General features: G+C 37.4%; 2 protein-coding genes, 3 long non-coding RNA genes and 1 pseudogene across 8 annotated transcripts; 3 read left to right on the top strand and 3 right to left on the bottom strand.

Moving 5' to 3' along the window:
- Window positions 1-30,778: 30,778 nt before the first annotated feature.
- LOC309510266 lies at window positions 30,779-33,099 on the top strand. Of its 2 annotated transcripts, XR_014210282.1 has the most exons (4): window positions 30,779-30,841; window positions 31,262-31,829; window positions 31,933-32,016; window positions 32,479-33,099. It is a non-coding gene; the product is annotated as an uncharacterized lncRNA (long non-coding RNA). The 2 variants fall into 2 exon arrangements; XR_014210283.1 differs by lacking the exon at window positions 30,779-30,841 and having other exon boundaries at window positions 31,139-31,829.
- Window positions 33,100-34,193: 1,094 nt separating this feature from the next.
- On the top strand, window positions 34,194-34,742 carry LOC309510267. The gene is made up of 2 exons (XR_014210284.1): window positions 34,194-34,360; window positions 34,540-34,742. It is a non-coding gene; the product is annotated as an uncharacterized lncRNA (long non-coding RNA).
- Window positions 34,743-34,925: 183 nt separating this feature from the next.
- Window positions 34,926-36,646, bottom strand: LOC309510277 (amyloid beta A4 precursor protein-binding family B member 1-interacting protein-like; the record flags this gene model as incomplete). The annotated part of the gene is made up of 4 exons (XM_082191281.1): window positions 34,926-35,298; window positions 36,108-36,154; window positions 36,249-36,372; window positions 36,611-36,646. 4 exons carry the CDS (start codon window positions 36,644-36,646, stop codon window positions 35,125-35,127), a joined length of 381 nt encoding a protein of 126 aa, XP_082047407.1. The 3' UTR covers window positions 34,926-35,124.
- A 2,229-nt stretch (window positions 36,647-38,875) lies between these two features.
- Window positions 38,876-63,690, bottom strand: LOC309510276 (NLR family CARD domain-containing protein 3-like; annotated as a pseudogene). Its single transcript, XR_014211813.1, has 5 exons — window positions 63,678-63,690; window positions 60,899-62,687; window positions 54,361-54,531; window positions 42,661-42,831; window positions 38,876-39,737 (listed from the first exon to the last, which is right to left on the bottom strand). The product of XR_014211813.1 is annotated as an NLR family CARD domain-containing protein 3-like (transcript).
- Window positions 63,691-65,136: 1,446 nt separating this feature from the next.
- Window positions 65,137-94,490, bottom strand: LOC309510271. 2 transcript variants are annotated; one of them, XR_014210286.1, is made up of 6 exons: window positions 94,308-94,490; window positions 90,757-90,871; window positions 68,500-68,796; window positions 66,965-67,055; window positions 66,670-66,783; window positions 65,137-65,232 (listed from the first exon to the last, which is right to left on the bottom strand). It is a non-coding gene; the product is annotated as an uncharacterized lncRNA (long non-coding RNA). The 2 variants fall into 2 exon arrangements; XR_014210287.1 differs by lacking the exons at window positions 68,500-68,796; window positions 90,757-90,871; window positions 94,308-94,490 and adding an exon at window positions 67,467-67,537.
- LOC309510274 (uncharacterized protein) lies at window positions 78,273-87,521 on the top strand (the record flags this gene model as incomplete). The annotated part of the gene is made up of 6 exons (XM_082191280.1): window positions 78,273-79,218; window positions 79,421-79,975; window positions 80,130-80,307; window positions 80,402-80,529; window positions 80,945-81,226; window positions 87,399-87,521. Exons 2-6 carry the CDS (start codon window positions 79,835-79,837, stop codon window positions 87,519-87,521), a joined length of 852 nt encoding a protein of 283 aa, XP_082047406.1. The 5' UTR covers window positions 78,273-79,218; window positions 79,421-79,834.
- Window positions 94,491-144,179: the final 49,689 nt, after the last annotated feature.

The raw sequence follows: 144,179 nt of genomic DNA, 5'->3' as shown, positions 1-144,179 counted from the left end.
ATCATCATCATCATCATCATCATCATCATTGACTATTAAATAAAAGCTTTTTACTTGCACATTGTGTCCTCGTTTCTGACGTAACAGTGTTCCCATTTCTTGGAATGTTGTGCAGGTAATTTAACTGCTGTTAAAATAACTTTACATCACTATAGGCTATTTTCCTGAATTGTGTCTGTGCACTTGCAGACTAAACCTGGCTGCATTTTATTACAATGAAAATGCTGGTCGTGCACAAGCAACATCATCAACAGGATATAAATTTATAAATACATTTTGTTTTATTGCACAGAGTACCTAGATGACCTGCAGGACCTAATATTTGAGCATGTTTTTGTGGACCCTGCTCCATACATGGATGAGGTACTTAAGATACCCATACTATCAGACCTTTGTGCGGAGTATGAGCGGCCAGACAAGGAGGAGGTCATTTCCACCATGGTGTCCAGATTCAATCATCAGCTGGTAGGAAACCAACATATCTGCCCTGATCATCTGGAAACTCACGGCGAACCCTCATCACCACACAGCCTGGAAGTCCAGACCTAAATCTAACTCGCTGAGCAAATTCAACTTGTGCTCTCGCGAGAACTCTGGAATACCAGGGTAAGGTTCCATAGTCGGCTCGATAAATGTATGCATTCTGAAGAGAATACACGTTTAAACAAACAGGATCCAATCCAGGATGCTCAGTCATTATATATATAAAGATATTGGGAAGAATGTTGATAAAGCAAACCGGTTTGGTTACCATTGACTTCTACTACATGAAGGGGAAAAAACTGATTAATTATTATAATTATTATTTTATTTTATTTTATTTTTTTTTGTGTTTGACAGAATAAAGTAATTGAGGTCTGGAACAACATGAGTGTTTGAGTGAATGATGATGAACTATCTCTTCAAGAGGGAAAAACTTTTTGTTTGCCTTGTCAGTTTATTTATTTGTATTTCAACCCTTAAAGAAATAAGCTACACATGTCAACAACAGCAATAGGAATAAAAATGATAAATAAATCATTTTTATTAATAATATCCAAAAAGAATAATTCCACCAAGTAATATTTCCTTATGTAACTGTAGACTGTTTGCTGTTGCCAGCAATTAAGCCACTATCAGTATAAACAGGCTTTTTTAATAAAGTTATAAACACTAAATTAATAAAACATCTGAGAGATTATGATAAAGTACAATTAAGACTAGTTTATGGACTTACATGAAAAGCATTTGAACTATATCTCATGACTTTACTGTCACCTTGTGTTCAGATTTGATGGAAGTATAATGTTTGGGGTTTCTTGACAGACTTCGCCATCAAGTGGACATGTGCAGGTACTGCAGGTTTCACTGGACTCTGGGTTGCAACGTTCCATAGCCCTACGTTTAGCGGCTTTAGATGCTCTCTGAAGCGCAGACAGAGGAGCGAAACATAACGATGTCTCTTGTCAAAAAAACTGCTTCTTTCAGCAGGTTATTTTTGCTATGTAATATGTATTGATTGAAAAAATGGAGAATAATAAAATTCGGATTTCAAACGCAACGCCGAGTTTATGAAACTCAAATTAAGATTATATTTACAGTGAATTTAGTTTTAACATTTAATTTTGTCTTTTGATGAGATTTACAAATATATATTCTTAGAGCCAAGGATTTCCATGGGAATAAATCCATATTAGCCTAATGTGCTAATTAATGTGTGTTGTCATTGACAAATAAATAAATATACAGTTTACATATCTATATATAGAAAGAAAAATATTTCCAAAACAGTACGCACACACACACACACACACACACACACACACACTGAAAAAAAGGTTTTCATTCATCCAATTAAAAAAAATGTAGGGTTCACATCTATATTTTATAACTTGAGCCAATGAAAAATAAATAACTTGCCCTAACCAATATTTTCTATGTATTTTCTAAACCTTGGCACAAAGTATATTTTTCTTATTGAAGAAAGTCAATTAATTTAAATTCTGTTTTTGATCTAAACAAAAATATATAGATTTAATATAATAAAAAATCACATTTAAGAAATATGTATTAGACATTATTTGTTTTCTCCAATCAAATAGATATAGATTTAATTATACAATTATTTCTCATTTTTAAAAATACAAATTAATTGAAATGATTTATTTTAAACAAACAAAAAGATATGGATTTAATAAAACATGTTTACCATTAAGGAACATTTCTTAATATTTAATGTTGTCCAAAATAATTTAAAAAAGAAAGAATTTTCATTACATAAATATTTATTAACTTATACATTACTTACACATATCCACAATTTCAGTACTCAAGTGTCAGATTTTCAACTTCTAAGAGCTGGCAAACATTGACCTTAGAAAACAACAGCCTTAACCGAGAACAATGCAGTGAATTAGGGAAATGTGACAATTTCTCAGTTTCATCACTACTAGAAATGCAGCTGTAGTCAGTATCTCACTATACAGTATCTCTTTTTTTTTTTTTTATCTATCTCTTGTTCTTCAAAGTATGTACTGTGACACGTCCACCCAGTTACCTTTACACGCACACATGCACACACGCACACACACAAACGCACGCATCTGTCAGTTCCTGACTGTATTGGTTTTGTTTTGGTTGTTTGTTTGTTTGTTTGTTTATTTGTTTTCCCTGTTTGTGATCCCAATTTATGTACATCTTGCAATAAAAAAAAATTTAAAATAAAAAGATTCTCACTATCTCTGTCCTCGTTGTATTTTATGATGCTACAAATGATATCAAACTGTAAAAAAAAAACATTGTTGAAAAGTCAAAAATTGGAATGGAAGTACAGAGTTGTTGCTATACACCGTCCCATTTCATCTCATTGGTGTAAACTGGCAGCTTTCAGAACGCTGCAGCACGTAGCATTGCGTAGAACGTGCACAAATTTTTGTGCAAAACATTTTTTTCTGTGCTCCAAATATTGTTTACTGCATCACTTTATATATTCATTAAGTATTATTGATTTGAAAAGTTTTAATATCATAATATTTAGAAAATGCATTAACGTTATCCCGTATGACATTTTGACTGGTGTCGTCACATGATTCTCAGTTAAACCGCTTAAAATACATTGTTTAAAATTGAGATTTTAGTAATAAGTAAAAAACACCCCCATAAAGATAATAACTACTTTGATGTGCAGTTTTAACCTTTTTGAATTTTTTATCAGTTGAAAACCTTATTTGTCACTGGCCCAGATATTCACAAGAAATACAGTTAATAACCAGTAATAGTTATATTAAGACTAGTGAGACAAGTGATAATGATATAATTTACGTTAATACTTATCATATGATATTATGAGCCTATAATATAGGCTACAAGACATAGGCCTACTATATATTACATATAATATATAGCCTATTAAAATACGTATGAAGTGTCTAAAAATGTATGTTTACTATAATAAAGTACCTGGAATAAACTTCTGGCATTTTTGGTTGATGTTATAGCGCACACAGTTGTTTCCGCACGGAAATATGATGGTTTGCTCATCAAAATACAACAAATTATTCCTCACTCCTGTCCGCAATCCGAATATATAATGAGACTGTGCCACTACAGTAGCCATCTTGACAAAATTATTAGCTAACAGTTTGTAGAAAAATACTATTTAAACGAGTTGTCTGGTTTGTTTGACGTTGAAATCTTGTTGAAATCTGTTTAACGCTGCAGTAGTGACTGGTCGAGATATGTGTTTAATGCCCGTGCGCTGGCTTCGCCGAGTAACCTTGAAATTGTACATTCGTCGAAAAACAAATATTTCTTTGAGCTCTTAATGAAAAATATTTATATTTAACAATGTTTTGAACGAAAAAAATATTACCTGCAAAATAAAACAAATAATGGTAAAATGAATTGAAACTAAGACAAATGTTTTATTGGATGAGGTTGAAAACCTTTTATTAATGTGTACATGCATTCATATAAATCATGTACAATTTCAATTAAATATTTGAAATGACACAACATTTAGCAAATATGCTACATAAATAGTCAATTTGGTAGCAACTGGGTGGTTGCTGTGGGGAACACGGTGGAGCAAGTGTTCTCTGTGGGATCTTGGCAGGCACAGACACTCCCTTTTGGATATTCTTCTGCCTCTGCTGCTTAGGGATCCTGAGGTTTGCGGAAGACACAAGCACTGGTGCATTTTGCAAATGCTGCCTCAGCAGCTCAGGGTTTTTAGGATTTCTCCTCTTGGAGATCTTGTCTGGCATTGGTGCTCCATGTGAGGAGCATGTGAGCACCTTTGAGGAAGCCACTGGTGCCCTCTGTAGTGACTGGATGGGTGTGGGTGTTTCTAAAGCGGCCTTTTTCAGATGTTTAGTCAAATATTCGGGGATCCTGAGTTTTCCTCTTTTTTGGGACCCTATGGGCACAGGTGCTCCCTTTGGGCACGCAGCAGGCACAGGTGCTCCCTTTGGAGATGCAGCAGGCACAGGTGCTCCCTTTGGAGATGCAGCAGGCACAGGTGCTCGCTTTGGGCACGCAGCAGGCACAGGTGCTCCCTTTGGGCACGCAGCAGGCACAGGTGCTCCCTTTGGAGATGCAGCAGGCACAGGTGCTCGCTTTGGGGACACAACAGGCACAGGTGCTCGCTTTGGAGATGCAGCAGGCACAGGTGCTCGCTTTGGGGACACAACAGGCACAGGTGCTGAGTGCTGAGCTTTCTCCAATGTATCACCGAAGACCAGGGATGAGGTGAGATCCTCTTTTTTAGCACTGGGAGAGTTCTGCTGCCTCCACTGCTTCGTTGTCTTCAGTTCTCCCCGCTTATATTTCCCATCTGAGAAGCCCGAGTGCTGGGAATGAGCCTTCTCAGATGCTTCACTGAAGACCGGGGATGTGGGGCATGATGTTTCTCCTTCCTCCACTATTTCCCACCACTGGTCTGAGATGAGGTCCTCATAGTCAGGATACTTAGATATGGGGTCTGAAACTTCCATTATCGCCCACCACCGCCCCGCAGCAAGGGCTGTAGTGAGCTCATCTGACAATTCAGTTGATGAGGACTGCTCTGCACTCTCAAAAATGGTGGGCATGGTTGACATACTCGAAAATGAACTAGAAGTGAACAATACTTCTTGCAATTTATATCTGTGAAACACTAAAGAAAGAGAAACAGAAGAGATTATTTGAATAATCAATTTTGTATCAATTTCCCTACTAATATGCACAACTCAGATGCACATAATGTAAATGTATATAGTAATTTCACAATCGCCGACTCGCTACAAGAAGAATAAATCCGCGGCACTGTTTATACTCACGATCATTATGACGTAACAGTCGACAGTTGACGTCACAGTCGGCCACACGAATTGACGTCACAGTCAGCCACCCGAGTTGACGTCACAGTCAGCCACCCGAGTTGACGTAACAGTCGGTCACACGAGTGACGTCACAGTCGACCACAAGAGTTTGAGAGGAATGGAAGACCTAGGCTGTTTCGCTGTATTAAAAGTGAACATGCAATACAAACAAAGACTGACTTAGCTTTTTTAATTCATGATTGTTCATAGAAAAACTAGCGCTGTTTATTATTTATTTTTAGCATTTGCAGCTGGTGCATAAACGGGAGCAAGTGAAGCTGGCATACATTTTGTTATTAAGAATAACAGACCACTGTTTTTTTTGTTTTTTTGTTTTGTTTTGTTTTTTACAGATATTAGCCTACAATAAAAGCATCTGCCATCTGAAACATTTCTGAAACAGAATATAATTCACAAAAAAAGTTCCTGTAGGCTTTTTTAAGGCTTTCTATTTATGACAATTATTTAAAAAAGCAACAGATAGGACGAGAAAGAGTGCTGTCCCGAACATCAGCAGGACGTTTTTTTTTATATTAAGTCGTAAATATGACATGACTTACATTTTGCTCTATATATCGGCAACGAAAATAGTTCCAAATAAATCTATAAATCGTTGCTCATCTTTGAGAAACAGTTTCCCTGACTGAAAACTTTCCATAGGCCTACGTTTAGCGGCTTTAGATGCTCTCTGAAGCGCAGACAGAGGAGCGAAACATAACGATGTCTCTTGTCAAAAAAACTGCTTCTTTCAGCAGGTTATTTTCGCTATGTAATATGTATTGATTGAAAAAATGGAGAATAATAAAATTCGGATTTCAAACGCAACGCCGAGTTTATGAAACTCAAATTAAGATTATATTTACAGTGAATTTAGTTTTAACATTTAATTTTGTCTTTTGATGAGATTTACAAATATATATTCTTAGAGCCAAGAATTTCCATGGGAATAAATCCATATTAGCCTAATGTGCTAATTAATGTGTGTTGTCATTGACAAATAAATAAATATACAGTTTACATATCTATATATAGAAAGAAAAATATTTCCAAAACAGTACGCACACACACACACACACACACACACACACACACTGAAAAAAAGGTTTTCATTCATCCAATTAAAAAAAATGTAGGGTTCACATCTATATTTTATAACTTGAGCCAATGAAAAATAAATAACTTGCCCTAACCAATATTTTCTATGTATTTTCTAAACCTTGGCACAAAGTATATTTTTCTTATTGAAGAAAGTCAATTAATTTAAATTCTGTTTTTGATCTAAACAAAAATATATAGATTTAATATAATAAAAAATCACATTTAAGAAATATGTATTAGACATTATTTGTTTTCTCCAATCAAATAGATATAGATTTAATTATACAATTATTTCTCATTTTTAAAAATACAAATTAATTGAAATGATTTATTTTAAACAAACAAAAAGATATGGATTTAATAAAACATGTTTACCATTAAGGAACATTTCTTAATATTTAATGTTGTCCAAAATAATTTAAAAAAGAAAGAATTTTCATTACATAAATATTTATTAACTTATACATTACTTACACATATCCACAATTTCAGTACTCAAGTGTCAGATTTTCAACTTCTAAGAGCTGGCAAACATTGACCTTAGAAAACAACAGCCTTAACCGAGAACAATGCAGTGAATTAGGGAAATGTGACAATTTCTCAGTTTCATCACTACTAGAAATGCAGCTGTAGTCAGTATCTCACTATCTTCCTTTTTTTTTTTTTTTTTTTTTTATCTATCTCTTGTTCTTCAAAGTATGTACTGTGACACGTCCACCCAGTTACCTTTACACGCACACATGCACACACGCACACACACAAACGCACGCATCTGTCAGTTCCTGACTGTATTGGTTTTGTTTTGGTTGTTTGTTTGTTTGTTTGTTTATTTGTTTTCCCTGTTTGTGATCCCAATTTATGTACATCTTGCAATAAAAAAAAATTTAAAATAAAAAGATTCTCACTATCTCTGTCCTCGTTGTATTTTATGATGCTACAAATGATATCAAACTGTAAAAAAAAAACATTGTTGAAAAGTCAAAAATTGGAATGGAAGTACAGAGTTGTTGCTATACACCGTCCCATTTCATCTCATTGGTGTAAACTGGCAGCTTTCAGAACGCTGCAGCACGTAGCATTGCGTAGAACGTGCACAAATTTTTGTGCAAAACATTTTTTTCTGTGCTCCAAATATTGTTTACTGCATCACTTTATATATTCATTAAGTATTATTGATTTGAAAAGTTTTAATATCATAATATTTAGAAAATGCATTAACGTTATCCCGTATGACATTTTGACTGGTGTCGTCACATGATTCTCAGTTAAACCGCTTAAAATACATTGTTTAAAATTGAGATTTTAGTAATAAGTAAAAAACACCCCCATAAAGATAATAACTACTTTGATGTGCAGTTTTAACCTTTTTGAATTTTTTATCAGTTGAAAACCTTATTTGTCACTGGCCCAGATATTCACAAGAAATACAGTTAATAACCAGTAATAGTTATATTAAGACTAGTGAGACAAGTGATAATGATATAATTTACGTTAATACTTATCATATGATATTATGAGCCTATAATATAGGCTACAAGACATAGGCCTACTATATATTACATATAATATATAGCCTATTAAAATACGTATGAAGTGTCTAAAAATGTATGTTTACTATAATAAAGTACCTGGAATAAACTTCTGGCATTTTTGGTTGATGTTATAGCGCACACAGTTGTTTCCGCACGGAAATATGATGGTTTGCTCATCAAAATACAACAAATTATTCCTCACTCCTGTCCGCAATCCGAATATATAATGAGACTGTGCCACTACAGTAGCCATCTTGACAAAATTATTAGCTAACAGTTTGTAGAAAAATACTATTTAAACGAGTTGTCTGGTTTGTTTGACGTTGAAATCTTGTTGAAATCTGTTTAACGCTGCAGTAGTGACTGGTCGAGATATGTGTTTAATGCCCGTGCGCTGGCTTCGCCGAGTAACCTTGAAATTGTACATTCGTCGAAAAACAAATATTTCTTTGAGCTCTTAATGAAAAATATTTATATTTAACAATGTTTTGAACGAAAAAAATATTACCTGCAAAATAAAACAAATAATGGTAAAATGAATTGAAACTAAGACAAATGTTTTATTGGATGAGGTTGAAAACCTTTTATTAATGTGTACATGCATTCATATAAATCATGTACAATTTCAATTAAATATTTGAAATGACACAACATTTAGCAAATATGCTACATAAATAGTCAATTTGGTAGCAACTGGGTGGTTGCTGTGGGGAACACGGTGGAGCAAGTGTTCTCTGTGGGATCTTGGCAGGCACAGACACTCCCTTTTGGATATTCTTCTGCCTCTGCTGCTTAGGGATCCTGAGGTTTGCGGAAGACACAAGCACTGGTGCATTTTGCAAATGCTGCCTCAGCAGCTCAGGGTTTTTAGGATTTCTCCTCTTGGAGATCTTGTCTGGCATTGGTGCTCCATGTGAGGAGCATGTGAGCACCTTTGAGGAAGCCACTGGTGCCCTCTGTAGTGACTGGATGGGTGTGGGTGTTTCTAAAGCGGCCTTTTTCAGATGTTTAGTCAAATATTCGGGGATCCTGAGTTTTCCTCTTTTTTGGGACCCTATGGGCACAGGTGCTCCCTTTGGGCACGCAGCAGGCACAGGTGCTCCCTTTGGAGATGCAGCAGGCACAGGTGCTCCCTTTGGAGATGCAGCAGGCACAGGTGCTCGCTTTGGGCACGCAGCAGGCACAGGTGCTCCCTTTGGGCACGCAGCAGGCACAGGTGCTCCCTTTGGAGATGCAGCAGGCACAGGTGCTCGCTTTGGGGACACAACAGGCACAGGTGCTCGCTTTGGAGATGCAGCAGGCACAGGTGCTCGCTTTGGGGACACAACAGGCACAGGTGCTGAGTGCTGAGCTTTCTCCAATGTATCACCGAAGACCAGGGATGAGGTGAGATCCTCTTTTTTAGCACTGGGAGAGTTCTGCTGCCTCCACTGCTTCGTTGTCTTCAGTTCTCCCCCCTTATATTTCCCATCTGAGAAGCCCGAGTGCTGGGAATGAGCCTTCTCAGATGCTTCACTGAAGACCGGGGATGTGGGGCATGATGTTTCTCCTTCCTCCACTGTTTCCCACCACTGGTCTGAGATGAGGTCCTCATAGTCAGGATACTTAGATATGGGGTCTGAAACTTCCATTATCGCCCACCACCGCCCCGCAGCAAGGGCTGTAGTGAGCTCATCTGACAATTCAGTTGATGAGGACTGCTCTGCACTCTCAAAAATGGTGGGCATGGTTGACATACTCGAAAATGAACTAGAAGTGAACAATACTTCTTGCAATTTATATCTGTGAAACACTATGAAAGAAAGAGAAACAGAAGAGATTATTTGAATAATCAATTTTGTATCAATTTCCCTACTAATATGCACAACTCAGATGCACATAATGTAAATGTATATAGTAATTTCACAATCGCCTACTCGCTACAAGAAGAATAAATCCGCGGCACTGTTTATACTCACGATCATTATGACGTAACAGTCGACAGTTGACGTCACAGTCGGCCACACGAATTGACGTCACAGTCAGCCACCCGAGTTGACGTCACAGTCAGCCACCCGAGTTGACGTAACAGTCGGTCACACGAGTGACGTCACAGTCGACCACAAGAGTTTGAGAGGAATGGAAGACCTAGGCTGTTTCGCTGTATTAAAAGTGAACATGCAATACAAACAAAGACTGACTTAGCTTTTTTAATTCATGATTGTTCATAGAAAAACTAGCGCTGTTTATTATTTATTTTTAGCATTTGCAGCTGGTGCATAAACGGGAGCAAGTGAAGCTGGCATACATTTTGTTATTAAGAATAACAGACCACTGTTTTTTTTGTTTTTTTGTTTTGTTTTGTTTTTTACAGATATTAGCCTACAATAAAAGCATCTGCCATCTGAAACATTTCTGAAACAGAATATAATTCACAAAAAAAGTTCCTGTACGCTATCCTTGTTTTTTTCTATTTATGACAATTATTTTAAAAAGCAACAGATAGGACGAGAAAGAGTGCTGTCCCGAACATCAGCAGGACGTTTTTTTTTATATTAAGTCGTAAATATTACATGACTTACATTTTGCTCTATATATCGGCAACGAAAATAGTTCCAAATAAATCTATAAATCGTTGCTCATCTTTGAGAAACAGTTTCCCTGACTGAAAACTTTCCATAGGCCTACGTTTAGCGGCTTTAGATGCTCTCTGAAGCGCAGACAGAGGAGCGAAACATAACGATGTCTCTTGTCAAAAAAACTGCTTCTTTCAGCAGGTTATTTTCGCTATGTAATATGTATTGATTGAAAAAATGGAGAATAATAAAATTCGGATTTCAAACGCAACGCCGAGTTTATGAAACTCAAATTAAGATTATATTTACAGTGAATTTAGTTTTAACATTTAATTTTGTCTTTTGATGAGATTTACAAATATATATTCTTAGAGCCAAGAATTTCCATGGGAATAAATCCATATTAGCCTAATGTGCTAATTAATGTGTGTTGTCATTGACAAATAAATAAATATACAGTTTACATATCTATATATAGAAAGAAAAATATTTCCAAAACAGTACGCACACACACACACACACACACACACACACACACACACACACACACACACACACTGAAAAAAAGGTTTTCATTCATCCAATTAAAAAAAATGTAGGGTTCACATCTATATTTTATAACTTGAGCCAATGAAAAATAAATAACTTGCCCTAACCAATATTTTCTATGTATTTTCTAAACCTTGGCACAAAGTATATTTTTCTTATTGAAGAAAGTCAATTAATTCTGTTTTTGATCTAAACAAAAATATATAGATTTAATATAATAAAAAATCACATTTAAGAAATATGTATTAGACATTATTTGTTTTCTCCAATCAAATAGATATAGATTTAATTATACAATTATTTCTCATTTTTAAAAATACAAATTAATTGAAATGATTTATTTTAAACAAACAAAAAGATATGGATTTAATAAAACATGTTTACCATTAAGGAACATTTCTTAATATTTAATCTTGTCCAAAATAATTTAAAAAAGAAAGAATTTTCATTACATAAATATTTATTAACTTATACATTACTTACACATATCCACAATTTCAGTACTCAAGTGTCAGATTTTCAACTTCTAAGAGCTGGCAAACATTGACCTTAGAAAACAACAGCCTTAACCGAGAACAATGCAGTGAATTAGGGAAATGTGACAATTTCTCAGTTTCATCACTACTAGAAATGCAGCTGTAGTCAGTATCTCACTATCTTCCTTTTTTTTTTTTTTTTTCATCTATCTCTTGTTCTTCAAAGTATGTACTGTGACACGTCCACCCAGTTACCTTTACACGCACACATGCACACACGCACACACACAAACGCACGCATCTGTCAGTTCCTGACTGTATTGGTTTTGTTTTGGTTGTTTGTTTGTTTATTTGTTTTCCCTGTTTGTGATCCCAATTTATGTACATCTTGCAATAAAAAAAATAAAATAAAAAGATTCTCACTATCTCTGTCCTCGTTGTATTTTATGATGCTACAAATGATATCCAACTGTAAAAAAACATTGTTGAAAAGTCAAAAATTGGAATGGAAGTACAGAGTTGTTGCTATACACCGTCCCATTTCATCTCATTGGTGTAAACTGGCAGCTTTCAGAACGCTGCAGCACGTAGCATTGCGTAGAACGCCGAACCATAGCCAGCCACTCAAACATGACATCATTTACGGGAGTAAACTGGGATGTGTGGGAACCCAGAATTAAGCTCTATTGTAGAGCTGGTCACAGAGCCTCTTGACTTTGTTTGTCATGCCTTTTGGGTCCATGATGACTTTCTGGATATATTCAAATGTCTTGGGATATTCCAGACTGAATAAGGCATAAAGAAGGCCCAGGAGAATGGGAACAGCATTTGCGACAGACAGCAAGTCGCTCAGAACCTCTTGTCCCTCAAGTATGATGCCAATGTTTGTGGGTACAGCTTGTGCATCTCTGATGACGAAGATTGCCATGCTTTCTTGCTGAAGATTTTTTTCAGCCTCTTCCTTCTCCGACACCTGGAAAAGAATTTAGGAAAAGAATAAGGAATCGATAAAGCTTGGGTTTCCCCCAGATTAACCTCTTAACATTCAGACGGCCCGCAGGCTAATACCGTATATTCTTATATTCAGGCCACCGTATTGGCCTGAATATAAGACCACCCCCTATTTTTCACTCATTTTTGAAAAACAGCTTTTTGAAGACCAAATCTTGTTTTTATACAGAGTATTATTTCATTTGAAAATTTAACAAAAGAATGTTGGTTCACAGTTTTTAGATTTCCAAAGGCATCTATGACTGTCAGCTTGAAAGGAATGCAGCATGGAATGTGAATAGGGGTTTATGTAATGTGAATTTGTGGTTAAATGGTTTATTGAAAAAATTGTGTCTCTGTCTTTATTTTTTTTGATCAGAAGTTTTAACCCAGGCTCATTGGAAATACGTTACTCTGGGTACTTTTTTGCAAACCCTGAAATACGTACCTGAAAGTACATTTCCCTGCACTTTCTGGGTGAAACGTCCACTAGAGGCACTATGTCCAAGTCACGTGACTTTCAAGATTCCGGTCGCGAGAACAAAATAACATGGCGGACATTTCTATCATTTTTAGTGAAAAAAAAACAATATTTTGAGTTAGATTCTGGATAAAAATAAGTTTTGATTACATTTCTAGCGAGAAATATATATTTTATTTTCATAATATTCATTCAGTGAATGTACATACACTGTAAAAAGTGAGCAGTTGGATCAACTTAAAAAAAATTTACTCAAAAAAGGAATTAAGAATTTAAGAAATGAAGAAAGAAATGAAGTTTTCTCAACTTAAATTATCACGAAAACGTGATAATTTAAGTTGAGAAAACTTAATTTCTTTAGGTGTTACCAATTTAAGTATTTTTTTTTTAAGTTGATCCAACTGTTCACTTTTTACAGTGTAATCACTCGCTTTAACAAGTTTTGCCAGAACCTTACGATCTGTAGCCAAGGCTAAGTTTCAGTCAGGTGATTGTTTTATGTAGACTACTCCGTGAAACGTACTACAGCAAGTTAACGTTAGTGAGCATGAGGACACCCAGCTGAGCTTCAATTAACCCTGGTAAAAAAAAATAGTAGGCCTACGTTGACCCCATAATCATATCTATATTATATACATACATATTCTTTTGAATTTAACATATAGGCTACATATAGAGGGGACTGCTCACATTTAGGCTAATTAATAACGTTTTATTATTTTTGTTATCAGTGAATGTAAGCAAATATAAATAGTCTTACATTGAACATTCACAGACTGATCAGGCTACGATCAGCATCGTAAATGCTTTAGATATTTATGGGGTTATATATTTATTTATTTATTTATAGAGTAGTGAGCAACGGCGAATGTGATCCACACTCCATATCAGAAGGTGGCGGTAATGCACACTTAAAAGTTGTTTGACAACTGCAATTTAAAAAAAGAAGAAGACCCGCTGCCTGGCTGTGAATTTACAGGCCTATACCTGTAAATAACCATCTGTAAACCTGAAAACCATTCTGTAATAATGGCCACCAATAATTTCTCTGATCCATCTGCAGAAGACATGGAAAAGGAATTTGAACTCGACATCGATGAAATAATGTCTGATTTGCAGGAGTTGCAGGAAGTAAATTGTCTCTTGAAATGTCTGTCAGGTGGATTTTTTAAATGTTTTTGAAATAAGTCTCTTGCACTGCTCCCCCAGCCTGCATTTATTTGATTAAAATATAGTAGCCTAGGCTATAAACTACAGTATTGTGATGTATTATTACCATTTTAAATAACAGTTTCTATTTGGACATATATAAAAAAAAAAAAAAAATTTTTTTTTTTTTTTTTTTTTTTTTTCTGATTTCTAATTGTAATAACGATCTCATAGCTTTATTTCTGCAATTGTAAATGCAGTGAAAATATATTATTGGCACTTCTGTGTATGCACTGCAAAGATGTATTTTCCTTGAATGATTTAATTTGACTGGTGTTACCGTCCCAGGACGTATGCATTTGCGTTTTCTAATGGGTAAGTGTCATTCATTGATTTATTGAGTGTGTGTGCGCGCGCAGCCAATGGACCCAACGGCCTGCTGGGAGTTGTAGTTTTGTTGTACGTTGTATTTATACCACAGAAAGGACCTGTCTTTCACTTCGATGGTAACTAAAAAAAAATTCAAGCTGCGATTTTTCACGATGGATATCCTCGCGCGATCGAGTGTAGATTGTGTTAAACACGACAAGAACCAAAAATTCTGCGTTTATTCCTTAAAACAGTCGGTATTTCCCATATTGCTTCTCCTTTGCAGCTGCCATTGGCGCACGTCACGATTATAAGCGCCTGCTATTGGCGTAGGCAATGTTTACAGCACGATTATCAAGTATGTGGTGCGAACGCAACGGAACAGTCAGATTTACCATAAATGAACATGGTGAGTAACATTTTATAAACAATATTGTCAATATTGTTTGTTTTCCCTCTATTTTGCTGACGAGAATTTCAAAATAAAGCCCTACCAGAGTCTCAATGCAACAACAGACAGTGATTGAACCGTGAATTTTGTGAACCATTACATAATCCTATATAGGCTAATTATAAATTCAATTGTTATTATACTTTACAATATTACTGTTTGTTGTTGTATTTTTCAAAACTTGAAACTTGTGTGTGTGTGTCAGGTGGATTTTTTTAATGTTTTTGAAATAAGTCTCTTGCGCTGCTCCCCCAGCCTGCATTTATTTGATTAAAATATAGTAGCCTAGGCCTAAAAACTACAGTATTGTGATATATTATTACCATTTTAAATAACAGTTTCTATTTGGACATATATTAAAAGGTTTTTTTTTTGGGTTTTTTTGTCCAATTTCTTGTGCTCCTCCCTGTCCTAATCTAGGTGATGGGACCTACCAGCTGTTCCTCATCAATGGCAAGAGGATCCAGTATTTAAGCAGAGCCGGGGGGGGGGGGAGAGAGAGACTGGGACTGGGACTGGGACTGGGACTGGGACTGGGACTGGGACTGGGACTGGGACTGGGAGAGGTTTCTTCTCCCAAGAGCCTGAGGCCCCGTTTACACGATGGGAAAACGCAGATATTTCCCTGCGTTTTGGCCTGTCATTTACACGAAAACGCAGTTTTTATCCCAGAGAACGATTATTTCTAAAAACTCCGGCCAAAGTGGAGATTTCTGAAAACGCCGGTTATGTGTTGCCGTGTCAACTGGGAGAAACGGGGTTTTAGGTTCTCAAACGTCACATTATGCGCCAGAAAATGCTTACGTCATGTGAGCGCCCTATGTTCAGAGTTTGTTCCATACTGTCTATGAGTTTGTTTGGCTACTATTTGATCATGGATGCTGTTAAAGTGGTACTCATTTTTACTTTTGTGAAAACGCTTTTGGCCTGTTTGCATTTGCCGCGCTGTCTGTCCACACGAACGAACCTCGCGCCATGTCTATTGTTTTGAAAGGAACAGGAAGTCGCTCGTGCTATTCGTCGTTGTCGATTTTGAGGATTCTGATTGGCTTGCATGGCTTTATCCTTCTCCTTACACTGCCGCCCCTTTGTATTTATGCGGGTTGATGTAAACGACAACTTTTTTTGAAAACGATATTGCGTGCACGATGTTATTTTTGAAAACGGAGGGGGAGAAATATTCGTTTCTCTAAATACCCGGCTATGTGTAAATGTGGCCTGAGACTGTTGTGTTACCAGACTTGGAGTGTTGCTCTTGTTGGTGTATGTTAAGCTTAAGTGTGTTGTTACGCTTAAATGTGTTGTTACGGCTGTAGTGTGCAGCTTTGAATTGCTTGCCCATTGTTGAGTGTTGGAGCAGTAGGGAGTGGGTGCCATTTTTCTTTTCTCATTTTCTCCTGTTTTTTGTTAGTTAGGAAGTAAGGTAAGAGTTCTGTTGTTTATTTGTGTTGATTGTTGTAGGTCAATTAGGTGTTCCTTCTACCGGGTAGTGAGATCTTTTGTTTGTTTTGGCTTTACCTGCTCCTGAAGAACAGGCTTCATTTCTTTTTCTTTTGGAGCTGTTTGTTTAGGATTCTTTTTGCACTGTATTTATCACTTATTGTAAATAAATGTATTGGAAATCTTACTTTGTGTATTGTGTGCTGGGACTCAGATAGGTTAACTTTTCTTTGTCGCTGTTCATTTTAGCTTTAAAGCTACTTTCCCTTTTGCCCCTAGAAAATGAATTGGGAACGTAACAGTGGTATTGTGTAATTATTCGAATAGAATTGAGTCTTTTCTCTCTGTTTTGCATGCGTCGTCATAATCATTATTGTTATTGTTGTTATTATTATTTTAATAAATTGTTTTGCCTCTGTCACAGTGTATTCTTAACCTGAATTAGCACTGTTCATATAGGCAACACCAATAGGTGTCATGTAACACAAAATAAACCTATGTTTTCTTCATGATACAGGGCATAATCTTAGTTTCGTTTTTATTTTGTTACCATTAGACATCACTGGGTTTTAATTTGAGGTATGAAAACCTGACGATGCCACATATTGAAACACAAATTCATATAACATATTAATTAGCCTGTCATTTTCTTCATTTTCTAAGTCAATAAAGGTTATGTTAAATGAATAAATGTAGTGTAAATGTTGTAATGAAACCAACTGTACCGTTCAAAAGTACTGTTTGTTGTTGTATTTTTCAAAACTTGAAACTTGTGTGTGTGTGTGTGTGTGTGTCAGGTGGATTTTTTTAATGTTTTTGAAATAAGTCTCTTGCACTGCTCCCCCAGCCTGCATTTATTTGATTAAAATATAGTAGCCTAGGCTATAAACTACAGTATTGTGATGTATTATTACCATTTTAAATAACAGTTTTCTATTTGGACATATATAAAAAAAATAAAAAAATTTTTTTTTTTTTTTTTTTTTTTTTCTGATTTCTAATTGTAATAACGATCTCATAGCTTTATTTCTGCAATTGTAAATGCAGTGAAAATATATTATTGGCACTTCTGTGTATGCACTGCAAAGATGTATTTTCCTTGAATGATTTAATTTGACTGGTGTTACCGTCCCAGGACGTATGCATTTGCGTTTTCTAATGGGTAAGTGTCATTGATTGATTTATTGAGTGTGTGTGCGCGCGCAGCCAATGGACCCAACGGCCTGCTGGGAGTTGTAGTTTTGTTGTACGTTGTATTTATACCACAGAAAGGACCTGATGGTAACTAAAAAAAAATTCAAGCTGCGATTTTTCACGATGGATATCCTCGCGCGATCGAGTGTAGATTGTGTTAAACACGACAAGAACCAAAAATTCTGCGTTTATTCCTTAAAACAGTCGGTATTTCCCATATTGCTTCTCCTTTGCAGCTGCCATTGGCGCACGTCACAATTATAAGCGCCTGCTATTGGCGTAGGCAATGTTTACAGCACGATTATCAAGTATGTGGTGCGAACGCAACGGAACAGTCAGATTTACCATAAATGAACATGGTGAGTAACATTTTATAAACAATATTGTCAATATTGTTTGTTTTCCCTCTATTTTGCTGACGAGAATTTCAAAATAAAGCCCTACCAGAGTCTCAATGCAACAACAGACAGTGATTGAACCGTGAATTTTGTGAACCATTACATAATCCTATATAGGCTAATTATAAATTCAATTGTTATTATACTTTACAATATTACTGTTTGTTGTTGTATTTTTCAAAACTTGAAACTTGTGTGTGTGTGTCAGGTGGATTTTTTTAATGTTTTTGAAATAAGTCTCTTGCGCTGCTCCCCCAGCCTGCATTTATTTGATTAAAATATAGTAGCCTAGGCTATAAACTACAGTATTGTGATATATTATTACCATTTTAAATAACAGTTTCTATTTGGACATATATTAAAAGGTTTTTTTTTTGTTTTTTTTTGTCCAATTTCTTGTGCTCCTCCCTGTCCTAATCTAGGTGATGGGACCTACCAGCTGTTCCTCATCAATGGCAAGAGGATCCAGTATTTAAGCAGAGCCGGGGGGGAGAGAGAGAGACTGGGACTGGGACTGGGACTGGGACTGGGACTGGGACTGGGACTGGGACTGGGACTGGGAGAGGTTTCTTCTCCCAAGAGCCTGAGGCCCCGTTTACACGATGGGAAAACGCAGATATTTCCCTGCGTTTTGGCCTGTCATTTACACGAAAACGCAGTTTTTATCCCAGAGAACGATTATTTCTAAAAACTCCGGCCAAAGTGGAGATTTCTGAAAACGCCGGTTATGTGTTGCCGTGTCAACTGGGAGAAACGGGGTTTTAGGTTCTCAAACGTCACATTATGCGCCAGAAAATGCTTACGTCATGTGAGCGCCCTATGTTCAGAGTTTGTTCCATACTGTCTATGAGTTTGTTTGGCTACTATTTGATCATGGATGCTGTTAAAGTGGTACTCATTTTTACTTTTGTGAAAACGCTTTTGGCCTGTTTGCATTTGCCGCGCTGTCTGTCCACACGAACGAACCTCGCGCCATGTCTATTGTTTTGAAAGGAACAGGAAGTCGCTCGTGCTATTCGTCGTTGTCGATTTTGAGGATTCTGATTGGCTTGCATGGCTTTATCCTTCTCCTTACACTGCCGCCCCTTTGTATTTATGCGGGTTGATGTAAACGACAACTTTTTTTGAAAACGATATTGCGTGCACGATGTTATTTTTGAAAACGGAGGGGGAGAAATATTCGTTTCTCTAAATACCCGGCTATGTGTAAATGTGGCCTGAGACTGTTGTGTTACCAGACTTGGAGTGTTGCTCTTGTTGGTGTATGTTAAGCTTAAGTGTGTTGTTACGCTTAAATGTGTTGTTACGGCTGTAGTGTGCAGCTTTGAATTGCTTGCCCATTGTTGAGTGTTGGAGCAGTAGGGAGTGGGTGCCATTTTTCTTTTCTCATTTTCTCCTGTTTTTTGTTAGTTAGGAAGTAAGGTAAGAGTTCTGTTGTTTATTTGTGTTGATTGTTGTAGGTCAATTAGGTGTTCCTTCTACCGGGTAGTGAGATCTTTTGTTTGTTTTGGCTTTACCTGCTCCTGAAGAACAGGCTTCATTTCTTTTTCTTTTGGAGCTGTTTGTTTAGGATTCTTTTTGCACTGTATTTATCACTTATTGTAAATAAATGTATTGGAAATCTTACTTTGTGTATTGTGTGCTGGGACTCAGATAGGTTAACTTTTCTTTGTCGCTGTTCATTTTAGCTTTAAAGCTACTTTCCCTTTTGCCCCTAGAAAATGAATTGGGAACGTAACAGTGGTATTGTGTAATTATTCGAATAGAATTGAGTCTTTTCTCTCTGTTTTGCATGCGTCGTCATAATCATTATTGTTATTGTTGTTATTATTATTTTAATAAATTGTTTTGCCTCTGTCACAGTGTATTCTTAACCTGAATTAGCACTGTTCATATAGGCAACACCAATAGGTGTCATGTAACACAAAATAAACCTATGTTTTCTTCATGATACAGGGCATAATCTTAGTTTCGTTTTTATTTTGTTACCATTAGACATCACTGGGTTTTAATTTGAGGTATGAAAACCTGACGATGCCACATATTGAAACACAAATTCATATAACATATTAATTAGCCTGTCATTTTCTTCATTTTCTAAGTCAATAAAGGTTATGTTAAATGAATAAATGTAGTGTAAATGTTGTAATGAAACCAACTGTACCGTTCAAAAGTACTGTTTGTTGTTGTATTTTTCAAAACTTGAAACTTGTGTGTGTGTGTGTCAGGTGGATTTTTTTAATGTTTTTGAAATAAGTCTCTTGCACTGCTCCCCCAGCCTGCATTTATTTGATTAAAATATAGTAGCCTAGGCTATAAACTACAGTATTGTGATGTATTATTACCATTTTAAATAACAGTTTCTATTTGGACATATATAAAAAATAAAAAAAAAAATTTTTTTTTTTTTTTTTTTTTTCTGATTTCTAATTGTAATAACGATCTCATAGCTTTATTTCTGCAATTGTAAATGCAGTGAAAATATATTATTGGCACTTCTGTGTATGCACTGCAAAGATGTATTTTCCTTGAATGATTTAATTTGACTGGTGTTACCCAGAGTCATAGAGAGAGAGAGTTGCGACACTCCCATAGACGTCCGTTGTAAATAATGGCGGCGCTTTTAACCGCCTACTTCCGGGATATGAAGATCGGAATAGTTCCAAACACTGTCATTTGGGCGTTGGACACCATTCACTTACATTGCTGCGCGTCGAGTTGTTCCAGAGTTAAGTTGCCGAAATATCGACCTCTTTTGAATTGTCAACTGTCTATATTGTATCAGAGGCCCTTTGCGATGCTTATACTGGTCTTCATTTGTACATGCACAGCGTAATTATTTATATTTTATGTTGGTTGTTTCAACCAATTTTCAAGCACTGCCTGCTAGCTAACGTTAGTTAGCTAGCGCGACTTCGTCAGCTAAGAGTTCGGTAATGAATCGCTACCACCTTTATAGCAACTTTTATTTAATTTAATTTTTTGGGATATACTAACTTTTCATTATGTTATTATTGTCTTGAGTGAAGCGGCTTGTGAGAACAATGCTGGACCTTTAGGATTGTTATGGCCATCACCAGTCCTGTCTGTTTCATGGATCACCTGCCCCTGGTTTTTGTTTTTCTTGTTCACACACACAAGCACACATTTTTGTTGTCTGTCATTGTTTAATAAAAAATATTTTATTTGAAAACCTTCATTTGTATCAGCCATGCTTAAATTCGTTTTTAATCTGTTATAGTTTTGATAATGTGTATGGCTTAATCTTAAAATAATATTCTTAATCTTAACATGATCATGTTTCACGTTGTGGTCCTGGGGGTGGCCACTTTCATCAGAAGAAGTGAGCTAGCTTCTAAGCGAATTCTGAACGGACCGCCACGGCAGACCTCTTTGCGTGATCACGAAGGTAGGCTAATGGCTGAATCAAAATTTATAAGCAAAATCACGGGAATCAATAGCCTAATAAAGCCCAGTTGTGCTAAAATAAATATCATGAGACGTCCATCATCAGATGAATGATATGGAAAAGTTAAGTTAGAGCCGCTAAAGCCAGTGCTACTACCCATGCGAACATGAACACTAAGCTTTTCCCTCCAAAAATATAGCTTAAAACTTATCTCCAAATGCAAAACTGACATTAACAAAATGCAATAATGCAATAACAGCTGAAAAAGTACTTGGGTGTGTGTTTTATTTTATATTTACCGTTCAATAATGCAATCGCTGCTGTCTGTCCCATAGAAGAACATGACAGCCAGCGTACGTTTTGGAACTATTGGGGCTTACATGAACCACGTGACAGCCATAGCGGCGACATCAAAGAGTGTCGCAACTCTCTCTCTCTATGGCTCTGGTGTTACCGTCCCAGGACGTATGCATTTGCGTTTTCTAATGGGTAAGTGTCATTGATTGATTTATTGAGTGTGTGTGCGCGCGCAGCCAATGGACCCAACGGCCTGCTGGGAGTTGTAGTTTTGTTGTACGTTGTATTTATACCACAGAAAGGACCTGATGGTAACTAAAAAAAAATTCAAGCTGCGATTTTTCACGATGGATATCCTCGCGCGATCGAGTGTAGATTGTGTTAAACACGACAAGAACCAAAAATTCTGCGTTTATTCCTTAAAACAGTCGGTATTTCCCATATTGCTTCTCCTTTGCAGCTGCCATTGGCGCACGTCACAATTATAAGCGCCTGCTATTGGCGTAGGCAATGTTTACAGCACGATTATCAAGTATGTGGTGCGAACGCAACGGAACAGTCAGATTTACCATAAATGAACATGGTGAGTAACATTTTATAAACAATATTGTCAATATTGTTTGTTTTCCCTCTATTTTGCTGACGAGAATTTCAAAATAAAGCCCTACCAGAGTCTCAATGCAACAACAGACAGTGATTGAACCGTGAATTTTGTGAACCATTACATAATCCTATATAGGCTAATTATAAATTCAATTGTTATTATACTTTACAATATTACTGTTTGTTGTTGTATTTTTCAAAACTTGAAACTTGTGTGTGTGTGTCAGGTGGATTTTTTAAATGTTTTTGAAATAAGTCTCTTGCGCTGCTCCCCCAGCCTGCATTTATTTGATTAAAATATAGTAGCCTAGGCTATAAACTACAGTATTGTGATATATTATTACCATTTTAAATAACAGTTTCTATTTGGACATATATTAAAAGGTTTTTTTTTTGTTTTTTTTTGTCCAATTTCTTGTGCTCCTCCCTGTCCTAATCTAGGTGATGGGACCTACCAGCTGTTCCTCATCAATGGCAAGAGGATCCAGTATTTAAGCAGAGCCGGGGGGGAGAGAGAGAGACTGGGACTGGGACTGGGACTGGGACTGGGACTGGGACTGGGACTGGGAGAGGTTTCTTCTCCCAAGAGCCTGAGGCCCCGTTTACACGATGGGAAAACGCAGATATTTCCCTGCGTTTTGGCCTGTCATTTACACGAAAACGCAGTTTTTATCCCAGAGAACGATTATTTCTAAAAACTCCGGCCAAAGTGGAGATTTCTGAAAACGCCGGTTATGTGTTGCCGTGTCAACTGGGAGAAACGGGGTTTTAGGTTCTCAAACGTCACATTATGCGCCAGAAAATGCTTACGTCATGTGAGCGCCCTATGTTCAGAGTTTGTTCCATACTGTCTATGAGTTTGTTTGGCTACTATTTGATCATGGATGCTGTTAAAGTGGTACTCATTTTTACTTTTGTGAAAACGCTTTTGGCCTGTTTGCATTTGCCGCGCTGTCTGTCCACACGAACGAACCTCGCGCCATGTCTATTGTTTTGAAAGGAACAGGAAGTCGCTCGTGCTATTCGTCGTTGTCGATTTTGAGGATTCTGATTGGCTTGCATGGCTTTATCCTTCTCCTTACACTGCCGCCCCTTTGTATTTATGCGGGTTGATGTAAACGACAACTTTTTTTGAAAACGATATTGCGTGCACGATGTTATTTTTTAAAACGGAGGGGGAGAAATATTCGTTTCTCTAAATACCCGGCTATGTGTAAATGTGGCCTGAGACTGTTGTGTTACCAGACTTGGAGTGTTGCTCTTGTTGGTGTATGTTAAGCTTAAGTGTGTTGTTACGCTTAAATGTGTTGTTACGGCTGTAGTGTGCAGCTTTGAATTGCTTGCCCATTGTTGAGTGTTGGAGCAGTAGGGAGTGGGTGCCATTTTTCTTTTCTCATTTTCTCCTGTTTTTTGTTAGTTAGGAAGTAAGGTAAGAGTTCTGTTGTTTATTTGTGTTGATTGTTGTAGGTCAATTAGGTGTTCCTTCTACCGGGTAGTGAGATCTTTTGTTTGTTTTGGCTTTACCTGCTCCTGAAGAACAGGCTTCATTTCTTTTTCTTTTGGAGCTGTTTGTTTAGGATTCTTTTTGCACTGTATTTATCACTTATTGTAAATAAATGTATTGGAAATCTTACTTTGTGTATTGTGTGCTGGGACTCAGATAGGTTAACTTTTCTTTGTCGCTGTTCATTTTTGCTTTAAAGCTACTTTCCCTTTTGCCCCTAGAAAATGAATTGGGAACGTAACAGTGGTATTGTGTAATTATTCGAATAGAATTGAGTCTTTTCTCTCTGTTTTGCATGCGTCGTCATAATCATTATTGTTATTGTTGTTATTATTATTTTAATAAATTGTTTTGCCTCTGTCACAGTGTATTCTTAACCTGAATTAGCACTGTTCATATAGGCAACACCAATAGGTGTCATGTAACACAAAATAAACCTATGTTTTCTTCATGATACAGGGCATAATCTTAGTTTCGTTTTTATTTTGTTACCATTAGACATCACTGGGTTTTAATTTGAGGTATGAAAACCTGACGATGCCACATATTGAAACACAAATTCATATAACATATTAATTAGCCTGTCATTTTCTTCATTTTCTAAGTCAATAAAGGTTATGTTAAATGAATAAATGTAGTGTAAATGTTGTAATGAAACCAACTGTACCGTTCAAAAGTACTGTTTGTTGTTGTATTTTTCAAAACTTGAAACTTGTGTGTGTGTGTGTGTGTGTGTGAGGTGGATTTTTTTAATGTTTTTGAAATAAGTCTCTTGCACTGCTCCCCCAGCCTGCATTTATTTGATTAAAATATAGTAGCCTAGGCTATAAACTACAGTATTGTGATGTATTATTACCATTTTAAATAACAGTTTCTATTTGGAAATATATAAAAATAAAAATAAAAAGTTTTTTTTTTTTTTTTTTTTTTTTTTCTGATTTCTAATTGTAATAACGATCTCATAGCTTTATTTCTGCAATTGTAAATGCAGTGAAAATATATTATTGGCACTTCAAAGATGTATTTTCCTTGAATGATTTAATTTGACTGGTGTTACCGTCCCAGGACGTATGCATTTGCGTTTTCTAATGGGTAAGTGTCATTCATTGATTTATTGAGTGTGTGTGCGCGCGCAGCCAATGGACCCAACGGCCTGCTGGGAGTTGTAGTTTTGTTGTACGTTGTATTTATAGCACAGAAAGGACATGTCTTTCACTTCGATGGTAACTAAAAAAAAATTCAAGCTGCGATTTTTCACGATGGATATCCTCGCGCGATCGAGTGTACATTGTGTTAAACACGACAAGAACCAAAAATTCTGCGTTTATTCCTTAAAACAGTCGGTATTTCCCATATTGCTTCTCCTTTGCAGCTGCCATTGGCGCACGTCACGATTATAAGCGCCTGCTATTGGCGTAGGCAATGTTTACAGCACGATTATCAAGTATGTGGTGCGAACGCAACGGAACAGTCAGATTTACCATAAATGAACATGGTGAGTAACATTTTATAAACAATATTGTCAATATTGTTTGTTTTCCCTCTATTTTGCTGACGAGAATTTCAAAATAAAGCCCTACCAGAGTCTCAATGCAACAACAGACAGTGATTGAACCGTGAATTTTGTGAACCATTACATAATCCTATATAGGCTAATTATAAATTCAATTGTTATTATACTTTACAATATTACTGTTTGTTGTTGTATTTTTCAAAACTTGAAACTTGTGTGTGTGTGTCAGGTGGATTTTTTTAATGTTTTTGAAATAAGTCTCTTGCGCTGCTCCCCCAGCCTGCATTTATTTGATTAAAATATAGTAGCCTAGGCTATAAACTACAGTATTGTGATATATTATTACCATTTTAAATAACAGTTTCTATTTGGACATATATTAAAAGGGTTTTTTTTTGTTTTTTTTTGTCCAATTTCTTGTGCTCCTCCCTGTCCTAATCTAGGTGATGGGACCTACCAGCTGTTCCTCATCAATGGCAAGAGGATCCAGTATTTAAGCAGAGCCGGGGGGGGGGGGGAGGGAGAGAGAGAGAGAGAGAGACTGAGACTGAGACTGGGACTGGGACTGGGACTGGGACTGGGACTGGGAGAGGTTTCTTCTCCCAAGAGCCTGAGGCCCCGTTTACACGATGGGAAAACGCAGATATTTCCCTGCGTTTTGGCCTGTCATTTACACGAAAACGCAGTTTTTATCCCAGAGAACGATTATTTCTAAAAACTCCGGCCAAAGTGGAGATTTCTGAAAACGCCGGTTATGTGTTGCCGTGTCAACTGGGAGAAACGGGGTTTTATGTTCTCAAACGTCACATTATGCGCCAGAAAATGCTTACGTCATGTGAGCGCCCTATGTTCAGAGTTTGTTCCATACTGTCTATGAGTTTGTTTGGCTACTATTTGATCATGGATGCTGTTAAAGTGGTACTCATTTTTACTTTTGTGAAAACGCTTTTGGCCTGTTTGCATTTGCCGCGCTGTCTGTCCACACGAACGAACCTCGCGCCATGTCTATTGTTTTGAAAGGAACAGGAAGTCGCTCGTGCTATTCGTCGTTGTCGATTTTGAGGATTCTGATTGGCTTGCATGGCTTTATCCTTCTCCTTACACTGCCGCCCCTTTGTATTTATGCGGGTTGATGTAAACGACAACTTTTTTTGAAAACGATATTGCGTGCACGATGTTATTTTTGAAAACGGAGGGGGAGAAATATTCGTTTCTCTAAATACCCGGCTATGTGTAAATGTGGCCTGAGACTGTTGTGTTACCAGACTTGGAGTGTTGCTCTTGTTGGTGTATGTTAAGCTTAAGTGTGTTGTTACGCTTAAATGTGTTGTTACGGCTGTAGTGTGCAGCTTTGAATTGCTTGCCCATTGTTGAGTGTTGGAGCAGTAGGGAGTGGGTGCAACATTGGCTGTGAATCTGAATAAAATGTGTCTTTACACAAAACATTATCATAATTCAACCTGTATGTATTAAAAGCCGTAGTCACCTTTCACTTATTCATGCAAAAGCTATAAAAATTATGACTGAGATTATCTTAAATTTATACTATTTTTGAGAGGATAGAATTTACTCACTTTTTCAATTTGTCCTTTCAGGGAGATATATACTGTTTTTGCCATTTCTGCTTTCTACCTCCTCTGGCAACTCAAAGGGAGCAGTTTTGCATTTTTTGGATGCAAGACCAAGAAAAGTACACGCAAATTTCATGGACAATATGTAATTTTTAATAATATGAACCACACCCGTTTCAAACAGTTGGGTGTCACCGTCCACTGGAGCCATAAAGGTTCTCTCAACATTAGTGAGGGCACTGATGGTGGTCGTTTAGAAAGACCCAATCTTAACTTTATCTGTGGACACTTCATGTTTTTGTGCGGCGGTTTGTGCGGTTGTCCACTCAGATGAGCCGGGTGAAAGCAGGTCGGCTGTACGGTTGGCTTGCAACAGACATTCTGGAGGGTGACAGAAAATAAACATTGACTCAATAAGCATTGATAATACCAATTACCTTTTTTAAACCTTAGTGCGCTGACAATAAGCCTACATTAATATTAACCATACAAACTACAAATTAATAAAACTAGAAAAATAAAACTGTGAAAACAGTGAAAAGACTGTTAATAATGTTTTATTTCTTTTTTTTATTATTATTAGGGTGGCCCGATTATGATTTTCTATTGCTGATAACAATTTTTTTCAAGCAAATTGGCCAATTCCGATAGCCGATTTTTCCCTTTAAGCAAATTTATTTGTTGTTTATTTGCTCTATAACATCTGTTGCCAGCCATTTGAAATGTAATCATGATGCAAACAAAGAGGCTACACACATGTAGCATGATAATTTATTTTTTATTTAAATTAGATTGTATAATTTCAAGATTTAAAGCAAAATCAAAATGGTCTGACTTTTGTTTTGTGAAATTATGCTAGAAGACACCTGCACAAAACAAAAACAGCAGACGGACTGAATGAAAACGCAAATTCACTTTCTGTCAGTAGGTGGCGCTTGGAAATCGCAAGTGTCTTAAATGTGAGTGTAAATGCAATGAAGAAAAAATGTATTTAAATTACAATTTTGCCACAGTTTTTGCATGAACATGTTAAACATATCTAATCATTTCTGTAATACATTTTTATTTAAATTTTGCAACTTATAAAGTGTTAAAATATGTATTCAATTTACATATTAAAACTATTGTATGAAATGGCAAATGTAAATTATATAATTGAATTTTCATTTTCATTTTGCACCAAACGTTGCACAAATGTATGGGGAAATTTTAATTTAAATACAGAAATGCATTGCCATTTTACATATTGCATTTCAAATTGAATATTACTACCCATAAGCTTCCATACACATGGTACCTGTTACTTGTTACTTGTTACTTGTTACAGTACAGATTGGAGGTTGACCAATCACAGTTGTCTCTGATCATTGGCTAGAGACGCTTATTTAATCATTATAGTGAGAAAGTACGACAGCTTCTAAACCCATACAATTAATAGATTTAATCGGTTATGGTTTATAACGCGCATACATTTCCAAAAAGACAAAAAAGTCCCGAATATTGCATAAATGGAGCATTCGGGTTTTTGAGCCGATGAGCGCCCTCTGGTGGAACATTGAAGGATTGTTTGTGTGACAGTTCTGATGTTTTCCTCTAGTTACGTGATGTAAGGAAGTACAGGACATATATAGTTAAAAAAATATGCCTGTGAGTTTGATGTAATGACAAAACATGGTTTCACTTTATTTTTATTTTTATCGGCCGTCGCCATCGCTACATTTAGGGACGAACAAGAATTCTGTGAGAATGAAAGTTGTAATGAAAGAGAGTTCGATAAGAGTCACTTTTATAGCAATGTGAAACACTGTGGAGAAATACTACTGGCATTATCACATAAACTACTAGGTAAGATACAGATACGAGTGCCAACATGCTATTGTACACGTTGACTGTGTTTTAATCACTTCTGTGTGTTTTACAGATGCTCTGCCTCTTGATGAGGTTGATGGTAATGTTATTCGTACTGTGAAGAGAAGTGTGTTTTCAGAGTCTCAGCCCTCTCCTCTGAAAGAGCCCCTGACACTGGCTGCTGTGTCACAGGTCAATAAACCCATCCACTCATCATCATTTACAGAGAACTTGTGCTTCACTGCAGTCAAACCTGGGGATATTGTTGCAGTAACTGTGTATAATTTATGAAACAGAAAAATACAATGGAGCTAGTGCCATCTAACCACCAGTCAAAAGTTTGGTCACACCCACCCATTCTTTATCATTTTTCTTGTCCACATTTTAAAATAGTAATAAATTAATCATCATCATCACCACCAATAACATTGTCGTCGTCAGCATAATTTTGAACTTATTCAGGCTGTTGTTACAAAGAAGTACACTTCATCATACTTTTAAAAAGAGAAATTATATGAAAATAATATAGGCTACTTTAAAAGAATATACTTTGGTGCAAACTGAATATAATGTTTCGGACACTTAATTGCATCATGTTAACTGAAATTAAATGAACATTTATTATAGTTTGTTAAGAAACGGTCATGAAAGTATACTCGTTAAGTGGCTTTTTATTTCATTAATTTTGTATTATCTGCAATAACTGTTTTTTAAAAGAAACATAGTTTTCCATTTTTATTTTTAACACTTATTTTTTACAAGGGTGAAGCAGATCACTTAAAAAAATAAATAAATTTGAACCACCCAACTCCTCAAATAAATGTCTACTTTAGGTTGTGGGCAAATTATTTTTTAGCTATTATACTCTATTATATATATAGATATTATATAATGCTAGCTTCAAAATTGGACCAAACACTTACATACCAATAGAAACACTTTATCATACATTTATTTAGTCACAAACAGTTCATTTATTGCATTGAGTTCATTAATTCAGTTCATTTAGTGTTTTTTGTTTGTTTTTGTCAGTTATACTTTTATTAATTGATTCAGTCATAAAGCTTTTAATCAGCTAATGAACTCGTGGGCCACTTGGACTCTTTACAGAACCACCAGTGGTCTGAGGATCACAGTCTGAGAAAACTGCTTTAAAACCAAACTGGACCATGGTACCACCACAGTACTTTTGTGTAAATGTTGTTTCTGCATATATTCAGGCTCTTTTGTGTATTTCAGGATGTGTTGAGGAATATTTTGGATCTGAATGAGTCTGTGATTCAGAATGAAGAGTTTGTCCGTTGTGTCAGTGGTGGGAAACTGTTTCCTGGCTCTGTTCCACTGGCACACAGATACGGGGGCCATCAGGTAAAACTGACCGTCACTTCAAACCCGACAGCGATGGCGTAAGACAACCAGAGCAAACATGTCAACCATGTGTTATTATTATTATAGTTTGGTTATTGGGCCGGACAGCTGGGGGATGGAAGAGCACATATGTTGGGTGAATACACAAACAGGTAAAATCATCCTTTTCCATCAGCGTTCAACACAAATCATCAGTTGTTATTGTCAGATGTGACTTTTCTGTTGTAATGCATGTCAACTTTCCCATAATGTTGTTTAAGATTAAAGAATGGAAAGTGTGATCTATACTTACTGGTTTTTCAGCAAATAGATGATTCTGGCATTTTTAAAATCTAATTCTCACTTAATGCTTAAACATGCGTCTGAACAATGACATCTCTCAGTTTAGAACTGACAAGTGTTAACCGTTAGAGCGGTATACAATCTCTCTTTTATCCAGAAAAGGTGAAAGATGGGAAGTCCAGTTGAAAGGCTCAGGAAAGACACCGTACTCAAGGTGAATATCAGTTTCTGCTATTTAAGTTATTCTGAGATATATTTAGTTGTAAATGATCTTACATTATGACTCATAGTGTGTGATTCTCTGTCTGGCAGGAGTGTAATGGTTATGCTGTTTACTGTACATGATGTTTTGTGTGCAGGTCTGGTGATGGACGGGCTGTGATTCGCTCCTCTGTGAGGGAGTTCCTGTGCAGTGAAGCCCTCAGGTACACACACACACACACACACACACACACACACACACACACACACACACACACACACACACACACACACACACACACACACACACACACACACACACGTACCAGCAGAGCCCTCAGGTACACACACACGCACACACACACACACACACACACACACACACACACACACACACACACATGTACCAGCAGAGCCCTCAGGTACACACACACACACACACACACACACACACACACACACACACACACACACACACACACACACACACACACACACACACACATATATATGCACAATATATATGAATGGACATGCACAAGAAGAGTAATATATGGATTTATCATATTCAAATGTTTGGTGTTGAATATTATTTTTATTTTTATTTATACTTTTTCCATTTTTTTGCCTTTATTGTTTGTCAGTCTGGTTGTGAGTGAGGAACCTGTTTGGAGGGATCCGTTTTATAATGGCAGTGTCATAAAAGAAAGAGGTAAAATACGATCAGATTTGGAAAAATCGAGTAACTAAGTTCTTTATCCTCCTCAGCTTTATGTGATTGTTCTCTGTATCTATCAGGAGCGGTTGTTCTGCGTCTGGCCAAGTCCTGGTTTCGTATCGGTTCACTGGAGATATTAACTAGAACTGGAGAGTTAGATGTCCTACGGTATATTAACTTTAACTTGGGAGATAATATTTTGTTTTCACTCTTATTTGCTTTTTAATTTATTTTTATTTTTTATTTTCAGGACATTGTTGGACTTTGTAATTAAAGAGCATTTTAAATCTATAGCAACAAATGACCCTGACAAGTATGTGGTGAGTATCTGTGTCTCTCTGCTGTTTAGCTGTAATACAAGATTATTTTATATTGTCTGATCAGTCTCACTATATTTGAATGGTTTTCATGTTGTGTGAAGGTGTTTTTCTCTCGAGTGCTGAATGAAACGGCACATTTAATCGCCCACTGGATGTCGGTTGGTTTTGCTCATGGTTAGTTCACTCTGCTTTACTTGTTTAGTTATCACATATTTATCATTATAGATCGAGCTTAATACGCAAAATGCACAACATCATGATCTGCATCTTCACACAGGAGTCTGTAACACAGATAACTTCAGTCTGCTTTCTATCACTTTTGATTATGGCCCATTTGGATTTATGGAATCATATGACCCAAGTATGTTTCTTTGTCTAACTTAAACTTTCATAATATTAGCAATCATCTTCCTATAAATTTAGTTTTTAAGCTTTTTGTCATTTTGACATTACACACACACACACACACACACACACACACACACACACACACACACACACACACACACACACACACACACACACACACACACACACACACACACACACACACACACACATATACAATACTGCAGAAGTGGAGGAAAATTGTATGAATAGTAAGCTACTTTAGATCTACTATAAATTTTGTATATACTTACAGTATACATACATGGGTTGAGAGTCATGATTAATTGCATACTTTTTTTTTATCCATTACTTGTTTTATTTTACTTCATTATATTCTAATAAGTTAAAGTGAAACAGACAGCCATAATAATAACATATAATAATTCTATTGTTAAATGTGTGTTATTGCTACAGCATTGTTTCCTCTGTATAGATTTTGTCCCCAACACGTCTGATGACGAGGGCCGGTACAGTATAGGAGCTCAGGCTAATGTTGGCCTGTTCAATCTACAGAAACTTCTAGAAGCTCTGAAACCACTGCTGACCTCAGATCAGCTTTCACAGTAAGAGATCCTTTTATTTTCTGTTGGTATTGGTCTGGAATAAATAAGGGTGATTCGTGTCAATTCATTTACTTCAGATCTCAGCAAATATTGAGAGAGTATCCACAAATCTACCATCAAAGGTGAGCCTGTCATTAGACAATATAGATCACTGTATTCCTCTCTGAGTCATTCCTGATCTCACTTTACTGTTTCTGTTGTAGATTTCATGAGATGTTCAAAGCAAAGTTGGGCTTTCTGGGAAATGAAGAAAAGGATTCATATGTGATTGCATTTCTTCTAAAGGTAAATATTAGCTGGATTGTTTTTTTCTCTAATTGTACTATAATTAATTCATGTGATAAAGTTATTTGGCCATTCTCAGGAAATGGTGTCATTTGTGACAATAAAAAAAAGAAATAAAAAAAAGTAAGGAATCAGTAAGACACACACACACACTGATATATATATATATATATATATACACACACAATTTCATTATAAACTTTTTTTTATTTTTTATTATATATTTAACGACCAAACTGTCAGAAATAGTTAAGTCCAGTATGGAGTTAAATCAGTAGTAGATCACACAAATGGCAGCATTTCCTGAGAATGACCCATATAATGTTGTGTGATGTGTGATGTGTTGAGCTAATGGAGGACACTGGAGCAGACTTCACTATGACTTTCAGACAGCTGAGTGAAGTGACCCTGTCCCGGCTTCAGAAGGGATCCTTTGCTCCGGTACGTTTCCTCTCCATTCACTCCCACAGCAGCCGCAATATCCATAATCATGATTTCAGTCCATTAACTGTGACTGTGTCTCTCTTGACAGTCTTTGTGGGCTCTTTCAGACCTCTCATCACACAAGCATTTCAGAGACTGGGTTCAGCTGTATTTACAGCGTCTGTCAAGGTAATGTTGCTGTAATGTAAACTCAAACTCTTTAGAGGATTAAAAATGAACATCACTTGATGTGTTAATCGTCTTCTTCAGGATAATAATGAGTGACTCAGATGAAGAACGGCAGCACAGAATGCAAGGTGTGTTTTTGTATATGTTATATGATGCAATGTTATATATTATGTGTTTATATATTGTTACAGTAACACTACCGCTGAAATGTTCATGATTGGTAAGATTTGTTTTTGAAAGAAGTTTCTTATGCTCACGAAGGCTGCATTTATTTAATCAAAAATACAATAAAAACAGTAATTTTGTAATACTATAATATATTATTATACTATGAGATATTATTACAATATAAAATAAATTATTCTATTTGAATATACAGTATTTGTGTAATTAATATATTTGTTCAGTTGAATGTAATTTATTCCTGTGATCATTTCTCCAGTCTTCAGTGTCACATGATCCTTCAGAAATCATTCTAATATGATGATTTGCTGCTCAAGAAACATTTGAAAACAGTTGAGCTGCTTAATATTTCTGAGGAAACCCTGATACATGTTTTGATTAATATAAAGTTCAAAAGAACAGCATTTATTTGAATGTTTTGTAATATTATAAATGTCTTTATTGTCCCTTTTTATGCATCCTTGCTGAATAATATTATTAATTTTTTTTTTTTAAAAGCCTTACTGACCGTAAATGTTTAAACGGTAGTGTGTGTTTTTTTACGATGTGTTATGTTGTATTTAATGTTATTAGTAATTTTTCTATTGTTCAGGAGTAAACCCACGGTATGTGTTGAGGAACTGGATGGCTGAATCTGCTATCAGAAAAGCAGAGAAAAATGACTTTTCAGAGGTATTATTATTACATGTGATGTCAAACTAATATGCTGTCATGATCATGTTTATCATATATCTTAGAGTTTTTGCTTTAATATATTACTGTGAAATGAAGACTTGACAATTATACATACAATGTAACATCTTCAGACAGACCATTATGGCTTGTTGACAGTATGTTTGATGTATTTCTAGGTGACACTGTTGCAGAAGACTTTAATGGAGCCATTTATGGAGCAGGAAGAGGCTGAGAGAGCCGGATATGCCAGTAAACCTCCATCCTGGGCTCAGCAGCTGAGGGTCAGCTGTTCTTCCTAACTCAGGGTCGAATGAAAAAAAAAAAATCATGAATTTCAGCATCATTTGAACCAAAAATATTGTTTATGACATTGTAATCACACTTCCTAATGGATGATCTGATTGGAGGATGAGTCATGTTCGACGGTATATATGGACAATGGACATGGAAGTCTTTTGTAATATTGCTGTTTCTGCATTTCTACAAAAGTGCAAAAATCTTTGCATCATGCATCTCGTTTACTCCTGTTTAACAATTAGGCATGTCAAAATCTGTTAAACAGTTAACTTTGCAAGACCTTATTTATTATGACATTCCATTAGCAATGATGATATAGCATATTTGTAATACAAATAATCTGATTAGGTGCGTAAGTACAAAGTATTTACATATTTTAGTCTGGTGGTGTAATGCAAGAATATTAAACACCAAAATAATTAAAGATGTGTGTCCTAATGTCACGCCGAGAACTTGTTTGGCGGTCAGTTCCTCAGTCCAACTTGTGGGAATCGAGGTGGAGGAGGAAACTTGTTGACTTTGGTTGTGCTGGCAGGAGGAGCAGGGGGAGGAGGAGGCAACATGGGGTCGGGTGGTGGAGGAGGCAGGGTTTCCATTGAAGGCGGAGGTGGTGGGAAAGATGTTTGGTTGCCAGGACCCTTCAAAAACAAACCAAAAGTAGCATTCAGGAGCATTTCAGATAAATGATGAAATTACAAGGGGATTAAAACAGCTCTAAAGGAACCGTCACCCTCTGTGGAAAAGTAGTGTGCGTAATTTTACTGCTCTTGAAGTATACTTTAAGTCTTTAAAGTATATTTAAAAATATATATATTTTCAGATAATATATTCATTAAATAAAAGGCCACTATATGTGTATTTAAAGACACTGCACTTTCATGACTGTTTCTTAACAGAGTTTAGTGCAATTTTAAAAAGTGTACTTTGCAATCATGACAAATTAACAGTTATACTTTTTAAATTATGGTTTAGTAATCTTTTGCAGTACATTTATTTTGATATTGACAAACATACTAGAGCACATGCAAATTTGATTATAATTTCAACTGTAGTGTGTTATTCGTTAATACATTTAATGTTAATATATTTTAAATTTACCAATTGGCAACTTCATCATGACAAATGTGTAATTAAATATTGAAAACATGTCAAGTTTCAATAGAAATGATATATGTATATTTTAGTTTACTATAAATGCTTCTCAGTACATTCGGCAGTAAACTTCATATTTCATTGAAAGTAGAAGTAATTATGAAATGTTATAAAATTATGTACTTAAGTGTGTTAATAAATTTAAACTATATTTTGTTTAATTGCAATTAACATGCAGTTAAGTGTCTGAAAACATAATAGTTCACACTTCAGTATGGTCCATGAACTTATATTATTTATGGTATTATATTATGGTGTTCTTCATTACTAAGGCAACTGATAGATTTAGAGGTACCTTGGTGTCCTTTGGAAGCTGAGGAGCGTGTCCATTCGCAGCTTTGGCTGAAAGATAAGCACAAAAATGTCATCAAAATCCTTTAATATATCAAGATCTATGATACATTTTATAACAATCTATTTAGCTCATTATCTCTACCTTTAGGTGTAGGGGAGGGTGTGGATGCACTGGAGGAGGCCTGGATAGTGCGGTTAGCCCAGCTTCCAGTGCCGGCTGCTTTCCTCACAGCGGCTTTGTAGTTTTCATATAACTGCTTACCATACTGTGACAAAATCATGACAAAACAAGACCGTTAATAAAGTAGAAGAACTTTTTTTTTTGACAAAGTAGACAGCTCACAATAGGACCCAACACAATACAGCTACAATTTACAGTATGTTTTTGCATTGTAAACTATAATTTATAATTTAATTTGCTGCAAAAACTTCAAATTAGTGTCTTCTTGCATTTATCATCATTATCTATTTTGGTTTTTGGTGTGTGGCCTGGTTTCTGCTCACCTTTGCAATACGTATCCCAGTCACCCACAGAGTCATGGTCAACTCATCATCACAACACAGATACTTGATGTATTGGGATTCTTTTTGAATTTGAGGATGAAGAAAGCAGATCACAGTGACCATATGAACATGACACACACCTGATATACACACCTGAGAAGGCCAAGATAATAACACTTCATTTAGTTGTTTTCGCTATTGTTTCCCTGTCATTCTCTACAGATTTGTGGAACCATTCATTTTTCAGGGGTTGAATCTTTAATCAATGTTTTTTTGTTCTCAAAACAACAAAGGGTTGGGTAACAACTTACTAGGGTTTTCAGTATTAGTTCATGCTTTGCTAATATTCATTTTTCTCCAAATGGACAGTTGGTGATATTAACATTGTTTTGATTACATATGTTATTGAGCTGCAGTTGCATAGCAGAGACAGTGGATGACACACTAAAATCACAATTTGATTGCCAGTGCCCCTCATGCCACACTTTAGGATTAGTCCTAAATATTGCTAAAATGAACCACAAAAATATTGTGCTTTATAATTTTGAATTATTTCAAACATACAAAGAATGTATGTCCCTTTTCTGTTGGAGTCGGGGTTTAATTGTGCATGTATTACATTTATTGCATTTTTTTGCGTTTTATTTCCCAATTGCTTGACAAACATAAAACACAGCCCACCCTAACCTAATCATAGCCTGAAACACCCTTGATGATTTGTCATGCTTTCTTAATGAGATGACTGAGATAACAAATGATTTTATGTGGGGAGGGAAAGGAGTTAAAATAGCAAGGAAACATTAATTGCAAGTTATAAAGAAGGAGGATTAGGATTGATTGACTTAGAAGTTAAAAAGAAGGCCATAAGGGTAAAAACGATGAAAAAGTATTTATGTGATAAAGTGGAGTATGGATGGAAAGGTTATATGAAGGATGTGCTGGACAAATGTAGTGGATGTGGGGAAGAAGGGCTTTTTATGGGATTGAAAAAGCCGATGTATGACAAAATGCCGCTGTTTTGTCAGGAAGTGCTAAGTGTGGGCAGAGGTCATATACAGAAATATACAGTATGAGTGTGAAAATATAAATCAAGTTTTAAAACAACCAATATTTTTATATCCGAAAAAATTAGAATGAAAGAGAGAGTGTTTTATGACAAATTGTAAATGAAAGCAGGAGTGAGACAAGTTAAGGATATAGCATATGATGTAAGAGGGTTCTTACCTAATAGAGCCTTATATGATTGTGTTTCGGAGTGGGATGATGAAATCGAAATGTCAAAAGTGGACTCGATGTGTGAAAATATTAAGACAAGTCTGCCCAGAGCCTGGGTAGAGAGTATTGAAAATGAAACTGTTAAACCTGGGGAATGGGGATTGCCAGATTTGTATTTTAGAGTTTGTGGTTGCGCAATAAAGACTCTGGATATATGCGGTACAAAGAAATCTCCTCTCACAATAGGCCAATGTCTGGGTATCTGAGAGAAAAACCTGGGCTGCGTTTCCCAAAGCATTGTGAGATAAGTTGATCGTAGAGGACATTGGTGGCAAATGGTCTTCACGATCAACTTCACAAAGCTTCTGGGAAACGCAGCCCTGGACTGGAGCTCAGAGCCACTGCAGAGAGAATTACACAGAGCTGGCCAGTGAAATGAGACAACAGATACTCACTGTCACACATGCCTGGTATTATTATGGTTACAGTTATAATGCATGGATTGATTTGCACAGAAACAGAGTTTGATCAGATCAGAGAAGCTCTTCCTGCACATATTCAAGGTAATGTTCCACAATGGTTTCAGTGTCCCAGGACAGCAGTGAGCTCAACACTGCACAGCTGTGTCTTTAAAACACTTTGGCCAGTGGACAAATGAGAGCTACTTTTGACAGTTTGCATTTCCTCTATTACAGTGATGAGATATTATACCTTCTATAATAAGAATAAATGAATAAACATCATGTTACACACAAAAACAAGCAAACTGTAAATTCAATAATCTTTTATGCTCTGTCTTCTGTTTGCTTTCTTGTGAACATGATGATCATCAGATTGACCCATCATTTCAGATGAATATGATCATTTTGTGCAGGCTAAATAAGTCTTCATCCAAAATGAACGTTATCTTATTACATTCAAATTATTATGTAAATACACTGTACAAAAAACAGTTTTTTTTTTTTTTACTGATCGGTGATGGGACCGAGAGTGAAACTTACAGTCCTAGTAAGAATCATGAGCAGTTAAACTCGCTGTTCTTCAGAAAAATCCTCCAGGTTTTGCACATTTTTAGGTTTTCCAGAATCTTCTGCATATTTGACACCTTTCCAACAATGACTGTATGATTTTGAGATGCATATTTTTACATTAAGGACAATTGAGTGACTCGTACACAACTATTACAAAAGGTGAAAACATTTACTGATGCTTAAGGAGGAAACTATGCATTAAGAGCAGGGGGTGTAAACTTTAAACAGGATTATGATGATGTGTACATTTTGTTCAAAGATCATCTTTTTTTTTCATTCAGTACTGCCCTTCAGAAGCGAATACTTCCCGGTTTCACAGAAGACAAAATAATTACAATTTATCCTGTTCATGCAATTTAAAAAGTTTACACACCCCAGCTTTTAATGCATTGTGTTGCATCAGTAAAAAAAAAAAAAAAAAATATATATATATAACAAATATTTTACTAAAATATTAAACTAAATGTTTACTAAAAACTAAAAAAACATTTTTTTCTTCAAGAAATACTGTGTAAAACTGATGTTATTAAAATAATATGCAGGGGAAAACCAAATCCTATGTTTGGTGGACCCTTTGTGTTACAAACCTTATTAATATTCCAAAGTATTCTAAATTATTTAGATTAGGTTACAAAGCTTGTGTAATCTAACGAAATATGTTACAAATTACTGTATTTTGTAATCTTTAGTAAATAATCTACTTACAATATAGTGTCTCCAGTTTATAATGTGGATCATTCTTCAGATCAGAGAGAAGCTTCACGTCTGATTCTCCTAGTTTATTCCCAGTCAGATTCAGATCTCTCAGGTGTGAGGGGTTTGATCTCAGAGCTGAAGCCAGAGCAGAACAACCTTCATCTGTGACTCCACAATCCCACAACCTGTAGAGAACAATGACACACTCTTCACTCTCTCAGTTCAGATCAGTTTGGCAGTGAATCCATTATTAAAGAGAAAATACAAACTTAAAAGCACAAATAAAATGTTTTGATGGATCATTGGACTGAGATCTAAAATGTCAAAGAGCTCAAAACATGATTATTAAACATCTAGTCTTTAGATCTGTACTAATACAGTACGTATGGAGTAATGATTTGTTTTAATCGTGTAAACATTATTTTAAAAACAGTCCCTGCAGAAAGATGAACGTGATGAACTGCAAGAATAAATCCAGCATGTTCTTCATTTCTCAGTTCTGAATGTGTTGAGATCGAGTCGGTTTAAAATCAAGAGACTGAAGTGTTGATTGTGATGTGACAGTGTGTATTTCAGTGACTCAGTCCTGCAGAATCATGTTCCTGAAGAGCAGCTCATGTGTTCAATCTGTAAGAATTGATAAATTAGGAAATGCCGGACAGTCTGTTTGGGGAGCACCCAGACCCTGAGAGGACAAAGGACCTCTCTGGAAATTACCATTTGAACTCAGCATTTGTGAGGCAAAGTTACACCTCAGAACACATCTCTCCTCCTCTTCCGCACTCCCCCTCTCTCATGCTGATACCACATGTAAATCACCCAAGAAAATGTATAGTTTAATGTGAATGATTATCACAGAGTATTTTTCATGTTTGGTATCATTTAAAATGTCACAGTGCGACTGGTACAAATGTCTCGTTTCCAAATAAGTCAAACAAAAGGTAATAAGGTTTTTGAGAGTTTATGGATAACTAGCACACTAGGAGGGGTTGGCCTCTAGACAAATGGTCTCCCTACACCCAAAGGTGTAACCTCTGAATGCAAATTTCCATTGTTAAAAGATATTTCCAAGTGAAAGAGGTCCTGGCTATTTAATGAAATGCAGCAGGGAATTCGAGGCCTTTTTCTGTACCTCAGATTCGCCCGTGAGGCTGAGAGAGAGAGAGAGAGATCTTCAGCCTCATGTATTTCTTATTGTTGGCAGGCATGAAAACAGGTCAGGGGTAAAAAAGGTGAGAAGGATGCGGCAGCAAAAAATCCAATCCAATCAACTTATATATATATATATATATATATATATATATATATATATATATATATAGAGAGAGAGAGAGAGAGAGAGAGAGAGAGTGCTTTTTAATGTTAAATTCATCAATCTGGTGAAAATTATTTTAGTTACAGTGTCTGTCTACATTACTACTACATAATAATAGTTATAATATTAATCCCATGATAGTAATAGCCATATATTGTAAAACAAATGCACTGAAAAATAAAGGAAACTTTCATAATTAGTTTTGTACTAATTTCTATACTTGAAAGAGTATATTTCTATACTTCACATTAAAGGTGTGATTGGGCTAGCCCAGTGTCAATCAAGAAAAGAACCAAATGGGCCGCTGATCTACGTGTTTCATGGGGTGTCAGAAAAAAAAAACTAACGCTGACTTTTTATTGACCAATGCATTACACACTAACCAAGCGCCGCCAATTAAAGCAGCACTCAGTTACTGTGTCCAAATTCAGGGTCTACATCCTTCGGAGTACTCATTTGAAGGATGTTACGTCACAGCGCCGCGACGAAGGCTGTCCAAATTCGTAGGATCCTTCAAATGCGGCCCACAAATACGTCCTCATTTTCCCCGAATTGGAAGGATGGGTGTGGTGGATCCTTTCCCGTCCTACCTATCCCATAATTCTTTTCGGCAGAGCGTAATGGCGGACGAAGCGAGCGGTAGCGGAGTGGGAGAGGGAGAGGAGTATGCTTTTCGATGTAAGTTTTTTAAAAACTGGGTTTAAAAAAAAAAAAAAAATTTTCAGTGGTTGTCTAGTTAGGCATTTTGTTTTAGCGTTAAGCATTTTTTTTACATTTGTACGTTTATATGTAAAAAAAACAACATTACTTTCGTAAACTAGCTTCTTCCTTACTGCCTGTGTGAATATCCCCTTACACACAGCTAATTTGTTAGTGATTGAAGCTGTTTTTAACGCTTCTAGGGACGAAAGAGCAGACAGAAGTGTTTATGTCACGGTTGCTAGGCGACAGGATATGAGCAACGGGTAAGGGAGGGAACTGAAAGAAGGGTAGGCTGTCCAAATTCACAAACACCGACTTCCGGGTTTTGCGGTCGTCGGAGGACCCCTCCTCCTTCAACCGGGTAGGAAGGATCCTAAGGAGGATGCAGACCCTGAATTTGGACACAGCCAGTAGCTTCGGGACTTCTTCGCTGTATTCTCGCTTTTTGCTCGCAGGTTTCTCTCTAGAGCTCCCCCCACAGCTTCGGAATAGATATTTGACAACACTGTTGTAAAAACTCGTTGGTGATTCTCAGACACCAGAGGCTATAGATTAACGACATCAAAGCAGATGGGTCGTTCTTTAAAACGTCTTCTTCATTCGGGTTCGGACAGCGTGAGGGAGCGCAATAATGACAGCATTTTAGCAGATTTCTTTTGGCCGTAAAGCAATTGTTTACATCGCGAGACCTGATATCACGCGAGACTTCCTGACGCAGCGGCCGGCGGCCCGCCAGCTCAAAGTTGCAAGTGCGGATTTTCCGCTCACGGGCACCAGGGGGGTGCGAAACGACCACCATTCAACCCGAAATAAGTAATATAACCATTCCAATGACTCCGAAGCTGTTCAGTTAAGGTAAAAAAAGTTACTTAGTTCACCTTTAATCAAAAAATACTTTGCCTCGAGAAAAGGACAGTAACAAGTTAAGACCTTCCGCGCTGGTCGGATGCCGGACTTTGGGACGATTTAGCGTGAGCTTACAAATCACTTAGTTCAATAAGCGCAATAACACAGCAGCAGAAAAAGGCTGAACATTTCAAATATAGGAGACTTTACATTGTGTTTCATGTGTGAGTCATATATGATCTTACCACAGTGTCTCCAGTTTACAGTGAGGATCCTCCAGTACAGCAGAGAGCAGATGAACTGAATCTCCTAGTTTATTCTCAGACAGATTCAGATCTCTCAGGTGTGAGGGGTTTGATCTCAGAGCTGAAGCCAGAGCAGAACAACCTTCATCTGTGACTCCACAATCCCACAACCTGTAGAGAACAATGACACACTCTTCACTCTCTCAGTTCAGATCAGATCAGTTTAACACAAGGGTCCGCAGCCGTACTGCAGGGGGTCCGTCAATTAATGCTTGCTCACAAATAATTTTTTGTTAAAAAATTTAAACATGGGTAAAAAACATCACAAAGTCAAATTTAAATATAAGCACTCTCAAACGAATGCAAGATCTTCCTCAAACAACCTTCATCTGTGACTCCACAATATTTCAACCTGTAGAGAACAATGACGCTGTGTAAAGTGTGTAAAATGACCATTTTATTAAAGATTGCAGTGTGTGATGTGATTTGAATGTAGTGACAAGCAATGCCTCTATATTCTACACTGCTTTATAAAGGATGCCGGTTCTCCATGAACTTGAGGAGAAACTGAGGGACAAATACCATGCAGTGCTGTAACTATGGAGTGATAAAGAGATAACATTAATAACACCTGAAGTGTAACTTTATCAATTAAAATGTACTATATTTTAGTTCAATAATATTAATTTAATATTTTGAAGATATTTGTGTTTCTAAATATTTGTCCAATAATGATCCATTAATGGCCATTTAAAATAATATTTTTTTCTAATATGTTTATTACTTATATTACAATTAGATTTCATGCTAAGCATTTAGCATGCTAATATATGCTATTGCTAATTAATAGTTTCGTAGCAATCTAATACAATCTTATAACTCAGTCATGTGACACAAATATAAGAAATTGAATGAATTAATCCAGTTAGGGAACCATATTAAAATCACTTTAAAACTTCTTCATTGGGTTACTTGGAAATGACTTGATTCCACGATGTTGACATTATGTGAACAAATGATCTTTGTTGAACTTAATTGGTTCATGTGGAGCTGATGTGCATGATTCAATCATTTAAATCCAACACACTTTTTCAGTGCATTGTTTTCTGTATTTTAAAAAGAATTTTGGATTTACTGTAAATCCCTCTGGTCCTCTTCGTTTAGGGGTCACACTTGGCTCCTTCGCGGTCAAAAGTGACTGAAGCCTTAAAAAGTAATTTTTTTTTTTGCTTTTTTTTTTTCAGGAAAACCAATGTAATATATTTTTGTTCAATCATATTTTTTTATTATTATTTCGAATTTAGAAAGGTTTCTATGGTACTATGCAATAATTATAAATAAAAAAATGTATGAGCATTTTGTTCCATTAGAATTCATATTTTTATTTGTATTATTATTATTTTTCAATAAATGCAACATGTCACATTAGTGCAGGCCTTTAAAATCCATTTTTTGAAGTGAGAAAAGCGTCATCCAGTGGCGTTAAAAAGTAAAAACTTGTGTAATGTCGTGTAACCGCCTGTAGGCTGTACTGTTGCTCACTATATAAATACATAGAGAGGCTTTTTGATTCCCATTGTTTTTTTTAGACATGATTTCTCCATTTTATTCGTTTTTTTTTTATTTATTTGGATATATATTTAGACATTCTAAAAGACTATTTTTGTCAAGTTTTAGATAATTTTGTTACATAAGTATCAGGTTTTGCATTATGATTACAATCAAACAATAATGTTTGGTTAGAAAAGGAACACAATGCAAGCATTTTTGTTAATCAGTATTTGATCATTAAAAAAATCTAACAAAATAAGGGATGGATAGTGATAATTCAAAACACTTTATACAGACATTTTGCAATTAATTGGTATTTTATTCAGTTTAATTCTATAAATGGTAATAAAACTTCAGAAGGGAACAGCAATTATGATCCAACAGCAAAAACAATAGAATAACAACAGCAAACAATCATTATCAAACTGTAGGTTAAAAAACAGGAATAAAAATGTAATTATAATAATAAATATTATTTTAACTATGTACATACAAACTGTAATTATTTTATGTATTGTTGCATATGCAGCAGATATCAGGAACACCTATCAGGCTAAAATAAGACCAAACAATTATTATTTGTTTGTTTGTTTGTTTGTTTGTTTGTTTGTTTGTTTGTGTGTGTGTGTGTGTGTGTGTGTGTGTGTGTGTGTGTGTGTGTGTGTGTGTGTGTGTGTGTGTGTGTGTGTGTGTGTGTGTGTGAGAGAGAGAGAGAGAGAGAGAGAGAGAGATCTTTTGTATTTTTTAATTTATTGATTTTATTTCGCATATTCTCAAAGTTTGCTGTTGCAGTCTTACCAGTTAATTTCTTTGTGTGTGTGTGTGTGTGTGTGTGTGTGTGTGTGTGTGTGTGTGTGCGCATTTGAGCGAGAGTCTCTTTTGTATTTTTCTTCATTTATTGATTTTATTTTGCATATTATCAAAATTTGCTGTTGCAGTCTTACCAGATCATTTCCCTCTCTGTGTGTGTGTGTGAGTGTGTGTGTGAGTGTGTGTGTGTGTGTGTGTGTGTGTGTGCGAGTGTGTGTGCGTGTGTTTGAGCGAGAGAGAGTCTCTTTTGTATTTTTCTTCATTTATTGATTTTATTTTGCATATTATCAAAATTTGCTGTTGCAGTCTTACCAGATCATTTCTCTCTCTGTGTGTGTGTGTGAGTGTGTGTGTGTGTGTGTGTGTGTGTGTGTGTGTGTGTGTGTGTGTGTGTGAGTGTGTGTGCGAGTGTGTGTGCGAGTGTGTGTGCGAGTGTTTGAGCGAGAGAGAGTCTCTTTTGTATTTTCTTCATTTATTGATTTTATTACGCATATTCTCAAAATTTACTGTTGCAGTCTAACTAGTTCATTTCTCTCTGTGTCTGTGTGTGTGTGTGTCTGTGTCTCTGTGTGTGTGTGTGTGTGTGTGTGTGTGTGTGTGTGTGTGTGTGTGTGTGTGTGTGTGTGTGTGTGTGTGTGTGTGTGTGTGTGTGTGTCTGTGTGTGTGTGTGTCTGTGTCTGTGTGTGTGTGTGTGTCTGTGTTTGTTAATTTACAGTATGCATATTCCATAACAACCCGGCCCTCTACAAGAGTTTTAAACATTCCAAGCAAATCAGCATCTTCTCCTTCATTCTTACATGTATGGGATTTTAAAATAGACAGCTTTGCCTGTCCCACAAGAAAATTACCAAGTGTACATTGTACCTTCCATTCTTTCTTATACTTCACACCAAAAATGAACATATTTTTTGTAAACATAAAACCAAGCTTAGTAAACATTTTATCCAACAATTCAAACAAAGGAATTAATCTTGAACAATCACAAAAAAAATGAAAAACAGTATCGAGAATATTGCAAAAAGGCATGCAGATAAAACCATCTCATTAAATTTTGATACAAAACTGTTAGTTGCCGCACAATGGAGTACTCTCCACTGGAGGTCCCCAGACCTCTTAGGAATGGGGGGCTTATACAAACACCTCCATGATGGAGTTATTTCCGAAGAAATTGATAGATGTTCTCTCCATTTAGTATCAACACATCTTTTCAATTGAGTATAAAACAAGGATTTCACACACATACAATATAATATCTTTTTGCCAACATTATGAAACAATACATCTTCAAATCTTTTCAATAAAGTATCATTTAAATCTTCATCCAAATCAAGACTTATATTAACTCGAAGATCTGGAAAAATCATAGGCCTTTCATCATTCTCAATAAAATTGTTTACATAGGTCAAGAAAGACTGAGGAAAAGATTTTTTAAGATCTCCAATTATCCCTTCAACACATCTTTCTGATCTAAGCCCAACTCTATTAGCTATAGATTTAGCCGTATACCATTGACCCTTTGAAAAATCAATTAAATCTTTTACAGTAGCTATTCCTGTGTTTAAAAACTTGTCAATTACTGAACTCAGAATGGAAGAATTCCTTTTAAAGAGAGGATTAAAAAACAATGGTTCTAAAACACCATAATGTTTATCATCATCTCTCAATTTTTTAAACATTTGCCAGGCCTTTAATACAGTTACATAAAAGTTAGAAGAAGAAACACTTACTCTTGGATTTGGATTTTGGACAGATTTTTCAATTAGGAATAACTGCTTAGCTAATCCAACTCCCCCAATACTTTGTAAAACAGACAAACCTAATGCAATCCAGGGTATCTTATCTGAACAATATAATAGCCTTTGTAATGTTTGAAACCTCATTGTCTTAACTCTCGCCTCCAGATTTATAAGTCCTTGACCACCTTCTACAACTGGGAGATACAAAACTCCAGGAGGAAGCCAATGATAACCATCCCAAAAGAATTTAACAAAGACTTTTTGAATACCAGTCAATAACTCTTCAGGGGGATTCAACACTGTAAATCTGTGCCACAACATTGAGGCTGCCAGATTATTAACGATTAAACATCTCCCTCTGAAAGATAACCTCGGGAGAATCCATCTCCACTTCTGTAGTTTCCCCACAATTTTATCAACTAATCCTTCCCAATCATTTTTCATATAAGTATCAGATCCTAAATATATCCCAAGAACTTTAAAACCATCTTTGATCCATTCACATTGTTGTGGGATTTGAGGAGGATCTATATCCCTCCACTCGCCTAACAGAAGGGATGTACATTTATCCCAATTGATTCTAGCAGATGTAGCTTTTTGAAAAGTTTTCAAACTAGAAGTCAAAGCAGCCATATCATCAATGTTCCTTATGAAAACAGTTATATCATCAGCATAAGCTGTGAGTTTTACAGGTGGGATCTCTGGAAAACCAGGAATACAGAATCCATATAGTCGTTTCCTCAAATGTGACAACAAAGGCTCAATAGAAATTGAATATAGAAGTCCTGAAAGAGGGCATCCTTGTCGTATACCTCTTGTTACTGCAAAAGGTCTAGTTAGACAACCATTAATCTTAAGCATACTAGATGTTTCACTGTAAAGCAGTTTAATACAAGAGACAAATTGTGGTCCAAAGCCAAAGGCCTTCAGAGTCTTTAGTAAATAAAAGTGATCCACTCTGTCAAAAGCTTTTTCTTGATCTAAAGATAAGAGTCCAATATCAATTTGATGTTTTTTAGCAACTGCAATAATGTCTCTTAGCAAAAACAAGTTGTCGAAAATTGTCCGCTCAGGGATACAGTATGACTGATCTTCATGAATTATAGTTGCCATACATTTCTTCAACTTATTAGTTATAGCTTTTGACAGTATCTTAAAATCAGTACACAGCAACGACACAGGGCGCCAATTCTACAAAAGTCCAAGATCTCCTTTCTTAGGGATTAATGTCAACACTGCCCTCCGACAGCTTAGGGGTAAAACACCTTGATTAAAGGACTCCAAAAAAACATCATACAAATCATGTCCAATCACATTCCAAAAGCTTTTAAAAAACTCAGCAGAGAGATCATCCACACCAGAAGATTTGCCACTGTTCAGCCCTTGCACAGCACTTGAAAGCTCATCAAAAGTCAAGAATTCTTCCAATTCCATCTTTTCTTCTTTAGACAACTGTGGAAGATCTAGAAGAAGTTCTTCAACTGCTACTTCATCACAAAATTCGGACTGATAAAGTTTTTCATAAAAAGAAATAGCAGAAACTATCATTTCTCGTTGATTGGTTATTTCTTTGCCATTAGGAAGTTTCAGTTTGTGAAAAAATTTCTGCTCTTTAGATTTTTTTCTCCAGTCCGAAAAAAAAAAGCAGTTGGAGCATCCATTTCATTGCACTTCATATATCTTGTTCTGACAAGTGTCTCCTTCTCCTGCTCTTCCAATAAATCCTTCAAAAGGCCTTTGTTCTCTTTAATGATATCACCTCCTCCCTGATTGCTGAGACTTTGTTGAAGAATTTCTTGCTCTATCATCTTCATCTTCACTTTCAAGTTCTCAGTATTATTTGCTGTGTATTGTTGACAAAAAACCTTTATCTGGACTTTTCCCAGATCCCACCATTGACTAAGAGATGAATAACTACCTCTCTCTTCTCTCCAAGACTTCCACAAAAGACCAAAAGAGTGCACAAAGATGTGATCTTGAAGTAATGTATTATTAAAGTGCCACTGTGACTTATAGGATTTAGGTGACAAGACAGACATAGACAGAGATATAATGATGATCTGATATAGATGTAGGGGAAATACGATTACTAAAAAATCTTCCTTTATTGCATTCCTCAATATAAAAACGATCCAATCTGGCAGCAGAAACCTTATTTGAATTAATTTTCAGCCAAGTATATTGTTTAACTTGAGGATAAACATCCACAAATCTACAAGACTATGTCTATTAATTAAAGATTTAAGAACATCAGGTTTTTCCTGGCTGAAAATGAGGCGGAGGTAGCAAAATCCGATAGCTCGGTACCTCTAGGGGGGTCCGGGGGCATGCCCCCCCGTAAGAAAATGTTGTACATTTCAAAGATAAATGCATTAATCTGGTGCATCTTTTTATGTATAATGACCACTAGAAGGTGAAAAAAAAACACTTTTTACAAGCATGTATTTATTTATTTTTAGGCATTTTAATAATCAGATAATTTGATTTTATTTACAGTTCATAGGGGGCCATGAAATTACAAAACAGTACTAGTAAATTACGTGACTGCTACTTGTGATAGCTTATTTTATAAAAACGGCAGAAGAATTTCGGCTATTGCCTAAGTCAGGCTGGCTCTATGGATATATTTTAAGTAACCTAACTAGTTTGAGAGCCGAAGCTTAAGAAAAACAGTATCGGTACCTGGCTGTGACAAGTGAAGGCACTTCGATGCTGCAGAGAAGGTGCTTCTTGACTTTCGTGCGTCTGTGGAGGTTGTGATAACTGACAGGTGATGTTGAAAAGGGGGAGGGGCAGGGGCTCGTGCGCTTTCGCAGAAATTTACCTTGCTCCGTTTGAGACAAGCACGTTTTGGTGCTTAAAGCCCTGCATTTCAGCCCGAGCCCGACGTGCCAATATTATTATTATTGACTTATTTATGCCCCTAGGGCCGGGCTTCGGGCCAATTCTCACGTCATAATTCACATGCGGCCGGGCCTCAGGCTTTTTTTGGGTTATCCTTCTTTTTATATTTTTAGACATTAATTTAAAAAATATGAGAAGCTGACGACGACGATAGAAAAACAAACATAGAAAGACATTTCATAACCTCATAACTTTCATAATCTTATAATTACACAGTGACATATGACTGACATGACAGTCTCATGCACGCACGCACACACACACACACACATACGCACGCACGCACACACACACAGAAGGTTTCCCATCAGCGCGACCCACGATTCACCTCATGTGCAAATAATGGAGAATATTAAGAGAAAAAATCACAGATGGCCAACTTAAAACGCAGCGGGAAGAGTGATAGAAGAGAGGAGGACTGGGTTAAAACCTTAGGCTACACTGTGGATGCTATTCTTTTTCTCCACGATGCTCTGTAAAAGACTGCTCTAACTTTTCGTTTCATTGGACTTTATTTTCGTTTAACTGTTGGAAACTACGGATGCTTTTCGTTTGATTGGACTTTTATTTTCGTTTAACTGTTGGAAACTACTGGAAAAAAGAATGGCCATGTTCTGTCGTGCATTTTTGAGGTAAGATAACCTGCAAGTTTATTTAATTTAATTGGTTTAGATAGGCTATTGCTCCTTTCGTTTGCGAGCGCTGGTTCGAGCAGCCTGAGCCTGCCTCAGTATTTCAAAAAAAGTTGTTTTACTCACTGTGGTTTAATAAATAATCATTTGTTAAATTAACTGTCTGTGTGATATGCTTGAAGTGTTTTATAGCCTATCTATGGATTGTAGCCAAGTAAAGTAGCCTATTAGCGTTGATTTAAGAGGCTAAATTGATCAAACATGTTGTAGGCTATACTCGCTGTCGGTTCGGCTTCATTTAAAAAAAAATGCTCCAAAACATTTGTCTAAATTAACATGATAAAGAAATGAAAAGAAACATAACTAACAAAACTGACCTATTTTAATGGCTGCAAATAGGGCAGGCTGCCGCTGTGTAATAATAATAATAAAAAAAACGGACTCGGGCTGATAATTCTGATGAGCTGTCGGACTTGTGCTTGAGCGTCTCGGGCCAGGGCCGGGCTCGTGCTTATTCTGATGCAGTCGAAATGCGCAGAACGGTTTGAGAATGGAATGGAACCCGGCCGTGAACCCGCTGCCGAATCGTGTCGGTGGAAAAGAGGTATCTAATCATGTGATTCCGTCTTGAGTTTTTGTCGACAGACGGAGGCGGCCCGAAATTTGACGTAGGCGGCCGCCTCATAATTCTCTATGCAGGAAAAACCCTGTTCATGATTCCTATCCAATTTATGATCTACCGTACAATTAAAATCACCCCCTATAACAACAATCTTATCATCTGAACACTTCAACAATTCTTCAGAAAGTTTCAGAAAAAAATCACAGCGCTCGCTTCCTATATTAGGAGCATAGATATTATAAAAAGAAAAACTATTATTGCCTATTATTAAATCAGCTCTAAGAAGGCGTCCTGGTATTATTTCTAAGAAAACTGGATTATCTTTAACACGCTTTGAGAATAAAAACGCAACACCAGCACTCACGTTCGTACCATGACTAAGACTAATACTGCCCTCCCATTCATTTATCCAATCTGTCTCATTACAGGCATCAGTATGAGTCTCTTGCAACAAAATTACATCTGCTTTTTTAAGTTGTAAATACTTAAATAAAGTCACTCTCTTTCGTACATCCCTACATCCATTTATATTTAAGGATCCGATATTAAAGGATACCATCAGGATGAAAAAAGAGAAAATGAATAAATGCCAATATAGATGTAATTTCCAATACATAATAGGCTACCTCTTTAAGGACTTTTCTTTACTCTTTTTCTGACAGCACTTACAAACTTTTTTAAACGATAACGCTTAGGCTGATCTAATTCCTCAAGTGTTGCTTTCTTCATAGCCATAGCAGAGGAATCAATAAAAAGCTTCAAATCAGGAAAATACGTTTCAATCTTTGGTTTTCTCTGTTTTTTTGTAGCATTCAAGAATTCATCCAAACTATAATACCAGATCCTCTTTAATCGCCCAACAGTACTTTCCTGAGAATTGAATTCATCCAATTCATCAGTGATTAAGTCTGAACACTCACTATCCGGATCACTGTCAACATCCTGTGATATTGGTTCAGCATCGTTTTGGGACATATCCCTATTTGATGCCTGCACCTCATCCAAGACATCCCTCACTTTAGACCCATCTTGTTCTCCAGATTGTTCTACCTCCTCCACAATCTCTACAGGGTCATTCATTCCACTCTGTCTAGCATCAGGAATGATCGCATCCGTTTCTGTAATCTCAATATTGCCACCCTGAGGCAACTGTTCTCTCATTACAGTAGACGCGTCAATTTCCGCATTCAAATCAACTGCAGCGCTTTCTATAGTCGGTTTAACCAACTCGTTATTCTCCAAAACAATTGAATCTTGCACTGAACCATTCTTTGCGCTTTGAGCCTCTTTCACAACAGGACAACCTGTTTTAATATGGCCGTATTTTCCGCAAACAAAGCATTTCATAGTCTCAGTAGTGATAAATATTGTATAGTCCTTACCAAACACTGTCAATTTAACAGACACATCAAGCATTTCAAATTCAGCGCTTAATATCATCAGAGCCTGACGTCTGAAAGACATGACATGTTTCAACTCTGGATTTTTCAGTCCTAGAGGAATCATTCTAATCTGCCCAACCAATTTTCCATAACGAGCTAAGATAGACTCGAGCGCTTTATCAGAAATAAACGGAGGTACGTTTGACAACATCACTCTTTTAGAAAGACTAGACAAAGGTAAAATTGGAACAAATACATCCTGAACAGTTAAACCACACTCCACCAATTGACTAACCATTTCGATTTCCTTCAGAAAAACGACAATTGCTTTATTCATTCTTGAAGCGGACATTATGTTTTGTGCACCTATTTCTCGACCAATAGCGACCAAAACACTCTCAATAGACACAGACTCATCTGACGGCATGCACTTGCACGCGTGCCGAGCAGACAAACAGGAAAATCCATCGGAATTTGAGCCCATCTTTATCAGATAAACTGACAAAAATAGCCACTATAACACCTTCTCCTCTAACTTACAGCAATATTCAAAATAAATAAATAAACTCAGAAAGGAAAAGTTCAACTCACTCAGCAACTCCACACACTCCTTGCTCACAACACGCCGCACATGCGCACAGAGAGAGAGAGAGAGAGAGAGAGAGAGAGAGGGGGGGGGGGGGGGGTCTTATTTGCGTCACTCCTTCATTGCTGTGCACTTTTTTTCTGCACAGCGGCTGATTTGTAGTTTTTACCACCAAAAGTTTCTCTGAGTTTTCGTATTTCCCATTCATTTCCTGTCGGTCATTTTTGAAGGAACCAAGTGTGACACTTTTTTTTTTACGACCCTTTACCATATCCGAATCATGTCTATGATTATTTTGTGTGTGTTCACAAAGCTAATACAACAAACGTCACCAAGTGTCATCCCATTCAGATGAAGCAAGATGAATCATTTTTAAACCGAAGAGGATCAGAGAATGTCAACATTGAAAAGTGGAAGATTAATCAATTTATTAAAGAAATGTTAATTATTAGAAACCTTTTTGTTCCTGATATTATTATTTTTTTTCTATTTCTATTTCTTTTTCCTTTTTTTATATTGTGCTCTGTTCTTTAGGACATTTATTATAGTTTTGTTTTGCCTTATTGTAATGATATTTACTGCAATACAAAACTTTACTTCCGCATTCCTCGATTCCTATGGAAGTCTGTGGGTGTTGTAACTCTGTCAGTTCAAAAACACTGTTGTTTTAATATAACATTTATACTTTGTGTATTTGTGTAATGTTTTGTCTTGTTTGTGATGTGGAGTAATTATATATATATATACTATATAGTACTGTGCAAAAGTCTTAGGCACGTTAATCATTTTTCTGTTTCTTCATGTAATCACAGACGGACTCGATGATGGTGAGATCAGATCATACCGGCTGTTGTCAGATTCCTTGTGCATACACAAATCTCACTGGATTATTACAATTAATGGCAAAAAGAATGTTTGGAAATCTAAACTGATATTTCCTACTGACACATTACAGCAAAATATATAAATAACTGACTTAAAACCATCTTTTTTTGGGGGGGGGGGGGGGGGGGATATTAACATGCCTAAGACTTTTGCACAGTACTGTATACACTGGGGAGAACATTTATGTTTTAGGATTAGCATGTTTAATCAAGCATTGGCTCACCTGTGATGTTCACTGATTTAACTGAATATTTATTTATTGTGCATTTGGACTGAAGTAAGTATCACTTGTAATTTATTGTTTAACTGAGTGTCTATGAATCACACATAAAATACTGGTTTTGGTTTTCCTGGTCAAACTATAATTGTACAGAAAATGAGCTCTCAATAAAATGTATTCATTTGTCTCTCATTTGTGTTGTGTGGATGTGTAATTGTTTGGTTGGACTCCTTCTTCAGACCCGAAAACAAGCTAGAGTTTAACAAGCAAAGTTGGTGATCACTGAGTAAAAAAGTTAAAAACTATTAAATAACTAATACATAATATATTTACCAAGGACAAAATATGTGTTTATCAGAGAGTTCATCTTACCCCAGTTTCTCCAGTTTACAGTGAGGATCCTCCAGTACAGCAGAGAGCAGATGAACTGAATCTCCTAGTTTATTCTCAGACAGATCCAGATCTCTCAGGTGTGAGGGGTTTGATCTCAGAGCTGAAGCCAGAGCAGAACAACCTTCATCTGTGACTCCACAATCCCTCAACCTGTAGAGAACAATGACACACTCTTCACTCTCTCAGTTCAGATCAACACGTACAAGCCACAATTCTACACAGACTATTAAATATGTCTAAATTTCAATTGGAGATTTATCAGTCATAAAAAAAAGAATAAAGAAATTCAAAAAGCTTTCAACACATGTTCTTCATAAATCCAACCGTTCTAAATGAGCTCAAACACAACTACACCTCTTCTCTGTGACAGACTCATCGTGAAGATGAAAGCACACAAGAGTATGGTAGGTTAACTACTGACTATAAGTAACTTTGTAACTACATGCCAACTTATTCTAACCCTAACCCTACTAGTCTACTAATAAATCTATTAACACTCCAATGGGAGTTAGTAGACATGTGCAACTGTACTGATAGTCAACAGAATGTGTTCAAGGGACCATTAAAATAAAGTGAAACCAATATGGTCAAACCTAAATTGATAATTATGACAACACTGTTGCTGACAGTGAACATAACATGAGGTTTTACTGGATATGCAGTGATTGTTTCTGTCTTCCTAATGCTACCTTCTGCCTCTCTGTTTTGCTCTTGCACACAATCTACTTCATGCCTTCTGTCCTCTGATTGATAGTTTATACTTTTTTTTTTATCAAATAAAGTATTTTTTGCTGAGAAATGATTTATTAATGATTCATGATTTTTATAAATTAATGTAAGAAACATTTACTGGACTGAAGAAACTGGGTTTATTGATTATTCACCATTTGTTAATGTTAAAAATGTAATTCTTTTGACATTTTTTCATGTTAATATAAATGTCAAATATGACACAACAGGCTTTTGGGGAACATTTTCCATCTCTTAATTATTATTGATTTGCATTGAATTGCATATATGTGTCAGGCAGTGTTGGGAAAGTTCACTTTCTACATGAACTAGTTCAAAGTTCAGTTAACAATTTTTTTAATGAACTAGTTCAGTTCATAGTTCAAACTTCAAAATTTTGAACCAAAGTTCACAGTTCCAAAAAATGAACTAGTTCAGTTCTTTTTTTCCATATGTTGCTGCAAACTATTATTTTTCAAAATTATTGCCACAGCCCATATAAAACCACAGACAGCAATTATGTTATCAGTTTTAACACTGAAACTATGCGTCAGATTTCATCTTCATATCCAATTTTAAAATCCTTATCCAACCAGGTTTTACATAGCATTGAGGGTAGGGTTGCCAACTAAACAAATGCGGGACAATCGTGCATGGTTCTTTACAGGAAAATGAGGGACACTCAAAAATATTTGTAGGCTATAGGCTAGGCCAACATAACACAGTAGGCCTATATGTCATTTCAGGTTCGTATGCGTTTAAAAGGTTTTCAGACAACACATTTGTTTTGATTAAAGTCATATTACACACAAACCATAGTTCAAAATAATAGCATTTATCTGAAATAGAAAGCTTTTGTAATTATACACTACTTTTAAAGAAATTAATAGCCTACTTTTATTCAGCAAGTACATTTATAATGCTACGTTTTTTTATTTCGGATAAATTTACTTTGAACCTTTTATTTATCAAAGAATCCTGATTTTTTTTTCTTTCTTTTTTTTTACATTAATAATAATTAATGTATAAATGTTTCTTGGTCAGCAAATCACATCAGTATATTATTCCCTCAGGATGATTTGATGCTTTCTTGCGTGGCTGGATGTATGTTGGACTCACAATAATCACGTTGTTTGAATTCGTTAAAACTGATTTGCCGAAATCAAAACCCAGTCGGACAGTGAAAGGGATTTGCCGTTAGCGCGAGTCCGGATCGAAGCGACCAGACAGCGGAGGATTCTGTGCGCAAATCAAACAATGATTTGTCCCAAAATAATAATTAATTCTCAATTTAGAGTTTGTTATTCGTATGGTCTGATCTCTGGGTCTGATGCGCGTGAGTGTGGACTGTGATTGGATGATGACCGGTGTCGTGATCAAGTGTTGCTGTTGTATCAGATTCAGTCATACATCAGTGGTTAGATCAGCGTCAATAAACGGGACAACGGAGGTTCCGAACGGGACAAATACATTTCTATAGAAATCTTGCACCCTTTTGAACGAAGTTAAACTGAGAGAGCGTGCCGTTCACAGACACCAGAATGAACGAGTTCACAGTAACGTTCATCAGGCAGTAACAGAGTACGTTCAGTTCACGTTCGCCCAAAATATGAACGAGTTCATGAACTATCTATCGTTCAATGAACGCGTTCAGGCACAACACCGGTGTCAAGGTTTTAGACTTATGTTTGGCCACATAGATTATATATGTTCATTGTGTCTCTTGTTGGTTTTCAGTCTCTGTCATTATGTCTCCTGTGCCTTGTTCCCTGTTTGTGTATTTAAGTCACCCTTCTCCTGAGTACTTTGCTCAGTGTTTCCAGTGCCATGACCAAGTCTAGGTCATTCTCTTGCTGTGCCTCTTTTGGAGTTATCTAAATCTAATTTGTGTACCTGGTATAGTTCCTTTGTTTTGTTTAATTGACTTTTGCTCTTTGAAATTTTGGAGTACTCACAGATCTTTTTGTGAACTTTTTTTCAAATTCCTTCTGGATTTACTTTGTGGACTTTTTGGATTTACTTTTTGGAACTGTTATCAAACTATTTGTGGAAGTTTTTTGGAGTTTACTTTTTGGCTTTATCCTAGGAAAGTTTGGACATTCCTTTTCATCAAATAAAAGATTTGAAGATATTTCCCAGAACTGTCATCTGGTTTTCTGCATTTGGGTTCACCTTTTGACTGTGTTGAAGTTTTCACACTAGTCCTAACCCTGTGTTTCTGACAGTATGAGCCATAAAAGCGATGTATAAATATGATACTCAACAAAAAAACACACATGCATGCATATACAAGTTAGCATCTGTTTTTTGTTGAGTATCACATTACACACACACACGCACACACACGCACGCACACACACGCACGCACACGCACGCACACGCACGCACACGCACGCGCACACACGCGCACACACGCGCACACACACGCACACACACGCACACACACGCACACACACACACGCACACACGGCTTTTATGGATCATGGATCAAAAAAATGGTGTATTAATAATCAATAAACCCCAGTTGCTTCAGTCTAATAAATGTTTCTTACATTTACATTTATAAAAATAAAAACTTTCTGAGCAAAAGGACTTGAATTTTGTTTTTGTTTTTTAAGTATAAACTATCAATCAGAGGACAGAAGGCATGAAGAAGACTGTGTACACGATGTTTCTCAGCAAAGTTTTGGTCATATTGATCATTCATAGGCCCTAGAAATTTGCATATTAAATATGATACAGTAGGCTAATATATTCATAAACAGGCATTGTTCGACCGAATTTTACAAAGAATGTTTAAAGTTATGAGAGAATACATGTTTTAAAATTGTTATTAAAATGTTGTAACACGCATTGCCAAACAAACATTCTTTTTTCCAATTAATTTAAACTCCCAAAGGGGAAACGTATCCTGGGAGATACAAACATTTACAGGCAGATTATGGAAAATGTAAAAATTAAATCCATAAAATTTCAACATAAATATAATAAGCTAACACTTAACAACAACTATTTAACACATGTATCACTGAAGGCGGTTTAGTTTGAGATCTTTCACTTTTGAAAAAGTATTAAATCTCCTGATAAAAACACAGGCGAAGAAGAAGCAGAAACATGCAATATCATATGTGACCCGTGCTGGCAAAATGAGTCAGAATACGTACAGGATAATTCTGAGCTACAGGCAAAATGGTCGAATTTGAGGTTTTCACAAAAATGAGTTCATTAAGCCCTCATCTAGTGATCCCAAGGGTCAAAATACCAATTAAACATTTTAAAAAGTATCTTTATTTGTATGTTTTCCTTTGTCCATGAAAAATTCAGTTTTCTCTGCTCGCTTCTCGACGACTGTGCTTTCCCTCAGCACAAGTTTGGTATTGTTTTAAAACGTAGCAATCCAACTTTGTGAATATTAATAGCGAATTCTCGATGGCATGAGTCTGAACCAATGAAATGTGATTTTCAAACTCATACTGATTTAAACAAAATGATTTTACTCACATTGACTGACACATCCGAAGCGTGCCTCAAAGACGCCTCAGACAGCGCGTGATCCCGATATACTCTTATACCTACACAGAATTACAGTGTTTCAAAATATCTGTCTTGGCGAGTATTCAAGCAAACATAATCTGCTATGTCTTAAAGGTATAGCGGAGGATGTTTTACTTCCTGGTGGGTAACCTATACTATTGGTCCTCCTAATTGTCAATCATTCTGGTGAATCAATCAAACTTTTCAAAAAGTGGAGAGGGCGGGTCTTATCTAAAATTTGGAAAGATCCTCCGCTATACCTTTAAGTGAACATTTGGTTAACTGTTGGGGAAAAACATCTGAGGTGTAACATTATATTAGATCCGTGAAGTACAGTAGGTCTGAATATATAGGCTGTCTTTTTCATAAATTTTAATCAAACAATTGTGGTACCATGGGGAAAAAAGTTGAATATATATTGTTCCTATAAATATTTGGTTTTGACTCGGTGGTGTGTGCCAAATTTGGTGTTATTACCCGAGATTTTAAGGTATGGTTGGTAGATGATTTTGTTTTGGAACCTTCAGAAAACTTTAACTCGATTTTTCTCAAAATTGACTTTGACTATTAAAGTCAAACAGGTGTAGCTCAGTCATGAACAATTGCTCATTGCGACTCATTTTGCCAGAACGGGTCACGTATGTAAGCAGACGCAAATGTAAAATCAAAACTGCCTAATGTTACTTAATGAAATGTCGACGCAGGACGAGGTATAGGACTGTGAAGCTTTGGGGGTGTTGTTGAACTTGATCTACTCCATCTGTGTTTTGATCATCGTTCTGAATCCGATCCAGACATAGTCTAAATATCTAATATCTACAAATTCTTAAATCAAGATACATAAAATGTTAAGTCTTTTATACTGAAAAATTGCTTAAGTTATTTTGCTTCTCAAGTAAATGTATCTTCAATTAAGAATATAAAAAAGAAAAGAAAACAAAGATACTAAGAAAGAAATTTATTTTCTGCAGTGTAGCCCTAAAATTTACATCAGAGCATTTAGTCCAGGGTTCCTCAAATCCGGTTTTGAAGTGCCGCTGTCCTGCAGAGTTTCTCCAACCCTGATTAAAGAGGCCTGAACAAGCTAATCCATGTCTTCAGAGTTACAGGAAGGAGAGTTTTATCAGGGTTTGAGCTAAACTCAGTAAGGCAGCGGCCCTCCAGTGCCAGATTTGTGGAACCCTGATTTAGTCTTACAGAAGACAATAACATGTCTGACTATGATATACCGTAGATGATCTTACCAGAGTTTTTCCAGAGAGAAGCTTCACACCCGGATCTCGCAGTTTTCTATTATCCGGATCCAGTTCTCTCAGTTGTGAGGGGTTTGATATCAGAACTGAAGTCAGAGCAGCAGAATCTTTCTCTGTGACTCCACAATCACTCAAACTGTAGAGAGATGAAAATCATACTTGGTAAACACTATGAACTGAAAACAAAAAGCAATAGAAAATTGAGAAAAAATAGACAATTTGTAGATGGAGTAAAGAAAACACTGCACTCGGTCACCAATGGATGGCATTGTCTCAAAATTACTCAGGAACCTTGAGGTAATGGTGTCACAGATTACAATTGGAGAGAGTTAAGTGTGAATAAAAGACAAATGGGACATGGTGTGGACTCAGGATAACAAACTCTCAGTGTGCAAAAGAACAAGATTCTGAACAGACACGACACATACAACATAAAATTAAACCAACTAACTCCACGCTTTGCTCTAAATGTAAGACCGCATTCTTGGGCTAGAATTCTTGGCCTCCCTTGCATGTGAATAACCAATAAACATGCTATATGAATATTTAATTTTTTGTCTGTTGTTGCCAGGACTTTATATTACTGGATCAGTGATAAATCACTCTCTTTGTCTAGCATATAATTAAGACAAATTATTCCCCTGAAATTATTCCCATGACATGAATTTTACAACCATCAACTGATATCTCAACCATGATATCCTTTTTTTTTTATATATATATATATATATATATAATATTGTGTGCTTACTTATGTCATATTATACATGCTTTATATGCCTTTTTAGTCCAGTCTTTGGCTCTATCCAGTTGATGTTGTTTACATCAATAAAATAGATAAATTCAAATAAAAAAAAATAATCAGAAAAACAATAAAAACAAGTATGCTGCCATATTGCTCCTATTACTGATACAATAAATGTTCGTATGTTTCTTAGATTTATTAGCTTTTGACTTTCTTTTGTTTTAACAGTAAAGTGATAGTTTTCACTGATACTTACTGAACTTTAATCACGGGCAGCAGCTTCTAAAGAACCTTCAGTTTTTCAGCTTTATTGTTTTCTCCAACAAATGTATTAATATCAAACTTCTCCAGACTCTTCTCTGATGTCAACAACACAAAACCTACAGCTGACCACTGAGATGAAGAGAGTCTGGCTTCACTTATTGTTCCAGATTTCAGATACTGTTGTATTTCCTCCACTAGTGACTGGTCACCCAGTTCATTCAGACAGTGGAACAGATTGATGGATTTCTCTGGAGAGTCAATGGTCCTGATCTTCTCCTTGATGTACTCAACTGTTTTCTCATTGCTGTCAGAACTCCTTCTTCTCAGTGTCATTAGTCCCTGAAGGAGAATCTGATGAGACTCCACTGACAAACCCAGAAGGAAGCGCAGGAAAAGGTCCAGATGCCCATTTTTACTCTGTAGAGCCTCATTCACGGCTCTCTCATGGAGCTCAGAAAATGAAACATATTCTGGTAAATCGAGTTTAGACCAGTTCTTAAACATAGACAACAAACCTGGTTTAGAGACTGGGTCAAATACATTTCTGTTGTTGTTTGTGAAGCAGAGGTGCACATATAAAGCTGCTAGATGTTCCTGAACACTCAGATGAACAAAGCAGAAGACTTTCGCCTGATACAGGCCTGACTCCTCTCTGAAGATCTGAGTGCACAATCCTGAGTACACTGATGCTTCTGTCACATCAATGCCACACTCTCTCAGGTCTTTCTTATAGAAGATCACATTGCCTTTCACAAGCTGCTGAAAAGCCACTTTCCCCAGTTTGAGGATCATGTCTTCATCTGTCAGGTTCTTCTTATAGTCCTTCTCATGTTTGATGTTGGACTGAAGGATCAGGAAGTGTGTGTACATTTGAGTGAGAGTCTTGGGAATCTCTCCACTCTCTGCTTCACTCAACATCTTCTCTAGAACAGTGGCTGAGATCCAGCAGAACACTGGGATGTGGCACATGATGTAGAGGCTCCTTGATGACTTGAGGTGTGAGATGATAGTATTGGCCAGACTCTGATCACTGATTCTCTTCCTGAAGTATTCCTCCTTCTGTGGCTCATTGAAGCCTCGTACCTCTGTCACTCGATGGACACACTCAGAGGGGACGAGATCGGCTGCTGCTGGTCTAGAGGTGATCCAGATCAGAGCAGAGGGAAGCAGATTCCCCGCAATGAGGTTCGTCAGCAGTACGTCCACTGATTTCTTTTTGTTTACATCTCGTAGAGTCTCATTCCTTTGAAAATGTAAGGGAAGACGACACTCATCCAGACCATCAAAGATGAACAACACTTTATATTTGTCACTAGATATTTCCATTTCTTTTGTTTCAGGGAAAAACACATGAAGAAGATCTGAAAGACTGAACGTTTTGCCCTTCATCAGATTGATCTCTCGAAAAGGTAGTGGAAATATGAGCTGGACGTCCTGATTCACTTTGCCTTCAGCCCAGTCTAGGATGAACTTCTGCACAGAGACTGTTTTTCCAATGCCAGCGACTCCCTTTGTCAGCACAGTTGTGATGGGTTTGTTTTGTCCAGGTAAAGGTTTAAAGATGTCATTGCATTTGATGGGTTTGTCCTCTGTTGCTGCTCTCCTGGATTGTGTCTCAATCTGTCTCACCTCATGTTCATTACAGATCTCTCCACTGTCACCCTCTGTGATGTAGAGCTCTGTGTAGATCTCATTCAGGAGTGTTGGGTTTCCCTGCTTTGCTGTTCCCTCATTCAGACACTTAAACTTCTTCATCAGATTTGATCTAAATGTGTTGAGGACTGTGGATAAGATATTTGACTGTAAGACAGACAGAAAACAGGTCCTGAGCAAGATTTATACATTGCTCAGTTCATACCATGAGACCAATCTGGACATTCTGAAACACAAGTGGGAAACTGACTTGGATGAAGACATATCGGACGCGGTCTGGCAAAAGGTAGTACAGAATATTCATTCGTCTTCAGTGTGTTTGAGGCATGCTGTTATCCAGTTTAAAGTGGTACACCGTCTGCATTGGTCCAAAGACAAATTGTCCAAGATCAAGTTGGACCTGGACCCTGCATGCGATCGGTGCAAACAAACCCCGGCTACACTTCTACACATGTTTTGGACTTGTTCGAAGCTTCACGGATACTGTGCACCCGTGCCCTTTGACTGCACTATTTGGGGTGATCAAGGTGGATGCTTCTTTGAGCGGGTGCCAGGTGAACATGATCGCTTTTTGTTCCTTGCTAGCTAGAAGACTTATTTTGTGTAGGTGGAAGGATCCTTGCCCTCCAACATATGGACACTGGATTAAGGAGGTCATGTGTCATATTCATTTGGAAAAGATTAGATATAGTGTAAAAGGGTCTGTTGAGAAGTTTTACAATATGTGGATGCCATTTTTGTCTTTTTTTTGAAAGTGTGCCAATTGACAATTTTGTATAAATATCTACACAAACCTGTGTTAAGAAGTATATGAGGTTGCATAGAGGTCTGACTACTGTTCACATTTCTATTTTATTTATTTATTTATTTGTTATTATTTTTATATCTATCTTTTATGGATCCAGTATGGGGTGGGGGAAGGGGGGCTTTTTGTTGTCGCTGTGTTAATCTAAATGTAAAACTTAAAATCAATAAAAAGACTTTGTTCAAAAAAATAAATGTGTTGAGGACTTCATGGCTGTAAAATTAAAATAACATGGTATTACATAAGTTAAATATAAATGTTAAATGTTATAAATGTAAAATGTTGTATTTGTTTAACTGTTTGTTTACTTTACCTGACACTAGCATACCTGCTTTCATTAAAGTCCTGTAGTTGATTCATAGGCTGGTCATTCTTCTTACAGGCGGGTTTTGTTACTGCTGATCTTTGTGGTGGGATTGACCTTAAACATCATGAAGAGAATCAATAATCAGACACTCTGATATTGGTGGATTTGTTTTATATTACCTTAATAATTCACTGTCACCCTCTGAAAACAGATAATAAGTAAATGCACTTATTATTAAATCTACTGCTCAAGGCCACAACTGTAAAAATACTAAAAACAAAAACTATTAAAAAAAAAAGTTTGTCAAGATAAACTTTGTGTTAGCTTGAGAAAGCTTTTTATATATGGTAAATATTATATTAAAATAATATATTATTGATTGATTGCTTATAATTTAACATCATCAGAGCTATTTTAATGGTGAGAATAAAAGTAGCAAAATATAAAGAGAAATAAACTAAAAACTAAATTTACAAAAGTTTTTAAACTAATTCGGCCTCACTTCATTAAATAAAATCTATTAATACGAATCAACAGAATAAAAACAGAGTCCTTGAGGAGTTAAAACCATCGCATTCCGTTAAAATCTGCTTTAAAGATAGTGGACTCTGTCATAAGAGGCATAAAGGAGGATCTTCAACTGATAACAAAACCTTGTGCCTATTATGTGCCTATTAATATGCCTATTATGGCAATATGTGCAGATGACTTGGTATCAGTGATTATCCGAGTAGAAACAATGTTTTCTACCAACAACAGGATTCATTTCATAAAGTTTAAAGATCAAATACGATGCGATTTCTTGTTTTCCTTTTTCTTTAGTGTGTTATGTAGCTGTTAGTGCAAGTATAAGATCTGCAGAGTTAAAAAGCTCAAAGTGTAAAACCTTAAGAGATATTCTTTATAAAAGTTAAGGCTCAGCCACACCTTCCTAAAACTCTTCTTTCAAACACGCCCCAACAAATCTAGGTCAGTGTGTGGGGGCAGAGTTTCATAAATAAATGTATACGCAAAGAAAGAAGGTGTAACTTTTGTTCTCGCTGTATTATTGTTGCCGCCAGCGCCGCCATGTCGTGGAGACACTGTGTTTTTCGCTGCGAAAGCCAAACTAAATGAGTTTGGCCTTCCAAAAGAGGACACAATTAGAAAACAATGCTTAAACTTTATTTACAACTGTTCCAGAACAGTACAACTAAAATATTCGACTGTGTGATGCGCAATTTTCAGAGGACTGTTTCCAGACCCTGCGAGAGTACAAGGCAGGCCGTGCACAAAGCTGATTCTAAAAAGTGAGGCAATTCCATATTTGCTTGTACATTCTGGCGCTTCTGACTCACACACAGCCTGTAAGTATGTTTTTTTTTATATTTTAAGAATTTGCTACTGACTATTCAAAAATCTCTTTCATTCAAATATTTAAATGTCTTTAAGAAATGTTATAGCCTACCTGAGATCAGTCTGTGTATCGTCATTCTTAAAATCTATTGGATGACCCATAGACCCGTCACTCCTCAAAGACACACAGCTGGGCGCTGGTTCTGATCTCTCCTGCTGAACTGAACTATAACAAAATAGATTTAATTAGTTTTTGATGATAATCATCATATGCAAGATCTTCATACTGTTTGGATGAAAAGCACTTGAGGAGGGTTTAGACATTGTTTTCAAGAAATTCATTTAAAACAGACATCTCTTTTATTATGGGCCTATAAAAGGTTATTTCATTTGGAAATATGTTCAGATGATATGGTCCCATGAATTGTCTGAGTAGAAACAATGTCGTAACTTTTGTTCTCGCTGTATTATTGTTGCCGCCAGCGCCGCCATGCAAAGATGATCGCTCATCTTGGACATCTGCGTTTTCCGGATCAGAATCGGGCTCCAATTGATAAGGTAGTTCTGACATGATCACATGCCTTTATTGCTTCTGGAGCTGATGTTCCAAATATGGTAAGGGGCGAGACATTTCCGTCACACGCTTGAAGGGGTGGTTGATTATGATTTCACTTTTTTAACTTTAGTTAGTGTGTAATGTTGAAGACGAAGTCCTTAAAAAATGCTAATCAATGAATAGAAGATAACACATAAGCTACCTAAATTCATCAACTAACCATTCAGAAATGTACTGTTGCATTCTACATGTTGTCACTTCTTGAGTCTCTCCATTATTGTCTGACTCTGGTTTGAACATAAACATTGACATTTTCAGTGCATGTCTGTGTGAGGTAAAAGGATATAAAATATCTGTGGGGTATTTTGAGCTAAAACTTCACATACACACACTGGGGACATCAAAGATTTATTTTACATCTTGTGAAAAGAGCATTATACCACCCCTTTAAGGTTATCGGGCCAATCACAATGTACTGGCTAGCTGGCCAATCAGAGCACGCCGCGCTTTTCAGAACGATGAGCTTTGTAAAAATCAACGCATTTCAGAAAGGCGGGGCATAGAGAAGCAACAATAATGTACAGTATGTGTAGAATAATGAGTATGTTTGTTTTTTAACCTAAAACCGCATAAACACATTGCATTACACCAAATAATGTTATTTTTAGAACCGTCATATGACCCCTTTAATTGTATTACATTGATACCATCTGTTGGTCATTTTTGGAGGAGTCATTTTGGAGGAGGTTATAATGGGTTTGAGGTCAGAATATAGAATAGGGTATTTTTTTGAGCTCTGAATATACATGTAAGGCCACAGCAGCACTGCTGCACATTACCTGCAATTCCACAACGCCCAGGTACCAACAAAAAGGACTGCAGTCCATTTAAAATGTCCACAAAAGCTGGGTGTTTCAAATAATATAAGCATCTCTTTCAATAAAATGCTATTTATCTGATTCCAAGCCATGAAATTGGAACACTCATAGATTATGTCTCTCTTGCATCAGGTGAAGACAATGTCTATTATGAATATCATAAATACAAAATACAAAACACCATAATATTAAAATGTTAATCATGTCTTTAAGAAATGTTGTAGCCTACCTGAGATCAGTCTGTGTATTGTCATTCTTAAAATGTATTGGATAATCCATAGACCCGTCACTCCTCAAAGACACACAGCTGGGCGCTGGTTCTGATCTCTCCTGCTGAACTGAACTATAACAGAACAGATTTAATTAGTTTTTGATGATAATCATAATATGTAAGATTTTCATACTGTTTGGATGAAAAGCACTTGAGGAGGGTTTAGACATTGTTTTCAAGAAATTCATTTAAAACAGACATCTCTTTTATTATGGGTCTATAAAGGGTTATTTAATGTATTAATTTAAAGTACCTGCAAACTGGAGAAAAATCTTCATCTCTGGATGTTTGTCTGTCATCCATGATGAAGCTGAACAGTTGAAACAGTCTGATCTCCACTGACTCTGGATGTAAATGACGAACAAACACAAAACTAAAGTAATTAAACTTAATTAAACATCTTTATCATTGATCGGATCATGAGAGTTGGAGGTAAATAGATAATGACATCGATGCGTTCACTCAAAAAGGTAATTTGAAAAATCATCACATAGCCTAACTTACAGCACGATACACAAAAGAAACCCTGTTCCTTTACTACAGGATGAAAAATGTCAAACACGTCCTTTCAGAAAAAAAGTATTAATGTGGACGTCACCTGTAAAGGGCCTCAAGACATAAAAAGTCCCCTTGATCCAAATTTAGTCTAACGTTAGATATCCAACCGATTCACAAACTCCTCCATCTTTTCCATCAAGTAGCGAGTACACACATTCCTGTCTACGGTTTTATAAAAGTTTCTGTGAAATACTTACTAATATTTTGTTATCGGAATTTAGGAATCGACTGTCTGATTACATGGCGAAACATCAGCTTCCCTTTCAAGGGAACTCGAGCTGCGTCGAGACGCGGTGGGAACGCCCTGCGTGATTGCGTCGTGAAGCACGTGTATAACCAGTCCAATGGAAAGACGAGACGTAATAGGCGGGTGAGATGGTGCTCGATGCAGAGCCAAATGGGAGGAGCTAGAGCTCGAGCTCACCCTTGCTGGATCTAGTGCGAGTTCAACCGTGATGGAGGAAGGACAAGTTTGTTTTGATGCGCAAGATTCTGGCATACATCATATTGTATTTTTCTCTAATATTTGTCGTGATTATGATTAAATATTTATCGTTTCTGTGACAAACGCGTAAACACCCAATAAGAACATTGCTCACACTCTGTGTGTGTGTGTGTGTGTGTGTGTGTGTGTGTCTGTTTCTAAAAACGGTTGAAACGTATCTATGTAGCCTATTATTATTTTATCTTTATAACGGTTTCGTTGTTTTCCTCACTTTTAAAGCTGCTTTGGACAAAAGCGTCAGCTATGATTATGTAAATTACTAGACTTAAAAGGCAATGTGAAAGCTTAGATAGTGCACCCCTATTTATTTTTTGTCCACCGCATTTACGTGTGTGTTATTTGTGAATTAATCTAAATCATCTGATTAATTTATGAAATAAAAAATAATAAGACTAGGTACCTAATCTGCCCTTTTTGTAGAAGTAAAAGCATACTCCAACAGGCCAGTTGTAATTATTATTATTTTTAATTATATGTAGTTATTTATAAGTTATTAATTATATGTAGTTATTTTTAAATTAATTAAACTAAAGAAATAAGAAATGAAAATTTCTCAAATAAAAATGTATATTTACTGTACCAAACACCACTTTTAATACACAATAGTCGCCATACTTTATTAAACAACACTTTATTGGAGGACAAAGCATAAAGTTGATAAAGTAGCAGCATAAAGAAAAATGAGATTCAAGATAAATAAAAATGTGTCTTCAAAAATACGTTACCATCATATGAATCCATTCACAGCTGCTGAAGCCACAAAACGAGTGCCAGAGAATCATATTCAGTCACCTACAGAAAACAGATTTGATATTGTGTTGGAAAATAATGATTCATTATCACAGCTAAACTGGTTTCTTGCTCTTCCCTGTACGTCTCTATCATGTTCGTGTTCTTCTACCTCGTCTAAACAGTTTGTTCAGTTGAAGAACAGAAGATGTGATCACTGATGTGGTGTAGCTTTTTCTCAACCAGAGGAAGAAGTCTCAACATCCCATTGTCAGGCGTTCTCCAGTGCTGGTCTGAAAGTAAAACAAAAAACACAAACCATTCAAATGAAGTTGTTTAATGGACAGTCGGGTCAGCTTATGTTCTGCGTTATTTAAAGCAGTGATGGTTTACTCTGGCCCTCAGCGTCCACTGTCCTGCAGATTTAGCTCCAACCTCAAACCCTCCTGCCTATTGTCTATAAGTAAACCTGAAGACTTTGGTTCAAATTTTCAGATGTGCTCGATTAGGGTTGGAGGTTAACTCTTAATTAACCTCAAAAAGTAGAATGCAAAGGGCCAGAGTTGCCTGTTCCTTACATAAATTTACAAAGCAGCAGTCAGTACATTATATAATATACACATTGAAGTATTATATATATATATATATATATATATAATATTGCAGCACATAATATAAGCGAAGTACTGAACAAAAACAGTTATATCAACAGCAACCTATTTTAAAAGATTTTTAAGAAAGGCATGGTCTCTTTTGAGCCTTTGCCAGTGATGCTTGATTTCTTTCCAGACAACATACTCTTCTGTGAATTGTTTCAAGAGCTTCACTTGGTCAAAAACCAAGTGATAACCTGTACAATGTAAAATTGTCAACATCACAGTAAATTGACCGGTGTTGATTTTCCAGTGTTACAATAAAGTATTAAAATAAAGTGTTGAATCAACACTAAACAGATTGGGTTTAACACCAGAAGTGTCCGTTTTAAATAAGAGTTGGTGTCATTTTGCGTTGTTGCAAACATAACTCTCTTTTAGAGTTAACCAAGCCACACCTCCGTTTACGTGCAACCGTCGTTTTGACTGAACCAGAGTCCAGACCACATGCGAACGCCATTTTACTTGTGGAAGAGTCAAGCGTGGGGTAAGTCTAATACTTTAACTTGATAGTAATACAGATAAATCAGACTGTAAATTGATTTCAATGTATACAGTTTATTAGTTTAATCTATTATTCGATCACAAATCACTGTAATAATGAATAATTAACATTAGACAGCCAACGAGCTCTGACGTCTGATTTTTGTATTTTGATTTTTGCCAATGTCATGCCACTTTATAAATGATGTAAAGGTAGTAAAGCCTCGATTAAGCTTAGTTTTCTCTATCATCACGTCTCACGCACTGTAATTGTTTTTATGCACGTTCACAGGCATTTTCTTTCTGAGCACACTCGACAAAGCCTAAAGTTTTGCGCGCGCGAAGCACAGGCCATTTTACAAGGTGAACTGTTGAATTTCTAGAGTGTTCTACCAGTAACGTTAAATTGGCCTATCAGGAAGATCACTGGACTAAAACTAATTGTTATGATTTTAATTTGAATATTCTTTCGTTGACCGTGGTTCTGTGATAGTCGTGGTTCTGAACTGTGGTAACGTTAAGTTTATCATGTTGTGAAATGATTGATCTGCGTGGTATTATTTTCTGCCAAATATGGGTGTCAAACGCAATTAATTAATCATTTTGTAGTGAATTAAAGCTCTCAGTTGCCTTTTAAGGAACGAAATCCAGTAATATTTGTTAGTGTTCGCTCTAACACTGTGTGGAACACTCGTCGTGAAATATAGGTAACGTTAGAAATAAGGCACAGCTCTTCACTCATCTCCCTAGGGCTGAAAAATGTAGTCGACATTATCGATAAACGTCAAAACAGATATTGTCGACAGATATTTTCAACTAATAACGCCTGCAATAACGCGGTTTAACCATTGGGACGCTGTAGTGCAAGGCTGTATTGCAGCTGATGCAATAGAAGATGGCGGTTGAAGCTTTTAATGGTGCTGCTTTATTTAATATAGATTTGTGAGGCCAAGATGGCGGCGGTGTAGGTGGTAGTGTTTCTTTGCTCTTCAGGGAAATAAAGGTGAAGTGGTGATATAACCTATTAATCGGACTGGTGATAACGTGAAAAAAATACGTGAAAACGTTATATGATTCTGATTTGACATCTTTATGCATGGGAAAAAGAGGCAAGAAGAAAGTTAAACAAGTTTGGCTTGACACCATGTCTTCCGACGCATCTGGCTCAACTGATCAATTTGAGAATTCAGCATCAGCCTCGAGTAGTGCTGGATTTAAACTTAAGAAAGATACCGAATCACAGTGGTTTGACACATGTCCAAATTTCGACAATGAGGTTGTTGTCACATCCCTCTCGGATACTCCTCAGAGGCCAGCTGCTAAAAAAACTAAACGCGCAGAATCTAACGTTAGTGGAAACGGGAATGAGAATGTCTTGGCGGCTATTCGTGAGCTTGATTCTAAATTAGACAAAACGTTCCAGAAGATTTCGGCGATTGAAACTACCACCGAGGCGACTTCCAAACAAGTCAAAAGTCTAACAGCGACGGTACATCAGCTTATTTTGGATGTTGGCGTGCATAAAGAGGCTCTCGATCATATGGAATCTGAGGTCCACGCTCTGAGAAAGGAAAACAAATCACTGAAAGCAAGTGTACAGGAGTGTAGACGTTACAGTTGGCGATGGTTTCTAAAGTTGCACGGCGTTGCGGAAAAAGACAATGAGGATGTCCGAAGTGTGGTCCTCAACATCTTAGGGAAGATTGCTCCTGGAGTCGGAGACGGGCTACAGGACAGTGTCGATGTCGTTCATCGTCTGGGTCCGAAGCGGACGGATGGAAAGACCAGATCGATCATAATTCTCTTCTCACAGCGCCGCATTCGTGACATCATTTGGAGTGCTGCTAAAGGTTGCAAGTTTCTAACTGACAATAAACTGCGTCTCTCGGAGCCGCTGTCTCCTGAAGATAGAGCAGCGCGGGATAAGCTGTGGCCTCTTGTGAAGAAGGCAAGGGAGGAGGGCAAGAAGGCAACCTTTCGCAACTCATTTGCTTTGATTGATGGGAAACAAATCTTCTATGCTGATGTCGTGTAAGCCAAGCTGCTGCTTGCACTGGTTACTTTTCTCATGCAAAAATCGAAAAGATGAAACTTGACGACTAACAATATAAACTGTGCAAAAACTTTTTGAGTTGTGCACAAATAGGAACTATTTTTGTTCTTCTTTAATTATTGTTACCTTTACTATTAATCTCCTTATTTGTTTATCACCTCGATAACATGTGCTTTGGTTATTATCCACCTCTCCCTTTACATTCTGGTAGCTAGTCTAAAGAAAGTAACTTTTTTGTTGTTTTTTCTCATTTTGTTTAGGGGTTCTTGTTATGGAGTATTCGTTTAACTCCTTGTCGGTTGTAACTTTAAATGTTAGAGGTTTGCGGGACAATCTGAAAAGAAAAGCAATTTTTTTGTTTTGTAAAAGAAGTGCAGCTGATCTTATCTTTCTTCAAGAAATTCATTCAGGGGAAACAGATGTTACATTTTGGAGAACGCAATGGGGAAGCTCAATTTTCTTTAGCCATGGCAGCAGCCACTCGGCTGGGACTGCTATAATGTTACATAGATTTAAAGGGACTGTATTAGAAACTGTATGTTCTGATGAAGGCAGATGGGTTTGTGCTGTAATTAAACAAGATAACGCCACCTTTATAGCTTGTTGTGTATATGGACACAACTCTCGTGCATCCAATAGAGTAATGTTCTCTCATCTAGTGGACAAGCTTAAAAAGTTACACAAAAAATAAAATAATGTTTATTTTATTTTGGGGGGAGATTTGAATGAATGTATGGACGATCACCTGGATAGATACCCCCCTAGACTTGATAGCAGGATGAATAATGATCACATTTTTTTCCTGTGCTCCGATCTCTCTCTTACTGATGCATGGCGGTTCTTTAATCCTTCTACAAAAGATTTTACCTGGTCCAATAGAAGTTTATCTCTTAGATCTAGGATTGACTTTTTTCTAATTTCATCTTCTATCCTTAAATATGTAAAAGATGTTTCTCATGTCACTGCCCCGTTATCAGATCATAAATTAGTTGCAATAAAATTGAGTGACATCAATGATAACCCGAGAATGAGGGGCTATTGGAAACTTAATAATACCTTGTTACAAGACAAACAATTTAATAATAGTATCATCAATCTTACCAAAGAATTATTTACCGGATCAACCAGAGATTATAAAAAAAAACTGGGAGTTCTTTAAATATAAAGCTAGATATATTGCAGTTAAAAGAAGTAAGGAACTTAAAAATATTAAACATAAAACCGATTCAGAGTTGGTTAATAGACTTAATGTTTTACTAGCTAAAGATAAGATTACAGAAGAAGATATGGAAATAAAAAAAATTAAATCTGGAATTCGACAGAGCTTATTTAGAGATGGCCAAAGGTGCATATATTAGATCTCGAGCGAAATGGCTTGAGGAGGGGGAGAAGAATTCTAACTATTTTTTTGCCTTGGAAAAAAGAAACGGTCAGAGGAAAGCTCTTTCAGCGCTTAACATCGATGGAGTTACCTCTAAAGACCCTAAAGAAATATCAGAATTTGTTAGCAAATTTTACAGCAATCTTTATACATCTGAATTTAACTATGACAGCTGTGAAAAATGTATTAATACAATTAAACACCGTATACCAATTATTGATCGTGAGTTTAGTCGAATTTGTGACGCTGATTTGTCAATAGAGGAAATTAATCAAGCTCTGCACTCAATGAAAATAGGTAAATCCCCTGGTATTGACGGGCTTTCAGTAGAATTCCATCTTCACTTTTGGGAGTTTATTAAATTGCCTTTATTTCATATGTATAAGGAATGCATCAGTCAGGGAGAGATGACCTCTACAATGAAACAGGGAGTTATATCCCTTATACCCAAGTCAAGCAAGGACCCTTTATTAATTGACAATTGGCGGCCTATTACTCTTTTAACATTAGATTATAAAATGTTAGCCTCTGTTTATGCTAAAAGATTACGTACTGGTCTAAATAACATTATTTCAGAATCTCAGTCGAGCTTCATGAAAGGCCGTCACATATCTAATAATATAAGGTTAGTATTAGATGTGCTAGATTACTCTAATTTAATTCACTCAGACGGTCTCATACTTTTTCTTGATTTTCAAAAAGCTTTTGATTCCTTAGAACACAAATTTCTTTTTCGCACTCTAGAGTTATTTGGATTCGGTAAATCATTTATTGATACTGTAACCATGTTTTATAGAGATATTAACAGCTCAGTGATCGTTAACTTTGATACATCCAAAAGGTTTTACATCCATCGTGGAATCAGACAGGGCTGTCCAATCTCCCCGTTTTTATTTCTTTTAGCCACTGAACTACTTTGTCTAAGGATTAACCAAAATGAAAGTTTGACAGGAATCTCTATATTTGATCGAGAGTTTAGAATTGCACAGTTAGCTGACGACACCACACTATTCTTGGAGGATAAAAAACAGTTACCTAATGCTCTGGAATTGGTGGAACAATTTTCTTGTGCTTCGGGTCTAAAACTTAATATTTCGAAATGTGAAATGATCTCAATTCATGATATAGATGAGACATCATTGGAGGGGATCCCTGTTAAAAACTGTGTAAAATATCTAGGTATCCATATCACTAAAAATCCAGTTACCAGACATCTTTTAAACTTTTCTGATAAAATGACAAAAACTAAAAACGTCTTTAACATCTGGCTTCAGAGAGATCTTTCATTATACGGTAGAGTCCTTTTCTCTAAGGTGGAAGGGCTCTCTCGCTTTGTATACCCTGCTCTTTCTTTGTTTATCAATGATAAAGCTATAAGGGAAATTAACAAAATATTTTTGGATTTTATTTGGAAAAATAGGCCTCACAAATTGAAAAAAGTAGTACTCTCTAATTCCAGAGGTGAAGGTGGCCTTGACTTTTTAGATTTTGCTGATACTATAAACACCTTTAAAGTAAACTGGCTGAAAAGATGCCTTGTGAATCCAGTGTCGTTATGGTTTTTCATTCCTAATAATATCTTCAACAAACTCGGTGGCCTGTCTTTCCTATTAAAGTGTAACTTTTTACCTAGCAAGTTACCCATCTCCTTATCTAACTTTCATCAGCAATGCCTTCTCTTGTGGAAATTGTGTTTTGTCCATTGCTTTTCCCCCCACAAAGTTCTCCTTTGGAATAACGCGGATATAACCGTTATATTCCCTAGATGGTTTAACAATAATTTTAATTGCATTCTATCTGTCTTTGATGATTCTGGTCATATTCTAACTTACAAGCAATTTTTGAATCACCATAACTTTCCAGTTCCACCAAAGGAATATAATACCTTGATAAAAGCTATCCCAGCAGGCTTAATTCAGCTAATTAAAAATCACCTTAACTTCAGTAAAGGTAATAGTGTTTATCCGGCTTTACGCTTGGGCGAGATAGATTTTTTAGATAAAAAATGCAACAACAGACATATTCGCTCAATTTTTCAAATGAAGAGAAAAGTTACTCCAAGGGGTAAATTCTATTGGGGATCCCTTGTAACAAATGTAATTTGGAGAAAGGCCTGGCTTTTGCCTAGTAAATTTTGTGTATCCAACAAAGTTAAGGAAATTCATTATAAAATCCTTCATAAAATCTATCCTGTTAACTCTTCCATTTCTAAATATTCTGATATTGATGAGACTTGCTCTTTTTGTGGTTTTGTTGAGGAAACTGTCCCCCATTTATTTTGTGAGTGTAATGTAACCAATCGATTTTGGGCTAATTTAAGTGCTTTTGTTTTTGGCCCTACAAATGTGACCCACACCTTCATTCTTAAAGAGATTATCTTTTATTATGAAAACCCAAAGCGGATGTCCCTTGAACATGTTGTTAATTTCCTTATCTTATATGCAAAATTCTTCATCCACAAGCAAAAATGGCTTAAGTCTCCTTTGAGCTTCCCTCTTTTTCTTGCTGACCTTAATTATTTTATTTCTTCCCTTAGACTTATAAATAACAAAAAAAGTGCAACATTTTTGATGCATTATGATGATTTATTAAAAGATATGACTTAACCTTGTTGTTATGCTTTTCTTTTCTTTTTCTTTTTTTGTATGTATAATTACAAATCCAGGATATTTATGTATTTTTATTATTATTATTATTTATTTTTTTTATCCTCGTTTCATTGTTTGTTCATTGTAAGAGATACAACCTTGCTTCACTTCCCTGAGCTTGTAATTATGTGTAAGTTCTGCAATAAAAAAAAAAAGAGAGTCGACGGACAGAAAAAAGAAAAAAAAAGAAAAAAAAAAATATAGATTTGTTCACATGCAGCTGATTTATTTTTGTTTATTTGTACATTTTACTCATATTTAATGGAGCAAAGTCAGACGTGGACAGTAATCAATCAATATATTGATCTCGTAATGTGTATGCGTAAGACGTCGGTTTCACAAATTTGCGTTTACATGGAGAAAATGAAAATGGCATCTTTGATGTTTTGACATTTTGAAATGTAATTTATTTTATCACTTAAAAAAAGAAAAATGGTTTCATATTGAATCAAATTTTATTTATAGCAAGTTAGCAACCCAGTAAGATGTTTATTCCTCTCCCACAGGAGTTCAGAGGTAAAATCACTATGATAGTCAAAGCACAATTTAGACATCAGAAGAAGTTCATAAAAATCCCAGAGGCTTGCTTTGATATATTTATAGCAGAAGGTAAGTAATGAAGTCGTTATTAATAATTATGTGTATATATTCATTACCGGTCAAAAGTTTTAGATCGGTACGATTTTTAATGTTTTTAAAAGAAGTCTCTTCTGCTCACCAAGGCTGCATTTATTTGATAAAAAAATAAATAAAAAACATTAATATTGTGAAATTATATGACAATGTAAAATTATTGTTTTCTATGTAATATATAGTAAAGTGTAATTCATTCCTGTGATCAAAGCTGAATTTTCAGCATCATTACTCCAGTCTTCAGTGTCTGATCCTTCAGAAATCATTCTAATATGATGATTTGATGCTCAAACATTCATTACCTATTATTTTCAATGTTGAAAACAGTTGTGTACAATTTTTTTCTCAGAATTATTTGATGAATAGAAAGTTCAAAAGAACAGTATTTATTTAAAATAGAATATTTTCTAATATTATAAATGTCTTTACTGTAACGTTTGATCAATTTAACTCACCCTTGATGAATAAAATTATTGATTTATGTTATTTATTTTCCCCCAAAAAATAAAATTTAAATTATTACTGACCCCAAACTTTTGAACGGTAGTGTTTAATGTTACAAAAGCTTTCCGTTTCAGATAAATGCTGTTCTTTTGAACTTTCTTTTAAAAAAAATCCTGAAATAAAAATGTAAAAAACTGTTTTCAACACTGATAATAACCAGAAATGTTTGGTGTGCATCAAATCATCATATTAGAATGTTTTCTGAAGGATCATGTGACACTGAAGACTGAAGTAATGATGCTGAAAATTCAGCGATCACAGGAATAAATTACACTATTACTGTATATTACACAGAAAATAACTGTTTTAAATTGTAATAATATTTCACAATATTATTATTATTCTTTTTTAATTTTTTAATCAAATAAATGCAGCCTTGATTAGCAAAAGAGACTTAAAAAAAAAAAAAACATTAAAACTCTTACCAACCTAAAACTAATATATATATATATATTGCTATCCTTATGTGTCAAATTGTGAATAAAGCATTGCCTAAATTTGATTAAACTTTTGTTGTGCAGTGAAAGAGAAGTTCTCAATTCCGGAAGATCTTGCAGTTACAGTTACAGATGACACTGGCACAGAGGTGGATAAAGATGTGTTTCCTGATCTAATGACCACCAGTGGGTTAGTTTTTGTCATAAATTAATTTAACCCTCTGATGGTCTTCGTTTAGCAGTCACACTGGGGGCCTTCCCGGTCTTAAATGACCGGACACCTAAAAATGAAACTTCCTCCATCCCAGTAAAAACCAATGCAATTTATTTTTGTTCTATAATATTTATTCTTTTTAATTTAGAATTTTGAGACAATTTGATTGAACTTATTAATATTAATGCAATATTTATAGTCCATTTTTTGCCATTGAAAATAATGTTGTTTTTTTTCTTTTGATTTAAAAAAAAATACAATTCTATGCAGTATTTATGGGTAAAATAGAGACTAGGCTTTCAGAAAAAAAATTAAATAAAAAAAATTAATCAATTTATTAAACATAAAATTAAATAAAACATGTTATTGCATGGGTTCACCACTAGATGCCTGTATAGCTCTAAATGGAGATGTTTGTGAATTCTAGTTGTTTTTGGACCAAATTACTTACTTTTAAGATGTGGATTGAATGTATTTTTTTAGAAATTCTCAAATAATACTTTTTGCCAAGGTTTATAACATTTTATTAATTATTATTTTAATAATTTTAATAATTATTATATTAATTATATATACATATATTAATTATAATTATTATAATTATATGTTTTTCACTCTTGATGTTTTAGAGCTTCACCCCTTCATTGCTGAGCCCTTTTTTTCTGCATCGTGGCTGATTTGTAGAGAATTTTTGTGTTTTTGTCAATTTCCCATTCATTTCCTATGGGGGTAATTTTGACCAAAGACCAAAATCATGACAAATTTTTTTACGACCACTTAGCATGCTCGGATCATGAACTCAATTTTTTTGTGTGTTCACATACCTAATGCCAGAAAAGTCACCAAGTTTCGTAACATTCTGATGAAGCTGTGATTTTTAAAAATTCAAAACAGATTTTTGTAATCTGAATTTATTGGCGTGTATGTGTATAAACGTGTGTTTGTATGTGTGTGTGTGTGGGTGGGTGTGAATTTTTTTGCACTCTTGATGTTGTAGAGTGTCACCCCTTTACTGCGGTGTACTTTTTTTTAGAATCGTGTCCGATTTGTAGATTGTACAGACAAAAATTCAGAGAATTTTTGTGTTTTTGTAAATTTCCCATTCATTTCCTATGGGTCGGTCATTTTTGACCGAAGACCACGAGTGTGACTCTTTTTGTTTACGACCACTTAGCATGCTCGGATCATGACCTCAAATTTTTTTTGTATTCACATACCTAATGCCAGAAAAGTCACCAAGTTTCATAACCTTCCGATGAAGCTGTGATTTTTAAAATTTCAAAACAGAAAATTGATTGGTCAATTGACCCTATTTACTTCGTTAGCGCACATTACTAGTCTTTTGGTGAACAGTTAATCTGTGCAAATATATATATATATATATATATATTTTTGTCATGGTAATTGAGAGATGGAGGGCAGGTGAGCTAAAGTAAAACCCCTTCATATTTTAAATTTTCAAGAACCCACCGCTTCATGTCCTGATCAGCCTGTCGGAGTTTATTCTGCTATAACAACTGGCTGGATGTATTTCATCCCTTACATAATTGGTTAATGTTCCTCTTTTTATAGTTGATAAAAGAAATTCTACACACAAGACCAGGTGGAGCAAATGTGCTGAAGGAGTATGAAGATACAGGGACAATTAGCGATGACATGAGAAAACTGATGGTGAACATCTTGGTTGCACACATGATTGAGACAGAAGGGTAATTATCAAAATGTAATAGTCTTGGGTTATTTCATTTGTTACTGATTATGATAGTATATAAATTGTGAACTATATTAGTTGGGTGCTACAAATTTTAAGTAATAAGCTGTTGATTGTTCTGAAAATAAGAGTGGTTTAGTTATATATTTTTAAACAATTCTCATCATTGTGAAGTAACATTGAGTGTTTCCATTTTTCAGGAGAGTCCCACATCGACTTACCAAACAGAACTATGGTTTGGGAATTATCACCTTGTTTCCCTCACTCAGAGATCCCCAAGGGAGGACTGGATATGTAAGTCACTATGTGAGATTAGAACATTCAGTATTTTTGTGATCATTTAGAAATGTCTTTCTAAGAAGTTGTCATTTTCGATGGAGGGTTACAATTTTGAGTTTTAATTTGTGTCATTTCATTAGGAACATTTTTATGATGGCCAAAAAAACACTGGGTTCTTGTCATGGCGCCTCAAAACAGTACAACGGGGGACAAAACCTTCTGCAAATAAGGATGATCCAAAAACAGAGGAAAAGGGAGGCCCTTTGCTTGACAGACAGCTGTGTCACCGTGAAGATCAGCTAGATAATGACCAAAGTTTAGAGGCTATCTCCTTGATGAATCATACAAGTGACCGTGAGGTCATCATGCAGAAGATGAGGACCACGTTTGAATACAGACAGCACCTTATCCATGATCCAGAGAAATCCACCACCATTCTCTCAGTTTTTCCTCAATTCCTGGATACTAAAGGATTGGTATGGATTTTGTCTTTCCTTTTTTTTTACCACATTGAAATGCTAGTTTCAGAGAATTGTCAAATAGTCTGCTTTGTTGAAAACACATTTAGCTTGTTAAGAAATGTAATATTTTATGGTAATTTCTTTACATGTTTTCTGCAAACTGCTTCAGATTCTTCAGGACTTCACGCTCCTCTTTGGGTCAGAATCTGCTTCCAGACTTTTTGAAAGGTGGCCAACTGTCTTCAAAGCAAAGTTTATCAGGCTAGCAGAAACCTTGACTTCCACTCCACTGCTGAAAAGATTACGGTCATCTGCCAAAGAGAAAAGGGAGGAACAGGATTCCCCAGGTAGAGTTGTACAGAACTAACTTGCAATGGTTTAAAATCTGCTTAACTTAGTTATTGTAGTGTAGACATTTAACATATGTTTTGTGTTTTTCAGAATGGGACAGTGACCTATCATCCTTCCTTCTACTTCTGCATCTCTTGTCACCCCAGGCTTCAGGAAGAAAAAAACCCCACAAGATCAGTATTTCTCAGGCTGTTGACCACGTGGTGGTATTTCAAAAAGTAGGTTATTGGTGACAAAATACAAGGGCTATAAGCGTTATACTTAGATTTGCTCCGTTAATTTCTCCATCTTATAATTCACTATTAGATGAACTGTAAATGGGGGTAAATATAGTAATTTATCTAAATGTAAATGATCTAAACCAGAGATGTTCACAAGTCTTTAAGCTGAAGTCCGAGTCGAGTCTCAAGTCATTTCATGGCTTACAAAAAATAAATAAAAAATGTCATGCTTAAAAATCACCTTTAACAGCTAGTTGGTGCATATACTGTTTTCTTCTGGAGTGTCTCTTGTTCTGTACAATGTTCAATCAAGCTAAAAAGACTAAAATTGATGCTAACTGATAAACCTGCACTTGTTTGTCATTACTATTAATCAAATTTGTGTTTTTGTTTGTTTGTTTTCTTCATTCAGGCATGCCGGAGTATACAGGAACATCTTGAGGCGGAAGAGAATCGTCAACCATACATTCTTGCCACAGGGAGCAGCAAGGAAGCTATCAGTCAGTTCTTCATTGTGGTTGATAAAAAGCTCATCCCCTGTCAAGAATCCTCTTCACTTGCAGCAATTGATGAACTCTTCAAGGTCCATTTTGTTTTCAGCATCAGTTATGATCTTCCACTCAAAAATATGTACACTTTTCTCCAGACTACAATCTACGGAATTGATGTTGGCACCACAAGTGAGAGCCCAAGGGTAAAGGAGCTCAGAGCGAAGTTATTGAATGATGTTTAGATGCTACATCTGTAAAATGCTGCTTGCTACAACAGTAAAATTAATTCGGCACCTTAAACTTGTACATGGTTTGTATCCTGGCAAGAAATTTGAGCTGGTTTGTGCTCAGGATGGTTGTTGCTTGCAATTTAAAAGTTATGCAGGTTTTAAAAAACCTTTAACTAGATTTCATTTTAGTGGTGTAGCATCAAGCAGTGAGAATGTATCACTACAAAATCAACAAGCTCCAAATCCCGGTGAAGCAGCATCACTTGTTGTGTCGAACACAGAGCAAAGTTCAGATAATGATGCAAGTTTGCATGAATGTTTTTCTGTTTCAAGGGATTGTTCCAAAGAAATGTGTGCATCCATAATAGCTAAATTGCAGGGTAACGGTGTTGCAAACAGTGTTATTATGTCAGTTGTTGAAAGCATGGAGGATTTTGTCACTGATTTCCATACAAGTTTAAGGGAAACATTTTAAATGTTGTGCCTGTTGACAGCACAAGTAGAAGTTCAGTTGAAGATGTTTTTAATAGTTTTCATAATCCATTCTCCGATTTTAATACCGATACAAAATGGAGAAAATATTTCAGTGAGAAATGGGGGGTTGTTGAACCTGCTGAAATACACTTAGGTGTCAGATACGATACAAGAAAGAATAAGATCTCTGGAATGTATGAACAGATTCCAGTTAATGACACTTTCATATATATCCCTCTTCTGAAGACTCTTGAATTCATTTTTAGGAATAATGAGGTGTGTAATCTTATTCAAGAGAAACGGCAAAGTGACACGTATCGAGATTTGTGTGACGGACAGTATTACAAAAACCATCCTTTGTACTCCATCCATAGCAATGCCCTTCAGATCCAAATTTACTACGATGATTTCGAAACGGCAAACCCATTAGGATCTCAACATGGGATTCATAAACTTGGCTGTTTATATTTTGTGCTTCGTAACCTGCCAGCACACATAAATTCTTCCTTAATGAACATGCATCTAATTTCTTTGTTCCATTCTGAGGATGGAAAAAAGTATGGCATGGACAAAATACTTGGCCCATTGGTTGATGATGTGAAAATACTTGAGCAGGAGGGAATGAAGGTGTCATTTTCTGAGGAGCCCATCTTTGGTACTATTGCGCAATTTACCGGTGATAACCTTGGTCTAAATGGTATTCTTGGTTACGTTGAATCTTTTTCTGCGAAACATTACTGCAGACTGTGCCTCACTGACAAGGTGTTAGCACAGGAAGTATTTAGTGAGGATGATCCGCGGGTGATATTGCGTAGCAGAAACCTAAATGAGGAACATTATAAGTATCTAGCTGACAACCCTAATGAAAACTCCTGTTATGGTATTAAAAGAAATTCTGTACTCAATACCTTGACTTACTTTAATGTATCAGACAACTTTGTGCTGGATATTATGCATGATATCCTGGAGGGAGTTGCACAGTATGAAGTGAAACTGCTTTTTGAATACATGAGTTGCAATCTAGTTTCTTGCGATTCCATTCCTCAAAGATTGTATGCCTTCAACTATGGCTATTTGGACAAAAATAATCGCCCAACCAAGGTTAACCTTCAACAAGCTGGAAACAGCATTGGACTCAACGCAAGTCAGACATTGTGTCTCATTAGGGACATCCCTCTCATATTTGGAGATGTAGTCCCAGAAGGGGATAAGCACTGGCATTTGATGTTGCTCCTCTTACATATTGTTAACATTATATTTTCTCCTTGCATCTCTGAAGGAATGACAATATTTTTGAAGCATCTGATAGTGGAGCATCATCGATTGTTCAAGGAGTTGTACCCTTCTAGGAATCTGATTCCAAAGCACCACCTTATGATTCACTACCCTGAATGCATCAGGCAAATTGGCCCATTAATTCATGTATGGACTATGAGGTATGAAGCAAAACACAGGTTTTTTAAGAAAAATCTGAAAAATTTCAAAAACCTGACCAAATCACTTGCCAAAAAACACCAGCTAGCCATTGCCTATCACTGGGAGCACTGTACTATCAAAGGTATTGAGTCTGGCCCTGTTTCAAAAGAATTGTTGTCCGACCTTGAAAACGTCTCGGTTACGTATGTAACCCTCGTTCCCTGAGTAGGGAACGGAGACGTTACGTCGGATGACGACGAATGGGGTTTCGCTTAGAAATCCTATCATCTTCGAGTATTAAAACACGAGCCAATGGCAAAGAAATGCCATGGGTCTGCGGAATTTGCATAGCGTAACTCCGCCCCACCCTGGGGGTATATAAGGAAGTACGCTGCAACATGCAGATATGTCTTCGCTGAGGAGCCGAGACTGAACTCAGGCGTTCCAGCGGTACAGCGGAAGTGGCAGGGAGACGTAACGTCTCCGTTCCCTACTCAGGGAACGAGGGTTACATACGTAACCGAGACGTTCCCTTTCGTTGTCACTCCGAGTTACGTCGGATGACGACGAATGGGGTTCCCGTATAATCACGCCACCTCTCGACTGTCTTCCAGTGCCCTGCGTAAGTCTGAGCTCCCTGTCGTGAGACTAGCACGGACGAAGGAGTCCTACTTAACACAGGAATACCAAGGTACACTGGGAAGCATATCCAGTGGAAATATGCAATCATGCCCAACCCGAAGGGGGGGACTTGGAATACACATATGACCCCGAAGGGCTGCATACGGAGTAACACTGGGGTGTCCAGCCGCAGGTGGAATATTTCAACCCCAGGGGTGGCAAGGCGGCTTGCCAAGGGAAAGACACATGCTCAAAGAGGCTTACAGTGGAATACACATGTGGGGGTCGCCCGAAGGGAACCATGCACATGGTGGCACCTAGCCAAGCGCGAAAGCTGCCCGTGGCATAACTCTGGCGTTGACGTCATCAGTGCTGGAGGAGACTCAGGGCTTATGAGGCTCACCTGAGGAAATATCGCACGTATCCCGTCCGTGGAGAGGAATGGCGAGCAAGCGAAGACACCTGAGCAGAATCTAGTACCGGCTAGTTGAAGCGAGTACATGAGAAGAAACTGGCTCTACTCGGAGATTGTAAAATCTCGCAAATGTGTTAGGTGTCGCCCAGCCTGCAGCTCTGCAGATGTCTGTTAGCGAGGCGCCATGCGCTAGAGCCCAAGAGGATGCCACACTCCGAGTGGAGTGGGCCGTCACACCAAGGGGGCACGGTCGACCTTGCTGCTGGTAAGCCAAAGCAATGGCGTCCACTATCCAGTGAGACAACCTTTGTTTGGAGAGAGCCTTTCCCTTCAGCTTCCCACCATGACAGACAAAGAGCTGGTCTGAGGTCCTGAAACACTGCGTTCTGTCTACGTAAGCACGAAGGGCGCGTACTGGACAGAGCAGTGCCAAGGCTGGGTCTGCCTCCTCCAAGGGCAGCGCTTGCAGGTTCACTACCTGATCTCGAAAGGGTGTGGTAGGAACCTTGGGCACATATCCAAGCCGGGGTCTCAGGATCACGTGAGAGTTAGCCGGCCCGAATTCCAGGCACGCTTCATCAACCGAAAATGCCTGCAGGTCCCCTACCCTCTTGATGGAGGCCAATGCAACCAGGAGCGCTGTCTTCATTGACAGGAACTTAAGCTCCACTGATTGCAAAGGCTCAAATGGAGCCCTCTGCAGGGCAGTCAGAACCACTGCGAGGTCCCAAGAGGGTACGAGGGGAGGGCGAGGAGGATTTAGTCTCCTCGCTCCCCTCAGGAACCTGATGATCAGGTCATGCTTCCCCAGAGACTTACCTTCAACTGCATCGTGATGTGCGGCAATGGCGGCAACATACACTTTCAGGGTGGAGGGAGACAGCCTTCGCTCCAACCCTTCTTGCAGGAAGGAAAGCACGACACTGATCGGGCATTTCGTGGGTTCTTGCTGTTTAGAAGAACACCAGTTGACGAAGAGGTTCCACTTCAACGCATAGACATGTCTCGTGGACGATGCTCTAGCGGAAGTGATGGTAGCCACCACCGCTGGTGGTAGGGTACTCAAACCTGCCTCGTCCCGTCCAGAAGCCACACGTGGAGGTTCCAAAGACCGGGACGAGGGAGCCAAAGGGTGCCCCGTCCCTGAGAAAGGAGGTCCTTCCTCAGAGGAATTGGCCAGGGAGGTGCTGTCGCAAGGAGTATGAGTTCTGAGAACCAGGTGTGGCTGGGCCAGTATGGGGCAACCAATATAACCTGCTCCTTGTCCTCCCTGATCTTGCGCAGGGTCCGCGCAAGAAGGCTCACTGGGGGAAACGCATACTTGCGTAGGTCCCTCGGCCAGCTGTGCGCCAGTGCATCCGTGCCGAGCGTGCCCTCGGTCAGGGAATAAAACAGGTCGCAATGGGACGAGTCGTGGGAGGCAAACAGGTCTACCTGTGCGTCGCCGAACTGATCCCAAATCAGCTGAACCGACCGGGGATGGAGTCGCCATTCTCCAGCGAGAGGCTGAACTCGAGACAGCTCGTCGGCCGCCTGGTTCAGGTGTCCCGGGATATAAATGGCTCGAAGCGACCTCAGATGCTTCTGACTCCATATAAGGAGGTGGCGGGCGAGTTGCGACATACGGCGGGAGCGTAGACCACCTTGATGGTTGATGTACGCTACTGTTGCGGTATTGTCTGATCGGACTAGTACGTGCTGACCCCTGAGCAACGCATGGAAACGGTGCAGGGCGAGACGTACAGCCAGCAACTCGAGGCAATTGACATGCCAAAGGCGCTGGGGTCCTGTCCAGGAGCCCGCGGCAGCATGACCATTGCACATGGCGCCCCAGCCCGTGGTGGAGGCATCTGTTGTGACAACAACATGCCGGGAAACTCGTTCTAAGGGCACTCCGGCCCGTAGAAAGCTGAGGTTCGACCACGGGGTGAAGGTCTGACGGCAGGCCGGAGTCACTGGGACCCGGAGCTTGCCGTGTTGCCATGCCCACCTCGGGACTCGATCGCGAAGCCAAAGCTGAAGCGGTCTCATATGAAGCAATCCGAGCGGCGTTACTGCGGCTGCGGATGCCATATGCCCCAGGAGCCTCTGAAAAAGTTTCAGTGGGACCGCACTCTTGCCCTCGAACTGGCGAAGACAAGTCAGCAGTGACTGCGCGCGCTCGCTCGTAAGCTGCGCGCACATGGCGACCGAGTCGATTTCCATACCGAGAAAAGAGATCCCCTGCACTGGGCAGAGTTTGCTCTTCTCCCAGTTGACCCGAAGGCCCAGACGAGCTAGGTGCCGGAGCACAAGATCCCTGTGTTCGCAAACCTGGTCTCGAGAGTGAGCTAGGATCAGCCAGTCGTCGAGATAGTTCAGGATGCGAACCCCGTGTTCCCGGAGGGGAACAAGGGCTGCCTCGACGACCTTCGTAAAGACGCGAGGAGACAGGGCTAGCCCGAAAGGGAGAACCGCGTACTGGTATGCCCGCCCCTCGAAAGCAAACCGTAGAAACGGTCTGTGTCGAGGTAAAATGGAGACATGGAAGTAGGCGTCCTTCAGGTCGATCGCTGCAAACCAATCCTGTGGCCGCACACACTCGAAAATGCGTTTGGCCGTGAGCATCTTGAACGGCAGCCTGTGGAGGGAGCGGTTCAGGACGCGCAGGTCCAGGATCGGTCGTAACCCACCCGATTTCTTCGGAACAATGAAGTAAGGGCTGTAGAAGCCGGACCTCATTTCGGCTGGAGGGACAATCTCGATCGCACCCTTCGCCAGTAGGGTGGCGACCTCCGCTCTCATGACAGGGGCATTGCCACCGACCATAGTGAAGCGGACTCCGCTGTAGCGGGGAGGAGATCGCGCGAACTGAATCGCGTAGCCGAGCCTGATGGTTCTCGCGACCCAGCGGGACAATCTGGGAAGCTCTAGCCAGGCTTCCAGAAAGTGCACCAGCGGGGTCATACGAACCACAGACGTTCCGTCGGGGGTGCAGCGAGGCGGAATGACCGGCCCAGGCGTGGGTGGCATAGCGGCCCAGTGCGGGGGCACGGTCATTAGCCGCGTCCTGCCAGAGGAGGCCAGGGGAGGACCAGCGTCCCACAGGGGCGTGCTCTGGCAGGGGTCTGGCGACAGAGGGGGACGAGAGGAGCGTGGCCCGTGGGCGGCGCGTGCTCTCATCCGCACACTCCGTGTGCTCAGAGATGGGGTAGTGAGTTCTTTCTTTAACCATTTTAGGGTGCTGCCCGTCGTGGGACGAGCAGCGGGAATGGGAAAACCAAGGATTCTCCCCCGGCCCTCCACCGGGGGAAGGAGCGGCCCTGCAACCGGCTCCTGAACAGAACTCAACGCCATCTCTGAGCAGCCCGTCTCAGGAGCGCCGCTTAGCCTGGCGTTTAGCGGGGCACGGGGCGGGAGAGGGCTGTGGCGCCTTCCTACGGCTTCCTCTCCGACGCGACCCGGAAGCAGCGGACTGCTGGGGCCGATCGGGAGGGGGGGGAACCGTAGGAGGGCGCCCTCGGCGGCGAGCGGGCTGAGGCACCTGTGCCGACGGCTGCGCCGCTGGAGCAGCGGGCCGCCGGGGCAGGACGTGTTTTAAAGCCTCAGTCTGCTTCTGGGCAGTCGAGAACTGCTGGGCGAAGTCCTCGACTGCACCGCCGAACAGGCCAGCCTGGGATATGGGGGTGTCGAGGAACCGGGTCCGCTCGGCCTCCCGCATATCAGCCAGGTTTAGCCATAGGTGTCGCTCCTGGACCACCGAAGTGGCCATCACCTGACCCAGCGAGCGTGCGGTCACCTTCGTCGCTCGGAGAGCAAGGTCGGTGGCGGCACGCAACTCATCAAAGAGTGCTGGGTCAGACCTCCCCTCGTGCATGTCACGCAACATCTGGGCCTGGTAGACCTGCAGAGTCGCCATGGCATGCAGTGAGGAGGCCGCCAGCCCCGCAGCTCTGTAGGCCTTCGCCACAAGGGTGGAGGAGAACCTACAGGCCTTGGAGGGGTGCTTTGGGTCCCCGCGGGAAGAAGCACTCTGAGGACACAACTGCATCGCAACAGAGCGTTCAACCTGGGGAACCCCAGTGTACCCTTTGGCGGCCGCCTGATCAAGGGGAGGCAAGGCGGAGGCGGTCGCCGAGCGATCACGGGAAGACAATGGTGCCTTCCAGGACCTCGTGACCTCCTCATGCACATCCGGGAAAAAAGGCATTGGGGTTGGCCGCCGACGCGGATCAGCAGCCGCACCCAAAAACCAATCGTCCAGCCGCGAACGAACCGGCCCAGGTGGCGGGGACCACTCAAGACCGATCGCCGCGGCTGCCCGGGAAAGCATGGCCGTCATCTCGGGATCAGACTCGGACAATGCTGGGACACCCGAGGGTGGCAGCACAGCCGAATCCTCACTTCCCGAGGACTCCTGCCCACCTTGTGATGCAGCGATCGACATTGAGTCTTCCTCTGGAGCGCCGAATGAAACTCGCGGCAAGTCAGAGGACTGTACAGCGGTTTCCACGCGGACACTCGCGGGTTGCACGGGAACAGAGGGAAGTGTGGAGCGTGGAATAGTCGGCGCTTTGTTCCACACTGTAACCCTCAGATCACCCTGGCCGCCAGCCGAAGTACCAGCCCTCTCGGGACCAGTAGATCGGGGTGCGGATGAGGGGACTCTCACATTAAGATCATTGAGTCTCGATCTCAACCGTGCGATGGGCATGTTCCCGCAGTGGGAACATGACTCATCCACAAACGCTGCCTTGGCGTGATCGACACCCAGACACACAAGACAGCGATTGTGCCCATCAGAGTCAGATACAAATAGACCGCAACCAGAAGTGCACGGGCGAGGCATCTTTAAAAAGACGTGCCGCGTGCAATGCTCTTTTGTGAAAGGAGATTTCTCCGCAGAGTGTTGAAGCGACCAGGGAGAGAACACACAAACTCTGGCAAATCACTGCACAGATCAGCAGGGAATGTGCACTCGCTGGAACTCGCTGTCACACCAACACCTGGAGAGAGGCTCGTCTCGAAGAGATAAAGAGATGAACTCAGGATTTGGCTGTGGAGTGAAGTAGATCAACTTGGCTCCGAAGCGAAAACATATCTGCATGTTGCAGCGTACTTCCTTATATACCCCCAGGGTGGGGCGGAGTTACGCTATGCAAATTCCGCAGACCCATGGCATTTCTTTGCCATTGGCTCGTGTTTTAATGATGTTTTATTAACAAGGTTCGGGAGGAGCACGTTCAGATAATTAACACAAGTGGAAAGCACTCAGCAATCAATGGTAAGAGGTGCATATATACTCCACAGTCTCACCTCATTCCATTGACAGTTTTTGCAGCATCCCTCCACCACCCCTTCTCCACACTTCTAGTCCTAAAAACACTTACATACGGGGGGAGCACTCTGGGTTCGGGCCGAACTCCGAGCTCGGAGCCCTCCCTCCGGACAGCACGCCAAATACGCATTAAACTTACCCCTTCAAATTATATGTAAGTGTGAACTCGTGAAATACTCGAAGATGATAGGATTTCTAAGCGAAACCCCATTCGTCGTCATCCGACGTAACTCGGAGTGACAACGAAAGGGAACGGTGATTTTATTTCTGAGCAGCTCCACATTGATCTCTCAAGTGAATTAACGGTCACACCGTGGGTTAAGTGTCATGGTACGGAGTATCGTAGTGGTCTTGTTGTGTGCTTAGACTTGGTTGATGATGCACCTGTCTTTGGAAAAATTGTTAACATTTTTATTATGGATGGAATTTTTTTTTTGCCATCATGTATGGAATCAGAGTTTGTTGAACATCTTCATGCTTTCAGTGTTTTTGCACAAGAGAACAGTCTTGTGCTCAAAAAACCTGACGAATTGTTTTACCACAAGCCGTTTGATTTACAAATGTCCTATGGAAATGACAGTCTATTTTACATCGTTTTGGACTGTTATTTGTAAAAAAAATAAAAAATAAAAAAATGTATTCATGTAATTTAAAGTACTGGCTAGATGTATTGGTGCTCTGTGCTGGAATAAAGTTTTGAAAGAGTAATACAGAGTGATGTGTTTATTTCAAAGTGAATTTATTCTTTTCAGATTAAATAATTGTTAGTTTATTTTACAGTTCTTTAAAGTAGGTAATGCAAAACCCTAATGAGAAAAACTGGTAACTCCTTTAGTGTTGTTTTTTATTTGTAAATAGGTGTTCCATCAACACCAGGATGGTGTAAAATTTGACTCCTATAAGGAGTTGAGAAGATTGTCATTTCCATTTTTTTAAAGTGTTAGGTCAACACCAGAACAGTGTAGAAGTTTAACTCTGCCAGTGTTTGCTACAAAGCTGCACCCAGCTCTGTAACAGTGTTGTTGTTATCTGCATTGGTGTTAAAATTTTACTCTCTTAGTGTTCATATTGTTACACTGTGTCGGTGTTGCGAGAGGCAACACTTTTGAAAGTGTTGAACTAACACTTTGTGGGTGGTTCCCATATATACACTTTCAAAGTGTTGAAATTAACTCTATTGGTGTTGATTTCCGGATTTCAAATATACTGTGATCAAATTATGTACTACATATTACAGCATTGTTTCAATACAAGACATACCAATGGACTCGCGCACCTTTCTGTCTTCTTTGGGCACCAGATGTTCCTTCCTCACCCGAAACAAAGGACTTATTCGATTAGCTTGCGTTGATATAGGACTGGTCTTCCTTCTCTGCTGTAAAACAAGAAAGTCTCGACTTACTCTATGTGCAATAACTATTGTTCTTGAAACATAAATTAAGACAGTTATAAATAAGTTAATTTACCATACGATTCAGGAGAGAACATTTGATGAGTAAATACTGATTGCAATATTCTAAAAAATAAATAAGCAAACTTAAGAACAATTCAAATTCCCTAACATAGGGGTTTATATAAACTGATATTCTAATATAAGTAAGAAGAATTTAATAGCAGGGACTGTATCAATTTTCTTTAAGGATTTACAAAATAAAGAAAAGTCATTTTTTAATGCATTCACATTTGGAAGAGATTTTGTGAAACGACATTTGTGGATATAGAATTTAACAACCAGTATAATATTATTTATCAAATATTCAACTTTTTTATTTTTCATTAAAAGTCCATATTTGATCCCATTCCAGGAAAAAAAATCAGATCGTGACGTAACTCTTTGATAGCGAGAAAGTTAACCTGCGCATGCGCGGCCCCGCCCACTAAATCCAGCGGGGTGAAGCTGGAGCTCCAGCGAGGGGAGGAGCTGGAGCTCTAGCTCCTCCCATTTGGCGCTGCATCGAGTACCTATATATATATATATATATTTTATGGCAAAAGAGAGCAAGCAAGCCTTGTGTTGTTCCCTGCCCACGTTATATCACGGGTGGGGAGTACACACATTTCAGCTTTGTGTTGCTTGTTTGGGAGTGGAGCATGCCAACAGTCAGTTCTCGAGGGGGCTGACTGTGAGCATTGCGAGGAGCTGTCCGTGAGGACGCTCCGCTCCCGCCGGCCATTCTTCGAGGAGGACGGTTCGGTGCGCGCTCCCCGAGGCGCGGGTCCCGCTGCTGCCGAGGCACGGCGTCGACGCGCATCTTGGGGATCGCAAATGGATCGAACAGCGGGGTTTGAGACGGGCCCCGCCCTATCTCTGCCTTTAAACGCTCTGCGGTTTCTCCTCCCCGGGATGAGGCACTCATGCTGCGATTTCCAGTTCCGAGGAATTGGTATCGTTAGTGTTTTTGTTAAGAGAACAAAACAATTAAAAATATAAAGAATAAAGCAGATGTTTATGAATTTTCAATAAATAAATAAACAAGTCAGCTCATTACTCTGTTGAATAAAGAGGAGCTTTTAAAAGGAGGTTTTATCTAGTGCTGTTGCTAAGTTAAATATTACTGGCCAGCCGGTTATTATGAGAGTGAAAATATAAGTAAAACTCTATATCTCAGCCTCCTCGTCGGGCATGCCGTTTTTTCCCTATCTCCACACTGAGGTGTCGAGATCGTGGAATAAACCGGTTTCTATTTATGTGTTTAGTCCCCAAACTTCTACTATAGTAATGTTATGGGTTATGTTAAGCACTATGGTTTAGCTCCCCAGTACTTGAGCGAGCTCTTAACGCATTATAGTCCTTCACGTCTATTGCGATCTCAAAATACCGGCCAGTTAACCAAAATACAATAAAATATATCCAATAAAATATATTTTTAAAGGGGTCATATAATGCCATTTTTGTACAAGCTAATATGATTCTTTAGGGTCTAAATTAAAAGTTTGTTATATACTTTAATTAAAAATTCTCATTAGTATTGTAAGAAAACACTAATTTTACCTGGTCAAAAACAGCTCTGTTTTCAGCACGCCGTTTCAGTGCATGTGTCTTTAAATGATAATGAGCTTTGCTCACCCCGCCCCTCTGTTCTGTGCGTACACCGTTTGTAACACAATAACCACGCGTTGTTCATTATAAACGTGGGATTATGAATTATATTGAGAACGTCGTACATAGAAAACATGCTGTAATGTACCCTGAGTGTAAACCTTAGACGCATTCATCGTGAAGCCTGCAGCAAGGTTTGCAAATTTCGCAAAGATTAATATAAATACTAATATAAAGGTTAATAAAACATTACACTCACATCTTCTGGAGGTTCAGCAGTAACACGTTGGTACCGATCCGTTTTTTCTCGTTTGTAAAGCTGTCTGGTGTGAAATGATTCGCATAAACATGAAAGCATGGACGATCGTGGGGAATCCCCGTGAGGGAATCCCCGCGTCAATCCTTTGGGCATATCGCTTCAAAAACAAAACTCAGCCACTGCATCTATAACGGCTCAGATTTAGGAACATCCAAATGACTGCTGTGTTCCTTATTACATCTAAGAACAGAACACCACAATCGTGTAGACGCCATTCTACTCCAGCATATCAACAATGGCGGACTACTATGACGACGGCTGTCACAGCTTGCTCAGGGCGGGTCTTGTGTTGAAGCACGGCTGTCAATCACAATCGCGGGAGGGGCGTACGATCTTATGACGTCACAATATCGAACGGCTTGATTTCATAGATGGTCAAACATATAAGGAGATTAAAACAAAACCACTGGATGGATTTTAATCATGATAGGATGGTTGTGTACAGGCACTGCCAACAGACATTTCAGTCCAATCAACTTGTAAAAGTGCATGTACCATTATATGACCCCTTTAAAAGTTAAATAACCAAAATACTATGTTTGATAGTTATACTTATAATTTTGTTTCTATTACATGCAGTTCTAACTTGAGCTCTTAGCTCTCCGGTTAGAATATTGGCTTCTTACTAACCCTTTAAAGGGATACTCCACCGAAAAATGAAAATTCTGTCATCATATACTCACCCTCATGTTGTTTCAAACCTGTATGAATTTCTTTCTTTTGCTGAACAGAAAGGAAGATATCTAGAAGAATGTGAGTAACCAGACAGTTTTAGATACCATTGACTTCCATAGTATATTTTTTTCCTACTTTTTCTAATGTACAAACTGTATAATCTATCCCCCTACACTAACCCTACCCCTAAACCTACCAATCACAGATTTAGTATGTTTTTTAAGCCGTTTGGTTTAGAAGGACACATATGTCCTCATAAACCATGTTTACGTTGTAATACCCATGTCATTATACACATTTGTGTCCTCATAAACCATATACAAGAACACACACGTCACACACACACACACACACACACACACACACACACACACACACACACACACACACACACACACACACACACACACAATAACAATATGCTCTGACAGGAGGAGGACAGAGTAAAGGTACACAGGACCTACAATTTCCACACTTTTATTAGCCCCGGGTCTAGCCGAACAGCCTGTGTGTGTGTGTGTGTGTGTGTGTGTGTGGTGTGGTCATTGAAAATGTGTTCAGATATATATTCTTCACAGAAAATGAGCCAAGGCCAATGAGTCTGAGATTGAAAAAAAAATGAATCGTATAATTTTTCTCTTGATAAAAAATGAAACCGGGTCCTACAGACCCGAACACCATACAAGGGTTAAAACGACACTAACGAGACGCTTAACAACACAGCGTACAAAACAAACATTTTATATAGATATCATATTCTAATAAATGAATACTTACAATCACAGAAATAATGTCCTTGGCGATGGTCAATTTGCTGCCGCCGCAACTGCTGCTCGTGTCCGAAAGCTGAATCATACGTGTAACAGCTGTTCTAAATAAGCTACATCTGATTGGTTAATAATAATCCTATTTCAGTATCTTGCCGCACTATTGGCTCGACTGATATAGTAGGCAACCGCGTTTGCCTGCATATTTACGGGTCGTGCAATATAATTTCGGGGGAACATGTGCAATAAATGGGAGTGGCAACACTTTAGATATCGAGAATAAAACAACCGTCCCAACTTTACAAATCCAGGTTCTCCCTCCATGGGGATCATCCATTTCGAAAAGTAAAGCAGATACGGAACCTCGGCCCACGCGAGATGCAATGCGATTGGTTGCTGGACCAGCCAATGGAATTAATATGTGCAATATTAATATTTAAAATTGCCTAGTCATTAGATTTGTGAATTCTTTTTCTGAAAAACAAAATTATATCATTAATCTTTTAATTATTTTGGCGAAGTTTTATATCCATAAGACAAAAATAACTCAAAAGAAACCCTCCTATATTACCTTTTATAACACTGATCTCACAATATACTTAGAATATCTTTTAAACATGAGATCACAAAACAAAAAGCTTATAAAAACAATACAAATTTTAAAGCTTTTCAAATACATATAACTGCCCTGATATTATAAACTTTAATTTCTGTATTTATTATTTATTTTTTATTTTATTATTATTATGTACATTTATACTTTAGTTGTTGTTGTTATTCTTTGGTTTATACATTTTGAATTGTATTTACAGTGCCTTGTATTCATTTAGTTTTTTTGTTGCATTGTAGGCTACTTGAAATGTTTGTAATTTAACTAAATAAATAAAAAGCACAATATGTTATGTATACCATACGTAATAAGATATATTTCTAAAATCAATACTTTCAATATTATAATATTATATATTATATGACGTTACTGTCACAAAAATAGCTTTAATGGTTCTGTTTTTTTTTGTTTTTTTTAAGCAAGTCTGGAGGCTAATGAAATGAAACAGATGAGAATCATTTTCCCATCTAAATACAGTTGATTTTATTGTAATGTGATGAATCAGAAAAATAAACAAATATAACATTCGCTTAGGCTGTTTTTTAAATGGACCAAAACAAAGTGAAACCAACGTAACAATTTGAAGTGACCAGACCACTGACATTGATAATAAATATTATTAAAAAAATATATAAGATGGCACCACAAGACGACGTTCACTTGCAGAGCAAATTTAGCACGTTTATAGTTAACTCAACTGGGTAGCAATTGTGAACAATTTTAATAGAGAATTCAAAAATAATTTGGATTTCTTCACCACTACTACTAACCGGTTGGATGGTGTATTAGTGATATTGAAAGCTGATTGGCCTTGATATATATGCGGAAAAGGGCCAATTTAATTATTAATTTATATGATGTCCGATTTATTCTCTCTTGTGCCTTTTTGCGCGCATTTTCCACGGGTTTTAATAATAAAACTGGTCTGAAAGAATGAAAATCATATTAAAGAAAACGTCAACATTAAGGTTGCAATTATTTTATAAATCAGAGTCGATGTGCGCGTGCATGCGTGGTTCGAATTTTAGTTGCTATGTAGGTTATGAATTCTGACTGCATATATATTTACACTCGAACCGGTCGCTGTCTGGGCGTGCATGCATGTTATGATTCGAATGTTAGTTGCTATGGCGACGCGTTTTATGAATTCTGCGATCTGCATGTATCTCTCTGCTCAACGATCGACCGCTGTCTGTTGGTTGAGAGACGAGGCGAATTAACAGACTGACTTTTGCGGAGAATTTTCTGGCCGAAACTTGCAAATTTGAAGCTTTTCTGGATTGCTGAGAGGAGACCTATATTCTTGAAGGACATCGGAGGATATATACTTTTTGAAAGCGTCATATAATTTCTTATAATACTTTTATTTGATAGTTCTTTTCTTATTTTAGAAGTAACGTTAACGTTAGTTTGTTTGATATTTTTTTCAGGGGAGTAACGTTAACGTTAACGCTATTTCTGAGGAGATTTGTATTGTATTGTATTGTCTTGTCTTGTGTTTTGTACGTTACTGATTTTCTTGCAGGTTGGCGAATGGCGATGGCTCGTAGCACTAATCGCATGATGGGTGGAAGAGGAAGTGAGTGCTTTAATTTTGTATTATTTTTTTATGGTGTGTTGTACAATGACTGACTGATCCCATTTGATCCCATTTATTTGATTCATTGCATGTGAAATAAACTTGAATTGAATTTGAGCAACTTAACTGAAGTAAAAATCTGTAATTGACCACAGACATTGATTATTGATTATGATTAAACTAACGTTATGTGATATGTGAAATATTCCATCCTTAGAGCACTCCAGATCCAGGAGAGCTGCTTTCTGCCAGACGGCTGGTCGGGAGGTTTGGAGGCCCGATTCTGATGACCGTGATCAGGATCCGCTGCCCAGAGATGGACAAAGTAAGTTACAGATACTTCTGGTCAAATATTACTCAGTTACAAGTAAAAGTTGAAAAGACTGATTTTTACTTGAGTAAAAGTACAGAAGTACTTGTTTTTAAAGGTACTTAAGTATCAAAAGTAAAAAGTAAATGTCAATGCATTGTTTTATTATTGTTTGTAATACTTACAGTACCTTATGCCTCTGAATCTATGCCTGCCTACCTACCCACCCTCATATCAATATATCATTTATTTCTAGAACACAGGTCCTGTAGTGGGATTGAATGTGAGATTGAATAAGTGCTCTCAATAACGTCCACAATAGTTTCGGGCTGTTCCCTCAAATAGTGCCCTATTTAAAGATTTTTGGCTTTTAGGATGAATATGTCAGCCACTGTTATAAGCTAGTGTGCTCCAAAACAATGACAAAATGAGCATTTAAAAGACCAAACCCAACATTGAAAATGAAAGTCAGATTGATGTCAGAATCCAACTACTTTCTACTCAAGGACCTTGACAGAAATGTAACGTTAGTGGAGTAAAAAGTATGATACTTGTCTTTCAAGTGTAGTGAAGTTAAAGTAAAATGTTTCCAGAAAAAATAGTACTCAAGTAAAGTACAGATACTCAAAAAGTGTACTTAAGTACAGTACTCAAATAAATGTACTTTGTTACTGTCCACCTCTGCCGCTGCCAGACCCGACCCAGACACAGAGCCAGGATCGTCCTGGATATTTACCATCTCTGTCTTCTGAGTTTTCTGTTTCTGTGTCCACAGGTCAGGCTCACGGGACGAGGGCGAAGCAGAACCCAGATGTTGGACGTCCGTCCACTTCATCTAACCACTCTCGCAGAGGTCAGAATAGGCTTTTAATAAAGATGTAATGGCTTAGTTTCTATTTCTATTTTCAATGGCTGATTTGTCAACTAAACCAACTAAAGTAACGATAACACTTTATTTTGATGGTCCCTTTTGAACATTCTGTCGACTATACGTAACTTTGCAACTACATGTCGACTAACTCTCATTAGAGCATCAGTAGACTCTCTCCTTAATATGAACTATGATGATATTTTAATCATTGTTTTAACTATGTACGAGGCACTGCGAGTGCGAGCTGACATCGCGTTTGTCTCTCAGGCTTGCTTTCACTGCGTGATGTGTCAGTGCAGTTATAGATGTCCCCAAATTAGTTTTTGTCTTATATTTATATCATATTATGTTGTTATATTAGAATATCACATGATCAAGAGTGCCGTTTTCTTTTGCACAATTGCAAATGTGCTATTTATTTTATACAACAGTTAAATTAACAATAAAGTTAACATTGTGAGTTACTTTTTGGACACAATATTGTCAATTTTCACTTTATATCGCCGACGAGAATTTCATAATGAAGCCGTAGTCCAACAGACAGATTAGTTTTTTACTGAAATCCGCGTTTTGAACGAATCATTTTAACGATTCAATGAACAATCACTTGTTTTCTGAATGAATCAGCCGTTTGAACTATAGACTTCATATAGATAGACGCCCTATCGACCGCTACTGCCTACTGGCGCGGGCGAGCCGTGGGGCCGCCATCTTAGACCGGTCACCCGCTCCACTCAGTGTAATCTGTATGGCAGGTGCAATGAGCTGTCAGCGCATTTAATTAATCATACCTCACTGAATACCGAACTGATTTTCACGCGGGTTTGTTTGCTGCAAAGGTCATTCATGTAGCTATTATACAGGACACATGGTTCGGCGTATTTTAATATTCATAGTAGGCTTAACAGTAATATAATACTCTGATATAAGATATAAAGTGACCAGACGTCCAAAATCAAAATATGTGATGTAGGATATAAGCTATTTTATAAATCACACACTATAAATATGATAAAGAAGCAGAAACAGATAGTTGCAGTAAAGCAAGATATTTTAATAAGCTGAAGAAACGTGTGTGTTTTACATTTACATTGCTTCCTGATATCACGTGCGCAAACACAAATAACCTATATTTATATATATATAAAACAGTTATGTCCGGTCGAACAATGTATGAATTAACTTAAGATTGGATTGCGGTAAAAGTAAGTTTCGTGCCTCTTACAAGTGCTTTCGAACTTCTTTCTGATCTGAATGGTATGTGGAAAACACTTGAGTTGAGGGAGGGAGAAAACACGCAACTGAATGCCTTTTCAAGCGTCTCAATACTTGAAAAACCACAGGAAACTACTTTTAAACACGAAATTACTTGATTTACAGAGGGTCTATTCGCACGTTTATAAACGTTAACGTTACCTGAGGTAATTTTCCTGGACCTTTTTACAGAAGGTAAAAGTCGCCGTAATCTTTACTGACATTGTCCAAAATGATTACTGAGATGGCACATTCGGACGGGACTAAAATAACCGAGAAGCTCTTGTAATTATTACTTTACCCCACTTCTCCATGTCAGGTGAACACCGGCTGGTGCAGTAAACATTGCCTAGCTAACGTTAGCTGGCTACGATATCAGTACAGTAATATCAAAGATCCTTGCTCCTTCTCAATTATCTGGTAATATTCTATTCACAAAATACAACCAATAGTACGGTAATGTTAAAAGTAATCCCCCGGGCCCTATATGCGATGGTCCGCCGATTAGAACAGGAAAATACTCCACAGTGCTCTAGCATCTTCACTGCTGCCACGCAACGAAACTAGGAACACGACCGGTTTAAGATGGCGGCCGCATTTCTCAGTGCCCAGCGGCCAATAGGGCATCTAGTCTCTATATAATATCTATGGTTTGAACAAATCGGTTGAATAAATGACTCCAACAACTCGCTTATTAAGACAGTGACTTGCCGCCACCTACTGGTGGTTTTAGTTTCATATTTAAAGTATTCTTTAATTAAAACATAAAAAAACTGTACAGTAAATCATTAAATCATTTTAAAATATCATCTAATTATTATCGACAAAACGTTGAAAATATCGAGACATATTTTTGTCAATATTGCGCACCCCTAATGTACGGTATTCATTTTGATTTCTTCAGGTCTTAAAAAGGTCTTAAAAAGCCTTAAATTTGACTTTAAAAATTGTGCAGGTACCCTGTAATACTCTAATGAGAGTTAGTAGACATGTAGGTGCAATTTTACTTGTAGACAACTGAATGTCTGTTGGGAGGAGCATTTTACTATTAAGATTTGAATAGTAAAATGTAAGTTATATCATTATGTCATTGCTTAATTTGACGTCAGAGATGGGTCTAATAGTTGTTTTCATTAGTTTTTTCTTCATTTCAGAAAAAGCTCCAGAACGTCTTTGCCTCAGGATCTGGAAGGCTACGAAGGGACTTTTCAGCTGCTGTTCCGGTAGTGCTGTGACTGAACCATCGTCACCTTCTCCAGATCACTCCGGCGTCAAGCCAAATAATGGTAAATCATTATTTCTCCAACATTAACATCTAACCCTAACGGTCAACTAATACTCTACTAATACTCTAATGAGAGTTAGTAGACATGTGCAGTGTTACTTATAGACCAATTATAGGTTTGTAAACATCCGGGATGCGTGCGCATCGTGGTTGCAGAAAGACCCGTTTAACAGCTGATCCTTACACGGATACGGATAAGAATAATACTAATAGCTCGATTTAAAACATTTTATATTTAATTTTCGTAATGTTCTCCGCATATTTTTTTGACCACTTTTGGTCCCGACATGCGCAGTAGAACCTGCGTGACGCCGTGTGACGTAGGGTGATAATTCCCCTATAGACTTATAGAATGTCTTAAAGGGACCAAAATAAAGTGAAACCAATTTTTTCCAACATTCATCTGACATTTTCGGAACATTCCGAGAACATTCAAAAGTAACGTTCCAATAATGAAAAATTATAAAATAGAATGTTCCTTTAACCAAGATAAAACATTTTTGAAACGTTGAAAAAACTGGATGTTTTGAACGTTCAGGGAACATTTAGAAATAATGTTTTCTTAATTGAGTGGGAATGTTAGCAAAATGTTCTCAATAAGGCATGAGCTCGATGGCTGTCTGACACACACCAGAAACACACGCACAGAAAGCCGCTTCACAGACAGCATACGATCCAGAAAAGAATTCAATTTCACCACTTATTTCTCTTGAATTGTCAAAAACATGCAAAATTGTCAAAATGGCTGTCGTGCCGAGTATTACAGAGTCAGTTATGTCATAAATAAGACATTGCTATGCATTTAATAAATGTGTTTAATAAAATATATCTATATTTAGATATGGCCCATATGATCTTTACCATTACAAGAACTGAGCCACATGTGCCAGAGTTGGCCAAATGAAGCCTGGAAATGTATGTTTTCTTTTTAATTAAAGATCAGATAAAATAAGAAAAATAACTTTAGCGTTGAATCGGAATCACCTCGTAATCGTGATAATAGTGAAATAAAATTACTATTAATATTGTGAAATAATATGTTGGGACATTTATGCAGGCATTAAGCAGAAGTCAGGTGGATAGCGTGAACAATTCCCATTACTTTAGATTTGTAACTTTACAGATAAGATTTGAATAGTAAAATGTAAGTTATATAATTATGTCATTGCTTAATTTGACGTCAGAGATGGGTTTAATAGTTGTTTTCATTAGTTTTTTCTTCATTTCAGAAAAAGCTCCAGAACGTATGAAGAAACCTGGTCGTTTCCAGAAGCGCTGGAAGGGTTTTTTCAGCAGCTCAAGAAATTTTGTGGAGCCTTTTATTCCTCCAGCAGATCCTGTTCCTGAACCATCATCGTCACCTGGTTCAGATCACTCCGGCGTCAAGCCAAATAATGGTAAATCATTATTTCTCCATCATTATTTTAAACAGTATTATCTTGTTTTCCACTCAAAATAAGGCTTGTTTTTACAGAATATTAAAATTATTTCCCCCATTATAAAATTATTTTCTCGACCAGCGCTGACATTTTTTAAATAAAACAATGGATCTAGCAACAGACACTCTACTGACTATAAGTAACTTTTCAACTACATGTCAACTTATTCTAACCCTACTAGGGCAGGGATAAACGATTATTTTTTAAACGATTAATCTAGCGATTATTTTTTCGATGCATCGATTAATCTAACGATTCATTTTTCCAGTCCGATTCGATTCGATTATCGATTATCTCCCCAATCCCCATTAATTGACTAATAGCAATTTATACATGTTAATTTACATATCTGAATGAAAAAAACATGAATTCCTTAACATTGCAATATATGTTTATTGCTCTTAAAATTCCAAAATAAAAGACTATACAAGTGCACAGTAATGCATTCTTAGTCAGAGGTAGCATTCAATAAAACCTTAAAGCCTTGAAAACACATAGCTTACTGAAACAAGCTTACTGAACACATAGGGCCTAGCTTACTGAAAAAAAAGTTCTTCTTTCAGATGAAAATAACAACAACTTGATGTCTAGTATTCAATAAAAAAATAAAAAGGTCACCCAAAATACTTGTTTAGAGCAATTGAAAGAATACAGTAACCAATGTAAACTTGAGGGCTTTAAGCTAATACAGAGAGTGCTTTTCCAACAAAAAATAAATATAAATGAACAGTGGGAGCCAGCAGCCTGTCATGGCGTCCTTCCTGAACCAACAGAATTGAACATTTATGTTGAAAACGCATAGTCCTAGCTTACTGAAAAAAGTGCATATTTTAATTCTTCATTCACATAAAAATAACAACAACGTATAGTAATACACTCTGCCACTCACCTTTTTCTTAAAAAATAAATAAAAATACTAATAAAAAAAAGTACTTAACTAGAATTTAATAAATGGAACATTATTGTAAAGTGTTACCGATTTGTTATACACCGATTCAGACGCCTCGTGAGTTCAGTGTTGGACAGATCAGTTGTTTTAACCATTCATTGAAGTGAATCGGTTCAAATGAGTCATTAGTTCGCGAATCGGACGTGTCATTAGTGGACGTGTAGCCTACGGCAAGCGTTGTGTGATTATCCCGGCAGTTTATTTTTTACCACAATTCACACTCCGCGGTAATTCAAGAGAAAAAAATCTCCGAATGCTCCACGTGAAACTTTGGTCTTCCGTCCTTTTTCTATCGTGTCTAATGATTTTGATTAATATGCACGAGGGAGAGAGAGAGAGCAAGACAGCGCTCGTGTTGTTTGAAGACGGTGAGTGTGCGCGCGCGCGGCCGGGGCTCTCTCTCGTACTTATATGTGCCCTGTCAAGCGCAGTCAGTCATTCTATTCTACATCACTCACCGATCAAATAAGGCTTTGGCGGCCGCCCCCCAAAAAATTCAATGCAGGAAAACCCCTGGATGGATAGAATGATGGCCATCGCGTATCAGCGCACTTAAGGTACACTCTGTGAAGTAATTTGCACACGTTTTTTAGAGAAATAAAAACAGGTCGACGAATCGACACGCATATTTTGCGTCTACGTATTTTTTGCATCGACGTCATCGATGACTTCGACGCGTTGTCCCAGCCCTAAACCCTACCAGTCTACTAATACTCTACTAATACTCTACTAATACTCTACTAATACTCTAATGAGAGTTAGTCGACATGTAGGTGCAATGTTACTTATAGACAACTGAATGTCTGTTGGAGGAGCATCACAATAAAGAGTTTGCAGATATTAAGCAGAGACTTTGTTACACTATTAAGATTTGAATAGTAAAATGTAAGTTATATCATTATGTCATTGCTTAATTTGACGTCAGAGATGGGTCTAATAGTTGTTTTCATTTGTTTTTTCTTCATTTCAGAAAAAGCTCCAGAATGTATCTTGGAGGATACGAAGGGTGTTTTCAGCAGCTCTTCCAGTGATGCTGTGACTGTTGTGGAGCCTTTTATTCCTGAACCATCATCGTCACCTGGTTCAGATCACTCCGGCGTCAAGCCAAATAATGGTAAATCATTATTTCTCCATCATTATTTTAAACAGTATTATCTTGTTTTCCACTCAAAATAAGGCTTGTTTTTACAGAATATTAAAATGATTTCCCCCATTATAAAATTATTTTCTCGACCAGCGCTGACATTTTTTAAATAAAGTCTACTAATACTCTACTAATACTCTATTGAGAGTTAGTCGACATGTAGGTGCAGTGTTTCTGATAGACTTATAGAATGTCTTAAAGGGACCAAAATAAAGTGAAACCAAAGTAACAATTTGATGTGACCACTGACATTGATAATTAATATAATAAATAATAGTAAAAACAGTTTTTGATATCTGAAATGTTCCATCATCAGGCCGCTCCGGATCCCGGAGAACTGTTTCCACAGATTCCTCTCCGGGCATCACGCCATCCTCATCTTGGTCCCTCCCTGAGGCCAATGTCGAGAGAGGAAGTAGAGAGTCGTTGAATCTGTGCAGCCGAGGCTCAGACAGCGTCGAGGGGAGCTGGAGTAGCGGTGGATGGGAGAGCCCAAGCGAAAAGGGTTTGTCCAGGTCCAACAGCCTCGAAGGGTTTCTGTGTCCTCCGCTGCCGGGTCAAGTTCCTGTCGAGCCAACAGAGACATCAACTGGCCGAACTGCTCAGGGTGCCGTGGAGGCTTCTCCTGTGAACGAGAGCTCAACAGGTGAGACTGAAATAAGGCTTGGCAGTGCAAAGTCTACAGATAGAGATTTAGCTATTTCATGCATAACTGAGTCAAGTTTTTAACACGTCCGATCACATTTACTGTTGCTCGACCAGCACTGATATTTTTCAAATAAAACAATGAATCTAGCAAGCTAATAATTGTCTCATATTTTTCTGTTTGTTTTTCAGTGTCCTTTGAGTCTCTCTATAACGTGGAACAGTTAATTGGATCCGGAGGATTTGGCAGAGTGTTCCTGGGAACACGCAAATTTGATGGCAAAAAGGTAAATCTTACTGAATTGCACAAACATTTTGCTCTTGCATGCATCAAAACACATTTAAAACAATTTACAGATGGTTTAATACTTAATACAAAGCCAGGTGCTTGAAAACTGTTACTGTTATTGAAACTGTTTTTTTTTTGTGTTTTTTTTGTGCAGGTTGCCATCAAGCGGATGCTCAAGAATGACAATTATCGTTATCTTTATATTGTAAGTTGGCCAAAACCTGAATGTGTATTGAGTTGTTTAAGTGCAGATTACTGTAGTTAATACACCCGTAGGAAGCATTAGGTATAAATGTGATCAACAAATAAGCCTAGAGGCACCAAATAACTTTGAGCTGAAAAGGCTCTTTTGAACGCATCTAAAAAGATCAAAGAATAGTACATTTCAAAATGATGTTTTCTTCAGATTTTTACCCAGCTAACCTTCTGTCTGCTTCTTCTCTCTAGCCTGGGAATCCCAAACCTCTCGTCACAGAAGTGGCGCTGCTGATGATGATGAGGCAAGAACCCATAAGCCCCTTCGTCATACAACTGTACGAGTGGTTTGAACATCCTAAAGAATTCACTCTGGTTATGGAGTATCCGGGGCACTGCGAGAGCTTGTTTGACATAATCTATCGTCAACCTTGGAGTGACTGGTTCTCACGGGTCGTCATGAGACAGGCTGTGCGGGCAGTGCTACACTGCATCCATCATGGTGTTTTCCATAGTGACATTCATCCACAGAATGTCCTGTTTGAGAAAGACACGCTAGATCTCAAGCTGATAGACTTTGGCTGCGGTCAGCTATTTAGTAGTGAAGGCTACGAGAGAAACAGATACAGGGGTGAGCATTTTGGGAGTGTGGAAACCTGAAGGTAGTGACTTACACATTTTTTGATGATGCTTTAAAAAAAAAGCTCAACAATGTGCAAATGTCTTCCTTACAGGAGTTCCGGATTACTGCCCACCTGAAGTCTTTACAGAACCTCGATTCCACGCCGTCCCTGCAAACGTCTGGTCTCTAGGAGTGGTGCTGTACGAGTTGTCGAACACATGTCTTCCTTTTCGTGATAGAACGGAAATCACAAAGGCCGAAGTTACATTTCAGAACCCCAACTTATCCAAACGTGAGTGAATAATGATGATAACATGGATAAACACACATAAAGCAAACGAGTTGTACAGAAAGTTAAAGGTTGTAGTGTGTCAGAATTTTTATATATACTGTAGCTCAAAGTACACCGAGAGCATCGCTGTTTTCAAAAATGCCAGGTCACATGGTCATGACTAACCAGCTCTCTCCTTATTAAAATGTGTACAGACTGCAGGGATCTGATTGGACAGTGTCTAGCTCGCGATCCAGCTGAACGCCCCAGCTTAGAGCAGATGTTACAACATCAATGGTTTGTTCGTACACAACGCTAGATTGGAGAAGCTGAGGAGATTCACTCGATCAGTTTCAGGTGTGTGGAAGTGTAACAAGCAGAGTAGGATTATTATCTTTTGTCTTAAATTCTGGATTATTTGTAGTGAGATTTTCAAATTTGTGTTCATTGTAATGTTCTTGTTATAGTCAAATCACCTTCATTTATATAGCGCTTGATACTGTATAATAATGGTAAATCATTATTTCTCCAACATTATTTTTAAAAGTATTATCTTGTTTTCCACTAAAAAATAAGGCTTGTTTTTACAGAATATTAAAATTATTTCCCCCATTATAATATTATTTTCTCGACCAGCGCTGACATTTTTTAAATAAAACAATGCATCTAGCAACAGACACTCTACTGACTATAAGTAACTTTTCAACTACATGTCAACTTATTCTAACCCTCTACTAATACTCTACTAATACTCTAATGAGAGTTAGTCGACATGTAGGTGCAATGTTTCTTATAGACTTATAGAATGTCTTAAAGGGACCAAAATAAAGTGAAACCAAAGTAACAATTTGATGTGACCACTGACATTGATCATTAATATAATAAAAAAATAATAATAATAAAAACAGTTTTTGATATCTGAAATGTTCCATCCTCAGGCTGCTCCAGAACTGTTTCCACAGATTCCTCTCCGGGCATCACGCCATCCTCATCTTGGTCCTCACCCTGGTCCTCACCCCCCCCTGAGGCCCATGTCGAGAGAGGAAGTAGAGAGTCGTTCAATCTGTGCAGCCGAGGCTCGGACAGCGTCGAGGGGAGCTGGAGTAGCGGTGGATGGGAGAGCCCAAGCGAAAAGAGTTTGTCCAGGTCCAACAGCCTCGAAGGGTTTCTGTGTCCTCCGCTGCCGGGTCAAGTTCCTGTCGAGCCAACAGAGACATCAACTGGCCGAACTGCTCAGGGTGCCGTGGAGGCTTCTCCTGTGAACGAGAGCTCAACAGGTGAGACTGAAATAAGGCTTGGCAGTGCAAAGTCTACAGATAGAGATTTAGCTATTTCATGCATAACTGAGTCAAGTTTTTAACACGTCCGATCACATTTACTGTTGCTCGACCAGCACTGATATTTTTCAAATAAAACAATGAATCTAGCAAGCTAATAATTGTCTCATATTTTTCTGTTTGTTTTTCAGAGTCCTTTGAGTCTCTCTATAACGTGGAAAAGTTCATTGGATCCGGAGGATTTGGCAGAGTGTTCCTGGGAACACGCAAATTTGATGGCAAAAAGGTAAATCTTACTGAATTGTACAAACATTTTGCTCTTGCATGCATCAAAACACATTTAAAACAATTTACAGATGGTTTAATACTTAATACAAAGCCAGGTGTATTGATTGATACGCAAGATTGACAATGATCGTTATCTTTATATTGTAAGTTGGCCAAAACCTGAATGTGTATTGAGTTGTTTAAGTGCAGATTACTTTAGTTAATACACCCGTAGGAAGCATTAGGTATAAATGTGATCAACAAATAAGCCTAGAGGCACCAAATAATACTCACTAATAAATAATAAATAAAACACCTAATACTCTACTAATACTCTAATGAGAGTTAGTAGACATGTGCAGTGTTACTTATAGACTTATAGAATGTCTTAAAGGGACCAAAATAAAGTGAAACCAAAGTAACAATTTGATGTGACCACTGACATTGATCATTAATATTATAAAAAAATAAAAAAATAAAAAAACAGTTTTTGATATCTGAAATGTTCCATCCTCAGGCTGCTCCAGATCCTGGAAAACTGCTTCCACAGATTTTTCTCCGGGCATCACATCCGCCATCGCTGCACTGACGAGAATGTCTCCCAAGCGTTGGGCTGGATGTAATAATCCACATAGCCTCTCTCTATTTACTCCCGAAATCTGAACCGCTGAAGACGAGGTGGATTAAGTTTGTTTTTGAAGAAAATGCTCCCTCAACTCTACCAAAATTCGTTTATGTCTGCTCGAATCATTTTACACCGGACAGCTTTTTGAATGAGGCTCAGTATAAAGCAGGTTTTGCAAAAAAATGGCTCCTGAAGGATGTAGCAGTGCCAACTGTTCGTGATCCAGCTACACATCTAGAAGTATGTATTACGCGTTGGTTTTCCAAATTGCCTTTGAATTTGTCAAGTTCATAATAACATGTTAGACTTATAAAGTTTGTGATAGCATGTGATAGCACCATGAGTCCAGCTATGTTGTTATTTTTTTATCGCGCTGATAGTGGAATCTTTATTTGTTAAGGACAGCACATCAGAACAGAGCAGCCAAACCAGAGATGTTGCTTGCCAGACAGACGCAAAACCGCTGACCAAGTCTGTTGGTACTCAGTCATCAATGAAGACGTTTCATGTTCGCTACAGGAGTTCAGGTATGTTTATGTATTACATGATACTGCTTATACAGAGGACTTATAACTAGTCTTGTTACACAATAAGTGTCACATAACAGTAACACACAACTACTTTGTATATTACAGGTGTCCAGACGACAGATAGAGTTTCAGACATTGACAGTTTGTCACCAGCAGCTGGTTTAATATTTAGGACCTCTACACCTATAAAGTGGCCATCAAAGAGACCTCGTGTGGAACTGGAGGAAGAGGATGACGAAGAAACCCTAATGGACACATCATCTGTAGTAGCACCTGAAGAGCAAGATTCTACATTTGATCCAGCAGAGACGGACACAACTTTAACGGAGACAGCAGACATGTCGTAAGTTTCAAAACTGCATTTGTTTTAGAACAGGGGTGTCAAACTGAGTTCCTTGTTGGCCACAGCACTGCAGAGTTTACCTCTAATCATTATTAAACACACCTGAGGCAGCTAATCAACTCTCTAAGGCTCATTAAAAAAGTTCAAGTATGCCTGTTGATCCTTCTGGAACTGAGTTTAACACCCCTGGTTCAGAATTTTATTATTATTATATTTTGTTACTTTTGTATTTAATATTTGTTAACCAGTACGAGTTTTTGTTTCTTAGTGCTCAAGCAAAATGAGACGCTAGATCGCCTGAGTGAAAGGGAAAGGGTCATCGTTGGAGGTGACATGAGGGCTGACTCACCAGGTACATAGTTGTAAATAAGAAGGATGCATGGATGCTCAGGTATTTTCCGGATCATGAAGCATAACATGCATAGGTAGTATCTAACTGAATTCAATGCACTCGTGGTAATAATGCTTTGTGTAATATTACTTTCAAAGGCCACTCTGCAAAGTTTGGAAGCTATACATTGATGGACCTTCAGACCAACACCGTTGTGGACACACCAGAGCTGGTTCAGGTGGGAGAGAAGAAATATCACTATTTAAAAAAATTACATTTTGAGAAGTTTAAAACTTCTGGTTTGTCTAAGTTGATTGTTTCGTTCCCTATACTTGTCTATTTCAGAGTAACGAAGTGGGAGGAAGCTACCACATGGAAAAAGGATTACAGAGGAGCCTTGCCCTGTTGGAAGCTCGTGGTGTTACTCTGGAGTGTATTGTAACTGACCGCCGAATTACAGGGGGTACTGGGGGGTACTATACCCCCCAATGAAGACCCAGTAGGGGACAGAAATATCAGTTTTGGGGGGGTCAGATAATTTTTCTGATATTGTGAAAAAATATAATTACAGTTACAATACAAGTCAACTCCTATTTTCACTGTAGGAACATTTTAATGTAAAGCGATTTCAGACACCCCTATTGTGGACCGTACCATTTTTAACCACCGTGGGTAGAAGCAACGGAGATAGAGAACGACTTCACCTTCTCAAGCAAGTGTCAACGTTGAATGACAAAACGCTAGTTTCATAAAGTATCATTCTTTTCAACATTCCTTATTTGTATATTCAAAAATATTTAAAATAATCTAATTTAATAGTTATAATTTTTTAATGTAAATGATTTAATTTTATTGGTAACAGCCTAGTGTCTAATTATTTTAATTGAATATATTTATCAAATTTAAGAATTTGAAATGAAAGATGGAGCATACATTTAATAAAATTAGGGGAAAATGCCCTTTATAAAGCTACAAAAAATGATTCTGAGTGTTTTCAAACAGTGATGTAATGAAACATTGACAATTTAAGCTTGAAGGGAGTAAAGCCTCTGTTTAGGCTATTAAGGAAATGTAATTTTGCCAAAAGAAGAACTTTTATTTTAAATAAATGTTCATTTTAAATCAGCCTACTTCAGTGTGATGTTACCATATTATCATGCTTAACACTAAGAATTTGAATAATTGTAATGTGATGATCAGATGCAGATCTAAATCAAAGAATATAGGCGGTTTGCGGGTGGATTTTTTATTTTTAAGGCGAGACACTACAGTTGAATAGGGTAAAATGTTTAAATAATAGATATCACCATGAAACTTCCTCAGTTGATTACTTACACAAGTATATAAAAAAAATGTATTACAAGTTTTAGAAATGTATATGTTTAATTATGCAAATTAGGCATTATCTCATTAAATATGTACGATTTTGCATATATTTTCGGTAGATAGATCTGAACATATGATAAAGCCAGATGCAAAATTATTTTATCATTTTGTTAGTCGAAGTGTAAATAACCTAAAATTAAAGTTATTAGTTGTAATTAATGCAATTTTTGTATCATTTCTCATAGGAACTCAGGCATTCTACAAGCTGGAGAAAGTGATGACAAACACGCGGATTTTGAAGGACATCACCAAACTAAGTCCACATCACCAGACTTCATCTTTGGAGTCATTTCATAGTGACATTCTACGGTTTGCCCCAAAAAATGTGGTGTTTGTCACGGTTCATAGATCCAATGTCTCTCTCTAGTCTCGGGCCTTGTTGTTTACATGTGTGTGAGTGGGTGTGTCCGGATCGTTACGGTTGATCAGTATCCAGCTGCAATCACTCATCATCACCAGCTGCCACTCATCTCATCTCCTAGAAATGCTCACCACTTTCTCATCTCCTTTGTCAGATCGTTGCATGAAGTCTCTGTGTTGTCTGATCCTGTTCCCGTGCCTCGTGTCCCGTCTTGAGTTCCTGTGTTCCGGTTTCGTGTCTTTGTTGGATTACGTTTCATGTCTGGATCACGTCATCACTCATCAGAGCACGCTGCACTTCATCCATCACTCCGTGTCTGACCATCAAAGTCCCTGTGCCACCGCCTGCATCACCCGGATTATTCATCATCATCATCATCATCATCATCATCATCATCATTGACTATTAAATAAAAGCTTTTTACTTGCACATTGTGTCCTCGTTTCTGACGTAACAGTGTTCCCATTTCTTGGAATGTTGTGCAGGTAATTTAACTGCTGTTAAAATAACTTTACATCACTATAGGCTATTTTCCTGAATTGTGTCTGTGCACTTGCAGACTAAACCTGGCTGCATTTCATTACAATGAAAATGCTGGTCGTGCACAAGCAACATCATCAACAGGATATAAATTTATAAATACATTTTGTTTTATTGCACAGAGTACCTAGATGACCTGCAGGACCTAATATTTGAGCATGTTTTTGTGGACCCTGCTCCATACATGGATGAGGTACTTAAGATACCCATACTATCAGACCTTTGTGCGGAGTATGAGTGGCCAGACAAGGAGGAGGTCATTTCCACCATGGTGTCCAGATTCAATCATCAGCTGGTAGGAAACCAACATATCTGCCCTGATCATCTGGAAACTCACGGCGAACCCTCATCACCACACAGCCTGGAAGTCCAGACCTAAATCTAACTCGCTGAGCAAATTCAACTTGTGCTCTCGCGAGAACTCTGGAATACCAGGGTAAGGTTCCATAGTCGGCTCGATAAATGTATGCATTCTAAAGAGAATACACGTTTAAACAAACAGGATCCAATCCAGGATGCTCAGTCATTATATATATAAAGATATTGGGAAGAATGTTGATAAAGCAAACCGGTTTGGTTACCATTGACTTCTACTACATGAAGGGGAAAAAACTGATTAATTATTATAATTATTATTTTATTTTATTTGTTTTTTTGTGTGTTTGACAGAATAAAGTAATTGAGGTCTGGAACAACATGAGTGTTTGAGTGAATGATGATGAACTATCTCTTCAAGAGGGAAAAACTTTTTGTTTGCCTTGTCAGTTTATTTATTTGTATTTCAACCCTTAAAGAAATAAGCTACACATGTCAACAACAGCAATAGGAATAAAAATGATAAATAAATAATTTTTATTAATAATATCCAAAAAGAATAATTCCACCAAGTAATATTTCCTTATGTAACTGTAGACTGTTTGCTGTTGCCAGCAATTAAGCCACTATCAGTATAAACAGGCTTTTTTAATAAAGTTATAAACACTAAATTAATAAAACATCTGAGAGATTATGATAAAGTACAATTAAGACTAGTTTATGGACTTACATGAAAAGCATTTGAACTATATCTCATGACTTTACTGTCACCTTGTGTTCAGATTTGATGGAAGTATAATGTTTGGGGTTTCTTGACAGACTTCGCCATCAAGTGGACATGTGCAGGTACTGCAGGTTTCACTGGACTCAGGGTTGCAACGTTCCATAGGCCTACGTTTAGCGGCTTTAGATGCTCTCTGAAGCGCAGACAGAGGAGCGAAACATAACGATGTCTCTTGTCAAAAAAACTGCTTCTTTCAGCAGGTTATTTTCGCTATGTAATATGTATTGATTGAAAAAATGGAGAATAATAAAATTCGGATTTCAAACGCAACGCCGAGTTTATGAAACTCAAATTAAGATTATATTTACAGTGAATTTAGTTTTAACATTTAATTTTGTCTTTTGATGAGATTTACAAATATATATTCTTAGAGCCAAGAATTTCCATGGGAATAAATCCATATTAGCCTAATGTGCTAATTAATGTGTGTTGTCATTGACAAATAAATAAATATACAGTTTACATATCTATATATAGAAAGAAAAATATTTCCAAAACAGTACGCACACACACACACACACACACACACACACACACACTGAAAAAAAGGTTTTCATTCATCCAATTAAAAAAAATGTAGGGTTCACATCTATATTTTATAACTTGAGCCAATGAAAAATAAATAACTTGCCCTAACCAATATTTTCTATGTATTTTCTAAACCTTGGCACAAAGTATATTTTTCTTATTGAAGAAAGTCAATTAATTTAAATTCTGTTTTTGATCTAAACAAAAATATATAGATTTAATATAATAAAAAATCACATTTAAGAAATATGTATTAGACATAATTTGTTTTCTCCAATCAAATAGATATAGATTTAATTATACAATTATTTCTCATTTTTAAAAATACAAATTAATTGAAATGATTTATTTTAAACAAACAAAAAGATATGGATTTAATAAAACATGTTTACCATTAAGGAACATTTCTTAATATTTAATCTTGTCCAAAATAATTTAAAAAAGAAAGAATTTTCATTACATAGATATTTATTAACTTATACATTACTTACACATATCCACAATTTCAGTACTCAAGTGTCAGATTTTCAACTTCTAAGAGCTGGCAAACATTGACCTTAGAAAACAACAGCCTTAACCGAGAACAATGCAGTGAATTAGGGAAATGTGACAATTTCTCAGTTTCATCACTACTAGAAATGCAGCTGTAGTCAGTATCTCACTATCTTCCTTTTTTTTTTTTTTTTTTTTATCTATCTCTTGTTCTTCAAAGTATGTACTGTGACACGTCCACCCAGTTACCTTTACACGCACACATGCACACACGCACACACACAAACGCACGCATCTGTCAGTTCCTGACTGTATTGGTTTTGTTTTGGTTGTTTGTTTGTTTGTTTATTTGTTTTCCCTGTTTGTGATCCCAATTTATGTACATCTTGCAATAAAAAAAAATTAAAAATAAAAAGATTCTCACTATCTCTGTCCTCGTTGTATTTTATGATGCTACAAATGATATCCAACTGTAAAAAAAAAACATTGTTGAAGAGTCAAAAATTGGAATGGAAGTACAGAGTTGTTGCTATACACCGTCCCATTTCATCTCATTGGTGTAAACTGGCAGCTTTCAGAACGCTGCAGCACGTAGCATTGCGTAGAACGTGCACAAATTTTTGTGCAAAACATTTTTTTCTGTGCTCCAAATATTGTTTACTGCATCACTTTATATATTCATTAAGTATTATTGATTTGAAAAGTTTTAATATCATAATATTTAGAAAATGCATTAACGTTATCCCGTATGACATTTTGACTGCGGTGTCGTCACATGATTCTCAGTTAAACCGCTTAAAATACATTGTTTAAAATTGAGATTTTAGTAATAAGTAAAAAACACCCCCATAAAGATAATAACTACTTTGATGTGCAGTTTTAACCTTTTTGAATTTTTTATCAGTTGAAAACCTTATTTGTCACTGGCCCAGATATTCACAAGAAATACAGTTAATAACCAGTAATAGTTATATTAAGACTAGTGAGACAAGTGATAATGATATAATTTACGTTAATACTTATCATATGATATTATGAGCCTATAATATAGGCTACAAGACATAGGCCTACTATATATTACATATAATATATAGCCTATTAAAATACGTATGAAGTGTCTAAAAATGTATGTTTACTATAATAAAGTACCTGGAATAAACTTCTGGCATTTTTGGTTGATGTTATAGCGCACACAGTTGTTTCCGCACGGAAATATGATGGTTTGCTCATCAAAATACAACAAATTATTCCTCACTCCTGTCCGCAATCCGAATATATAATGAGACTGTGCCACTACAGTAGCCATCTTGACAAAATTATTAGCTAACAGTTTGTAGAAAAATACTATTTAAACGAGTTGTCTGGTTTGTTTGACGTTGAAATCTTGTTGAAATCTGTTTAACGCTGCAGTAGTGACTGGTCGAGATATGTGTTTAATGCCCGTGCGCTGGCTTCGCCGAGTAACCTTGAAATTGTACATTCGTCGAAAAACAAATATTTCTTAGTTGAGCTCTTAATGAAAAATATTTATATTTAACAATGTTTTGAACGAAAAAAATATTACCTGCAAAATAAAACAAATAATGGTAAAATGAATTGAAACTAAGACAAATGTTTTATTGGATGAGGTTGAAAACCTTTTATTAATGTGTACATGCATTCATATAAATCATGTACAATTTCAATTAAATATTTGAAATGACACAACATTTAGCAAATATGCTACATAAATAGTCAATTTGGTAGCAACTGGGTGGTTGCTGTGGGGAACACGGTGGAGCAAGTGTTCTCTGTGGGATCTTGGCAGGCACAGACACTCCCTTTTGGATATTCTTCTGCCTCTGCTGCTTAGGGATCCTGAGGTTTGCGGAAGACACAAGCACTGGTGCATTTTGCAAATGCTGCCTCAGCAGCTCAGGGTTTTTAGGATTTCTCCTCTTGGAGATCTTGTCTGGCATTGGTGCTCCATGTGAGGAGCATGTGAGCACCTTTGAGGAAGCCACTGGTGCCCTCTGTAGTGACTGGATGGGTGTGGGTGTTTCTAAAGCGGCCTTTTTCAGATGTTTAGTCAAATATTCGGGGATCCTGAGTTTTCCTCTTTTTTGGGACCCTATGGGCACAGGTGCTCCCTTTGGGCACGCAGCAGGCACAGGTGCTCCCTTTGGAGATGCAGCAGGCACAGGTGCTCCCTTTGGAGATGCAGCAGGCACAGGTGCTCGCTTTGGGCACGCAGCAGGCACAGGTGCTCCCTTTGGAGATGCAGCAGGCACAGGTGCTCGCTTTGGGGACACAACAGGCACAGGTGCTTCCTTTGGAGATGCAGCAGGCACAGGTGCTCGCTTTGGGGACACAACAGGCACAGGTGCTGAGTGCTGAGCTTTCTCCAATGTATCACCGAAGACCAGGGATGAGGTGAGATCCTCTTTTTTAGCACTGGGAGAGTTCTGCTGCCTCCACTGCTTCGTTGTCTTCAGTTCTCCCCCCTTATATTTCCCATCTGAGAAGCCCGAGTGCTGGGAATGAGCCTTCTCAGATGCTTCACTGAAGACCGGATATGTGGGGCATGATGTTTCTCCTTCCTCCACTGTTTCCCACCACTGGTCTGAGATGAGGTCCTCATAGTCAGGATACTTAGATATGGGGTCTGAAACTTCCATTATCGCCCACCACCGCCCCGCAGCAAGGGCTGTAGTGAGCTCATCTGACAATTCAGTTGATGAGGACTGCTCTGCACTCTCAAAAATGGTGGGCATGGTTGACATACTCGAAAATGAACTAGAAGTGAACAATACTTCTTGCAATTTATATCTGTGAAACACTAAAGAAAGAGAAACAGAAGAGATTATTTGAATAATCAATTTTGTATCAATTTCCCTACTAATATGCACAACTCAGATGCACATAATGTAAATGTATATAGTAATTTCACAATCGCCTACTCGCTACAAGAAGAATAAATCCGCGGCACTGTTTATACTCACGATCATTATGACGTAACAGTCGACAGTTGACGTCACAGTCGGCCACACGAATTGACGTCACAGTCAGCCACCCGAGTTGACGTCACAGTCAGCCACCCGAGTTGACGTAACAGTCGGTCACACGAGTGACGTCACAGTCTACCACAAGAGTTTGAGAGGAATGGAAGACCTAGGCTGTTTCGCTGTATTAAAAGTGAACATGCAATACAAACAAAGACTGACTTAGCTTTTTTAATTCATGATTGTTCATAGAAAAACTAGCGCTGTTTATTATTTATTTTTAGCATTTGCAGCTGGTGCATAAACGGGAGCAAGTGAAGCTGGCATACATTTTGTTATTAAGAATAACAGACCACTGTTTTTTTTGTTTTTTTGTTTTGTTTTGTTTTTTACAGATATTAGCCTACAATAAAAGCATCTGCCATCTGAAACATTTCTGAAACAGAATATAATTCACAAAAAAAGTTCCTGTAGGCTATCCTTGTGTTTTTCTATTTATGACAATTATTTAAAAAAGCAACAGATAGGACGAGAAAGAGTGCTGTCCCGAACATCAGCAGGACGTTTTTTTTTATATTAAGTCGTAAATATTACATGACTTACATTTTGCTCTATATATCGGCAACGAAAATAGTTCCAAATAAATCTATAAATCGTTGCTCATCTTTGAGAAACAGTTTCCCTGACTGAAAACTTTCCATAGGCCTACGTTTAGCGGCTTTAGATGCTCTCTGAAGCGCAGACAGAGGAGCGAAACATAACGATGTCTCTTGTCAAAAAAACTGCTTCTTTCAGCAGGTTATTTTCGCTATGTAATATGTAGGCCTATTGATTGAAAAAATGGAGAATAATAAAATTCGGATTTCAAACGCAACGCCGAGTTTATGAAACTCAAATTAAGATTATATTTACAGTGAATTTAGTTTTAACATTTAATTTTGTCTTTTGATGAGATTTACAAATATATATTCTTAGAGCCAAGAATTTCCATGGGAATAAATCCATATTAGCCTAATGTGCTAATTAATGTGTGTTGTCATTGACAAATAAATAAATATACAGTTTACATATCTATATATAGAAAGAAAAATATTTCCAAAACAGTACGCACACACACACACACACACACACACACACTGAAAAAAAGGTTTTCATTCATCCAATTAAAAAAAATGTAGGGTTCACATCTATATTTTATAACTTGAGCCAATGAAAAATAAATAACTTGCCCTAACCAATATTTTCTATGTATTTTCTAAACCTTGGCACAAAGTATATTTTTCTTATTGAAGAAAGTCAATTAATTTAAATTCTGTTTTTGATCTAAACAAAAATATATAGATTTAATATAATAAAAAATCACATTTAAGAAATATGTATTAGACATAATTTGTTTTCTCCAATCAAATAGATATAGATTTAATTATACAATTATTTCTCATTTTTAAAAATACAAATTAATTGAAATGATTTATTTTAAACAAACAAAAAGATATGGATTTAATAAAACATGTTTACCATTAAGGAACATTTCTTAATATTTAATCTTGTCCAAAATAATTTAAAAAAGAAAGAATTTTCATTACATAGATATTTATTAACTTATACATTACTTACACATATCCACAATTTCAGTACTCAAGTGTCAGATTTTCAACTTCTAAGAGCTGGCAAACATTGACCTTAGAAAACAACAGCCTTAACCGAGAACAATGCAGTGAATTAGGGAAATGTGACAATTTCTCAGTTTCATCACTACTAGAAATGCAGCTGTAGTCAGTATCTCACTATCTTCCTTTTTTTTTTTTTTTTTTTTATCTATCTCTTGTTCTTCAAAGTATGTACTGTGACACGTCCACCCAGTTACCTTTACACGCACACATGCACACACGCACACACACAAACGCACGCATCTGTCAGTTCCTGACTGTATTGGTTTTGTTTTGGTTGTTTGTTTGTTTGTTTATTTGTTTTCCCTGTTTGTGATCCCAATTTATGTACATCTTGCAATAAAAAAAAATTAAAAATAAAAAGATTCTCACTATCTCTGTCCTCGTTGTATTTTATGATGCTACAAATGATATCCAACTGTAAAAAAAAAACATTGTTGAAGAGTCAAAAATTGGAATGGAAGTACAGAGTTGTTGCTATACACCGTCCCATTTCATCTCATTGGTGTAAACTGGCAGCTTTCAGAACGCTGCAGCACGTAGCATTGCGTAGAACGTGCACAAATTTTTGTGCAAAACATTTTTTTCTGTGCTCCAAATATTGTTTACTGCATCACTTTATATATTCATTAAGTATTATTGATTTGAAAAGTTTTAATATCATAATATTTAGAAAATGCATTAACGTTATCCCGTATGACATTTTGACTGCGGTGTCGTCACATGATTCTCAGTTAAACCGCTTAAAATACATTGTTTAAAATTGAGATTTTAGTAATAAGTAAAAAACACCCCCATAAAGATAATAACTACTTTGATGTGCAGTTTTAACCTTTTTGAATTTTTTATCAGTTGAAAACCTTATTTGTCACTGGCCCAGATATTCACAAGAAATACAGTTAATAACCAGTAATAGTTATATTAAGACTAGTGAGACAAGTGATAATGATATAATTTACGTTAATACTTATCATATGATATTATGAGCCTATAATATAGGCTACAAGACATAGGCCTACTATATATTACATATAATATATAGCCTATTAAAATACGTATGAAGTGTCTAAAAATGTATGTTTACTATAATAAAGTACCTGGAATAAACTTCTGGCATTTTTGGTTGATGTTATAGCGCACACAGTTGTTTCCGCACGGAAATATGATGGTTTGCTCATCAAAATACAACAAATTATTCCTCACTCCTGTCCGCAATCCGAATATATAATGAGACTGTGCCACTACAGTAGCCATCTTGACAAAATTATTAGCTAACAGTTTGTAGAAAAATACTATTTAAACGAGTTGTCTGGTTTGTTTGACGTTGAAATCTTGTTGAAATCTGTTTAACGCTGCAGTAGTGACTGGTCGAGATATGTGTTTAATGCCCGTGCGCTGGCTTCGCCGAGTAACCTTGAAATTGTACATTCGTCGAAAAACAAATATTTCTTAGTTGAGCTCTTAATGAAAAATATTTATATTTAACAATGTTTTGAACGAAAAAAATATTACCTGCAAAATAAAACAAATAATGGTAAAATGAATTGAAACTAAGACAAATGTTTTATTGGATGAGGTTGAAAACCTTTTATTAATGTGTACATGCATTCATATAAATCATGTACAATTTCAATTAAATATTTGAAATGACACAACATTTAGCAAATATGCTACATAAATAGTCAATTTGGTAGCAACTGGGTGGTTGCTGTGGGGAACACGGTGGAGCAAGTGTTCTCTGTGGGATCTTGGCAGGCACAGACACTCCCTTTTGGATATTCTTCTGCCTCTGCTGCTTAGGGATCCTGAGGTTTGCGGAAGACACAAGCACTGGTGCATTTTGCAAATGCTGCCTCAGCAGCTCAGGGTTTTTAGGATTTCTCCTCTTGGAGATCTTGTCTGGCATTGGTGCTCCATGTGAGGAGCATGTGAGCACCTTTGAGGAAGCCACTGGTGCCCTCTGTAGTGACTGGATGGGTGTGGGTGTTTCTAAAGCGGCCTTTTTCAGATGTTTAGTCAAATATTCGGGGATCCTGAGTTTTCCTCTTTTTTGGGACCCTATGGGCACAGGTGCTCCCTTTGGGCACGCAGCAGGCACAGGTGCTCCCTTTGGAGATGCAGCAGGCACAGGTGCTCCCTTTGGAGATGCAGCAGGCACAGGTGCTCGCTTTGGGCACGCAGCAGGCACAGGTGCTCCCTTTGGAGATGCAGCAGGCACAGGTGCTCGCTTTGGGGACACAACAGGCACAGGTGCTTCCTTTGGAGATGCAGCAGGCACAGGTGCTCGCTTTGGGGACACAACAGGCACAGGTGCTGAGTGCTGAGCTTTCTCCAATGTATCACCGAAGACCAGGGATGAGGTGAGATCCTCTTTTTTAGCACTGGGAGAGTTCTGCTGCCTCCACTGCTTCGTTGTCTTCAGTTCTCCCCCCTTATATTTCCCATCTGAGAAGCCCGAGTGCTGGGAATGAGCCTTCTCAGATGCTTCACTGAAGACCGGATATGTGGGGCATGATGTTTCTCCTTCCTCCACTGTTTCCCACCACTGGTCTGAGATGAGGTCCTCATAGTCAGGATACTTAGATATGGGGTCTGAAACTTCCATTATCGCCCACCACCGCCCCGCAGCAAGGGCTGTAGTGAGCTCATCTGACAATTCAGTTGATGAGGACTGCTCTGCACTCTCAAAAATGGTGGGCATGGTTGACATACTCGAAAATGAACTAGAAGTGAACAATACTTCTTGCAATTTATATCTGTGAAACACTAAAGAAAGAGAAACAGAAGAGATTATTTGAATAATCAATTTTGTATCAATTTCCCTACTAATATGCACAACTCAGATGCACATAATGTAAATGTATATAGTAATTTCACAATCGCCTACTCGCTACAAGAAGAATAAATCCGCGGCACTGTTTATACTCACGATCATTATGACGTAACAGTCGACAGTTGACGTCACAGTCGGCCACACGAATTGACGTCACAGTCAGCCACCCGAGTTGACGTCACAGTCAGCCACCCGAGTTGACGTAACAGTCGGTCACACGAGTGACGTCACAGTCTACCACAAGAGTTTGAGAGGAATGGAAGACCTAGGCTGTTTCGCTGTATTAAAAGTGAACATGCAATACAAACAAAGACTGACTTAGCTTTTTTAATTCATGATTGTTCATAGAAAAACTAGCGCTGTTTATTATTTATTTTTAGCATTTGCAGCTGGTGCATAAACGGGAGCAAGTGAAGCTGGCATACATTTTGTTATTAAGAATAACAGACCACTGTTTTTTTTGTTTTTTTGTTTTGTTTTGTTTTTTACAGATATTAGCCTACAATAAAAGCATCTGCCATCTGAAACATTTCTGAAACAGAATATAATTCACAAAAAAAGTTCCTGTAGGCTATCCTTGTGTTTTTCTATTTATGACAATTATTTAAAAAAGCAACAGATAGGACGAGAAAGAGTGCTGTCCCGAACATCAGCAGGACGTTTTTTTTTATATTAAGTCGTAAATATTACATGACTTACATTTTGCTCTATATATCGGCAACGAAAATAGTTCCAAATAAATCTATAAATCGTTGCTCATCTTTGAGAAACAGTTTCCCTGACTGAAAACTTTCCATAGGCCTACGTTTAGCGGCTTTAGATGCTCTCTGAAGCGCAGACAGAGGAGCGAAACATAACGATGTCTCTTGTCAAAAAAACTGCTTCTTTCAGCAGGTTATTTTCGCTATGTAATATGTAGGCCTATTGATTGAAAAAATGGAGAATAATAAAATTCGGATTTCAAACGCAACGCCGAGTTTATGAAACTCAAATTAAGATTATATTTACAGTGAATTTAGTTTTAACATTTAATTTTGTCTTTTGATGAGATTTACAAATATATATTCTTAGAGCCAAGAATTTCCATGGGAATAAATCCATATTAGCCTAATGTGCTAATTAATGTGTGTTGTCATTGACAAATAAATAAATATACAGTTTACATATCTATATATAGAAAGAAAAATATTTCCAAAACAGTACGCACACACACACACACACACACACACACACTGAAAAAAAGGTTTTCATTCATCCAATTAAAAAAAATGTAGGGTTCACATCTATATTTTATAACTTGAGCCAATGAAAAATAAATAACTTGCCCTAACCAATATTTTCTATGTATTTTCTAAACCTTGGCACAAAGTATATTTTTCTTATTGAAGAAAGTCAATTAATTTAAATTCTGTTTTTGATCTAAACAAAAATATATAGATTTAATATAATAAAAAATCACATTTAAGAAATATGTATTAGACATAATTTGTTTTCTCCAATCAAATAGATATAGATTTAATTATACAATTATTTCTCATTTTTAAAAATACAAATTAATTGAAATGATTTATTTTAAACAAACAAAAAGATATGGATTTAATAAAACATGTTTACCATTAAGGAACATTTCTTAATATTTAATCTTGTCCAAAATAATTTAAAAAAGAAAAAATTTTCATTACATAGATATTTATTAACTTATACATTACTTACACATATCCACAATTTCAGTACTCAAGTGTCAGATTTTCAACTTCTAAGAGCTGGCAAACATTGACCTTAGAAAACAACAGCCTTAACCGAGAACAATGCAGTGAATTAGGGAAATGTGACAATTTCTCAGTTTCATCACTACTAGAAATGCAGCTGTAGTCAGTATCTCACTATCTTCCTTTTTTTTTTTTTTTTTTCATCTATCTCTTGTTCTTCAAAGTATGTACTGTGACACGTCCACCCAGTTACCTTTACACGCACACATGCACACACGCACACACACAAACGCACGCATCTGTCAGTTCCTGACTGTATTGGTTTTGTTTTGGTTGTTTGTTTGTTTGTTTATTTGTTTTCCCTGTTTGTGATCCCAATTTATGTACATCTTGCAATAAAAAAAAATAAAAAATAAAAAGATTCTCACTATCTCTGTCCTCGTTGTATTTTATGATGCTACAAATGATATCCAACTGTAAAAAAAAAACATTGTTGAAAAGTCAAAAATTGGAATGGAAGTACAGAGTTGTTGCTATACACCGTCCCATTTCATCTCATTGGTGTAAACTGGCAGCTTTCAGAACGCTGCAGCACGTAGCATTGCGTAGAACGTGCACAAATTTTTGTGCAAAACATTTTTTTCTGTGCTCCAAATATTGTTTACTGCATCACTTTATATATTCATTAAGTATTATTGATTTGAAAAGTTTTAATATCATAATATTTAGAAAATGCATTAACGTTATCCCGTATGACATTTTGACTGCGGTGTCGTCACATGATTCTCAGTTAAACCGCTTAAAATACATTGTTTAAAATTGAGATTTTAGTAATAAGTAAAAAACACCCCCATAAAGATAATAACTACTTTGATGTGCAGTTTTAACCTTTTTGAATTTTTTATCAGTTGAAAACCTTATTTGTCACTGGCCCAGATATTCACAAGAAATACAGTTAATAACCAGTAATAGTTATATTAAGACTAGTGAGACAAGTGATAATGATATAATTTACGTTAATACTTATCATATGATATTATGAGCCTATAATATAGGCTACAAGACATAGGCCTACTATATATTACATATAATATATAGCCTATTAAAATACGTATGAAGTGTCTAAAAATGTATGTTTACTATAATAAAGTACCTGGAATAAACTTCTGGCATTTTTGGTTGATGTTATAGCGCACACAGTTGTTTCCGCACGGAAATATGATGGTTTGCTCATCAAAATACAACAAATTATTCCTCACTCCTGTCCGCAATCCGAATATATAATGAGACTGTGCCACTACAGTAGCCATCTTGACAAAATTATTAGCTAACAGTTTGTAGAAAAATACTATTTAAACGAGTTGTCTGGTTTGTTTGACGTTGAAATCTTGTTGAAATCTGTTTAACGCTGCAGTAGTGACTGGTCGAGATATGTGTTTAATGCCCGTGCGCTGGCTTCGCCGAGTAACCTTGAAATTGTACATTCGTCGAAAAACAAATATTTCTTAGTTGAGCTCTTAATGAAAAATATTTATATTTAACAATGTTTTGAACGAAAAAAATATTACCTGCAAAATAAAACAAATAATGGTAAAATGAATTGAAACTAAGACAAATGTTTTATTGGATGAGGTTGAAAACCTTTTATTAATGTGTACATGCATTCATATAAATCATGTACAATTTCAATTAAATATTTGAAATGACACAACATTTAGCAAATATGCTACATAAATAGTCAATTTGGTAGCAACTGGGTGGTTGCTGTGGGGAACACGGTGGAGCAAGTGTTCTCTGTGGGATCTTGGCAGGCACAGACACTCCCTTTTGGATATTCTTCTGCCTCTGCTGCTTAGGGATCCTGAGGTTTGCGGAAGACACAAGCACTGGTGCATTTTGCAAATGCTGCCTCAGCAGCTCAGGGTTTTTAGGATTTCTCCTCTTGGAGATCTTGTCTGGCATTGGTGCTCCATGTGAGGAGCATGTGAGCACCTTTGAGGAAGCCACTGGTGCCCTCTGTAGTGACTGGATGGGTGTGGGTGTTTCTAAAGCGGCCTTTTTCAGATGTTTAGTCAAATATTCGGGGATCCTGAGTTTTCCTCTTTTTTGGGACCCTATGGGCACAGGTGCTCCCTTTGGGCACGCAGCAGGCACAGGTGCTCCCTTTGGAGATGCAGCAGGCACAGGTGCTCCCTTTGGAGATGCAGCAGGCACAGGTGCTCGCTTTGGGCACGCAGCAGGCACAGGTGCTCCCTTTGGAGATGCAGCAGGCACAGGTGCTCCCTTTGGAGATGCAGCAGGCACAGGTGCTCGCTTTGGGGACACAACAGGCACAGGTGCTTCCTTTGGAGATGCAGCAGGCACAGGTGCTCGCTTTGGGGACACAACAGGCACAGGTGCTGAGTGCTGAGCTTTCTCCAATGTATCACCGAAGACCAGGGATGAGGTGAGATCCTCTTTTTTAGCACTGGGAGAGTTCTGCTGCCTCCACTGCTTCGTTGTCTTCAGTTCTCCCCCCTTATATTTCCCATCTGAGAAGCCCGAGTGCTGGGAATGAGCCTTCTCAGATGCTTCACTGAAGACCGGGGATGTGGGGCATGATGTTTCTCCTTCCTCCACTGTTTCCCACCACTGGTCTGAGATGAGGTCCTCATAGTCAGGATACTTAGATATGGGGTCTGAAACTTCCATTATCGCCCACCACCGCCCCGCAGCAAGGGCTGTAGTGAGCTCATCTGACAATTCAGTTGATGAGGACTGCTCTGCACTCTCAAAAATGGTGGGCATGGTTGACATACTCGAAAATGAACTAGAAGTGAACAATACTTCTTGCAATTTATATCTGTGAAACACTAAAGAAAGAGAAACAGAAGAGATTATTTGAATAATCAATTTTGTATCAATTTCCCTACTAATATGCACAACTCAGATGCACATAATGTAAATGTATATAGTAATTTCACAATCGCCTACTCGCTACAAGAAGAATAAATCCGCGGCACTGTTTATACTCACGATCATTATGACGTAACAGTCGACAGTTGACGTCACAGTCGGCCACACGAATTGACGTCACAGTCAGCCACCCGAGTTGACGTCACAGTCAGCCACCCGAGTTGACGTAACAGTCGGTCACACGAGTGACGTCACAGTCTACCACAAGAGTTTGAGAGGAATGGAAGACCTAGGCTGTTTCGCTGTATTAAAAGTGAACATGCAATACAAACAAAGACTGACTTAGCTTTTTTAATTCATGATTGTTCATAGAAAAACTAGCGCTGTTTATTATTTATTTTTAGCATTTGCAGCTGGTGCATAAACGGGAGCAAGTGAAGCTGGCATACATTTTGTTATTAAGAATAACAGACCACTGTTTTTTTTGTTTTTTTGTTTTGTTTTGTTTTTTACAGATATTAGCCTACAATAAAAGCATCTGCCATCTGAAACATTTCTGAAACAGAATATAATTCACAAAAAAAGTTCCTGTAGGCTATCCTTGTGTTTTTCTATTTATGACAATTATTTAAAAAAGCAACAGATAGGACGAGAAAGAGTGCTGTCCCGAACATCAGCAGGACGTTTTTTTTTATATTAAGTCGTAAATATTACATGACTTACATTTTGCTCTATATATCGGCAACGAAAATAGTTCCAAATAAATCTATAAATCGTTGCTCATCTTTGAGAAACAGTTTCCCTGACTGAAAACTTTCCATAGGCCTACGTTTAGCGGCTTTAGATGCTCTCTGAAGCGCAGACAGAGGAGCGAAACATAACGATGTCTCTTGTCAAAAAAACTGCTTCTTTCAGCAGGTTATTTTCGCTATGTAATATGTAGGCCTATTGATTGAAAAAATGGAGAATAATAAAATTCGGATTTCAAACGCAACGCCGAGTTTATGAAACTCAAATTAAGATTATATTTACAGTGAATTTAGTTTTAACATTTAATTTTGTCTTTTGATGAGATTTACAAATATATATTCTTAGAGCCAAGAATTTCCATGGGAATAAATCCATATTAGCCTAATGTGCTAATTAATGTGTGTTGTCATTGACAAATAAATAAATATACAGTTTACATATCTATATATAGAAAGAAAAATATTTCCAAAACAGTACGCACACACACACACACACACACACACACACACACTGAAAAAAAGGTTTTCATTCATCCAATTAAAAAAAATGTAGGGTTCACATCTATATTTTATAACTTGAGCCAATGAAAAATAAATAACTTGCCCTAACCAATATTTTCTATGTATTTTCTAAACCTTGGCACAAAGTATATTTTTCTTATTGAAGAAAGTCAATTAATTTAAATTCTGTTTTTGATCTAAACAAAAATATATAGATTTAATATAATAAAAAATCACATTTAAGAAATATGTATTAGACATAATTTGTTTTCTCCAATCAAATAGATATAGATTTAATTATACAATTATTTCTCATTTTTAAAAATACAAATTAATTGAAATGATTTATTTTAAACAAACAAAAAGATATGGATTTAATAAAACATGTTTACCATTAAGGAACATTTCTTAATATTTAATCTTGTCCAAAATAATTTAAAAAAGAAAGAATTTTCATTACATAGATATTTATTAACTTATACATTACTTACACATATCCACAATTTCAGTACTCAAGTGTCAGATTTTCAACTTCTAAGAGCTGGCAAACATTGACCTTAGAAAACAACAGCCTTAACCGAGAACAATGCAGTGAATTAGGGAAATGTGACAATTTCTCAGTTTCATCACTACTAGAAATGCAGCTGTAGTCAGTATCTCACTATCTTCCTTTTTTTTTTTTTTTTTTCATCTATCTCTTGTTCTTCAAAGTATGTACTGTGACACGTCCACCCAGTTACCTTTACACGCACACATGCACACACGCACACACACAAACGCACGCATCTGTCAGTTCCTGACTGTATTGGTTTTGTTTTGGTTGTTTGTTTGTTTGTTTATTTGTTTTCCCTGTTTGTGATCCCAATTTATGTACATCTTGCAATAAAAAAAAATAAAAAATAAAAAGATTCTCACTATCTCTGTCCTCGTTGTATTTTATGATGCTACAAATGATATCCAACTGTAAAAAAAAAACATTGTTGAAAAGTCAAAAATTGGAATGGAAGTACAGAGTTGTTGCTATACACCGTCCCATTTCATCTCATTGGTGTAAACTGGCAGCTTTCAGAACGCTGCAGCACGTAGCATTGCGTAGAACGTGCACAAATTTTTGTGCAAAACATTTTTTTCTGTGCTCCAAATATTGTTTACTGCATCACTTTATATATTCATTAAGTATTATTGATTTGAAAAGTTTTAATATCATAATATTTAGAAAATGCATTAACGTTATCCCGTATGACATTTTGACTGCGGTGTCGTCACATGATTCTCAGTTAAACCGCTTAAAATACATTGTTTAAAATTGAGATTTTAGTAATAAGTAAAAAACACCCCCATAAAGATAATAACTACTTTGATGTGCAGTTTTAACCTTTTTGAATTTTTTATCAGTTGAAAACCTTATTTGTCACTGGCCCAGATATTCACAAGAAATACAGTTAATAACCAGTAATAGTTATATTAAGACTAGTGAGACAAGTGATAATGATATAATTTACGTTAATACTTATCATATGATATTATGAGCCTATAATATAGGCTACAAGACATAGGCCTACTATATATTACATATAATATATAGCCTATTAAAATACGTATGAAGTGTCTAAAAATGTATGTTTACTATAATAAAGTACCTGGAATAAACTTCTGGCATTTTTGGTTGATGTTATAGCGCACACAGTTGTTTCCGCACGGAAATATGATGGTTTGCTCATCAAAATACAACAAATTATTCCTCACTCCTGTCCGCAATCCGAATATATAATGAGACTGTGCCACTACAGTAGCCATCTTGACAAAATTATTAGCTAACAGTTTGTAGAAAAATACTATTTAAACGAGTTGTCTGGTTTGTTTGACGTTGAAATCTTGTTGAAATCTGTTTAACGCTGCAGTAGTGACTGGTCGAGATATGTGTTTAATGCCCGTGCGCTGGCTTCGCCGAGTAACCTTGAAATTGTACATTCGTCGAAAAACAAATATTTCTTAGTTGAGCTCTTAATGAAAAATATTTATATTTAACAATGTTTTGAACGAAAAAAATATTACCTGCAAAATAAAACAAATAATGGTAAAATGAATTGAAACTAAGACAAATGTTTTATTGGATGAGGTTGAAAACCTTTTATTAATGTGTACATGCATTCATATAAATCATGTACAATTTCAATTAAATATTTGAAATGACACAACATTTAGCAAATATGCTACATAAATAGTCAATTTGGTAGCAACTGGGTGGTTGCTGTGGGGAACACGGTGGAGCAAGTGTTCTCTGTGGGATCTTGGCAGGCACAGACACTCCCTTTTGGATATTCTTCTGCCTCTGCTGCTTAGGGATCCTGAGGTTTGCGGAAGACACAAGCACTGGTGCATTTTGCAAATGCTGCCTCAGCAGCTCAGGGTTTTTAGGATTTCTCCTCTTGGAGATCTTGTCTGGCATTGGTGCTCCATGTGAGGAGCATGTGAGCACCTTTGAGGAAGCCACTGGTGCCCTCTGTAGTGACTGGATGGGTGTGGGTGTTTCTAAAGCGGCCTTTTTCAGATGTTTAGTCAAATATTCGGGGATCCTGAGTTTTCCTCTTTTTTGGGACCCTATGGGCACAGGTGCTCCCTTTGGGCACGCAGCAGGCACAGGTGCTCCCTTTGGAGATGCAGCAGGCACAGGTGCTCCCTTTGGAGATGCAGCAGGCACAGGTGCTCGCTTTGGGCACGCAGCAGGCACAGGTGCTCCCTTTGGAGATGCAGCAGGCACAGGTGCTCGCTTTGGGGACACAACAGGCACAGGTGCTTCCTTTGGAGATGCAGCAGGCACAGGTGCTCGCTTTGGGGACACAACAGGCACAGGTGCTGAGTGCTGAGCTTTCTCCAATGTATCACCGAAGACCAGGGATGAGGTGAGATCCTCTTTTTTAGCACTGGGAGAGTTCTGCTGCCTCCACTGCTTCGTTGTCTTCAGTTCTCCCCCCTTATATTTCCCATCTGAGAAGCCCGAGTGCTGGGAATGAGCCTTCTCAGATGCTTCACTGAAGACCGGGGATGTGGGGCATGATGTTTCTCCTTCCTCCACTGTTTCCCACCACTGGTCTGAGATGAGGTCCTCATAGTCAGGATACTTAGATATGGGGTCTGAAACTTCCATTATCGCCCACCACCGCCCCGCAGCAAGGGCTGTAGTGAGCTCATCTGACAATTCAGTTGATGAGGACTGCTCTGCACTCTCAAAAATGGTGGGCATGGTTGACATACTCGAAAATGAACTAGAAGTGAACAATACTTCTTGCAATTTATATCTGTGAAACACTAAAGAAAGAGAAACAGAAGAGATTATTTGAATAATCAATTTTGTATCAATTTCCCTACTAATATGCACAACTCAGATGCACATAATGTAAATGTATATAGTAATTTCACAATCGCCTACTCGCTACAAGAAGAATAAATCCGCGGCACTGTTTATACTCACGATCATTATGACGTAACAGTCGACAGTTGACGTCACAGTCGGCCACACGAATTGACGTCACAGTCAGCCACCCGAGTTGACGTCACAGTCAGCCACCCGAGTTGACGTAACAGTCGGTCACACGAGTGACGTCACAGTCTACCACAAGAGTTTGAGAGGAATGGAAGACCTAGGCTGTTTCGCTGTATTAAAAGTGAACATGCAATACAAACAAAGACTGACTTAGCTTTTTTAATTCATGATTGTTCATAGAAAAACTAGCGCTGTTTATTATTTATTTTTAGCATTTGCAGCTGGTGCATAAACGGGAGCAAGTGAAGCTGGCATACATTTTGTTATTAAGAATAACAGACCACTGTTTTTTTTGTTTTTTTGTTTTGTTTTGTTTTTTACAGATATTAGCCTACAATAAAAGCATCTGCCATCTGAAACATTTCTGAAACAGAATATAATTCACAAAAAAAGTTCCTGTAGGCTATCCTTGTGTTTTTCTATTTATGACAATTATTTAAAAAAGCAACAGATAGGACGAGAAAGAGTGCTGTCCCGAACATCAGCAGGACGTTTTTTTTTATATTAAGTCGTAAATATTACATGACTTACATTTTGCTCTATATATCGGCAACGAAAATAGTTCCAAATAAATCTATAAATCGTTGCTCATCTTTGAGAAACAGTTTCCCTGACTGAAAACTTTCCATAGGCCTACGTTTAGCGGCTTTAGATGCTCTCTGAAGCGCAGACAGAGGAGCGAAACATAACGATGTCTCTTGTCAAAAAAACTGCTTCTTTCAGCAGGTTATTTTCGCTATGTAATATGTAGGCCTATTGATTGAAAAAATGGAGAATAATAAAATTCGGATTTCAAACGCAACGCCGAGTTTATGAAACTCAAATTAAGATTATATTTACAGTGAATTTAGTTTTAACATTTAATTTTGTCTTTTGATGAGATTTACAAATATATATTCTTAGAGCCAAGAATTTCCATGGGAATAAATCCATATTAGCCTAATGTGCTAATTAATGTGTGTTGTCATTGACAAATAAATAAATATACAGTTTACATATCTATATATAGAAAGAAAAATATTTCCAAAACAGTACGCACACACACACACACACACACACACACACACACTGAAAAAAAGGTTTTCATTCATCCAATTAAAAAAAATGTAGGGTTCACATCTATATTTTATAACTTGAGCCAATGAAAAATAAATAACTTGCCCTAACCAATATTTTCTATGTATTTTCTAAACCTTGGCACAAAGTATATTTTTCTTATTGAAGAAAGTCAATTAATTTAAATTCTGTTTTTGATCTAAACAAAAATATATAGATTTAATATAATAAAAAATCACATTTAAGAAATATGTATTAGACATAATTTGTTTTCTCCAATCAAATAGATATAGATTTAATTATACAATTATTTCTCATTTTTAAAAATACAAATTAATTGAAATGATTTATTTTAAACAAACAAAAAGATATGGATTTAATAAAACATGTTTACCATTAAGGAACATTTCTTAATATTTAATCTTGTCCAAAATAATTTAAAAAAGAAAGAATTTTCATTACATAGATATTTATTAACTTATACATTACTTACACATATCCACAATTTCAGTACTCAAGTGTCAGATTTTCAACTTCTAAGAGCTGGCAAACATTGACCTTAGAAAACAACAGCCTTAACCGAGAACAATGCAGTGAATTAGGGAAATGTGACAATTTCTCAGTTTCATCACTACTAGAAATGCAGCTGTAGTCAGTATCTCACTATCTTCCTTTTTTTTTTTTTTTTTTCATCTATCTCTTGTTCTTCAAAGTATGTACTGTGACACGTCCACCCAGTTACCTTTACACGCACACATGCACACACGCACACACACAAACGCACGCATCTGTCAGTTCCTGACTGTATTGGTTTTGTTTTGGTTGTTTGTTTGTTTGTTTATTTGTTTTCCCTGTTTGTGATCCCAATTTATGTACATCTTGCAATAAAAAAAAATAAAAAATAAAAAGATTCTCACTATCTCTGTCCTCGTTGTATTTTATGATGCTACAAATGATATCCAACTGTAAAAAAAAAACATTGTTGAAAAGTCAAAAATTGGAATGGAAGTACAGAGTTGTTGCTATACACCGTCCCATTTCATCTCATTGGTGTAAACTGGCAGCTTTCAGAACGCTGCAGCACGTAGCATTGCGTAGAACGTGCACAAATTTTTGTGCAAAACATTTTTTTCTGTGCTCCAAATATTGTTTACTGCATCACTTTATATATTCATTAAGTATTATTGATTTGAAAAGTTTTAATATCATAATATTTAGAAAATGCATTAACGTTATCCCGTATGACATTTTGACTGCGGTGTCGTCACATGATTCTCAGTTAAACCGCTTAAAATACATTGTTTAAAATTGAGATTTTAGTAATAAGTAAAAAACACCCCCATAAAGATAATAACTACTTTGATGTGCAGTTTTAACCTTTTTGAATTTTTTATCAGTTGAAAACCTTATTTGTCACTGGCCCAGATATTCACAAGAAATACAGTTAATAACCAGTAATAGTTATATTAAGACTAGTGAGACAAGTGATAATGATATAATTTACGTTAATACTTATCATATGATATTATGAGCCTATAATATAGGCTACAAGACATAGGCCTACTATATATTACATATAATATATAGCCTATTAAAATACGTATGAAGTGTCTAAAAATGTATGTTTACTATAATAAAGTACCTGGAATAAACTTCTGGCATTTTTGGTTGATGTTATAGCGCACACAGTTGTTTCCGCACGGAAATATGATGGTTTGCTCATCAAAATACAACAAATTATTCCTCACTCCTGTCCGCAATCCGAATATATAATGAGACTGTGCCACTACAGTAGCCATCTTGACAAAATTATTAGCTAACAGTTTGTAGAAAAATACTATTTAAACGAGTTGTCTGGTTTGTTTGACGTTGAAATCTTGTTGAAATCTGTTTAACGCTGCAGTAGTGACTGGTCGAGATATGTGTTTAATGCCCGTGCGCTGGCTTCGCCGAGTAACCTTGAAATTGTACATTCGTCGAAAAACAAATATTTCTTAGTTGAGCTCTTAATGAAAAATATTTATATTTAACAATGTTTTGAACGAAAAAAATATTACCTGCAAAATAAAACAAATAATGGTAAAATGAATTGAAACTAAGACAAATGTTTTATTGGATGAGGTTGAAAACCTTTTATTAATGTGTACATGCATTCATATAAATCATGTACAATTTCAATTAAATATTTGAAATGACACAACATTTAGCAAATATGCTACATAAATAGTCAATTTGGTAGCAACTGGGTGGTTGCTGTGGGGAACACGGTGGAGCAAGTGTTCTCTGTGGGATCTTGGCAGGCACAGACACTCCCTTTTGGATATTCTTCTGCCTCTGCTGCTTAGGGATCCTGAGGTTTGCGGAAGACACAAGCACTGGTGCATTTTGCAAATGCTGCCTCAGCAGCTCAGGGTTTTTAGGATTTCTCCTCTTGGAGATCTTGTCTGGCATTGGTGCTCCATGTGAGGAGCATGTGAGCACCTTTGAGGAAGCCACTGGTGCCCTCTGTAGTGACTGGATGGGTGTGGGTGTTTCTAAAGCGGCCTTTTTCAGATGTTTAGTCAAATATTCGGGGATCCTGAGTTTTCCTCTTTTTTGGGACCCTATGGGCACAGGTGCTCCCTTTGGGCACGCAGCAGGCACAGGTGCTCCCTTTGGAGATGCAGCAGGCACAGGTGCTCCCTTTGGAGATGCAGCAGGCACAGGTGCTCGCTTTGGGCACGCAGCAGGCACAGGTGCTCCCTTTGGAGATGCAGCAGGCACAGGTGCTCGCTTTGGGGACACAACAGGCACAGGTGCTTCCTTTGGAGATGCAGCAGGCACAGGTGCTCGCTTTGGGGACACAACAGGCACAGGTGCTGAGTGCTGAGCTTTCTCCAATGTATCACCGAAGACCAGGGATGAGGTGAGATCCTCTTTTTTAGCACTGGGAGAGTTCTGCTGCCTCCACTGCTTCGTTGTCTTCAGTTCTCCCCCCTTATATTTCCCATCTGAGAAGCCCGAGTGCTGGGAATGAGCCTTCTCAGATGCTTCACTGAAGACCGGGGATGTGGGGCATGATGTTTCTCCTTCCTCCACTGTTTCCCACCACTGGTCTGAGATGAGGTCCTCATAGTCAGGATACTTAGATATGGGGTCTGAAACTTCCATTATCGCCCACCACCGCCCCGCAGCAAGGGCTGTAGTGAGCTCATCTGACAATTCAGTTGATGAGGACTGCTCTGCACTCTCAAAAATGGTGGGCATGGTTGACATACTCGAAAATGAACTAGAAGTGAACAATACTTCTTGCAATTTATATCTGTGAAACACTAAAGAAAGAGAAACAGAAGAGATTATTTGAATAATCAATTTTGTATCAATTTCCCTACTAATATGCACAACTCAGATGCACATAATGTAAATGTATATAGTAATTTCACAATCGCCTACTCGCTACAAGAAGAATAAATCCGCGGCACTGTTTATACTCACGATCATTATGACGTAACAGTCGACAGTTGACGTCACAGTCGGCCACACGAATTGACGTCACAGTCAGCCACCCGAGTTGACGTCACAGTCAGCCACCCGAGTTGACGTAACAGTCGGTCACACGAGTGACGTCACAGTCTACCACAAGAGTTTGAGAGGAATGGAAGACCTAGGCTGTTTCGCTGTATTAAAAGTGAACATGCAATACAAACAAAGACTGACTTAGCTTTTTTAATTCATGATTGTTCATAGAAAAACTAGCGCTGTTTATTATTTATTTTTAGCATTTGCAGCTGGTGCATAAACGGGAGCAAGTGAAGCTGGCATACATTTTGTTATTAAGAATAACAGACCACTGTTTTTTTTGTTTTTTTGTTTTGTTTTGTTTTTTACAGATATTAGCCTACAATAAAAGCATCTGCCATCTGAAACATTTCTGAAACAGAATATAATTCACAAAAAAAGTTCCTGTAGGCTATCCTTGTGTTTTTCTATTTATGACAATTATTTAAAAAAGCAACAGATAGGACGAGAAAGAGTGCTGTCCCGAACATCAGCAGGACGTTTTTTTTTATATTAAGTCGTAAATATTACATGACTTACATTTTGCTCTATATATCGGCAACGAAAATAGTTCCAAATAAATCTATAAATCGTTGCTCATCTTTGAGAAACAGTTTCCCTGACTGAAAACTTTCCATAGGCCTACGTTTAGCGGCTTTAGATGCTCTCTGAAGCGCAGACAGAGGAGCGAAACATAACGATGTCTCTTGTCAAAAAAACTGCTTCTTTCAGCAGGTTATTTTCGCTATGTAATATGTAGGCCTATTGATTGAAAAAATGGAGAATAATAAAATTCGGATTTCAAACGCAACGCCGAGTTTATGAAACTCAAATTAAGATTATATTTACAGTGAATTTAGTTTTAACATTTAATTTTGTCTTTTGATGAGATTTACAAATATATATTCTTAGAGCCAAGAATTTCCATGGGAATAAATCCATATTAGCCTAATGTGCTAATTAATGTGTGTTGTCATTGACAAATAAATAAATATACAGTTTACATATCTATATATAGAAAGAAAAATATTTCCAAAACAGTACGCACACACACACACACACACACACACACACACACTGAAAAAAAGGTTTTCATTCATCCAATTAAAAAAAATGTAGGGTTCACATCTATATTTTATAACTTGAGCCAATGAAAAATAAATAACTTGCCCTAACCAATATTTTCTATGTATTTTCTAAACCTTGGCACAAAGTATATTTTTCTTATTGAAGAAAGTCAATTAATTTAAATTCTGTTTTTGATCTAAACAAAAATATATAGATTTAATATAATAAAAAATCACATTTAAGAAATATGTATTAGACATAATTTGTTTTCTCCAATCAAATAGATATAGATTTAATTATACAATTATTTCTCATTTTTAAAAATACAAATTAATTGAAATGATTTATTTTAAACAAACAAAAAGATATGGATTTAATAAAACATGTTTACCATTAAGGAACATTTCTTAATATTTAATCTTGTCCAAAATAATTTAAAAAAGAAAGAATTTTCATTACATAGATATTTATTAACTTATACATTACTTACACATATCCACAATTTCAGTACTCAAGTGTCAGATTTTCAACTTCTAAGTGCTGGCAAACATTGACCTTAGAAAACAACAGCCTTAACCGAGAACAATGCAGTGAATTAGGGAAATGTGACAATTTCTCAGTTTCATCACTACTAGAAATGCAGCTGTAGTCAGTATCTCACTATCTTCCTTTTTTTTTTTTTTTTTTCATCTATCTCTTGTTCTTCAAAGTATGTACTGTGACACGTCCACCCAGTTACCTTTACACGCACACATGCACACACGCACACACACAAACGCACGCATCTGTCAGTTCCTGACTGTATTGGTTTTGTTTTGGTTGTTTGTTTGTTTGTTTATTTGTTTTCCCTGTTTGTGATCCCAATTTATGTACATCTTGCAATAAAAAAAAATAAAAAATAAAAAGATTCTCACTATCTCTGTCCTCGTTGTATTTTATGATGCTACAAATGATATCCAACTGTAAAAAAAAAACATTGTTGAAAAGTCAAAAATTGGAATGGAAGTACAGAGTTGTTGCTATACACCGTCCCATTTCATCTCATTGGTGTAAACTGGCAGCTTTCAGAACGCTGCAGCACGTAGCATTGCGTAGAACGTGCACAAATTTTTGTGCAAAACATTTTTTTCTGTGCTCCAAATATTGTTTACTGCATCACTTTATATATTCATTAAGTATTATTGATTTGAAAAGTTTTAATATCATAATATTTAGAAAATGCATTAACGTTATCCCGTATGACATTTTGACTGCGGTGTCGTCACATGATTCTCAGTTAAACCGCTTAAAATACATTGTTTAAAATTGAGATTTTAGTAATAAGTAAAAAACACCCCCATAAAGATAATAACTACTTTGATGTGCAGTTTTAACCTTTTTGAATTTTTTATCAGTTGAAAACCTTATTTGTCACTGGCCCAGATATTCACAAGAAATACAGTTAATAACCAGTAATAGTTATATTAAGACTAGTGAGACAAGTGATAATGATATAATTTACGTTAATACTTATCATATGATATTATGAGCCTATAATATAGGCTACAAGACATAGGCCTACTATATATTACATATAATATATAGCCTATTAAAATACGTATGAAGTGTCTAAAAATGTATGTTTACTATAATAAAGTACCTGGAATAAACTTCTGGCATTTTTGGTTGATGTTATAGCGCACACAGTTGTTTCCGCACGGAAATATGATGGTTTGCTCATCAAAATACAACAAATTATTCCTCACTCCTGTCCGCAATCCGAATATATAATGAGACTGTGCCACTACAGTAGCCATCTTGACAAAATTATTAGCTAACAGTTTGTAGAAAAATACTATTTAAACGAGTTGTCTGGTTTGTTTGACGTTGAAATCTTGTTGAAATCTGTTTAACGCTGCAGTAGTGACTGGTCGAGATATGTGTTTAATGCCCGTGCGCTGGCTTCGCCGAGTAACCTTGAAATTGTACATTCGTCGAAAAACAAATATTTCTTAGTTGAGCTCTTAATGAAAAATATTTATATTTAACAATGTTTTGAACGAAAAAAATATTACCTGCAAAATAAAACAAATAATGGTAAAATGAATTGAAACTAAGACAAATGTTTTATTGGATGAGGTTGAAAACCTTTTATTAATGTGTACATGCATTCATATAAATCATGTACAATTTCAATTAAATATTTGAAATGACACAACATTTAGCAAATATGCTACATAAATAGTCAATTTGGTAGCAACTGGGTGGTTGCTGTGGGGAACACGGTGGAGCAAGTGTTCTCTGTGGGATCTTGGCAGGCACAGACACTCCCTTTTGGATATTCTTCTGCCTCTGCTGCTTAGGGATCCTGAGGTTTGCGGAAGACACAAGCACTGGTGCATTTTGCAAATGCTGCCTCAGCAGCTCAGGGTTTTTAGGATTTCTCCTCTTGGAGATCTTGTCTGGCATTGGTGCTCCATGTGAGGAGCATGTGAGCACCTTTGAGGAAGCCACTGGTGCCCTCTGTAGTGACTGGATGGGTGTGGGTGTTTCTAAAGCGGCCTTTTTCAGATGTTTAGTCAAATATTCGGGGATCCTGAGTTTTCCTCTTTTTTGGGACCCTATGGGCACAGGTGCTCCCTTTGGGCACGCAGCAGGCACAGGTGCTCCCTTTGGAGATGCAGCAGGCACAGGTGCTCCCTTTGGAGATGCAGCAGGCACAGGTGCTCGCTTTGGGCACGCAGCAGGCACAGGTGCTCCCTTTGGAGATGCAGCAGGCACAGGTGCTCCCTTTGGGCACGCAGCAGGCACAGGTGCTCCCTTTGGAGATGCAGCAGGCACAGGTGCTCGCTTTGGGGACACAACAGGCACAGGTGCTTCCTTTGGAGATGCAGCAGGCACAGGTGCTCGCTTTGGGGACACAACAGGCACAGGTGCTGAGTGCTGAGCTTTCTCCAATGTATCACCGAAGACCAGGGATGAGGTGAGATCCTCTTTTTTAGCACTGGGAGAGTTCTGCTGCCTCCACTGCTTCGTTGTCTTCAGTTCTCCCCCCTTATATTTCCCATCTGAGAAGCCCGAGTGCTGGGAATGAGCCTTCTCAGATGCTTCACTGAAGACCGGGGATGTGGGGCATGATGTTTCTCCTTCCTCCACTGTTTCCCACCACTGGTCTGAGATGAGGTCCTCATAGTCAGGATACTTAGATATGGGGTCTGAAACTTCCATTATCGCCCACCACCGCCCCGCAGCAAGGGCTGTAGTGAGCTCATCTGACAATTCAGTTGATGAGGACTGCTCTGCACTCTCAAAAATGGTGGGCATGGTTGACATACTCGAAAATGAACTAGAAGTGAACAATACTTCTTGCAATTTATATCTGTGAAACACTAAAGAAAGAGAAACAGAAGAGATTATTTGAATAATCAATTTTGTATCAATTTCCCTACTAATATGCACAACTCAGATGCACATAATGTAAATGTATATAGTAATTTCACAATCGCCTACTCGCTACAAGAAGAATAAATCCGCGGCACTGTTTATACTCACGATCATTATGACGTAACAGTCGACAGTTGACGTCACAGTCGGCCACACGAATTGACGTCACAGTCAGCCACCCGAGTTGACGTCACAGTCAGCCACCCGAGTTGACGTAACAGTCGGTCACACGAGTGACGTCACAGTCTACCACAAGAGTTTGAGAGGAATGGAAGACCTAGGCTGTTTCGCTGTATTAAAAGTGAACATGCAATACAAACAAAGACTGACTTAGCTTTTTTAATTCATGATTGTTCATAGAAAAACTAGCGCTGTTTATTATTTATTTTTAGCATTTGCAGCTGGTGCATAAACGGGAGCAAGTGAAGCTGGCATACATTTTGTTATTAAGAATAACAGACCACTGTTTTTTTTGTTTTTTTGTTTTGTTTTGTTTTTTACAGATATTAGCCTACAATAAAAGCATCTGCCATCTGAAACATTTCTGAAACAGAATATAATTCACAAAAAAAGTTCCTGTAGGCTATCCTTGTGTTTTTCTATTTATGACAATTATTTAAAAAAGCAACAGATAGGACGAGAAAGAGTGCTGTCCCGAACATCAGCAGGACGTTTTTTTTTATATTAAGTCGTAAATATTACATGACTTACATTTTGCTCTATATATCGGCAACGAAAATAGTTCCAAATAAATCTATAAATCGTTGCTCATCTTTGAGAAACAGTTTCCCTGACTGAAAACTTTCCATAGGCCTACGTTTAGCGGCTTTAGATGCTCTCTGAAGCGCAGACAGAGGAGCGAAACATAACGATGTCTCTTGTCAAAAAAACTGCTTCTTTCAGCAGGTTATTTTCGCTATGTAATATGTAGGCCTATTGATTGAAAAAATGGAGAATAATAAAATTCGGATTTCAAACGCAACGCCGAGTTTATGAAACTCAAATTAAGATTATATTTACAGTGAATTTAGTTTTAACATTTAATTTTGTCTTTTGATGAGATTTACAAATATATATTCTTAGAGCCAAGAATTTCCATGGGAATAAATCCATATTAGCCTAATGTGCTAATTAATGTGTGTTGTCATTGACAAATAAATAAATATACAGTTTACATATCTATATATAGAAAGAAAAATATTTCCAAAACAGTACGCACACACACACACACACACACACACACACACACTGAAAAAAAGGTTTTCATTCATCCAATTAAAAAAAATGTAGGGTTCACATCTATATTTTATAACTTGAGCCAATGAAAAATAAATAACTTGCCCTAACCAATATTTTCTATGTATTTTCTAAACCTTGGCACAAAGTATATTTTTCTTATTGAAGAAAGTCAATTAATTTAAATTCTGTTTTTGATCTAAACAAAAATATATAGATTTAATATAATAAAAAATCACATTTAAGAAATATGTATTAGACATAATTTGTTTTCTCCAATCAAATAGATATAGATTTAATTATACAATTATTTCTCATTTTTAAAAATACAAATTAATTGAAATGATTTATTTTAAACAAACAAAAAGATATGGATTTAATAAAACATGTTTACCATTAAGGAACATTTCTTAATATTTAATCTTGTCCAAAATAATTTAAAAAAGAAAGAATTTTCATTACATAGATATTTATTAACTTATACATTACTTACACATATCCACAATTTCAGTACTCAAGTGTCAGATTTTCAACTTCTAAGAGCTGGCAAACATTGACCTTAGAAAACAACAGCCTTAACCGAGAACAATGCAGTGAATTAGGGAAATGTGACAATTTCTCAGTTTCATCACTACTAGAAATGCAGCTGTAGTCAGTATCTCACTATCTTCCTTTTTTTTTTTTTTTTTTCATCTATCTCTTGTTCTTCAAAGTATGTACTGTGACACGTCCACCCAGTTACCTTTACACGCACACATGCACACACGCACACACACAAACGCACGCATCTGTCAGTTCCTGACTGTATTGGTTTTGTTTTGGTTGTTTGTTTGTTTGTTTATTTGTTTTCCCTGTTTGTGATCCCAATTTATGTACATCTTGCAATAAAAAAAAATAAAAAATAAAAAGATTCTCACTATCTCTGTCCTCGTTGTATTTTATGATGCTACAAATGATATCCAACTGTAAAAAAAAAACATTGTTGAAAAGTCAAAAATTGGAATGGAAGTACAGAGTTGTTGCTATACACCGTCCCATTTCATCTCATTGGTGTAAACTGGCAGCTTTCAGAACGCTGCAGCACGTAGCATTGCGTAGAACGTGCACAAATTTTTGTGCAAAACATTTTTTTCTGTGCTCCAAATATTGTTTACTGCATCACTTTATATATTCATTAAGTATTATTGATTTGAAAAGTTTTAATATCATAATATTTAGAAAATGCATTAACGTTATCCCGTATGACATTTTGACTGCGGTGTCGTCACATGATTCTCAGTTAAACCGCTTAAAATACATTGTTTAAAATTGAGATTTTAGTAATAAGTAAAAAACACCCCCATAAAGATAATAACTACTTTGATGTGCAGTTTTAACCTTTTTGAATTTTTTATCAGTTGAAAACCTTATTTGTCACTGGCCCAGATATTCACAAGAAATACAGTTAATAACCAGTAATAGTTATATTAAGACTAGTGAGACAAGTGATAATGATATAATTTACGTTAATACTTATCATATGATATTATGAGCCTATAATATAGGCTACAAGACATAGGCCTACTATATATTACATATAATATATAGCCTATTAAAATACGTATGAAGTGTCTAAAAATTTATGTTTACTATAATAAAGTACCTGGAATAAACTTCTGGCATTTTTGGTTGATGTTATAGCGCACACAGTTGTTTCCGCACGGAAATATGATGGTTTGCTCATCAAAATACAACAAATTATTCCTCACTCCTGTCCGCAATCCGAATATATAATGAGACTGTGCCACTACAGTAGCCATCTTGACAAAATTATTAGCTAACAGTTTGTAGAAAAATACTATTTAAACGAGTTGTCTGGTTTGTTTGACGTTGAAATCTTGTTGAAATCTGTTTAACGCTGCAGTAGTGACTGGTCGAGATATGTGTTTAATGCCCGTGCGCTGGCTTCGCCGAGTAACCTTGAAATTGTACATTCGTCGAAAAACAAATATTTCTTAGTTGAGCTCTTAATGAAAAATATTTATATTTAACAATGTTTTGAACGAAAAAAATATTACCTGCAAAATAAAACAAATAATGGTAAAATGAATTGAAACTAAGACAAATGTTTTATTGGATGAGGTTGAAAACCTTTTATTAATGTGTACATGCATTCATATAAATCATGTACAATTTCAATTAAATATTTGAAATGACACAACATTTAGCAAATATGCTACATAAATAGTCAATTTGGTAGCAACTGGGTGGTTGCTGTGGGGAACACGGTGGAGCAAGTGTTCTCTGTGGGATCTTGGCAGGCACAGACACTCCCTTTTGGATATTCTTCTGCCTCTGCTGCTTAGGGATCCTGAGGTTTGCGGAAGACACAAGCACTGGTGCATTTTGCAAATGCTGCCTCAGCAGCTCAGGGTTTTTAGGATTTCTCCTCTTGGAGATCTTGTCTGGCATTGGTGCTCCATGTGAGGAGCATGTGAGCACCTTTGAGGAAGCCACTGGTGCCCTCTGTAGTGACTGGATGGGTGTGGGTGTTTCTAAAGCGGCCTTTTTCAGATGTTTAGTCAAATATTCGGGGATCCTGAGTTTTCCTCTTTTTTGGGACCCTATGGGCACAGGTGCTCCCTTTGGGCACGCAGCAGGCACAGGTGCTCCCTTTGGAGATGCAGCAGGCACAGGTGCTCCCTTTGGAGATGCAGCAGGCACAGGTGCTCGCTTTGGGCACGCAGCAGGCACAGGTGCTCCCTTTGGAGATGCAGCAGGCACAGGTGCTCGCTTTGGGGACACAACAGGCACAGGTGCTTCCTTTGGAGATGCAGCAGGCACAGGTGCTCGCTTTGGGCACGCAGCAGGCACAGGTGCTCCCTTTGGAGATGCAGCAGGCACAGGTGCTCGCTTTGGGGACACAACAGGCACAGGTGCTTCCTTTGGAGATGCAGCAGGCACAGGTGCTCGCTTTGGGGACACAACAGGCACAGGTGCTGAGTGCTGAGCTTTCTCCAATGTATCACCGAAGACCAGGGATGAGGTGAGATCCTCTTTTTTAGCACTGGGAGAGTTCTGCTGCCTCCACTGCTTCGTTGTCTTCAGTTCTCCCCCCTTATATTTCCCATCTGAGAAGCCCGAGTGCTGGGAATGAGCCTTCTCAGATGCTTCACTGAAGACCGGGGATGTGGGGCATGATGTTTCTCCTTCCTCCACTGTTTCCCACCACTGGTCTGAGATGAGGTCCTCATAGTCAGGATACTTAGATATGGGGTCTGAAACTTCCATTATCGCCCACCACCGCCCCGCAGCAAGGGCTGTAGTGAGCTCATCTGACAATTCAGTTGATGAGGACTGCTCTGCACTCTCAAAAATGGTGGGCATGGTTGACATACTCGAAAATGAACTAGAAGTGAACAATACTTCTTGCAATTTATATCTGTGAAACACTAAAGA

This window comes from Leuciscus leuciscus, assembly GCF_965113295.1.
Source record: "Leuciscus leuciscus genome assembly, contig: SUPER_11_unloc_7, whole genome shotgun sequence".
Classification (NCBI taxonomy): domain Eukaryota; kingdom Metazoa; phylum Chordata; class Actinopteri; order Cypriniformes; family Leuciscidae; genus Leuciscus; species Leuciscus leuciscus.
This window is presented reverse-complemented; position numbering and strand designations above follow the sequence as displayed.